Below are 144,179 nucleotides of genomic sequence, written 5' to 3'. Positions count from 1 at the left end.
TGTATGAAGAGTTTTGGCAGGCCATGCAGTCAAGATTGTAGTGTTTGGCAATAAGTGCTGCAGCATAAGGTACCCATGGAAGCAAACATTTTGGATTGTGGTTCATGGTCAGGTGTTTGCTTGAATGGGTGTGTTATGCTGTGCTGTTTGTGAGTCCAGTTATTATAGACTTACTGTTTGACTTTTTGTGGTTGTATGCAGTTTTTTCGTGGCATGGGTAGTTGCAGCAAGCATTTTTTGAATCACTGTGATAAAAGAAAAAATCACATGTTAGTGTAGGTAGTTTGTAATGAGTATTGCATTGCATAGTAGACATTTCTGTATTTTGTCGACCCTCATAGTTAGTACTTTAGAAGTACTATAGTACAAACCATTGTACTGTGCAATTTGCTCAGTTCCTGTGTTTGTTCATTAAATCATTGGGTCTGTGGGAAAAAAAATCCATGCAGGATTTAAAAATAACCCTTTCTACGTTGTGGTACAATACATTTCTTTCATTGATTTCAATAGGAGGAATTGAATAGGTGTATGGTTTTTGATTTGGAAGTGGTGGTAGTATTGTTGCAAATAGATAGCAGTTGCTGTATTTTATTTGTTTATTTCTTTTCCATTTTAGTAGTATTAATCTATCTGTTGGCTTGTTGCAGATGTTTGGGGCAGTTAGATACCGGTTGGCGTATTCTAACTGTTTATTTCTTGTTTTATTTTAATGGTATTCATTTATCTGTTTGCTTGTTGCAGAATATTGGGGCAGTTAGATACCTGTTGGCATATTCTAACTGGTTGAAGTTCAAGTTGTGTTTATGTTTATACACAGATTAGTTATTAAATGTTGGTTTTAAGAATATTAAGTAAGCATTTACAAGATTTGCTGGTAATCTCTGTTTTAGAGTAATGGTAGTTTCATTACATTCGAACCATTCACAATTCTTTTTTTATATATGCAGTGTAGTGATCTGCATTGGTTGTGGCTCCTGTGTGGTAGATTATACCTATTGTTATGAAGGTTTTTTTTACCAAGTGATACTTGGCCATGTGTGAATCCAGTCAGCTTGCAGTTGTTTTCTGTACCATCTGCATTATCACGTAAAAGTATTACTATTACGTATTTACTATGTGTCTGTATTTGTAAGGTGGAACAATTATCGGAATTGCAGGTAGTAAATAATCTGCCAAGGTTTGCATTTTGTACAAGTTGCTGAAATGGAATGGATTCACAGCTAGGTATGGATACGTACACGAAGCGTTCATTAGGAAGTTCTTCTTGTACTACATGCCTGCAAAGAGTGTGTTTGTTTGTTTATTTATTTGGTAATGCGCACCAAACCCATTAGGTAGCCGGGCGCAGTAGAGGTCAAGACAACTTAAGCTTGGTTACATAATGTGTACAACGAAGCATATAATATACATGCATTTTGTACAAGTTGCTGAAATGGAATGGATTCACAGTTAGGTATGGAAACAGTTGGAAAATAGGCTGCCAGGATAGTTACAGTGGCATACAGAAGGAAGCAAGTTAAGAGACATGCAGCAGAGACAGGAGTGCAAGGTGCCGAGAAGGTAAGCTAACAGTCGTTTGTTCGTAGCCATTTAATTATATTGAGTCTAAATTTAGGATATGGTTGTTCCTTTCTGAGGTCGTGCGGTAGTGCATTCCAAGTTTGTGCTGCCATAACTGGGAAGCTAGATCCTCCCGCTGTGACACGTTTAAATCTAGGCGTTTCCAGGGTGTGGGCATTGGCTGTTCTCGTTGGACGTGTGGACGATCTTCTATTTATCCAATGCACCAAGGCTTGTCCTTCGGGACAGTGTCTGCCGGTGGAGTTGGGGCTTCCATTTCGCGGAGGATGGAGAACAGTTCCTTAGTATTGTGTTCGTTATTTCTTTTTTGTAGTGTTTGGAGAGTTCTGTTAATTTAGTCTTATTGACAGTAGTCGGGGAGTGGCACCAGATCGTTTGCAATTTTCTTTTCTGTAATCTTAACTCTAAGTTGAGGTGTGAACCATGCATTGAGGTGGGATATTTGTCTGGCTTTGCACATTTTTAGTGGGGCGGTGGAGTCCAAGGCTTGGGACATGGCAGTATTGAAGATTTCCACTAGAGATTTAGGGTCAGCGTTATTGTTAACGTTATTCAGAGAAGGGAGGAGGTGCGGGAGTAGTTTTGGGGGAGCCATCTCAATGGATTTCGGGCTAAGGAGTTCGAGTGTGGCTGAGAAAGTAATGAGGTGATGGTCGGACCATAATTGTGGTGCATTATCTGTAATAATAATGTTGCAGTTCGAGTCAGCCACCCAATCCAAAGTTCTACCTTTGATGTGGGTGGGGGATAGGACTTTTTGTGAGAGTCCATGATCTTTGAGAAGTGCAGCTATAGCTTGGGTGTGTTTGTTTCCAACCTCGTTGTAGTCGAGGTTGAAATCCCCCAGTAGCAAGGATTGTGAGTGGTTTTTAGTGTTGCTAATTATGATATCTGTAAGGTCCTCCTCAAAGGTTCCTAGTGGGCCAGGAGGTCTGTATATCAGGTGCAGGTAGTACATAATTTGCCAAGGTTTGCATTTTGTACAAGTTGCTGAAATGGAATGGATTCACAGCTAGGTATGGATACGTACACGAAGCGTTCATTAGGAAGTTCTTCTTGTACTACATGCCTGTTTTTTTGTTTGTTTATTTATTTGGTAATGCGTGCCAGACCCATTATGTAGCCGGGCGCAGTAGAGGTCAAGACAACTTAAGCTTGGTTACATAGTGTGTACAATGAAGCATATAATATGTTTTTTTTACCAAGTGATACTTGACCATGTGTGAATGCAGTCAGCTTGCAGTTGTTTTCGGTACCATCTGCATTATCACGTAAAAGTATTACTATTGCGTACTTACTATGGGCCTCATTACACGGTAGGCGCTAAAAAATGTGATTTACCGTCATTTACCGTCATGGCGCCATTAGCGTGTCCGCCATCGTAGGAGACCGCTAATAGCGTTACATTACGAGTTAGCGGACACGCGCATAGGGCCATGACGGTAAATGACCCCACCGCCATGGCGGAAAAGCACCTTACCGGCTCCGACCAAAGTGCTGATAGCACCTCCGCCCTCATGCTGCACGCTGTTAGCGGTCACTGCTGTTAGCGGTCACTGCTATTAGCGGTCACTGCTATTAGCGGTCACCGTAAAACACCGGAACCGGAAATAGCGTCATCGCACCGGAACGGGAAAGAGCCCGGCGGCCATCTTTAAAAACACAATCCATTGCCATCCCCTGCACTCAGGACCTGCAGCAACACCACGACTGGCAAAACCACATCCCAGAAGAACAAACAATGCCCAAGGCCCTAAAGAAAGCCGATGCGCGCCAGCGCAAAGAACGCTTCTCAAACGAGGAATTGAAAATGCTGGCAGACACCCTGGCTGCAAATGCAGACGTAGTGTTCGCTAGCGACATGCGGTGCCCGGCACTCCTGAGAAAAAAGGAAATCTGGGCTGAGGTGGCGCAGAAAGTCAGTGCGGTGGGCTCCACCCCCCGCACCGTAAAGGACGTGCGCAAGCGGTGGGATGATCTGCGCCTCCGTGTACGCAGCATTTTATCGGCCAACAGGAATCTGGCCATGGGCACAGGAGGCGGAGGTGGATCCCCGATGAAGATGCAGGAGTGGGAGGAGACATGTGCCAGCACCATTGGCATAGAATCCATCGAGGGAGTGGGCCGAATGGAGTGTGGTGTGGCAACAACGTCAGACGGAGGTGAGTGACCACGCAAGACACAGCAATGCCAAGCATGAGTCCCTCCCCTAAATGTGAATTGGGAATCAGCTAATGGATGGGGTCATCACACACACATGTACACAACCCTGCATATATGCCCTGCACATCCCCACACAACCACATGCATGCAGCACCTCACACACGTGTCACCCTGACACATGTCCGGATGACCCACCCATCTGGCCAACAACCTGCAGGCCCAAAGTAGATGTCCAAATCCAAAGAACTGCAGCAACAACAACATATGCATGATGCACGTTGACCCATCACTGATGTTATCCCTGTCTTGCTCCCCCACAGGGTCACAATCTGACAGTGAGGAGCTGGACGCTGCAACGCAGGCCCCACCACCCAAAAAGCAGGCCAAGGGAAAGGATGCAGGCACCAGGCCCAGTACATCGAGGGGCACTGGGATATCTGGAGTGGCCCAGCGTTCAAAAGCCACCCACGCAACGACCACACCAAGGGTCGAAATGCCATCCGACACTGTGGCAGCACCCCCACCACCCACCCCCACCACTCAGGAGCCAGTGCCAGAAGGCACGCCGTCCGCAGCCAATAGCTCCGTTGGGGAAGCAGCAGCCACGGCACCTATGAGTGATGTGGACGACCCATGTCCGACACCGGAAGGGCAGCGTACACCCAGCCCCCAGCTGTCCCCACTCCACAGCCCATGCAACACATCCAATGGCAACATCCATGAGGTGCATGCCGGAGATGCAATGGATGGGACATTCAGTCCCGTGGCGAGCTCACCTGATGTCGGCCACATGCAGCAAGCTGCGCCGAGGAGTAACAGGGGCAGGGCCGCAGACGACACCATGAGCCTGATACGCCAGCGCCAGGAGGAGCTCAATGCCCTGGTTGCCCGGCAAGTGAGCGAGGCTGCCTCGACCAGGGAGGAGATCCGGGTGTTGTCAAGGGACATGAAAGCTGCCATGGACAGCAACACGACGCGCCTATGTGAGGAGATGGCCGCTGTGAGGCAGGTCCTAACGCGCATTGCTGAGGCGATGGAGAGCATGCGTCACTCACAGGGAGCAGATCAACCAGCCACGCCCTCGTCTACTAGCTCCGACCAGACAACCATCCTGCGCAGGTCCAGCCGGTCCTTGCGGCGGTCAGACACACAACCCCCCAATGGTGGTAGTGGAGGAGGGAAGTAGGGCCAGCCTGTCCCTGTTGACACTTGGGAACTAATGCAGCACTGATGTGCACACCATGTTCGGTGGAGTTGTGGGGGGAGGGGGGTGAGGGTGTACGGTGGAGTTGTGGGGGGAGGGGGGTGAGGGTGTTTGGGGGAGTTGTGGGGGGAGGGGGGTGAGGGTTGTTGGGGTGGAGGGTACATGCACGTTTGAATGTCATAATGCTCAATACAGACGTAATGGCATGGATAATCACATGACTGGACATTGATAATTGCGTATGTGTGTTTTATTGTTGAAGGGTGCACTGTGATTATGTCCTCCATACACCCCGTGCCCTGAGCTGAACACCAATTGCACCCTCCTAATCCATGTGCATCAGAAACAATGGTCTATCAGGTGCTGCCGCACAGCACGTCCCTCATGGGCATCGCCACCTGCATGACCTGCAGCCCCCTCTCCTCCATCCTCATCCCCGTCATCATCCTCAGACGGTGGTCGCAGTTCTATGTCAGGGGGCATTGGCACTTTCCGTCTGATACACATATTGTGAAGCATGACACATGCCATGGTGATCTTGGCCACCTTCTCATGCCCGTACAGGAGTGCCCCGCCCGACCTGCTGAGGCACCGGAAGCGTTCCTTCAATAGGCCGAATGTCTGCTCGATCACCACGCGGGTACGGGTGTGTGCATGATTGTAGTCCTCTTCGTGCCTGTTCTGTGGGTTCCGCACAGGGGTAAGGAGCCACCTCTTCAGGGGATAACCTGCATCACCTGCATGGGTGCAACAATGGGTATGTGTAAGTGTCTACATGATGTGGAGCGTGCACATATCACACAACCAAACATTGCATATTCAACGACATCCACTGATCCAAGCACGCATGGCAATCAGGGTAACTGCAATGTGGGAAGGTGAGGTGGTCCTTGCAAGTGGACATGCACCATGCATGCATACAGCAGGGATTGCCATGTCCCGCCAGAGTTTAAGTGATTTGTGTTTCCTGGCCCTGGCAACGTTAGTGCCACACTGCTAGTACACTGCCATTCCTTAGTTGATGTCCCCATGCTGTTTGATGGCAATTCTGTGGTGGGGTACGGGTGTGCCTCACCACAATGGCTACAGGGAATCCATTTGTAAGCACTCATGTGCGCGGACCATTTCTGATGTTGTTCAGCGTACATTTCAGTTGTGATTTTGATATGCATGTTGCTGATTTGTGTAATGGGGGAATGGTGTGTTGTGCGGTGTGCATGTTGTTTGGAATGGCCTGTTTGGCGTAATGGATTGATATGTTTGCCGTGGCACTCACTTCCGGCATGTGGTTTTGTCTCTGGTCCATTGTGGGCTGCCTCACTGTACAGTGATGCAAATATGTATGTCCATTCTTCTCATGACACAAGTTCACGCCCAGTTGGAGTATGCATCTCCCCCCCCCCATTCACGGCCAGTTGGAGTATGCATCTCCCCCCCCCCATTCACGGCCAGTTGGAGTATGCATCTCCCCCCCCCCATTCACGGCCAGTTGGAGTATGCATCTCCCCCCCCCATTCACGGCCAGTTGGAGTATGCATCTCCCCCCCCACTCACAATCCACATCACACTGACATGTGGTCGGCCTGCTACTCACCAAGTAGCCACGAACGTTGTCCAGCATGTCGCTCCATGTATCGTGGTATTGTCGAGTTCCGCAGGACCATTGCATCATGGGTTGAACCGGGATATCGGGCACAGCAATGTGTGATGATCTTATTGGAGTCACATACCATTTGGACGTTGATGGAGTGGTATTGCTTTCTGTTACGGTACACTACCTCATTGGCATGTGGGACCAGCAGTTCTACATGGGTACAGTCGATGGCCCCGATGCAACTTGGGATGCCTGCCAGTGAATGGAAGCCAACTTTGGTGTTGGAGATCTCCTGGGCAGTCCGTGGCATGTATATGTGTTGACTTGTGTGCTGCAGGAGGGCATCGAGCACCTGGTTCAGTGTGCGTGAGAATACTGGTTGTGATATGCCATGCATCTGACCTACCGTATGCTGGTAGGTGCCTGTGGCCAAGAAGTGGAGCACTGTTACTACCTTCAGTAGAGGGGGGATGGCAGTACGGATGTCAATGAGACTCACAATGTCGTTGTATATCATGTCTACTATGGTGGTGATGGTATCCCAGTCCAGACGGTACAGGGTGTGTATCTGCTCAGGGGTTAGGTTGACTGGACTGGCTCTGATCCTGGGAATTGGTGGCTGCCTCTGTGGTATCACTAGGTGCACTGGTGGTGCTTGCTGCGCCTGTCTTGCCCTCCTCCTCCTGCGTCTCCTCTGTGCTGCCTGTTGTTGTAGCTGCTGCACAGCAATCATGTCCTCTAGCCCATGTAATGCTGCTAGTATTGCATCCATCTTGGTGTGGGAATGGGTGTGGGGAGGGGTGTGGTGTGCTCTTTTGTGCTGCCAGTCTCCATTGCCTCCACCTGTGCTGATTTTGTCCACCTGTGGCAGGTGGGAACTCTGCTGTGCTCTTTTAACGTGTGGGTCGCGATGCCGGTATTAGCGCCTTGCCGGTAAGGGTTCTTTGGGTCTACTACATGCCGGTATTGCCATGTACGCATGGCTCGTGATGCCGTGATATTAGCGCTATGCCGCTATTTCCGGTCTGAGGGGACGCGCGCTCACGGACTTGCCGCTAATAGTGCCAACGTACTTTGCGGTGCCGCTAATAGCGGTATGTCCGGGTCGTGATTGGGGAGGGGATTTTCCGATACCGGTAATCCCTTACCGGTAACGGTATGTCCCTACCGCCTACCGTGTAATGAGGCCCAATGTGTCTGTATTTGTAAGGTGGAACAATTATCGGAATTGCAGGTAGTACATAATCTGCCAAGGTTTTCATTTTGTACAAGTTGCTGAAATGGAATGGATTCACAGTTAGGTATGGATACATACACCAAGCGTTCATTAGGAAGTTCTTCTTGTACAACATGCCTGCAAAGAGTGCATGTATGTTTCCACACGTATGAAATGTGGAAGGTTTGTAGATATGTTTTTGTTTTCTAGTACTTGTAGTAAGTACATTAGAAATCATTGTGGATCTTCTTGTGAATTTATATTGAATTTGACCATTCCAGCACAGTAGTCCAATTCCTGCCTTATTCCAGAAACACTGTAAGTGTTGTCAGGATTGTTGGTTGCATTTCTATGAAGGATTAACATTTGCAAACACAATTTTTCTCTACCGTGTAGGTAAATGTCAATAATTGGTGGCAATTGGAATAGAATATTGATTGCTACATTTGTGTAGCAATTTACACCAGTTCTATTTGACAATTTGAATGGACCTGACAGTTCTGTGTCCAAGTCATTTGTTTGCAGTGTGCATTGCTTCTTTGAAGAGGTAGTTGAGTTAATTTGAACAGTAGATTCTTCTTTTGTTGTGGTCCTTGATGAAGTATTAGCTTCTTTTACTTTCTTTGGAAGAATTGATGCAAGTGTCTGAAGTAGTTTTCATTTACAACGTTTTGCTTTTTTGGAACAGGATAGGTTTTTAGATGGGGGTGTAGAGTGAACACAGTCTATTGTATTCTAGAATGCAAGAAATATCAGCATTTACTTTACTTGCAAAAATGTTTATTAGAAATAGTCTGTCAAGTGTACGTAAGCTTGATAGTGCTACATAGCTCATGCCTTCTTTAAAGGCTGTCCTACCAATATCTATCAATGCTTTATCTAGGGTAAGACCTTGTGATTTGTGAATGGTGAATGGGTATGCTAGAGTTAGAGAAAATTGTTCTCTGCGTACATACATATCTTTGAAAAGAAGGAAGCAGCTGTTGAGCGTCCTATCCTTTTAACTTTGGATAGTTTGTCAAAAATAATATTGACTAATTGAATGTTGTTGTCACGTGGGTATGTTTGAAAGTCAACAACTGTACCAAGTGCTCCATTAACTAGCCCTTGCTCCAAGTCAAGCTTACATTTAAGCATTACTCTACAGTTTAAAGATAATCTTAATATTTTCTCCAATCCAGCTGTGTTAGAGATAGAGTTTTCCAAGGTGTTTAGCCTTGTTGTGGCTTGTTCACACATAGCTAGTGTCATACCATGTACGTCTAGTTTGTCTGTGGAGCCAAGTTATACTATTGATTGTATTTCTTTTTTTAACATTGTTTCATTAAATTTTTAACAGCTTGCAAGAGTTGGCATCAAGGACATACAATTGACATTTTTGTGTGCTAATTGTTCCATGACGTCAGTTGCACATGCGTTATGGCCATAGATTGCATGGATGTGCCTGGTTTTTAATATAGATTGTGCTTCTTGAGATAGTACACCAACTCTAATACTTTTTAAAATGTTGGCGTATGTGAGGTCTTTGTAGTCTGTTTTGAGGACCTCTACATTAGGTTTGAGACCATGGTCACCTCATCTATTAGCAGCATTTTCATTTGTTTGAAAACTCTGTGTAGTTCCATCGCAGCTTCTGGCGAAAGTTTGTATTAGTCTAATTTGTTTTGGAAGGAGTAGTAATCGGTCTAAAGTGACACCGCCTATGTTGTAGGCAGCTAAACCTGTGGGGGCACTTACAACAGCTGACAGTTTGTTGTTTGTCAATTGTTGGAGGAACTTGCTAATGATTTTGATTATGAATGTTTTGCCTGAACCAGCTTGACCACTTACATATAGTATAGGTTTGCAGTCTTGGCAGGTACAGTTTTTACGTTCATGTTGTACTCCATGTTCAATTTGTTTTGTTACTTCTTGGAAAATGATATGCTTCTCATTGTTTAGTTGTGATTTCAGTACAGCAAAGTCTTCTGTAGATGCTCATAATGACAAATAGTGATTTCTACTTCTGTCATGGCTAAGTCTGTCTCATTTGCTATTAGTGGCTGTCCAAGTGGTTCTTAGCTTCCTGTCACAGAAGGTTGACTACTGTCAGGAGTGTCCACATATAGTTGTTCTTGGAGTTCTTCTTTGTGTTGCTGTTCATTGTGCAACATTGTTTGGTACTGTGTAAAGTTAACATCTGTTATAGTGCTTTCATTTCCTTTGAAAACGTCTTCATAGGAGTCATACGTATCTAGTAACTCTTCTTCTTTTCTGCATGGTTTAAAAAATTATAGCAGGGACAGTTCTTTATGTTGAGGAGCTTTTCATGACAATTTGATATGAATAATTAAGCTGTGTTTGGTAAGGTTCACTAAGCTGCCTTCACAATTTGCCACTCTGTATCTACCTTTCTTTTCATCTGGTTTAATATTATTCTTGTATGTGAAGTCTTGGGCTACGTGGTATAAAGACATGGTTTACAAAGTGGTACTCCTGTTTGGGTAGTATGTATCCAGTAAATTGTTTTTCAAAATGTCTTGGCTGTTGGGATCATTTTTGGCTATTGTTTTGTCAGACAATATGTCACCCAAGAGGTCCAGAAGCTCTGTTTTCTCTGCTTTGGTTAAGTAGGCTGTAACATATTGTGCAAATGAAGTGGAAGTGTCTGCAATGTACTGCACATCTATGTTTGCATTCCATAGGAGGGCAATGATTGCATTGTAATCATTGATGTATTTTGATTCTTCTGTTCTTTTTATGTAATATGTGTTCTTAGGTGATGTACCTTTGAAACTATGTCTAACTGAAGACATAAAGGGGGTAATTCTCGGAATCTGCAGCAGTGTCAGTTACGCTCCCAAACCCGCCCTGTGCACTGAAAACAGCAGCACAAATCCCATACATGGGGCAAAGGCCAGTGGGCCAGCATACAAAACCCCAACAACAAAATTGCATTAAAAACGCCACTCGCCCTCACGCGACAACCCAATCGCGTGTAAAACTCCCTGTGCAACCCTTGGAATACACGTACCCCGCTCGTACCAGGCCAATCACGTGTAAAACTCCTTGTGCACGCCTCGGAATATGCGTCCCCCGCTCGCCTCAGGCCAATCGCATGTAAAACTCCCTGCGCACCCTCGGAATATGCATACCCCACTCGCGCCAGGCCAATCGTGTGTAAAAGTCCCCGCCCACCCCTCGGAATACACGCACCCTGCTCGCGCCAGGCCAATCACATGGAAAGCTCTCTGCGCACCCTCAGAATATGCGTACCCCACTTGCGCCAGGCCAATCACATGCAAAACTCCCCACGCACCCCTTGGAATATGCATAACCCACCCATGCCAGGCCAATCGTGTGTAAAACTCCCCACGCACCCCTTGTAATACACATACCCCACTCGCACCAGGCAAATTACATGGAAAAGTCCCCCTGTGGTGTGGGTTGCCTGCGGGCATGGGGAGAGTGGATGGTCTGCCTGCGGGGCATGGTCAGGGTGGATGGGCTGCCTGCGGGGCATGCCCAGGGGTGATGGGCAGCCTGTGGGGCATGGTCAGGCGTGTAGGGTGGACCCCGGTGGTGTGGGCTACCTGCAGAGGGTACATGTGACTCCTCACTACACTGGTGCACAAATCTGGGGGTACGCAAGTAAACTTTACACGCGATTCCGCTGGTGCGTGCGTGGTACATATATTCTGGGGTATGCAAGTGCACATCACACACAAAATGGCAGTGTGGGCCCTCCCAGGTGTGTGCCTTCCCCCCTCCCCATGCCCTGCACTCACCACAGGGGACACCCCTACAACCCCAGTCCATGCACTGCAGGCAGCCCTCATGGCACCATGCTCTTGTGAGCCCCAACACATGTCCCCCCCACCAGTGACGGGCACCTGCCAGCAGGCCCCGACTCATGTTCCCCCACCCCACCGGCATTGTCAGCAACCTGCCAGCATGCCCCGACTCATGTCCCCCCACCCCAACCCCATTGACAGCAACCTGCCAGCAGGCCCCGACTCATGTCCCCCCACCCCACCCCCATTAACAGCAACCTGCCAGCAGGCCCGGACTCAAGTCCCCCCACCCCATCCCCATTGACGGCAACCTTCCAGCAGGTCCCGACTCATGTCCCTCCATCCCCATTGACGGCAACCTGCCAGCAGGCCCCGACTCATGTCCCCCCAGACCACCCCCATTGACGGCAACCTACCAGCAGGCCCCGACTCATGTACACCCACCCAACCTGCTGTCAGAATAGAGGCCCATGTCAGAAATGCCAACCTAAATCCCACCCCACGCTGCACCACCCGAGTCCAAACACACAACCATATAATGTACCCAATCCCCACTATAAGTACCACACCTTGACATTCAAAAAAGCACAAAGACATGTCCAACAGAGCCACACAGTGGTGACACATGACAGAAGCAATGGACAGTGACACATGCACAAAACTAATGAGAGTAGACCACACCAATAATGAAGATTTGTGAAATGTATTCAAAAGAAAACAAAATGACAAAATGAAAACCACACATGCAAATGAAGAAATTATGAATGCAATACCAAAAAGAAAGTAAAATCCAAAGAAAGATTCAAATACAAGACATGAAAAATGAAAAGTGGTCCATCGCCAAAGTCCATAGAAATAAATACAAAATTGAAAACCATACAAAATCATTACTCCATGGGATGACGTAAGAAAGAAAGTATGTACATGTCTGGTACTATACACAATGTAAATCACAATGGTCCATGATCCCAAAAATAAAGGAAACCTATCAAAAATACTGTATAAAAAACAGAACTGTATAAAAAAAATGAGGAGCAAAGTCCGTGGACTCCAAATCAAAAATTAAAAGAAAGGTAACCTATGCATAAATAACTATGTACAAAGGCAGTGGGCTAGTCCGATGGCTCACTTACTGATGTTCTGGGCGAGGGCATCATTGAACTCCATGTCGATGTTCCAGAGGCAGCCCTGTTCCTTGGCCTCAAGGTCTCGCAGGGATGTAGCCATGGCATCCACCAACTCCTTGTGAGTTGCCTCGAGGCACTCAGCACGCCTCTAAGCCCGGTTCATGGAGATCTCAGCCATTGCCATCCTAAGCCATGCCCTCTCCGCCCGCTGCAGCTCTGCATCTATATGCAGGCCCAACCTCTGCCACACGGAAGACACTCCCAGTCCTGGGACCTCCTGCCCTTCGTCCGATACCTGCCCCCGCGATGTTGGTGGCCCCGAGCCATGATGCCTCCCACGCTGAGCGTGCTGCTGCCTCAATGCAACTGCCTCTGGCACCACAATGGCATGCAGGCTGATGGAATCCCCCCTTGCCGTTTTGCATGTGCCCTGCTTGTCCTCCATTTGCTGGGTTCCAGTTGGTGGGGTGGCCACCCCTGCTGGACCTCCGACTCCCGACTGTGGCAGGGATGTTTTCTCTACCAGCTCGTCCGCTGGCTCAGGTTCAGCTCCACATGGGGCCCAGGTGATACTTGGTCAGGAAGACGGCACAGAGGACAACTGGTGCATAGAGGGTTCAGTTGAGGAGGGGGGTCACAAGACCCTCCAGCACACGGAGGAACCCAGTGCCAACGACCTGCTCTAGTAGTTCGACGTCCCGAACAGTTATTGGAAATGATGTGCATTGTCCTGAAGAGAACCCTGCACGTCAACCCGAATACCACGTGTGAGAAATGCCAAACCAGCTAGGACAGGCTCAACCCAGTCACGGATTGCCACATCCACAGGGAGAGGAAGGCCAGTTGTTGTTCGTGCATCCTGTCCCTGAAAACGGGTCTGGACGAAGGCATCCCTACTGGTGCCAGATGATGCAGTCAGAGGATTGGGGACAGAATTACACACAGTCACCTCTGCGGCGGCCTGTTCTGTCTCTTGTCCCTGCCTCTGGACTGCACCACTAGCACCAGTGGGATCCCCCCTTTTAGGCCCCCAGCATGGGGCTGTCACAGCCTCCTCCTCAACCAAACCCCCCACCAACCTGGATGACTCTGTGCCGTCTTCCTCAATAGGCCCCTGTTGGGGGCTCAGCTGCCCCTTCTGCTGCCGAGGAGTCCACCTCCAGGACCTTCCCTCAGCAGCTGCGGCCATGGATGCGGCACAAGACTCCTCACTCCCGGAAGATATGATTACCTGGGAGGGGATCTGGGCCTTGCGTCTCTGGTTGGCTGTGGCATCCCTGCCGCTGTGCTCCACAGCACTGGCTCTGCCCTCTTCATTAGTCGACGCTGCCGACAGGGAGAGATAGAACACAGGCATCAGGACAAGTACAATGGTCTGATACACACATGACAGTTGCACATGAGTGGCAGTGTCAAACTTCACAGACGGCATCACACTCCGCAACACTCATATCATTTGAGCCCACAAACATGCACAAATAAACTGCTATCGTGCAACTGGCATCAGCATCCATACACACGTAACTGCATGAACAACCAAAGGTTGGCATGACTTCACCAGCAACATGGGCAGTGCCAATCACATGCACACACACCACCAGACAGATATGCATCTGTAGATCTCTAACACCTGTCACAGTGCAATCATCGGCAACTAAGTCACATCTGTCAATCAGGTACCCACATGTCCGGGTCACATGCATCCATGGCACCTCACAATCACACACATGTCAAACACACACACGCACATGTACACTGTGCATGTACATGAAGGTGGGACCAGCATCCATGTGTCAAACCCAACTGTGGCATAGTACATGCACAGAAATGCAAACATGTGTGCATCTCCACATGCAGTTGGGCATCATGAATTGGAACACATACACCATTGATGTGCATCATACATGACTGGATTCACATGCAGCACAGGCATGTCCCTGCACACACACATCCATACATGGGCCATGTCAGACATATGTCCAAGATGCACACTCCTGCCACACCTTAACATGCACTGTGTGGAATGGGATAGCCCAGACACTCACCACTCGACTCCAGACATGTCTGCCTCTCTAGGACCTGGTGGTGAAGCACTAGGTTGATGTGTTCCAGGACCCTCATCTGGTCGATGATAAATTGGACCTGGCACCCCCCTGCATCCGCTGCATGCAAGAGGCACCGGCCTTCATGAGGGTCCTGGTTCAGATGTCCTCCCAGCGCTTCTGGATGTGTTTCAAGTCGCGGGTTGCCACCCTCTCTGCGTTGATGGCAACCACAATGTCTAACCAGGTCCTCTTCTGTCTATCCTTGTCGGCGCACAGTCGTCTGAAGAGGGCATTATAATGCCCCAGGACTTGCCCCACCAGGATGCCAACTTCTGTGGCTGAGAAGCTGACAGCCCTCTGCCTCTCTGGCTGGGGGTTGCCAGTGGTCTCAGATGGTGTTTGCCCCGACATTGCAACCCCAGAGGCAGGCGTGGGTGGGCAACTGGGTCCTGGGGCTGGGCTGTGGAGCGATGGAACAGCAGTCAGGAGTCTTCTGTTCCAGCAGGGGTGGTCGCAGCAACTGGACCCCTGCAGATGGCTGATGTGCAGGCACCAAATAGCAGGGCACGTGGACATCAGGCAGGCAGGCAGCAGCAGATGGCTTGTGGGAGGCTGCTCAGGGCTCTGGGGGGCAGGAAAATGGCCTTCTGGGCAGGAGCATGGTCTTCCGTGTGTTGTCGCGTGGCCAGCTTGATGCAGAGTGAAGCCGCACATGAAAAAACAGCACGTCAGCGTGTAATTCGAGGAAAGGGCCTAAGCGCATAAGTGATGTGATGCGTGAGGCCGTTTCCCTCGGCACGGGTGCAGAGTGAATCCGCACGTGCAAAAACAACATGTCCGCGTGTGAATGCATGTAATTCGAGGAAAGTGCCTAAGTGCGTAAGTGATGTGACGCGCGCAGGCGTTTCCCTCTACACGGGTTAAAGGTGAGCGCAGGCCAGCAGTTCGCTGAATGTGCTTTGCGTGGAGACCAATGCGTGTGTTGCTACTTCTTGTTGTTTCAAACGCCATCATTTCACAGCGGATCGAGGACGTACCTCTTCTTTTGGCAGGGGTCTTGCCAACGTGTGTTTTTCTTTCCCATGCTAGTCAGCCGGTGAGTCGCGCATGCTACTTTTCTCACTGCGGGTCCCCTGGTGTATCACATACCCATTTTCGATTTCATAGTAGCCTGTGTGTCCCATGCATACATGTTTTTTGTGTCCCTGGGTGCCACCGAAAACTGTGGGAGGTTAATTCCACACAGGTGGGGTATTGGGGGTTGTGTGCACGGTTTTATTGCAGATTTAGGGTGCCTGAGCGTTGTGTGACCTGTCATTTTCTCACAGGGGTCACATACAGTCTTGGGTGCTTTTTACATCACATACCCCACCCCCATTCACCCCAATTGCCCAGGACAATTGTTGTGTACACCTCCCATTGGCACTAGTACATCCGTGCCATGGTTGGGAAGCCACGAAAGGTGAGGGGCGCCTCAGTTGGGTGTCCTCCATGTGGTGGACATGGTCAGGGGCATAGCCGGGGTGACTAGGGAGTAGGGGGAGTCCAGGGTGGCTGCAGAGGGGAAAGAGGCAGAGGTGCACCACTTTGGCAGGATGTTGTGCCACATGTTGGTGCAGTCATTCCACAACCTCTGCAGCTCCGTGAGATGGAGCTCTTGCATCTGACACTGACAGCCATGTGACCTGGCAGTCGGTTTCATCTACTGCCACGGGCCCAACAGTAGCGGTAGCTGCAGGTGCAGCTGTGGCGACCACCAACCAGGCTCAGGGTCGGCCAGCACATGATGTGTTGGCACCTGAGGACTCCCAGGCTGAATTCCAGGTGGTCAGGAGGCACAAGCAATGTGCGCGCAGGGATGCTCTGACCGAAGCACATGTCCCTGGGGCAGTGTTGTCATCTGCTGCCCCGAGCAACCGGGTGTGGGCAACTGCATGGGCAGATGCAGCCAACACCACCCCGGCTGTGAGTCTGCCAGCCAGGACAGTCTGTCACAGACCTTGGCACAGCAGCTTTTGCTGCGCTGGGCCCTGTCAAGAGCACCGGCAGCAACTGATGCAAGTCAGGGCTTCCGTCCTAGTTCCACCTGCCACTCCCTTAGTCCAGTCCACCAGCGCCGCTACCCCTACTGGTCAGGGCGGCATTTTCCAGTCAGGGTCCGTACCACTGCCCAAGAGGAAGAAGGTTGCACCTGCGCAAGAGGCTGGGACCCGAGACATGGCTCGGGCCTCCAGCACGTCGAGGAAGAAGCCTTTTGGCAAGCAGGAACTGCACTTACTTGTGGGCTACGTGTCGGAACACAAACGCAATATGCTAGTGGGCCCAAAGTGCCATGCTACGCCTGGGAACACTGGAAGCATATTGCAGATGGTGGTAGTGCATTTGGATATGAGGTGCGGACAGCTCAGGACTGCAAAAAGCATTGGGATGACCACCAACGCTGTGCTAAGCAAAAGCGTGCCTCCAATTATGCCATGACTCGGGTGACTGGCAGTTGGCCACCACCTGAGGAGGAAGAACTCACTCCGCACGAGGTGATCGCTACGGAGTTCATCCCAGCAGAATTGATCAAAGGAGTGGGAGGGATGCAGGATTATGATGCCCCGTCCGGCGAGTGTTGTTGTGTGTTTGTCCCGCCCATGTGTGGTTTGCTTGTGTGATGTGTTGTGCTTGACTGCCACTAGATGCTATGTGTCCATTTCTCATGTGCGAGTAATGCAATGCTTCACTAATGCGTGCCTGTTGTGATGCATGCTGGACATGTGAAGCAGACAGGGACTGCCCTCATCACCACACATGCACCATGCTCACATGCTAGTCACCTGGCTGCCCCTCCAGTCCATGTTCCAGCTCACTGACCTGTCTGCATGTAGCCTGTGGTGTCTTTCCACTCAGCACTCGGACCATTTCATCGCATGACTGACGTGCATGTGTGTTCAGCCTGCATGCACGTACTCCATGCGGCATGCATCCTTGCCCCTCCGCCCCCCTGCACCTCAATTTAACCATGGCACTGGTGGGTAACATGTTGTCTACATGCACACTTCCCCCTGCGAACCTGCCAGACACACACTGTGGGGTACATCCTTTGTCATTGATGCAGGGTGTCTCACTCAGACTCTGCAGATGGCAGATGCTCCCCGGAGACATGAGTGCCCATTCATGCTCCATGTGCATTCGATGCATGCCCCTATTTGACCTTGGCAGGATGATTATTGTAGTACGTGTCCTGGATTACATACGTATCATGGCATTTGGTCATCCATTTCATGCTCACTCTGGCTCAGTCCTGCATCACACACATGTTTAGGGTGTCATTGTCTGTATGGGGCACAGGCCTCCCCCTGTTGCAGGCCCCCTGACTCTGGTCAACTGGTGTAGTGCCTTTTGCATGAATGGGTGTACTACTGAGGGTTCATCATGTGTCCTGCTTACTGTCCCATTCTCATCTGCTGTGGTGTCAGTTGACTGAGATGATACAATTGACGCTAGCCAACACTGTCTGCCAATACACAGTTCTCTGGTCAACCTTTCATTGCTATGCAATATCTCCCTGCATTTTCACTAAGGGTGAGGGGGTTAACTGTAGCCATGTAACCCAGTGCATGCACATTGCACATGATGGCTGGACTTGCCCTTGCAATGCCGTCATGTTTAGAGATTGACATCATAACGTACTTGTTGATGTAGATTGTTGGCAATGTACACATGTTGTGCACTGCACCCACCCTCTTCTGAACCATGTTACACCATTCTATATGCCTACTCTCTGCTGCAATGTCAAAGTGACCTGACATGTATGTTCGGATTTTCATCTCTTCACTGTTGTGAAAGGCACTAACACAAGTGCATCCTGTGACACATGTACTCTGTATTGGAACACCCTAGCGGTTGTTTAGCAAAGTTGATTGGTCAATCTGCGGGCCATACTAACTGGTATAGGTTGCAGATTGATTATAGCCTGCCACTTGGGTTGTGGTGACTGTGGAGCTGCCTGCACGTGTGTTTGTGTACACATTCACATACATCAAAGCAAGCAGCGTTGAAGCTGCTTGCTTTGCTGTATAGGATGCTGTTCATATACACCATACGGGTGTATATGAACACGGGTGTATTTGAACACTTTCACATATACATATGCAAGAAGCTTCCACGTTGTGTAGTGCAACATTGCAGCTACTTACTTAGGCGTGTGTGAAAGTGTTTATTTACACTAGTGTTCTCTGCAGCTTTTTTGTTGAATAACTAATATGTCGTTATTTAACGTGAATGCTGCTGAGATTTCAGCATTGCGCCCGTTATGTTCAACAGTCACAATCCTGAAGGTGCACAGTCGTGCAGTATGTGTACGCCAAGGCTGTTAGGGAGAATTCTCAAGAATGGCTAATTTCCCTTACCTATTGAGTCACTCAGCAGCTTTCCTGGATTTCTAGGATTTATTTATTTCACCTGTTAAGAGTGTGAGCCCTTTTTTCCCACTCTTACATGTGTTTTGCTATGTGTGTTTAACATTTTTGTGTTCATAGACTGTGGAGCCTCACCTATTCCACGGGCATCATCTCTTTACTGTGTGTTACACAGAACCATCAGTGCAGGGACACAGGGTTGTCTTTTAGACTTCCCAACTCAGACTCCATTTTCTGGGATTGACTACTGTCTCCCAGAACACATAAAGTTGCCACTAACTGTATTAGCCTCTGTAAAACCACAGACCTAGTACAAACCATCTTACATGGAGTACTGGAAAGGGTTAATACTTATCCCTTTTTGTCTGTTTCTCTTGGAGCATTGTTTTGCTCCCTTTTCATCAAGACTTGGCTGGTGGCAGTGGTAACTACCTTATTTTTCCTACTGCGGTTATCTTAAATAACCTTGGTATTGTTTTAGGCTATCTTGGTAGCCTCGAACTTAAACCCGCTAGACCATATATGTTTTATTATGGTTCCAGCCTGGTTTATTCGCAATCGTGTTTTACTCTGCGTGCCAAACCAGGTTTGATTCTTTTGTTCACCGTCTTTTCACTGGCTTCTAAGCAGAAGCCCTCCTTAGGTGCCTGTATGTGTGGGGGGGGGCAGGATGTGAGGGAGGGGTTTAGGACTCCCTGCACAGGGTCTCCATGGAGACCCATGTCACACTCTGAAATGATTGGCTGTGGTGACTGTCCCGGCGGGACACTCACCCTGCTGTGCGATTGACAGCCAGGCTGTGTGGATGGGGGAAAACTGCATAAAAACAGGTCTCTGGGTCTGGAAAGGCAGAGTCGCCACTGGAACGAAAGAACCGACGAGGAGCTGACAGAAAAGGAACCCTACCATGTCTGAACTGCCCGGTGAAGCCCTGCTGCTGGTCCGAATCCTCGAACTCCAACAACAGAGAAGATCCTCCAGGATTCTTCTTTCCCTGAGCTGGTGGGACCAACCAGTTCACCCAAACTGCAAGCCAGGAATCCCTCCTCTGGTCGAATTCACTGTACAGAGCTACAGTGGCCGGGATAGCCAGGAAGGTCGGACCCTTGGGTTTTAAGGAACGCACCTTTTATTCGTTGCTTTGCTCTGCTGCTGGTTTCTTCCCTGGGTAGTGCAGGACCCTCCAGTCTTCCTACTTCGTGTCAGTTCGACAGTCGCTTCAGGAACCGTGAGCCTGCAGGAACTACCAGGAACGTCTGCCTCAGCTACAGCTTCTTCTCCATTTAAAGGCACTGTGCAAATCCGGTTGTGCATTTTATTCAGCCGTGGTGAAGGTGTGTGAAACCTTTCGCCAATTCGAGAGCTTGTCCTTCTCTTCTCTTTAAATTAACTTTTCTGCTGACCAACTTTGTCCGGAACTCTTGGCAAACACTTAACCGCGAACTACCCTGAACTGTGTGATCTTGAGCAAAATACTTTTGTCCTATTGACTTTGGCCCTAAGCCTATTTGATTTGATTCCATCAGTGTAGTTCCTCTTTCTAGATTTGCCTACTTACCTACCTGTTGGTGCTGCTCAATTTTAGCCATATCTTTGTTTTTCCCTCCCTTTTTAAATTGAGAGTGGTCTGGTGTATTGGTAATGTGATTTTTCAACTGCTTTACCTTAGTGAAATGTTATACAACTGATGTGTAAATAAATGTATATTCTTTTACCCAGAAACCTTGATTCAGTGTTTGTTTGAATCATTTTAATTGCTGTCCTTTGTGTAACTATTGGATACTGCTCACTTACTCTTGAGATAAGTCTGGCTGCTCAGCCATAGCTACCACGTTTACTGTGTAGTACAGGCTTCTACCAAAGGTGAATTTGTACTGTCACGTGTAGTCTTAATTGTGTGTGGTGTTCCCAAAGGGTACTGGCTAACACAGGCCCACTTAGCAAATATGGTGGAGCCTGGGCGTGGTGATTTTACCCATTGAATAATGTTTTTGGGAACATTCAATGCACAAAGTGCTGAATCAGGCCCTGAAGGGTGTTCTGGTGGCTCCATGGACCAGCAGCTCTGACCGTCCTGGGGTTATGGTCCATCATACTTTGTTGTCGGCCCCTGCTTTGCTCGGGACAGTCACTATGTCTTCAGGTCCCATGACGCCCGGTACGTGCCGAGCTGCAGATGGATGAAGCTATATTGGTGATGATGATTCAGTGATGCATGTGTACATGCATATTACGTGTGTCATGGTGTGCTTTGAATAACTTGCAGCTGTGGCCATTTTGCTGTTCAAACATGCTTATGCTACATGCCTTCTTTTTGTGGCCATCTGTCATTTCTGCTTGTGATATGTGCCTGCCAGAGGTGGTGTGTGATGGAGGTGATATACTACATTCAGTACATGTGTAGGCTTCACAATTTACATGCATCCATTTCTGCTTTCGGGATGCCATTGCATATCAATGCCACTGGATGCATGCTGGAATTTGAGTTGTGTGTGACATGTCTGCTTCATGTGTTGGCTGTGGATGTGATGTCTATGTGTGTGTGGGTTATGTGCTGCTCATATGTGTACTCATGTTTGTTTTTTTTACGTTAGAGGTGATAACTCAATGGAGCCAGAGGATGGTGATGTCATTCCAGATATGGGGTTGCTATTACATCAGCAACCCGGCACAAGTGGGGGTTGTGTGGTGGTAGACCTCGAGAATCCACCTGTGCTCCAGACCATTGTGTCCAGGGCTGTTAATCAGTCAAGCTCAGGTGATCACTCTGAGCACAATGTTGAGTTGGATGCGCATCATGTCCATTCATCGCTGGTGAGTGATCCTGATGTGGATGATCTTCTGTCCGCCACACCTGCACTGAGGTTCCAGACAGTGTTGGAACGTCCGCCTGTGGTGGTTCTGGATGCACGGTCACACTCCACACCAGTTGCTGATGTGCCTGGGGCATCATGTCAATGGAGGGATGTAGTCCTGCAGCCGCGGGCAGTGCCGATCCAGCAAGGACCACAGCTCCTTGGGTCCCGCAGGTGTAATGTCGAGCAATGCAGTGGCCATGCGCCACTGGGAATACTGAGTGGGAGCAATCCGTGTATGCCAGTTCACAGCAACAGGGGGGCAGCTATTGATAAGATCGCTCAAGGCATGGAAGTGTGGCCCAATCTGTGCTCCCCCCTGATAGGCAGGTGGAGCTCCAGCAGTAGGCAGTGCAGTGCACATGCCACTCATTCAGGCAGGGCATGGCAGCCTCAAACAGGGCACGCCAGGTTGAGATGGTGTCTCTGCGGGAAGGACTTGCTCCTCAGGCAGAGACACACAGGGAGGCCCTGAGGAAAGAACACTGATCCCTCAGATCTACTCTGGGTTTGCGCAACCTGACGCAGAGGCAACGGTCAGAAGTGAGATTCCTCCAGATGTCATGTGAGGCCATGCAGGCAGAGCTCCGTGTTATACGTGCTACCTTGCAAGAGGAAGCACGCGTATCACTTGAGGTGCTGCATGCTGACCTACATGCCATTGCCACACAGGACCAGGGTTACCAGACGCGCATGCTTCCTGACATGGAGGGGCAAGCTGCGGATAGGCGTGGTCAGGCAACTGTGCCACGTCCACCTTCTGATTTCCATTGAGAGGGTTAGTAGGACGATGACTTATCTTCCACACAGGTCGGGCCGAGCAGGCTTGGAGCCCATGGAGGTTTTTTTTATCTCAACATCATCGCATGTGGGTGTTGAGGTGCACCCTGTACCTCTCCCCTCCTGGCTGCCCCCCACCCCCTGGGTCGTATGTGTCAATTTTTATTTTTTTAAATAATATTGTTTGTCTATTGTGCATTCATGTGACGGTGTGTTGCTTTGTGGCTTTTGAAAGGATGGTTCGGTGTGACAGCAAATTACACAAGGGAATTGGACTTTCATCATATCTGTGGCTAGTCTGCCGTACTACTTGTGTTTACACCCCTAGTGGGGATTATGGATGTTTTCTCCACGGCATGTCTGCAATCAATTTTGGTGAGTAGATTTTTGAACTGTGCATTTAATGAAGTTGATTGTGATGTTTTTTCATTTCTTGCCTGTATATGTGCTTGATGCAGTTCATGCTGTAGATGGTAGCCTGCACCCTCTGGCTGTCAAAGCCACACTGATGGTGGGAGGGGGCCGGGTGGTGACAATGTCAAGTTGGTATGTGTTAGGTTCAGCCCCAGGGAATTGTGGCAAAGGTGGAAGCATTAGTAATGTGACCCAAGAACCACAACTCACGGTCCAGTCCTCACCTGAGATGTCCGCCTAGACTACTTCTATGCTCCGTTCCATTTGGACGGAACGTTGTATCTGTCTTCCCTCTTGGACTTCGCTGCTGCGTGAGGTGCAGTTTTCTTACTGGACTACAGCTCTTTTGCTCATTTTCACACTTTGGGGCCTTTGCTCCCTGTTTTCCTTCCTGCTACTGTCCTTGTTGCAGATCTGTCTGCCCATCTCATGGGCAGTTATTTACACATACTTGTACGCTGCCTCGGTTTGCCTCGGTACTCTTCTGTACCAGAGCATCTCTCTCTCTCGCTCTCTCGCTCCTCCTATCTTTCATCTATTCCATCCATACCTTTATGTTGACTTTGGCCTTTTACCAAAGCTATTCAACTGTTCTGGCTCTTAACTTGCTTTCAGCTGTTTCCGCCAATCTCGCATTCAGTCTGCCTTTCCAGACTTGTGCTGTCCCTGCCTTTCTTCGTTCACGCTATCAACGATTATTTCGGTTTCAGGTCAACCATCCATTTGTTCCAGCCTCCTTGGTTATTTTCTTCTCAAGTTTCAGCTCTGCCCATCAGTTGTGGCATCCTCATTGATTACTGTCTACTCAAATTCCTGCCCATCCTGTTGAACTATTCTACAACTGTGCAACCTTGGAAGTTATTCTATCATTCAGCTTGGACATGTACTTGGCAATATTCTACAACTTCAAGTCATGAACTGGAGACTCTTCCTGGGTTTTTTAGTGCCTTGATGCTTTTTCTCTGTTTTGTGGGTTTGGCTCCTTGGAGTTCTCTGCGATTTGGTATTTTTACCAGTCAAGGTGGCCTCAGAGGGGGCTAGATCCTATTTACATGAAAGGGAGAACAAGAAAACCAAGGGGAAGGGGGATCCCGAAGCCAGGTAGGCTTGAAGGAATAAGCCAACTGACCCCACAGACAGTTCTTCTGGAGGTCAAGGTGATGATGTAATGAGGGAGGGGCTTTCATTGTTGGACACAATGCTTGGGCTACAGTGATTGTTCACTGTCTGACATTGCGCCTCATTACGAGGAAGGCGGTAGAGGGTTAACAGCGCCGGTAGAGCTGCTGGCCCTGTTAACCCTCTACCACCTCATTACGATGTCTGCTCTCAGAACCCTTTTGGACGCCTGGTAAAACCAGGCGTCCTTAGTGTCACCCGCGAGCAGACCAGGATGCTAACAATGGGCCTGTTATTAACAGGCCCTTTGTTAGCATCCTTCCCATTCCCATTGAGCCCTATGGGGCTCAAATGGGAATGGGGATGTATTGGGTCTGGGTTCCTGGAATGGGGAAATACTGGGCCCTCCAAGGTCAGAATGGCCCGGTATTTCCCCATTCCAGGAATCCGGACTCGGTACCCGGTATGGGGGTAGCCATGCCGCTAAAAGCGGCATGGCTACCTCCATACTCGTAATGAAGCCCATTGTCAATGTGGGGTACTATGTACATGATGTGTTCTGCTGGTCAATGGATGTTCCGGTGTTGGGTTCACTTTTCAGGTGTCAGGGGATTGGTGTGGTTTGACCCACTGGGGTGTCCACATGGCCCATGTTCAAATGTGATGTGTACAGGACACTGAGGGTCACTTCATTTCACATGCATGTATTGAGTGCATGTCCCTACTGACACACACACTTACACAATGCACCACCACACATACAACCACTCATCCATGCCTACACGTGCACACAGATTGCCTTCTCTGCCATGCTGTGTCCCTGCAGTGCATGATCACTTACAATTTTTTCGGATCGTGTACATGCGACACTGAGTAATTTTAGTTGCTTGTCCTTTTTTATATGATGCTGAAGGTGTATCCCCAACACAATGGCCACTCACTGTGCTGTGTGCTGAGCAGTGTGTTGCAGGGGAAACACAAGACACACGGTTTTGGGATTTGTGAATTTGGATTGGCCAATGTGCATGCCAACAGGCATTCTGCCTTTTGTTGATGGTACCACTGGTGGCATGCATTTGTGTATGACTTTGTTTGTGTGGGAGGTTGTTGGTCAGTCATTTCATCTGATTCCATGTCAGGTGTAATTGTGTCAGGCCTGTTCCCATATTTCACGTGGCACTTCGTGACTAATTTGTCATGTGTTGTGCATTTGGTTTGCTCTTTTGCTGTTGCATGCCATGTCATGGTGTGGCCGACGAGGGTAATAGGGGTTTGGGAGGGTGTGGGGCCAGTGATTTTAATGGCCTGTTTTGAAGGGTGGTGGTGTTATATGCACCTTGCATGTGTTCCTTTTGGTCACATAGAATTGGTTATGTTTAAGTAGCTAGGGATGCACACAATGTGGCACTTCCATGGAAACATTCTCAGGGTGGTAAGGTTGTCACAGTTGACTGTCTCTTTGTCATCATCGATTGTCACCTGGTATGTGCCAGGCCTATGTGCACTTCGGAGGGGTGGAAGTTTAGGTGAAAATGTGGCTGCAAGCTGGGTCCAGGATGCCTCGCCACGTGCCCTTTCCCCTCCCATGAGCAGCTCCTGTGCGTGTGGTTGGGGATGTGGGGGCACCACCATGTCCAAAGGTATGCCCCTCCGTGTTGCTACATTGTGCAGGACACATGCTGCCACAATGATCCTGCACACTAGTGGAGGTGCATATAATAGCTACCCGGCAGAGCTGTCAAGGGAGCAGAAGCGTGACTTGAGCATTCCGAATGTGCGCTCCACTATGCCCCTGGTTGCAATATGGGCTGCGTTGTATTTTACCTGGGGTGGTGTGGTGGGATTCCGTATTGGCATCATCATGTGGGTGCTCAGAGGGTAGGCACTGTCCCCTGGGGAGGTGAGGATGGTTGTCATTAGTTGGGATTGTGTATTTGTCTGTGTGTGACATGCATGCATGTGCACAGACATTTGTACTCACCAATGAGCCATGTGTCGCCATGCTTCCCAGCTTCCAGGTCCCGGCTCAAGGCGGACATTGTGTATATGAAACTGTCATGGGTAGATCCAGAATAGTTTGCATAGACCGAGGTGATGATTCCCTTAGCATCACATACAACCTTCACGTTCATGGAATGCCAGTGCTTGCGGTTGCAATAGATGTGCTCAGTGGCCCTAGGTGGACGTAGGGCCACATGGGTGCAATCTATGGCACCAAGCACTTTGGGGAAGTGTGCCACCCTGTAAAAGTCCAGGACCACGGCCTGCCTTTCTGCAGGTGTTCTGGGCATGTATATGTGCCTGTGGACCGAGGGGAACACAGTCATGATTGCCAACACCTGCTTTAGGCAGCGTGCCTGCATGGGCTGTGAGAAACCCCCAGCTATGGCAGTTGTCCGCTGAAATTACCCAGTGGCCAAAAAATGCACTTTTTATAGTAATTCCGCAGCTGATATATTTTGAAAATGGGTACCTGATTTTAATGTGTGTGCAACTCCGTAGCATAGAGTTGCTAGTTCACTTTCAAAGAGAAGGTGGAATATGTATTCCACGTTTTGTCTGAATCTGGGGTCGTCAGAATACATTCGTAGAGAGCGATATTCTGATGCTGTTATCTGTGTGGGTCTGTCATCGTACCTTCCTCCTTTTCCAGTAGGAAAGAGTAGCGGAAAGGCCCGTGCGTCTATACTTTTTTCCCATATGCTGTTTGGAGAACCTTTGGCTTGTCGAATTTGGTACGTTTCAAGTGCATCATCTATAGTATCTTTAGAGTGTAAAGGATGAATTGTATAATGGTCTAAAATATTGGATTCTGAAGCAGGATCTAGAAGTTGAAATTGGCCAGTTTCTGATGACTCTTGAATTATTTCAGTGGTTTCCCTCAGGTTTTCTTCAATATCAATTTCTCTGCTGTATTCATTTTTGTCTTTTAGATATTGCAGAGCTTGCCTAACTTTATGTAAATCCACAAGTTGTTGCCAATTATTTTTTTTTCTGTTGTAGATACGTCATTTAGTAAGATAAGATTGATCTATTGGACGTTTCACTCCCAGAGTGTGTATATTTTCTTTGAGCTCTAATGGCAAATAAACGAATTTGCCACAAATGTCTTTCACTAATTCAGAGGGAGGTAGATTTGCTGTTTATGGTTGAAGGGGTATTATTGCTTGAATTGGGTGCACTGTTTGAATTATGATGCTCTCATATAAGTTGTGTTGTTGCAGGGGTTTTGGTAATGGGAATAATTCCAAGTTATTTGTGATAGCACATGAAGGTGTTTGGTTGTTGTCACGTTTTGCAGTGCAGTAATTGCAAAGTATTAAAGGGTCATTAATCTCGTATTTGTTTTCTGCTATAAGATAGAGAGCTAATTGGAACCATTTGGAATCTTCATTGTCTTTTACTTTGTACGTTATGTCTACAGCTTTTGTGCTATTTTTATAAAAAGTCATGCGGCAACACACACACACATGGTTTGATACTTCAGCAGATGTACTTTTAAACTTTAATATTTTTTTTGTTGAATGTGTGTCAAAGAAGGTTGCCATCTGTACAGTTGTTGCTAGTCTGTTCTAAATCTATTGCATTTTGTAAGTGGCTTTCAATTGCAAAATATTTTCTCTGGATATGCTCTAATTCTTAGAGTAGTTTTTTGGCTGTACCATGTAGAAGATTGTTTTTTTAAATTGGCTAATGCTAAAGCAGGACTTTTTGCATAGTATAGTTTATGGACCAGATTTCTTATAGTTGAATGAAGTGTTGATATCATTTTGATATGGTGGAAGGTGCTTTTGCAAATAGGTCCACAAATGCAGGCTAATGAATGTCCATATTTTGTAGTAGTTTCATTTTGAATTTGTCTTTGCCTTTCACATACTGATTGAGGAACTGGCATAAAGATTTAAAAGATTTTTTGGCTATTTTACACATTGATTTGCACGCCCATTTGCAGACTGGACGTATTGTTTCAGCGAAATTGAGAGTTGATACTGAGTTTTCTGGGGATATTTTTGTGAGCAGCGTTTCTTGTTCCATAATGGTAGTATTAAGTTTTTCATACGCTCATCCACTGCTATGTATGGCAATTCGGTTTATTTGCTTTTGTTGTATGATTCTTCATTGAAATATGGTTCTGTGCTCGTCCATTCACCTCCACGGGTGTTTGTGAAGATATCTTTGTTGATATTCTGTTTATTGAGAAGTCTTTTTTTTGTAGTTCAGTACTGTGTTTTGTTAGTGGTTCATTCTGTTTAAAACTAAAAGAAATAATTTCTTTTTGAGAAGGATTGCACTATCTATGAGAGCTTCTAGGATTAATTTTCTGCGGTAGGTTTTAAGGGTTGTGCGTGATTTCTCTCCTGTTTTTATGAGGTTCTGAAGGACTATTTGGCAGAATTTTCTTTTGTAAAATATTTTTTTTTTGTTTGCTTACTTGTCGCTACATCAAGATTTATAGGTGCAATGTTAGCACTAGTGGTAGCTGCAGTGTTGTTAATCACATTCTGTTTCGTTTTACATTTTGAAAGAGGAGGCAAAGTGTCTGTACTGGAAGCTGGTTTTGTTTCGCTTAATGACAGTATTAGCTGTTTTGTTTGAACATTTTGTACACATTCTGCTAGAGGGGGATGCTTATTTTGGAGAGTTTTAGTTTGATTTCATTTACTTTTGCGTTGCTTTCTACAGAGTTGCTTTTTGGTAGGCATTCTTTTTTGGAGAAAACAAGAAAGTGTGGGTTGGGATCTTGTGCAGTGTATTAGTGCTTTGTTCATGAGTGTCTGAGTATGATGGTAAGGATGTATGTAGGGGTGTGTGATTGTGCAATGGGCTGGTTAGAAAGGCTATTCTTGTATTTGTGTGTTACTATAGTGGTGTTCAGATTACAACACAAAGTATGGAGCTGGTGAGGGGAAACACTAATACTGAATCTAATGTTGCAGGGTTAGTAAAATTGTTTGTTCTAGAATACTAGAATTGTAAAGTGTTTGAGTAACAGTTAGATCATTATGGCAGTATTGCACTTACTTGTTTGGATGGAAAGAGTAGGTTTCTTAAGAGTTCTCCTTCGTACTTCAGACACTACTGCTTTTCAGGAGAGTGGTCTTCACTGCAATTGTGAAAGAAAGAAGTTAGTAAATATGTGTGTTAATAGCACTGTTGTTAATGTAGACATGGATTCTTTGTTTTTGCAGTAGTAGTGCTTTCTGATAACTGTGCATAGCATGTACATGCACTTTCCTTTGCCTATGTGCATTCTGTATATTTCTTTTAGAATCTGTTAGTTGAATGTGCTTTAGAAATGAGTGCAATAGTAAGCACAAAGAGCACAGGTGGTGTTATTGGATGTTAGGAGATAAAAGAAATAATTGTATGCTTTGTTTTCTATTTTTACAGAGTAAATGGCAGGAAGTATATGGAAAAGTATGCAATGTATGCATTTGTAAAGGTGTGGGAAATAAATCAGAAGGATTTGATGGGGTCAGCAGCTTTTTACTCAGTAGGTCATTACCAAAGTACTGGGTGATTCTGTGGTGCTTGGAGATGGGAGAGTCTGAAATAAAGTAAGGGTTGCAAGGAAGGATCTGGTGCTTGTGTTTCAGATGGAAGGGGAGGGGGAGATGTTGTATGTGTTGCTTTACAACACTGTACATAGTTGTAGATGATGTGATAGACATAAATGCACCTGCGCATAGTTGAATGCTGTTGTAAATTCTAGAACATAATGGGCAACCAGCTGGAATGAGAGAATTGTCTAGATTGGAAGAACAGTTGTAGAGGCAGTGGTGTTGTTTCAGCTGGGAGCCTTCCAAAGATATTGGCTATCTGTGGGTATAAAGATGCATGTACTCATCCTGGGTGCGTGTCATTTTATAACACACTAGAAAGACTTTTTCCATAATTATACTGTTAGTTCTCCCATCTTTTAACATGAAATTACACTTTGTTAGATAGCTGTGTGTGTTGTGTTTATTTTGTATTACAATCATTTGTGAAGGAAGCTGAAATGATAGAATGTATGTTAAATATGCAGAATGTATAGAAAGGAAATTGTATGTACATCTTATGCAATATAATGTATTACATGCTATTATGGTTGAAATGTGGATAAATAGGTGGCAGTGGTTACACAAATGATAGAAGGAATGAAGGAAATAACTGTTTGCACATTGCAGTTAGTAATATGGGTAAATACAAATTTGGAGACCAGGCAACTTTGCAAGTGACAGTTGATCATAGCAGATGGGAGACATGACAGAAAGCTTGTTTTACAGGTTATACAGGGTAAGTGGCAGTTACTCTGTTTATATGCATTCATACAAGCCACTCCTCCCGTTTAGGCGGGAGACTCCTGATTTTCAGTGAAAAATATAGTTATTTTTCACATTCTCCCGCCTAAAATTATTGTAGCCCCAATGCATTTCTATGGGGAATTGTAGTTCACCCGATTTCCCTGTGGAAATCTACTAGCCAGGTTGCTCTGAACGTTGGCACGTATGTGCATTCATACAAGAAATGTACATGTATTCTGCGGAAAATATTCATACCTGTGATTTGTATTCATGCATGTGGATGTGCATGAATCTGCAAGAAGAAATGTTAGAGAGTTTACTAGTATTTGCTGTAGGTGCTTTGCAGTAATAGCGTAATTGTACTCAGAGTGATGAACAGTACATCTAAAGTGCTGAATTGTGATGATGGAGTTAGATGTAGAGTTCTTGGATGTGATTGGTGGATGGTTGTGTGACTGCTTAACAGTAGCCAATGAGGGAACGGTGCAGAGAGGGAAGTGGAAAGGGTAGAAGGGCTGTCCCAGTCTTTCGCGCTGCACGGACACTGCGGCTGTTCGCGGACAGGGCGTGCCACATACAGGGCTTCTCAACATATCTGCCATGGAAATAGGACTGTAAGGATTAGCCAATCAGGTGTTGAGGTTCTGCTTTGTATTGAGAGAGGCTCTGTGTAGAAGATGGCAGAGGTGGAGAAAGTCAGGGTGTTGGTGCTTGGAGATATGTTTGTGAATGGTTTGGAGCAGTATGGTAAATATAGGAATGTGGCTAACAATTTTGATGTAAAAGGAGTAGAGGTGGTGTGAAGCACTGTGCCTGGTTTCAATTTGCAGGCAATGCTAGAAGTTTGTGAAGACATGGCTATGGTTAATAGTCCACATGTTCTGCACTGTGGTGCTTTGCATTTGGGCTATGTCAGTGCTCCTACTGTGTTAAAAGATCTAGAAAACATGGTTCAGGCAGAAATTAAAAAACTTCCAAATGCCAAGGTAATTTTTTCTGGTTTGGTACCTAGGGCAATATGGGACAATAGTTCTGTTTTTTGTCCTGAGCAAAATATTGCTAGGTGTTTAATCAACCGAGGCATGTTTGCTTTTATGCTTAGATCTGGCATGTTCTTTTGCAACAATGAGAACATTGACTCGTTATATTTTATGGGAAATGCCATGCTGTTTTGAAACATATGGGCTGCTTTGGAGAAGCTAATGTGAAGATTTTTGAAGGGAAATAAGAAAAAAAATGAAAGGTGTTTCTGAAGCATCTGCAAAAAACCCAAAAAAAGGCTCTTTTCAGATACAACCTCAAAGGAAGATTGGGGCACACTATTTAAATTTTAAATCCCCATGCTCAGATTTTACGATTTGTCCACGGACACCGTAGTTGTCCATAGACAGCGCATATTACATACTGGATTTTTGAGTTTGAGAGGCATGCAAATGAGATTTATCAGAGTAAGGAATTGGTCAATAGGTTTTACTGGGTGTGATGTGTGAGCAGAGACTTTGTCAGAAAGTCTTTTTCCTGTGAGGAGAGCCGATAGCTATGCCTGTGTGTTTCAGAAAGCAGATTGTCTGAATTTTGGGAGATTCATGGATAAATTGTTTGGAGGTGCATGCAGATCATTGTGGTGTAGCTATATATCTTGGATTCCCTCATGTGGAAGTGCACTGGCATGGAGTGCGTGGAATGAAGTGGCTGGATTTGGGACCTCTTGGTGGTACTTTGGTGACGCAGTGTCATCCAGATATTATTATTATTATTATTCATTGTGGAGGGAAAATCTTAGGACATGTGTGTGGAATCTCTTTGCAATGTGCAATGATAGAAGGACTTGGGAAAGTGATGGACATGTATCCAAACTCAAGAGTGATTTTTCCCTGTATTGTGCAGAGACAAATGTGTCTGTGCTCTTGTTCATTTGGTCAACAAATGGAGAAAGCAAAGCACAATGTCAACAAGGCTGGCTGTGCCTCTTTGAGAGATGTTGGTATGTTGTCTTTTTATAATGAAAACATTATGTTTATAGTACACTTTTTTTTCCTCACAGAGATGGAGTCCATCTTACTTATGCTGGCAATCAGATTTTTCTGCGGAATATACAAAATGCATTTTGACCTTTTTTGGATTTACAGCAATCCAGTTTGCAGTAGGTGTTGAGCATTTGAAGTTTTCGAAACACAAAAAAAACACTGCAAACAGGCTCTTTTCAGAGCCACCACTTCCTCCGAGAGAAAAGTGCAATAGTTTTGACAGGGCAGTACCGCAAAAATGTAGAGGTCCACAGAGTTCTAAAAATGCACAGGGTCCTGCAGTATTTAATTGACACTTCTATTTTTTAACTGTGAAATGCGGCTCTGAAAAGAGCTTTTTTCTTTTTTGTTTTTGTTGGTTTATATTTTTTTTGGTTTTTTAAAGACGGCACACAAGGAAAGGAAGGGAAAGGAGGGTAAGGAAGGGACAGCAACCGCGGGGATAAGAAAGGGCAGGTGGAGAGAGGAAGATGTAGGGTGGGCCTTATTCAGGTAGGTAGCAGTCCTTCTCATGCTCCTTGATCACAGTCTTGAAAGCACTTTGAAGGTTCTCCCCTCTGCAGAGTACTGTGTCGCAGTACTACATGCACAATACTGTGACCTTCAAAAGGTAAGGATCAACTCTATCACGTATGATCTACAAGGCAGATGGAGCGATGCGCTGCCCTAAAGGAGTGTCTCTTGTGGAAGCACGAGCGGAAACAGAGGATGCTGCAGGGGAACTCAACCTACTATGTTTACCACAAGGTACAACCTTACGAATAACCCCACCGTGGAACAACTTTAGGTGTCACTTCATTGAGGTAGTACCATAGCTGTACAAACCCAGTTTCCCACGACTCAGCACCACCTTGCACTGATTGCAGGCCACCTTGCTTAAACATGCTTTTGGTACTCTATCAAGAGTGGTAAATAACCTCCACACCCAAGACTCACGGTGAGCACTAGTAGTAGGAAGTTCCACTAACTCATCCTCTTTATCACTCTCCTCCGTATCCTCAGGCCTGTTCCCCTCTGCAGGCCCTTGTGGAGGTGTTGGTGGTGCAGGGGGTGGGGGTGGTGTTGAGACAGCAGTAGCACCAGCAGCGGCCATGGATGCCATCAGGACAGCGGTTTTAAAGAGCAAGAGTAATCCAATACAACAAGGAGCAGTCTCTGTCCTGGAAGCCCAAAAACAGAATAAGCAGCTCTGGGGTGTGGCCTTTTATAGGGGTGCTGGGGCACGCTTCACAGACACCCACACTGTCTGCGAACACTTTGAACACCAAGAAAGGGCCCAAAAAGTTCCAAAAAGAATTCAGATCGCCAGGGACATGGTCTGGGACATGTGCAAGGGTGAACTGTCCCAGGAAAATACCTTGGATTGCCCAAAAAACATTTTTTAGGTGTGTGGGGGCCCGGACAGTGTTCATTATGCTTAGCGCGGGTGTGGTCACATGATGACGTCGCGGACAGGTTTGCAAATGGGAAGGCTGCCCGTAGGACACCTAATGCGCGGGGTCAGGCCTACGTATGCGTGCGGTTGTTCTACAGACAGTGTTCCATTCCCCAAACTAATTAAAAGTGCGACACACATGCGGCGGACAGTTTCGGACAGGCATGATGTTCGTAGGGACCAAGGGTGTGATAAGCATGCGCACAGGTGTTCTACGCCTGGTCCTCAAATAAAATAAATGTGTGTCACTACTTTGCGGACAGGCAGATGGGTTATATGTTCTACGAACATATTCATTCTGATTGTGGACAATGAGAACAGGGTGAATGTTCTTAGGACACTTTCATTTTCATAGTTACGAACATGCAGATGCCTTTAGTGTTCTGCGGACACCCCCATTTTTCTAACAGACAGCTCGAACATGTACAGTGTCCTTAGGACACCTTCATTTTGCTTACTTACGGACAGACAGACATCTTTGGTGTCCTAAGGACATTTCCATCTTCATTGAGGACAGCGCAAACAGGTATAGTGTCCTTAGGACACCCCCATTTTGGCTAATTACGGACATCCCGGACGACCGCGCTGTCTGTGGACACCGTAACTGCCTTTTAAAAAAAAATAAGATACAGAGGAATATAGTAACAACACACTTAATATTATTGCATAAAAGAATACACATTCTGAAAGAGAGGGGGAAGCAGAAACTGAACCAAATGCAGGGGAATTAGGGGTTTGTACAAGATGGGTACTAGGGGAGGAAGGGATTGAAGTCTCATCGTAACCTTTTTCTTGCTGGGGAGTTTTTGGGGATGGTTGGTTGGGACATGGAGAAGGCGTAAAGGTACACGTGGGACGGTGATATTTAATTTTTTCTTTTATATGGTCCTTCACAAAGTGTTTTAAACGAATGAAATTTGACATTAATAAATCAATTTTTTGTTCCATTCACTGCAGACAATTTTCTAAGGTCTCTGTTTCTGTATGTTTAATGTCTGTATGGTCTGTTAAAAAATAAGAATTGTTAAGTACACATAAAGTAATGGGTATTAAGTGATTTATGTAGAGAAGTTTATCATCTACCATCAGTATCACTGTCTTCACCCATTTCATCCCGAGGAAAATTTTCTTCCAGCCATTCCAAAGTACTAGACATTGCTGTGTAAAAATAAAAAATAAATATTACTTTTACTGTACTTATTTTCTTGCTAAATTGTGCTGTTACTGCTGTGTAGCTGTGCTGTTGCTTTTTGCTGTGCAGTTTCTGTGAGGTAATTCTGTTGGAGGCATATTTATTTTGTTTTGGTATATTCCATTATGTTGTTTATGCTATGTAATTGGACGATTCGTGTCTTACATATACAGTTTGCACTTCTTATTATTGAATGTAATGTATTTATGTGCTGCTTTTTGAACATGTTGAGTTTTTTTATTGCATGAAACAACAATGTAAGATACCCCTGAGTTTTTGGATAGTGTTGCTGTTGACCAACCCCGTCTGCGGACACTTTTTTAAACAGCAGAACTATACAAAAGTGTTGATAACCTTACTGATCATCTTCATACATAGAAAGCATAGCTGTCTTCCAAGTCTGTGTTTCCCCTATGTATATGTTTCATATGCTGTGAGTGAACCCCAAATGAATTACTGTAAGAACATATGTGAAGTATAAGTCTATAAATATAGTACTTTTTGAATTTTTAGTTCCTGACTGTTACTGGCCTACATATGTCAGTAAAGGAAAAAAGAAGGAGCCAGACATGGGATGTCATCAATGACATTTGTGATGTCATCTTTGATGTCCTGGGCGTTAGTCTTATCAGTGCACGGTGGTGGCGCGAGTTATGTAAACTAAGCAACCATAACTTGCGCCACCACCGTGAACTGCTAAAACGAGCACCCAGGACATCAAAGATGACATCACAAATGTAATTGATGCCATCAATGATGACATCACATATCTGAGACACTTGATTTTGTTTTCTGGCATGATTAGGCTAGTTTTTTGTTTTTACTGACAATGAGAATATCTAAAGTTTAAAAGGTGCTATATATCTACACAGTCTCCTTTTTACATGTTCTTAAAGTACTTTCCTTAGGGTTTGGTCTCAGCTCATGGTGCACATACATGGGGCAATAAGCAGGTCTCAAACACACAGTTTATTTGTATACATGAATATACACATTAATGTTGCTAACATTTTCTGGTGATGCTGTTTCTTTCTTCCTTACTTTAGTTTGCCATTTGTATGCATTGTGGGGTCTTCGTATGTATTGGTTGCACTAGCACAAGTGTGTAGTAACTCTTGAATTATTAGCTAGTTATTACATGTTTGTCATTACTCCAAACTCTGATAGGCTAGCATTCATTATTTTACTATTCAAAATTAGAAGATTATAGATATTGTACTTCTATGGTGTATGCTGCAGGTTTTGTATTGTTAGTGGGTGTTCTTCCTTTTCTAAGGCATGCAGCTGTATGCTGCTTCTAGTGCAACACATCTGGGTGCATGGTGGTGCGGCATTGGAATAGATGCAGGATTACACCATTGGTATGCGGTGACAATGAAATCTGCATTGACCATGTTCTGGCGGATAACAGTGTACTTTTACCATTATTTAAATGTTTATGATTTTATATATTTGCTTGGTGTTGTTGGCTTATGTCTTCCCTTGCTGCTCCATCGGTGTGCAGTAGTACTTTGTGCCATCAAGCAGGGTTCTGGCAGAGGAGCACAACGTGAGTGGCTGATTGATTTTGAAGACATCCACTGTATATTCTCCAAGACCTCCTTCACAGTACCTTTGGTAGGCGCTCGCATCACATATGTTTTGCTAATGCACATGACTGACTGAACCAACTCCTGACAGACTCTTCAAACAGAACCCTCCACAACCCAGCTCACCCTGACACTCACCATCATCATTATTCATTCTTCTTATTCACTCATGTCTCCCCTGAAGTACTGAACCGAGTTGACAAGTACATGGATGTGTCAGCCCTATTGGTGTAAAGCTGCTCCTACTGAACAATCATTGCCAACATCTCGTCTGGGTCTAATGCTCTTGCTGATCTATGCATACTCTCCTTTACTGGTGTTAAGTTTCAATCCTCCATTAGGCACTCACTTGTGCACAACATTGTTAATATGACATATGCACAGCCTTCCCGACCACAAACATACTAGTGAATAGCTTTATACACTGTCCGGGAGAAACTGCTAGCAAAGTTGATCCACACACAAATGTACACCCATTTTATACCCATTAGGGCATTTTTAGGGATGTACGTCATCACCAGTGTGCATTGAAACAGTCCAGAGCAACATACACTGGGGTCACATGATGAATGGTGGTATACCTCCATTCATAATGCCCTGCTGTCCTCATCATCCTTGATGTCTCATTTGGTTTTCACACAGTGATGCATTCCATCCTCATTTTGATGATCCATGAACGGACGGTGGACTTACTTATGTCATTCCAGAAAATCAATTCCATGGAAACCCCATGATGTGTCCTTTCTTCTACCCTATTTCAGCCACCACCTGTGGCATCATGCAGGTGTCCATTCCTTTTCCATGCATCTTTGACGTATACATTTGCTTACTGCAATTCTTATTTGAAACATTGTTCTAATGATTAATGTGATATGATGGGGACAGAGAGCTCTTCAGCACTGTTCCTAGTGACACACTGGCACCCTTACTGGTGGACTGGTGCCCTCAAAATTACCTTGGCTTGTGCGCCATTTACAAATGTGCATGTCCCAATTGGCTCCACTGCAGCCTACTACTAGCATTGACTCAGTCCTTCCAACATGTTCTCACGTACTGCACACTCATCCTGACGCAGCAATGGTCCATTAATGTTCAACTACACCCTTCCATTACTGCCACATATTTGTGTGATTGTGAAGGAGTCTGACTTGCAGGTCTTGATGCGCACAGTTAATGTTCACTTGCACAACTTCACGCAGAGGTGCAATGCTACACGTGCTGTGGTACTCTTCAGGCTACACTACTGAAACATCAAACTCATGAGTGTTCCTTGTTCTACCCTGCCACACCTACAGTTTAGCCAGATTATGTATGCATGACTCATCAGTTGACTCAGGGCCAACGTCTATCCTGCAAAATGAATGCTTGTGAGGCACACAGCCTCTGCACATATTACATTGTTATACTGGGATATCATCCACAGGGATGTCGGGGTCCCTGTGCTGTCTTCAAAGCTTCATGATGATATACTACCCTTCTGTACTACTGCATTCCTCTGGCAACTACTCCCTGTGTGTGAAGCACTTAGGTATTGGAACGGATGGCAGTTGTTCAATTTGCTCTGTGTGATGCCTCCTGTGTAGTAGACTTGCTCTCCCCCTGCACATTGAGCGAGTACTTCTTAAGGTCACATTGATCATGTAGTCCTTTCTCTTCTCCATTTCCATCTCCCACTGTATTTGGTGATATTGATGCAGTAGCGTGCTTCATGTCCATGTGCCTTATGTGTCTTTGGTTCCCTGACCCACCACATGTATCATCTGAGGTACTGTCTATATGGTGTAGTTGCTCACAATCAGCATCAACACGTGACTAATCACTTCCATTAGTGTATTATTTTGTTGCCATTTCTGCACAAGATGTTCTACATGCACTCATCCTAACCATTAGCCTTAATGACATCGCATGTACACTTGCACAATGTGAACACTGACAGGGCATTGCAGCCTTGTCTCCCTTTCAATTGATTGTCATGATTTCCTGGAAGTATTGATTGTCGGTTCTGTGTTAGTGAATGACTGTGTATATTCAACTGTTCCCATCCGGTTCTCCTGTGTGCTCTTTGAAATTTATTTGGATATTGGATGTATGCCTGAGCTATCCGCGACACATTTGGTCTTTGCTAATGTGATTCCATGACTGTGTGGAGTGCAATGTCCTGATAATACCCAGGTGGACATCCAGTCATTTGTATTGTTCAGAGGGTGTGACTGTTTTTTGATTTATTTTTTTTAAACATTTTTGTCATTTGTGCTGTATTCACAGTTTCTTGCAGCATGTGGAGTGAAGTGTGCATTGTGGATTTGACACGTGTAATGATTGTGGATTTGTTGGATGCACATTTGCTGCATGTCATGGATTTGTACAGGCAGTGCGTGAGGAATCTTTGTGTGTGTGTGTATTGTGTGTTTGTATAGCATGCAGTGTACAGGTGTTTTGGCATGTGTGCAGGGACACATGTTACTGGCTGTATTTTAACTTGTGGTTTGCATGTGTTTCAGTTCACTGAGGGGTGCCTGTGTGTATTGAACTTTTTTTATGCATGCTGTGGTACATGACAATGTTTCATGTTTTTCTTTGTATGCAGATCCTTACGTCTGGTAATGATAGGTATTTCATGTTCGCAAATTGGAGTGTGAACTACATGTGAGGGGTACAGGTAAGATGTTCTTTTACATTGGGCGTTAGGTAAGGATAGAGTTTTACCAGGCATGTTAGTTGTTGGCATCCAAAAATGTAGCTTGTGTACACTATTATGTGTATGTTGCACAGGGTTCAGGGATCAAGCCATGGTGTGGGTTAACTCCTTACTTTCTGCTCACCCATCACACGTGCACAACTAAAGCTTTCAATCTTCTATGGCTCTTTCAAACAGTGCTGCTAAACAGGGATGATAGCTATCCCCGTGGTGAATCTATGTGTACTTGTCTGACTTTGCAAGTGTGATAGGCACTTTCACATCTGGATTGAAGCGTGATGTGGATGACAGAGTACTTTATTTCATGCTACCCTCCGCCGCATCATCTTCATCACGCATATCTGACTGTTCATGATTCATTCATGGTTTGCTCAAAATAACATCTGCCTTGATGCCAGCAGTATGGGTTCATTTGCATTGTGGCCCCAGAATCAGCTTTCTCATTTTTTCTGTGGCCAGACTCTCTTGGCCGTACAGCCACTATCGCCTGCACAGATGCTAATGATTGTGGTCATGTTTGTCTTGATTCTCCCCTTCTCATGTTCCATTTCAGTCATCTCTTGGAAGTACAACTATCTGATACACCTCCTCTGAGGTACTGCACCTTTTCTCACTTTCTACCAACAGGTCACTGTCTCCACAGCCAGGATTTTAGGCAGGCTGCACTACTGCTACTGCCTATTGCACAAACTCCATGCTTCTAATCCACACCCTGTGTAATTAATTCGGGACAAGACCGCAAGTATTATGTTTGAGTCAAGGCCAGGGACCACATCTGTCTGCCACTGATTGTCTGCCACTGGCTAGCCATGGCAGAAAGTGTTGAGTCATAGGAAGTTGAATTGTAGACAGGGATTTGTGAAGCCTGTGTACTACATATCTGCTAATATTCATACAACAACGCTGTCCCTCCAGAGCACTTTTTAGCATGTTAATCCAACCTTTTTCAGGTGAGCCAGTTCTTGATGGAGATTTTTAGCGGGGGATCTTTATCGCTAGCAGGGGCCAACCGGTGGGATACCCATCCTGCCACTCTCTGTTCTACTCAAGTGTTTCATGTTTTTCATCTTCTACTCTTCCTTCTCTCTCTCTCTTCCCTGTTAAGCGATCCCTCTGCTCTCTCACTCTATCCATTTCTTTTGTACTTGCTGCTTGATGACTGTCTGCTTTATGTACCTCAAGGTCTCACACGCCCCTTTCACCCCCAGCAATTCTTGGGGCAGTTGTGCCTCCATGACCTGGACTAGTGTCATCATCACTGCACTTGGGAAATGACATGAGAGAGTTGCATTTATCTGCACTTACCCGAGCATCCACTGACTGGTCGCACCTGAAACACCCCTGAACTTGTTGCCACCATACAAATTCCACACCCATCTAAACATCTGTGCACTTGCTCATTCTGATTGCACCATGCAGGTATGGTGTCTGTCTGTTCCACCCTGTCCTCGGTCCCTGCATGGTGGCACATTCATGCACTTGACGAAACTGACACTTTGTCATCAAACATAATCACTGTTGCCACCACTGTTCATTGTGTGACATGCACAGAGGCGGACATGAGTGACTATTATGGTTTCAGTGATTCTAGGGCTCTGTACAAGAGCTCTTTTTCACCGTTTGTTCATACATCCTTGAGCTCTTTTAGAAACTTGCATTGTGCATCAGTCATTTTGGTGGATCCTTTTACATGACATGCCATAACGTGACACAGTATGATGTTAATTTTATATGACATCTGGGATGGGTTGAGTGACACAGAGGAGAGTGAATGGATGGTTTGGTATGTTGGTAGTGGTGTCAGTGTGTTACGTGTGGTGGTAAGAGAGGAATGTCTTTTTTAAGTTGTAGGGATGCACACAATTTTGGACTTCCAGGGGCACATTCTCAGGGTGGTTTTGTGGGCACTGTTGATTGGCCCATTGTCATCATTGAATGTCACATGAAATGTGTCATGGTCGTGTGCACTCCGCAGGGGATGGGGTTTAGGTGAAAAAAGTTGCCACAAGCTGGGTACGGACAGCCTCTCCACGTGCCCTTTGGCCAGCCATACGCAAGCAGCATTCCTTTGGATGTGGGGTAATCACAATGTCCACCGGTACGCCATGCTGTGTTGCAACATTGTGCAGGACACATGCTGCCACAATGATCCTGCACACTAGTGGTGGTGCACATAGCAACTCACCACCAGAGTGGTCAAGGGAGCGGAAACGTTACTTCAGCACTCCGAATGCGCGCTCCACTATGGCCCAAGTTGCAATATGGGCTGTGTTGTATCTTACCTGGGCAGGTGTGGCGGGGTTCCGTATTGGCATCATCATGTAGGTAGTGCTTAGAGGAACGGCCCTATCCCTGGAGAGGTGAGAATGTTTGACATTGGTGTCTATTTGTCTGTGTCTGGCATGCATGCATGTGCATGGCCATTTATTCCCACCAATGAGCCATGTGCTTGACTAGGTGGACATAGAGCGACATGGGTGCAATCAATGGCACCAAGCACTTCAGGGAAGTGCGCCACCCCATAAAAATCTTGGACCACGGCCTGTCTTTCTGCCAGTGTTCTGGGCATGTAGATGTGCCTGCGGACTGAGGGGGGCGCGCAGTCATAAATGCCAACACCTGGTGTAAAGAGCGTGACTACGTGGGCTGTGAAATGCCCGCAACTATGGCAGTGGTCAGCTGAAATGACCCAGTGGCCAAAAAATGCACAACAGTGAGCACCTTTTGCAAGGGGCTCAGTGCTTGGGAGCAGAGGGTGGGTGATGTAAGGTCATCTTCCCATTCTGTGACCAGGTCTAAGATGATACTAGGTGGAATCCTATACCTGCCAAAGACCTGGTCATCAGGCATCCCAAAGAGACTGGTCCTTGGTAGAAAAATGCAGGACCTGGCCATGCCCCTCCTCCGTGGTGTCTCACGATCACTGCTGAAACAAATGGTACGTTCATCATAGCTGTATACATGTGATTGTTGATTGCGCAGGATTTTTATGCATTTGTTTTTTAGCGCGTTGACGTTTATGACAGTTATCGTGTGGCGTACGTGTTTCAGGATTTGCTTGTATGGGAGTTGCAAGGATTTTACTGTGGACCTCCCACCCCCTTTATAGGTGACTGTGCAGACACGGGCAGGCCTTCAATTGGAGTCTCGCGCAAGGCGTTTGTGGTTTCGCAGTTACGTGTTGGACCGGCGTAGATTCCATGTGTTCCACGAATCGATGAACAGGCGCTGTGGGATGTTTTTACCCATGCATACAAGCCCTACCATAAAACTGTGCAGTACTGGCATGGAAAACATCATGATGGCCAGAACTCCCAGAGAGTGCACAGGGAAAACATGAAGAATAGGCTGCCACCCATTTTTGCCAATGTTGTGAGCACAGGAGGGCACTGCCTAAAACCACCATTGGGCTAGACACACAGTAGCCTGAAACCATTGGGAATGGCAATGCTGATTGCCGAAAAAGCAACTCAGAACTGTGGGGAATTCATTTCCTTAATCCCAAAAATGGTTGCATTACCAGTACTCACCACTATCAGAAAGCCGGCGTTTTAAAACCACCAGACTTTTGTGTAAAACTGAACAAATGAAACAAAACCAGACCAAGGAAAGACTTGCTAAGAGGTGGATACAATGTAAAACTATATTCTGAAATGACTTGAAGGAAGTAATTATTTAATGTATATGTGAAAATTGTCAGTTTGATTTGAATGTAGAACTGGGAACAAAAAGTGACATTTAGCTGAAACCTGGCTTAATAAAACTGAATTCTGCCTGACAACTACCCCCGACAGGAGTTGAAACTGGATCAACAGCTGTGTTCCCAGGCCTGGCTGCCAGGCCTGGCTGCATCCTGAGGTCACATGGCCCTGTTGATTGAAAGGGGAGTAGCAGCTGGGGACTACAGGGAGTTGAACAAAGGCCTGTCCTGGACTCAGGCAAATGTTATATTGGTGGGGGCCGTAAAGTGGCTTCCTCTTAGGGGAAACTGAGAGGGGCAGTGCCTCTGCAAGCCAGCTGAGCTTGGGGGAAGTGGATAAACCAGTTATTCCACCCTGTGATGTGGGAAGCCACACCCCTTTTTGACCAGGGCATAATTTTAAAAAGATAGATAACTCATAGTGCGGATTGGTCAGAATTATATAAGTAATATCATTATTTTTGTGATTTTTCTGTGAACATTTTAAGAGGCGTTAGGACCCTGTGGTGTAATCTGGGGGGTTTCTAGCGGAAAATAGGGTCTCACTCCAAATGTATGCATGTTAAAAATCTGACACTTTATCATCTGTAACCCATATCCCTGGTGTACATTTGTGTAAAATCTGGAAAGGTTTAGAGGTCGTTATCTGGATGAAAAGGGGAGAATTCTGTCATCAGTGGACACAACATCGTACAAAGACAGGGATCGGATGGTTTGGTGCTACAGAAAATATGTTAACTGGACCTATAATATTAGAAAAATGGTACATAGATAAATATGTATTTGGGTCAGAAATAGATTTGTGTGCAATCTGACAAGGGGAGGTTCCTCTGACCATAAAACCTACAGCATCACTCTGACTCACATTTCCTTCCCCCAATCAAGGGAGAGAGGAGGAATTGGCCAATGATAAGTGAGAGGGGCAGGTTTAGTTATGACCAACGCACACACCCACTTTCCAAAACACATAAAAAGAGACTGCTGGGAGAGGTAGAGACATTCAATTCCATTTGCTGCGGAGCATGCTGACCAACGACTTCACATCCAGAGATCCAGACTTCAAATCCATCAATCTCCAGAACCTGTAGCAGAAATTAACTCCAGAATTTGTAGCAGAGAGGCCTGAATCCACCAGCTGAATCCTCTTCATCAGGCCTCAAAACCAACCAAACTATTCAACAGCCGGGCGAGCTGTTTGAATTTTGTCAAGAATTTTTGCAAGAACCTGTAGCAGTACCCAGAAAGCAGTGTTACATCCAGAATCCAGAGAGGCTAGACCAGCAGAGCAGAGCTGACCCAGATCGCTGTGAGCAGAGCAGGTGCCTGATTGACCCGCCGAGCAGACAGAACTACAGCCGGACGTTTTGACCAGATCCGTGACGAGGCCTAGTTCAAATTTATATTGTGAGTACCTAGCAGAACTGTGCAGAACCAATCTCTTAGTTAAAATAATCTAATACAAACTATTTTAACCTAAGTAGAACTGCCTCCTAGAAATCGTGTCATCTGTCATTTTTAAAGCTGCACAACTGTCAATTCTGCAGCTGCAAGCTGTCACCTGTCATTTTGAGTTTACATTAAATCCGAAAAACTACCTTTATTTAATCGTCCGTATCTCTGGAACCGCTAGGAACGAGATTTCCAACAAGCCTAGAACCGACTTCCTACTGCTTATACTTTTTCCGCAATCACGATTTACGCACTCGCGAAATTTACAGCGATTTGCGATTTTGGCTCAATTTCTCCACTTGTCAAAATAGCAGCTCCATTCTTTCTTTTGTTAAAATCCGTTGCAACTTGGTAATAACTCATAGAGCATTGCTAAAGTGAGCCTGAACTAATACCAACACGCATCTCCCACTCACCCTGAATCTCTAGAGGGAATTAAAATCAGTTGGCACATTTTCCCATCCATTGCCATCACATTTAAAAAGCATTTTGGGCCTGTGTTTCAAACTCCTACCTGTTTCCTCTAAGCTTGCTGGGGGGGAACTGAATTTTGTATTGTATTTGATTGCATTCCTGAGAACTGTGTGCTCCTCTTTCCATCTCCTTCCATTTCTTACATTGCATAGGGGAGGGGGGTGAATTGCCAGAGAAAAAGTGATTATTTTATCCTTTGCTAAAATCATATCAAGTATTTCTGTACTGCATTTTATTCCTCATTGCATTTCCTTGAAACCATAAAGCATTTTCAGCTACCTCATCCTCTATACTACTCCTAAGTAATCAAGTGTACCACTGTAACATTACCCATTGTGGAACCACATCATATGTCTCCGTGTACTATCAGATATTAATATATTATAAAAGTGTGATAGATATATATTGTTGAATTGTCCAAATAAACCTTTTAATTTGCAAAACAAACCTACTTCTTGGCTCAGTGGGGTCAGGGGGATTCTAAGAGGGGGGTGTTATACAAGGGTTGTCATCCAGAGTACTGAACTGGATATAAAAATACATCAATAAGGGTTTTCCTCAGCATCCCAGACTAGGCATTGACTTAGCTGTAGTGTTGATTGAATATCGCTTACAGCGCTTGCGTGCGATTTTGTGCGCAAGTCCCCTATTTTTCGCACAAATAATTCCATTAATCGGGCCCTGTATGTTGTAATTTGTTTAACCTTTCTGTGCATTTTCTTGCATCTTTTTAGTTATGACTGACTGCTCCACTTCATCTGCTGCTTCAAGTGAAAAAATGTTTTGATTTTCTTTAGAAATCATTTCACAATTACATTTTCCACAATCTGCTAAAGGGGACATGAGACATATTGGTTTGTTTTTGCCTTGTTTTACTAAGGGACTATATACTTGTTCTGCAACTACTTCTTTACCATATACAGTATGTATTTGTCATTCCTGTAATATAAATCTTGAGCTGTCTGTAACTTTGCAGATTCTAATTTCTTGAAGCATATTTCCATATTCAGTATCTTCAGGTTGTCTCATATTTTTCATGAATTCAAAATAATTGCACTAACTTGATACATTTAAATTGTCTATGCTACCAATGGCCTTTACATTATCTTTTGTTTTGTTGATTTTAAAAACAGGTTAACCATGTAGTGGTGTTAACTGTAACAAATCAACAAATACAAAAACGTGTTTACCACCAAGTATTTCATCATCATTACATTTTAGAATGTGTTGCATACGCACAAATATAAATGCAAGCATTATATTAGATACCATGTTGACTTCATCAATGATTAAAATGTTCATGTATTTTAAAATGATTAGCTACTTCCTGTGCTGATTCAGCATGCATTTTTTTAATTGTAATGTATCATGTTACTGTTAACATAAACAGTTTATGCAGTATAGTATCACCAATAGTGTAAACAGATAGACCAGTAGGGACGGTTCTAACACAAGCTAAAGCACTCAGTCTGTTTAAGGTGCAGAAAACTTCAAATTGTATTAATAAAAATTCATTGTTTAAAATCAACAACCAACATGGACTTACATAGCAGTCTCTTCAGCTCAATGGCAAGAACCTCAGCACCCCGCGTTCATCCCACTTGCTGAGATTTCCTCAGGCGAATATCAGATTTCTCTGTTACAGGCTTTCTTTTATGCCCACACATATCTAGGTCAGCTGATCTTACTTAGTCATGTGACTTGCCCATCTCTAGGTACAATATTGACTGCAAAGGTGGCGGCCATCTTAGCCTGTTAACAGTTTCATTGAGATACTTCACTTACAATAGCCATATACTCGGCTTTTTCCATAAAAGCCCATTTCTTTCTCTTTCATCGCTGTGTTAGTCACGTGTGTTTGAATTCTTACATTTCTTTACTTATAATGCCCTAATGCCAGGTGACTCATTCCTTTGATTATATTCTCACTATAGACAAATACGGCATGGCTCACCATTGAGCGTAAGCGTGTAAAGTCATTGTCATTACAGCATGGTCCTGTTTACACAAATTAATTGTTTAGCCCTAGTAGGTGACTAGTCTCATAAAGTGCAGTGTGCAATTAAGTTGTTCATTCCCATAATCAAACAGCACCTTTGACATTGTTATTTCGATATTATTTACAATTCCCTCCATTCTGCCTAAAAAGGTTATCACATTCTAAAGTGCAATGTGCAGTTATTTATTCGCATTGGCTGACGCAGTTTAGTTACCATCAACGTAATCCCTTGTGTCAAAGCTTTTACAGTGCCTCTTTATACTTTCTGTATAGCAGCTTCCATCTTGTACATCTTACACAATGTCCTTAAAGTGCATAGTGCTGTTTGATCTCATATCATGTGATACTATTAAACCATAGGATTTGTTAGCATTGTCACTCAAATATCCTTTCATTAGACTCATCATTCTGCCTCTGTGGCCTATCACCACTTTACTGTGTATGCATATCTCTCTATGTATATTTTTGAAAGCCTCACAAATATATCTTGCTAGGTACATTCCTGTTAACAAGTCTATTTCTAGTCACTGTATAGATGTATGGCCAGTTCTTCATCTGAGTTTGACCCATCGGTTTCAAAGTGTTAAACTCTATGATCAGTCGGGATTCTAACTTTTGAAATTTCCTTTCCATGGTGCCTTTTCTCTTGAGCTGTGGAATATGCGCTAATACAAAGAATTACTAGACTAATAGACTAGCATTTCAATTGTGCTGCTCAGCAAAATTTACTGCAAGCAGATAGTTGTTATCCTTATTTTTTATGTATGGCTCTATAATGCGGCAGTATTCTCACCTTAAATTGGGAAATTGCAGAGCCTATATATGTATTTGGTTACAGGGACAGCTAATTGTGTATACCACATATCGAGTTAGACAATAATTGATCTCATTCACTAAGTACTCACTTTTTGATTTTTACTGCCATATTTTACAACAGATTTGGTTTCAGCGAATAGATACATTTTACACTCTTTACATCTACCAAAACCTTTTATGTCTATAATGTTGTGTAACCAGTTGTCATTGGGCCTCATTCCAAGTCTGGCGGTAACTGAGCCCGAAAAAACCAGCAGGTTGCTGCAGGACTTGGCATGAATTACCGCCTCTGTGATTGCCGGAATCAGTGGGGCATTACAACCCAAGTGACCCGGTCATTCTGGAGGCGGAATTCCGTAAATCCCCATTGCCATGGAGTCACATAATACTCCATGGGGATGGGGAAATGGGAAACACTGGTTGCATCTGTGACGGAGCCGGTGTTTTCATTTCTGTCTGCAGGCTGATGGCATTAATCCCACCAGTCTTTACAACAGGTTGTACTCTATATTTTTGTTTATCGAGGGGTATGTGGTATATTAGGGTTCCTAGAGCAGAAAAGAAAAAGAACCACACACTACCTCCTACTCCTGCATTTGCTGCTGATTTTCAATAGTCAGGATCAAGTATCCACCTTGAAGTCACAACCAATATCGACTTCTAATCAGGACAAACCATACTCTGTTGTAAATTAGAACATACTATTTTTATTATTATTCACTCATCTTTTCTCTTTTTGTGTTAAAATACATAAATCGCATAAGACATATCACAATGTGGTTTGGGTTTGGATAAAACATACAAAATGGTCCTGTACATTACATCAGGCAGTGAAGGAAAAAGAACAACACATATGTAAACAATGATAAGTTGGTTTCTTGATGATAAACAATTATTGAATACCTATCACCTCACATGATATTTTATTAGCAATGGATGATTTTGCAGAGAATTATGTTGACGCAATGCGTTTCGGCCCATATGGTTGAGGTAGACCGCATCCAAACTTGGTCTCCTCTTTAAATACACTGGGCCTTCATCAGCACAGGGACTTGATAAAAAGTGAGGAATACAACCTCTGAAACCCAATAACTTCTTTGTCTAAAACATAAAAACAACGGAAAAGAGTCTTATGGATTTGTCCAGTACTCTCATATAGTAGAGCACACCATAAGGGTGGTTCCTTGATCATTGTCCACTCACCTTTAAGTGATGGACTTGCAGGGGCAGGTTACATTAATTATAGCGGTCAATCACCAAATCATGACCAGTACCCTGGAGGACGACAAAGCACAAGGAAAAACTACTAAGTGCCTGTGGGCTGGGAGGAAAGAAATGTGCATACTAATTTACCAAAAAGACCTAGAATGATATACATTCAAGGTTAGCCCCCAACATACCTTGTCATTGGCTTGTGAGGGTACCTGGAGGGCAAATATGCACCACGCAGTTGATAATATTCAGTTGCGGTGAATACTCAAAAGGGACAGCGTCCCACAACACAACCTTGTCTGTGGCTGGTGGGGGTACCTGTGGGGCGGCTTTGGCCCACGGTGTTATGTTTGTTGAGTCGTCGTCAACTGCACAGAAAACCAAAAAAAGCCAGAAAATACTGGTTAGGACCTGTGGTAGTGGCCCCGTGTTATTTCAATTTAAAAATGGGCAAAACAAATGAGGGTATTGTTTCAAAATCCCTGTTGACACTACTAACTGATAGCATGCGGCAAAACACAACCCCAGGTGTTCATTTATTCAAAAACGCCCAAGCACTTCAAAATGCGGTGTGTCTCAAAACCGCTGCATGAATGGCAAACGCAAAAGGAAGCTCATGCAGTGCACCCTCTTTGTGCATGCAGCGGGGCTCATGTTGTTATGAGCAGAGGCGTGTAAATACGCTGACTCTACGAAGGCACACAGTCTCAGGGACTCAAACGGGAACTGGAGAGAGAAACACAGCGTGCTCTTGAAGAGGTTTAAATTAAGATCGCTTCCTGGTTGTCATGGGGGTGGGTCAGCTGATCAAGTCAGCTGATAAGTACCCAACCTCATATGGCAGTTCTTAAGTGGAACGTAGGTGAAACTTGAATTATGAAAGATAACAGGATTTTGGTGATCGCAGCATTGGCGGAACTTACTCATGTCAAAATTAAATTCAATATTAGATTCCCATGTTGATTGTTCCTTACGGGCCGTGTCTTGTGACATAGACAAAGAAAGGGGACTGACTCCGGGGAAAGAACTGAAAAGAAAAAACTAGGAAAACCTGTGCCCAGCGTGTCCTCAATATTTGGAGAAACCAAGGGGTGTGTGGGGGGGTTGTTTTAGTTATTCATAATGGGGACACATGGGGAAAATCAAAAGGCAGGTGTATGTCCGCATCATGAATAGCACAATTATCTGGAAATTCAAGCCGGCATCCACTGTGTTAATGGTGATACTTGATCCTGACTATTGAAAGTCGGCAAAAAATGCAGGAGTAGGAGGTAGTGTGTGGTTCTTTTTCTTTTCTGCTCTAGGAACCCTAATATACCACATACCCCTTTATAAACAAAAATATAGGTTACAACCTGTTGTATAGACTCCTTTTGACAACCCACGGTTGTTTGGTCTATAAGACCTGAAAAGATGATTAAAACAGAGACACATTAATGAAAGTGTCCAAAGTATAGAATAAACAATCCGAAATACAAAATTAGAATCCAAGGTGGTACCCCAACAGGAGGGGTCCCCACTCTCCACCTCCACATCCCCCTTTTTCCTCCTTCCCCCGCTTCTCCCCTTCTTGCCCCCCCTTCACTCCTCCCTCACTTCACCTCCCTCCCATTGGAGCAACTGGAGAAGTCGTCTCCCATGTTTTCATCCTTCCCACAATACTGCTCTATTAGCCACTTCTGGCCCAAAACATCTAAAGATATGGATATCAGGAACATCATCTAATTCTCAGAGGAACATTTCCAACGCCTCATGAACATACCATCTATTTTGCAAAATGACCCAGCAGCAGAAGCCGCACAATCAAGCGAAAGCCATGCTGAGGCAATTATTCAAATGAAAAAGAAACTAGTGCGTAGTGAACTTCATGGCAAGTTAATGTTGGAATACCTAAAGGCGGGTGTAATACCCGAAGGTTTACAGGTACGAAATATTCGTGTTTATTGAAAATCCTAAATTCAAGGCCAACTTTAGCAGAGTGGGAAATAGATGTAGTAGAGATTGGATCATTTTTGTGATAGAAACAGCAGAGGAAGAGATGAAGAAACAAAGTGAAGAACTGGATATGATCGAAAAGAAATTGGCAGAAGACCTGATTACAAAAGATGTAAAATTATTATTGGAAAAAATTAATGAAGAAACACAAATATTTCACCAATTCAATTTGGGTAAAAAAAATATGGAAACTCAAAAAAGATATAGAGTTATACAAAGAGGAACGCACATATCCATATTTGAACCAGGGTTTCTACCAAGAACAAAACAAAAACCAGCCACCAAGATCATATAACAGAGGTGGTAGGCAAAATAAATCTTTTGTGACCTTCTCCGACACATCCAACACTTCAAGTGGAAGCGACTCAGAACAAGGACAGGACACCACTCTATCAACATCAGGTGCCCAAAATGCACCTTCCCAAGGTTTTTTTTCATGGACGAGGGGGGCGACGTGGACCAACAAGATGACCAAGACAAGTGGTAGAATACGGAATTCGCACCAGACAATGGAGGGCTCCCCACAACGAAACATGGTAGTGCCTATTTTTAACTTGACCACACATGTTCTACCAACAATTGAGGAAAAAGTATTAACAAAAGGGCTGAGCTATGTACCCAGGAAGGCCGCAGATGATTTTGAAACGGAGATGGAACTAAGACGCTTCTTTAGATCCATCAGACTAAGATATTTTTTTTTTTAAAACCATGATGACAGAAGTGGAAACAAGGACAAGATAGAAAGTGTGACAAATCGTAAACCCCTGTCTATTTTCACCCCTCCCCTATCGACCATCAGTCCAGAAACACAAGCTTTTGAAAATAAGGTACTCTCTGAGGTTAAGAAACATATGAAACCCCAGAACTACACCAGAGATAATCTCACCAGAGAAGAACGAACCTCCATCCAACATCTTGACAGCAATGAAAGCTTTCTCATAAAACCTGCCGATAAGGGAGGGGGGATTGTGTTGTGGGGGAGAGAACAATATCGAAATGAGGCACTGAAACTGTTCAACAACCGTGAACACTACAAAGCCTTAACCGTAGATCCAACGAAAAGGCTACAAGAAGAAATCAAGAGTCTAACCACCTTTGCAGGAAGGGTGGATCAATGAGAATGAGAAGAACTTCCTCAATAGATCCCATCTGACGACCGCAGCCTTTTATATTTTGCCCAAAGTCCATAAGAACCACCTAAGGCCACCCGGCAGACCTATTGTATCAGCTATCGGATCAATTTTAGAACCTTTATCACAGTACGCTGAGTTTTTTTTAAGACCTTTCGTAATGGACATGATATCATATGTACGTGATACTACCAAAATGATCAAGGTGCTTCACAGTTTGGAGACGGAATGTCATGACATCCTTGTAAATTTTGATGTGGAAGCTTTATATACTAGTATTCCCCAATCAGGCAGCATTGCAGTGATGCAGGACTATCTAGATGAAAGACCTAACCCCACTACCAGGGTTCCGACCCCATTCATACTGGAATGTATCAGAATAGCCCTCACTGAGAACTTTTTCATATTCGAAGCTACATTTTTTCAACAGGTCCATGGAACTAGCATGGGGATGACCTTTGCACTGGACATTGCAAAATTATATATGGACTTGTTCGAAAGAAAGTTCATTTATAATTAAACAAATCAATGTAGGCACTACATAAGAAATTGGCATCCCTACATTGACAATATTTTTGTCATGTGGAAAGGGAATGCTATGGAATTGGAAAATTGAAAAAGTTGGTTGAATGCACAAGACACATACTTGAAATTCTCGATGACGGCAAAGAGTAAAGAGCTGCCTTTCTTGGACCACATGATCCAAATAAACAGGAGGGCCTACTAGAGACGACCCTATATAGAAAACTGACCGATAAAAACACTTCAAGGTGCAGCCCATAAGGAACCATCAACATGGGAATCTAATATTGAATTTCATTTTGACATGAGTAAGCTCTGCCAATGCTGTGATCACCAAAATCCTGTTATCATTCATTATTCAAGTTTCAACTACGTTCCACTTAAGAACTGTCATACGAGGTTGGGTACCGATCAGCTGACTTGATCAGCTGACCTACCCCCGTGACAAGCAGGAAGCAATCTTAATTTAAACCTCTTCAAGAGCGCTAGGTGTTTCTCTCTCCAGTTCCCGTTTGAGTGCATGAGATGGCGCGCCTTCATAGAGTTGGCGTATTTACACGCCTCTGCTCATAACAAGGTGAGCCCCACTCTGTGCACAAAGAGGTTGCCCTGCATGAGCTTCCTTTTGCATTTGCCATTCATGCAGCGGTTTTGAGACACACTGCATTTTGAAGTGCTTCAGTGTTTTTGAATAAATGAACACCTGGGGTTATGTTTTGCTGCGTGCTATCGGTTAGCAGTGTGAACAGGAATTTTGAAACAATACCCTAGTTTGTTTTGTCCATTTTTTTAATTGAAATAACACAGGCCACTACCACAGATCCTAAACAGTATTTTCTGGCTTTTTTAGGTTTTCTGTGCAGTTGACCGCGACTCAAGAAATGTAACACCACAGGCCAAAGCTGCCCCCCAACTGCCCCCACCAGCCACAGGCAAGGTTGTGTTGTGGGACGCTGTCCCTTTTGAGTATTCACTGCGACTGAATATAATCAACTCTGTGGTGCATATTTGCCCTCCAGGTACCCTCACAAGCCAATGACAAGGTATGTTGGGGGATAACCTTGAATGTATATCATTCTAGGTCTTAGTATGCAAATGTATTTCCTCCCAGCCCACAGGCACTTAGTAGTTTTTCCTTGTGCTTTGTCGTCCTCTAGGGCATTGGTCATGATTTGGTGATGGACAGCTATAATGAATGTAACCTGTCCCTGCAGTCTATCACTTAAAGCTGAGTGGACAATGATCAAGGAACCACCCTTATGGTGTGCTCTACTATATGAGAGTACTCGACAAATCCATAAGACTCTTTTCTTTTGTTTTTATGTTTTAGACAAAGAAATTATTGGGTTTCGGAGGTTTTATTCCTCACTTTTTATCAAGTCCCTGTCCTGATGAAGGCCCAGTTTATTTAAAGAGGAGGCAAGTTTGGATGCGGTGTCCGGGTGATTTCCCGGGGGTCGGCAGGGCCGTCCGCGGACCTCTGGATTTAGGGAGGCCCCAACTCCTCCCACAGTCCCCAGTGAGTATGAGACACATGCAAGAGCAAGGTGTCACTCCTGTTTATTAGAAGAAACGGCAGGGATAGGTTCTGGGATCACAGGTCATCCAGGAACACTTCTCTCAAGAGTGGGCTTGCAGGCCCTTTTTCTGCTTGTGTGATGCCACGCTGTGCGTCACACGGAAAAACTTCCTCCAAAACCTAACGCCACCTCGGGTTGGCTCCCCGAGGGATAGGGTTAGTATAGACATATATAGGAACATTAGTAATTGGTAGAGAAGAGGTCAGGTGGTATGCTTGAGTCGTCCCTGGAAATTGTTACAACAGAATGGTTACATAGGGAAGGTTACTGATTGGCTAGGTTGTGATGCCGTCAGTGGTTAGTCCCCCGTACCCTGATTGGTTCATCCATGAGCCCCCAAGCCTGGGACCATCATTGTTCCCAGCTCACGATGTACCTGGTGTTAGAAACAATGTATGACTATGTGTCAGTGGTTGACAAAGGACAGGTCTGCCATTTGCTGCAGGAGCGCTTCTTTCTCACCGCCGTCAGTGTCCAATTTGTCACCTCATTGTTGCAGTCTGTGTCCCAAATGTGAGACCCCATAGTTTCCCTGGTCCTTGGTACTTGGCATCACATCAGGCCAGCCTAGTCACGTGTTGTGAGACCGTGGCTGGAGCAGAATTATGAGCATTTGATTTGTATTTCGGCTGTGAGGGGTGGTTAGCTGTGGCAGGTGTAACCTTGGTGAAGGGCGCGTGGTGTATATTTACAACTTCGTGGCCTTGGCTTTGATGCCCTCGTCGGGGTTCGTTCTGCACGATCAGCGTGTTGCAGCTCCGTCTGAGCTGCTGTGGGCATGTGGATCTGGTTTTGCAGCCTACTCTGGTGCTAAGGCCTACTCTGGCCTCGTCTATGTATGGAGGCATATGGCTCACGACACGGGGGTCGCGCAGGCGACATGGGTCCTTATATATAGGTGTCTTACATCACCATGGTTTTAGTAACAAGGAAGCGTTTGCAAGCATGTACACAAGCTCTTCTTGCGTCTTGCGTTTCCGCAGTGCTGTGGCTTAGCCAATGTGAAAAATAACAACGATGCATGAATTAATGTGGCAGTCCCCTACGTCATGGTGCTGAGTATGTTCTTTGTGTGGATTGATGTGGGTATGACCAGTGTGCATGGTTGCACATGTGTTACCATCCGTTGGCTATGTCGTCATGGCATCTCTAATGATGGTGGTGTTCATTGTTGCTGTTTAATCGATCTGATCCATATGATCGATGTCGGCGTCACCTAAGGTTCCGACACATGGTTTGATTAACAAGCAGTTCCTCTGGCCGTGTGGGGCACGGCCACAATGGATGTTGACATCCAGGGCATCTCTGAGTGGGTCGAATTCCTCTCATGGTGGGTGCTTGGTTCGTGACGTTCTAAGCCATGTTCTGGATGAGAATCGGGGGAAGGGAACATCCAATTTTCCCTCTTCAGTCCACCCCCTGGTCGTCTTGTCGACCACAAAATTATCCACGCTCTTTTTCCTCGCACTCGTCATACCTTTGTTATCCCTGCCAAGTGTCCGTATCTGTCCAGATGATCTTTGAAAGACCAATACATATAAACGCATCCGCCTCTGGGTTTGCAATAAACCCATTTGCCAACGTAGCTTTTCGGGTTCCTTGGATTTTCAACTTTGATTGATGGGGGGTACAAGTCTCCTTCTACTATTTGTTGGAGCAGCCGTTCACGGTCCTTAATGATAATGTGCATTCTTATCGTCTTCAGCTGGAATTAAGACGTGCATGCCTATTATTTCTTCAGCAGTGCGCTTAGATTTTGTCTTCCATACCTTCATCCCCATTATAGCAGCCATTCCTAATATCACACACCCTGCCACTACTTTGAGGCTATCTGAAAGCCAAAATGGCATGCAGGACCATATGTAGGAAAACCAGCTGCCGTCCTTCTTCACTCCTTTTGCTTCGTCTTCCATTTTTGCATGCATCTGAGCGAGCTGCGATACTGCTTCTGATAGTGTACCATTCTCTTCATCGTTGGCAGGGCTAAATGTGCAACACAAGCTTCCAATTTTCGCGCAAACACCTCCTTCCATTGCTGTCAAAAGGTCCAGTACATATCCATTTTGTAGGGCTACCATCCTTATTGCTCTTAATTCTTCTTTTATTGCATTGAATCCGTTCACCGTGGAGTTAATGGTCAGCATGATCTCCCACCTGGTGATCTGCAACCATTTGGCATTAGCGTAGGCTTGCACTCCTGGATATATTATGGAGGAGAAGAACATTGCTGCTCTGCTGAATAGCCTATGTGCTGGTGGGATGTCACTCAGGGCTGTCTCTGATTTTCCCCACAGGTAGTTCCCTGTCAGTGGTTCTCCTTGTCTCTTTACTCTTGACAAGTGAGTGGTGTCGTTCCAGTGTTTTCTTTCTACGATTCAGTGATCTTTTCCTCCTCTTGTTCCCTTCATCCATCTTAGGGAAATGTTCCAAGTTAACATGCTTCTGTGGTACCACTAATGATGGTACGTTGATGTGTACCATAGTACATACTCAATCCCACATTGGCGGCAGACTGTGGTATGCCCTTGATCCACAGGCCCAGTAGTGGTCCATCAGTACAGCTGTTCCAGCACCCCCCTCAGGAAGCTTTATTGTTCTCTTGCATCCTTAATTTGTTCCAACGTCTATTTCTCCATTATGTTGGTAACACAGCGTTGGTGCTGTCAGTGGGAGTATTGTGATGAGTTCCTCTTCTTTATCTAACCATATCACCAGTGCTGCACTCTTTGTCCATTCTTTATAGCACTTGTTGTTTTCTTCTTGTACTTTCATCACTGATGACTTTGTCAATGTCAGCATTTTGCTACCTACAACTGCGTCCACCCATCCATCCTTCGTGTATACTTTTCCATATATCAGTATCAGTGGTCTTTCCTAGCATCCTGGCTCCCCTGCAACTTCTTTTGCGTACCATTCGCATGGTAGGTAATCCAGTGTGACCTCTTGTGTTTCTCCTTTTTCTGGTCCTTCTGCTATGTCCATGAGTCCTTTCATCTGCTGCCATGGGTCATCATACATGGGAAGTGTTTTGATGAAGTTATTTTCATATGGGTACGTCAATCTTGATTTCCACCAGAGCATGGCCTTTTTCCCCTGGAATCTTCCTCTCATTTGGAACAATGCTAGATATAGCACACATTCAGTAGTTGTTTAATTTAGTTTGTTTAGTTTAGTTTAGTTTATTCATTTGTATTGCGCACCAGACCCGAGGGTATGAGGGCGCAGAAGCATCAAGGTTATTCACAGCTTGGTTACAGGTTACAATGCAGTACAATAATTACAGTGGGGACAATGGTTGAGGCAGTCATGATAAAGGCAGTAGTTTGCAAATGTACAAATATACATATTTACATAGTTTGCAGCGGTGCGGTGGGTTGAATAGTCACTTTAGCGGTCATTGGACTTTAACCAATGGATGTAGTTGCGTCTTAAGTGTGTGTAGGTTTGGGGTGTCGTTAGAGAGGGTGTCAAGGAGTTCCAATGTTGGGCTGCTTTCACGTGGAAGCTGCTGCCGCCCATTTTAGTGTGTTTGAACCTAGGAACTGTGAGCAGATTTGGATTGGAAGTTCTAGTAGGTCTGTTAGAGGTGTGTTTACTTATTCTGTCGACTAAGTAGCAGGGGCAGCGTTGTTGAGGCATTTGTGTGTTAGTGAGGCTATTTTGAGCAGGATTTTATCTGTAGTGTTGAGCCAATTATGGGGTCTCCTAATTTTAGAGATGTGTTCTCTCTTGCGGATACTAAGCACTGCTCTGAGAGCGTTGTTTTGTAGCGTCTGTATTTTGTTAGTAACTTGTTTGCTGGCTCCTACATAGAGGGCATTGCATTAGTCCAGTTTTGATAATACAAGGGCTCTGGCTAATGTGATGCAACTCTGGGTGGATAGGAAAGGTTTGGCTGCTCTTATAAGCTTACATGTGTAGGCCGTGGAGGATGCCATGGAGCTAACCTGTTTGTGGAAAGAGAGGGAGGAGTCAATGTAAATTCCTAAAGTTTTCACTTCCTTGGCTACCTTAATCGGGTTCCCATCTATAATGAAGCTGGTGTAGTTGAAGTCCAATTTGGTTAGGTAAGAGGTAGCGCCCAGGATGATGAGTTCAGTCTTGTCATCATTCAGGCATAGACTGTGAGAAGCCATCCATGCTTGGATGATGAGGTACACTTTGTTCACCAAGGCCAAATCATGGTTGTAATCTCCCGTCAACGGGATGAGGATCTGGGTATCATCGGCGTAATTAGTGTAGGTGATAACCAGACCATCGGGATCATCAAACAAGGGCTTTGTGAATACGTTGTACAGTGTAGGGGAGACGCATGAACTCTGGGGGACTCCACCTGTGATGGGGATTGGGTCGGCAGCAGCTGTGGTGGAGAAGACACGCATGGATCTGTTACTGGGGAATGACTCAATCCAGCCGATAGCTTCTTGGGAGAAGTGGGCAGATGAGTCCAAGTGGTTGCATAAGATTTTGTGATCAACTAGATAGAATGCCGCAGAGAGGTCTAGGAAAAGCAGTAAAGCAGTTTTCCCATTGTCTCTCAGGGTGTCAATTTGAGCCTTCAGGTCGATAAGGGCCGTTTCTGTCCCGTGTTGCAGTCTGAAGCCTGATTGCTGAATACCCAGGAGATGAATTATTTCAAGTTATTTTTGTATTTGTTGGTAAGCTGTCTTGTCTAGTATCTCGAGCAGGAATGGGACGGTGGTGATGGGTCTGTAGTTGGTGGGAATGGAGGGGTCAAGAGAGGGTTTTATGAGAAGAGGGAGGACCCAAGACTCTTTGAGGTTACTAGGGACTGTACCTGAGGAGGAGGAGGCGTTAATGAGTCTGGTAATGAATGGTGAGAGGTCTGTAGCCGCATCTTTGATGATTTGTGAGGGGCAAAGGTCGCCCTGACAGTTAGATGGATTTAGGCTAAGAATGATTTTTTACACTTCAAGAGTGGAGACTTTGGAGAAGCTGAAGCGAGTGGCGTTGGGTTGAGGGTGTTGGGGTGTGGTGAGCGGGGGAGAATTACTGGAATTGGTTAGTTTAGTTATGGATTCTTTCTTGTTTTTAATTTTAATTGGTAGGCCTGTGACTTTGTTGGTTAGGGCATTTTGGACGCTAGTGCACCATTATTTGTCCTTTACACAAGTGTCTGGAGTTAGCATAGGTGTTTCTAGCTCTTTAATAATCGTGAACAGTTCTTTGGTGCTGGAATTGGACTGCGCTATTCTCTGGTTGTAGGACTCTTGTTTGGCAGCTATGATTTCTTTTTTGTAATTTGATGTTGTTTTATTGAGCATCATCTTGTTATAGTCTGTGGGAGATTGTCTCCAGGCTTGTTCCTTTTTGCGTTTTTCTAATCTAAGAGCTTTAAGGTGACTAGAAAACCAATGGTTGAGGTGTTTTTTTGGTTTACATTTTCTTAGTTTTAACGGTGCAATAGAATGTAAGGCTGTGCGCATGATTTTGTTATAGCCTTCTAAAAGGTCATACGGGTTGGAGGTAGCCGGGAGTTGGTTTAGCGTCGGGAGGATGAAGGGGATCAGTTTTTCTGCTGTGATATTTTTCTTACTTCTCGTGGGGATGGCTGAGGCTAACACATTATTGGTGATAGGGCTCGAAGCTTCGAGGGTAAAGGAGATGGTGGTCAGACCATGGTTGGGGGGAGTTATCGGTGATGGAGGCCGCGCAGTTTTAATCTGCTACCCAGTTGAGGGTTCTCCCTTTATTATGGGTGGGGCCAGATACTCTTTGGGTAAAACCTAGTTCAGTCAGGGTATTGTTAATGAGGATAGCCTGCTGATCTTTGGGGTCTTTAAGGCCTCGGTTGAAGTCCCCTAGGAGGAGACTCTGGGAGGTATTTTTTATGTTATTAGTGAGGATGGTGCTGAGGTGTTCCTCGAAGGATCCTAAGGGTCCTGGAGGTCTGTAAAGTAGGTGGATGGATATTGTTTGGGAGTTGGCCGTAGGAAGCTTAGTTGTGAGTGATTCACATGATGGGAGGTGGTTGGAGGAGTCGAGTCTAATGTTGAGATGTGTTCTGGTAATTAAGGCCAGGCCACCGCCTCGAGATTCGGTTCTGTCCGCTCGGAGGATGATGTAGTCGTCGGGGATGGGTAACGAGAGGGCTGGACCTGCGGCTGCATGGAGCCAGGACTCGGTTATGGCTAAGAAATCTAGGTCTTCTGCTAGAATGAGGTCTGCTATGTCTGTAGCATGGGCTACTATAGAGCGTGCATTAATGAGGGTGCCTTTTATGGGTGGGGCGGTGGTTTTAGTGGAGGTAGGAATGGTGGCTGTGTTGTGAATTTTATGTTTGGTCGTAGTATTGAGTGGGCTAGAATTAGGTCTTTCCACGGTAAGGTTGGCGCAAGTGCTAATGATAGGGGAGCGGTTAGTCAGTTTGGATTGGATATTGTCTCTGGCTCGAGGCTCGTATAGTTTGGGTAGTCTGGCCCGTAATCTGGCATTTCTCACATGGAGGCTACACGGTAGGGAGGATCCAGCATGGTTGTGACGTAGGGCCCAGTGGGGGGTGGTGGAGTAGTGCCTATGTAGGCCGGGCTAAGGGTAGAGCTAGGGGAGCATGAAAGATTAATAAGTTGGAGAATAACTCTCAGCAATATTGAGTAGATGCCTGGTAGGAACATTTTGTTTTTAGTGGGTAGGGTATGGACGTCAGGTGAGGAGGCCAACCTAGTTGGTGGTTGGGTATGTGGCAATCAGCAAGAGGGCAAGGGGGTACTAGATACTGCTTAGGTGGCTAGGTTGTACACAGAAATCAGTTATGTATAACATATTGTAGACAAGTAGCAATTAGCTAGCAATCAATAAGGCAAGTAGTGACCAGATGCAGTAGGACTGCAAGTGCACTGGATAAGAGAGATAGGTCTAGGCTAGGGAGTGCACAGAAAGCAGCTTTAACAGTGGCTAGGGTGCACACAATCAAATTCTATCGGCAATGGCAGGATCAACTTTAGCTAAGGGCATTGGCTAGCGACATGGGCTGAGAGGCGCGCAATGAGCAGGTTACCACTAGCTAGGCAAGGGTACACACCTTTTACACATAATCAAATTTACTGGAATAAACAGTCAATCTAGATTTGGTTTACAAATGCACTCCTGAGTATAACATGTCATAAGTACTCTGAATGCGGCTTTTCTTAAGTAGCCGGTAAGCGGGCAGTTTTTCCTCCAGTCTGAGTACAGTTGACACGTTAGTACCAGGCTCACTAAATACCATTCGGGCTACAAGATGCTTGGATAATCAGACAAGTTAGATGCAATTCAGTACAGTACCCCAAATGTAGAAGGTTTTTAGACACTCTGAATCTAGTTTTGCTGCTGCAGTCAGTAAGCAGGCAATTTTTCATGCAATCCAGATGGTGCCAAGCTGTCTATATACGGTTAGCTTAGGTAAGCAGATAATCTGGATGCATACAACTAAGCTATTTGTACAGGCATATGAAGCAGGTAAGTAACAGGTAACAATGGAGCAGATAGGCAAAGTTAGGGTACGTGACTGGCGATACAGCGCTCAGGGAAAGAGGCTTTCTTACCATTGGGTATTCTAAAGCGAGTAGACGTGATACAGTGTGCTAAGTCTGGTAACAAGTACAATGGACGCCGCGGTAAATGGCTGCAGAGTAGTTAGGCTATGCATGTAAGAGAAGTGGTTGGTAAATAAATTGTGTTAAGCAGACAGTGGTACATTAAGCTGTAGTAGGAGCGTTCGGCTAACTGTGTATAAACAGAGCTTGTCCAATGTTGTGGATTGACATATCTAAAGAGAGACGCAGTAATAGCAATCGAGAACAAGTTTGGAAGCAGAATGTGTATGTTTGCGAAAGTTACCTTGTAGGGGGTTGGCGAGATTCGGACAGGGGGTCTGGCAGACGGCAGACACAGGCCCAAACAGGCGCTTCAGTTGTAACAAATGTGCTTGAGGCGCTCACGGCGTATGGGATCAATGTGAACACACATAGCAGTTGTCCTTTGTTGTATCCTTACCAATTTTCGACATGTGTTTATACCACATGTTGTTAGAGACGTGTGCAGATTGTGAGATATGTGTCCACCCCATTTAAATCACTTGATACGCTATCTTTGTCCCTCTTAATGTTTGCCCCATACTAGTTGTACCACCTGGAACAGTGCTCCTTGCATTGCGGGGGATATGTTAGTAGTGGGCACTGCAGCCACATAAAAAGCATAGTATGCATGCCAGACAGCGGCAGTAACCAGACCAGTGGTAAAAAATATTCCCATCATCTTAATTACAGTTGCTAATACCACTGGCATTCTCACTCTTACCTTTGCTGCGGTCCTCCAGCTACTTTACTTTAGGTTGATATAGGTGCCTGCATGAAAATCTCTAAACTTATATGTTATTACTGCTAGTGTTTTTACTCAAGCCCTGCATATTAGGTAATCATTCAATGCCCAGCCGAAAAGCTCTTCCCACGCTTTCTTTACCATCCTATCTCGTAGGGCTGGTAGTGCTTCGTGGAGGTGTGGAAATGATTGAGTAATTATCATAAGGAACGTGCTATAATATACACCTACTCTTCTTCGTTTTAAATGTTTTGGCCTTTTTATAATATATACACATTTGTGTGACAGTGCCTCTGGAATACTATCGTCTGTGGGCAGCATTTACCCCTGGGCAGTGGCGTTTGTTATAATTCTGTATGTACTTTTGTCTTTTATTGCAAATATGATAACAATACGTGGTACCTGCATGTGCGAGACAAAAAAAGAAGAGAGCATGTATGTGTTTACACAGTGTGGTGTATATTTGCAAATAATGTTGTCAACGTCCTTTATTAGCTAGTGGCTGGGGAGTGTTAAATTATGCTAAGTCTGTTTACTTTACTGGGACCTAGTAATCATGGGGTGGCCTATGGGGTGCTGATTGTGTCTTTTGGGGCGTTCTGATCTTGCGCTGTGTCGGCATCCTGTGTCGTTGCTGAAGCATTAGCCCCTTTGCTGAGGAGAGGATGGGTCTGTGCTTTGCAGGGCTTGATGTCGTGGATATGCGTCCACACTTTCTTGCCCCTGAACTTCACCGCCCTGGGGACTACCGTCTCCACCAGATAAGGACCTGTGAATCTCGGACTGCTCCAAGACCGCCGGAAGTTCCTCTGGAGTACCTCGTCTCCCTCTTTCACTATACACTGTGTAGTCTGCTCTTGTTCCTCGTTGGTGGCATCTCCTTGCTGATCATTCTTCGACTCGCCCTGTGCCCGTTTGATCTGTTGAGAGATAAAAGCGGCACTAGTAACCAAGGAAGAGACATATTTGTGCATTTCATCACCAAAAACAGTACTGGTTGCTTGGCAGTCCGTTGTGGCCCTTGATGGTGGTGTGAGTGGGAGGTGCATTTGGTGTGCAGTCACCACCTCGTGGGGTGTGAGGTGGTGTTCTGACCCTGGTCTATTCCTTAATTCAAACAAAGCCAAAGGAAGGCAGTACAGCCAACTCTTCTTTGTTGTTTGCTTGATTTTTGCTATTTCTTCTTTTAGGGGGCCGTTGAGGGTGGTACGCACATGCAAACTTATGCTTGATCCCTAAGAGGACAGTTATGTGTTGGAATAGTTTGTAAGCGAAGTGGGGGCCATTGTCTGACCGCAATACCTTGCTTAACCCCCAGCTCAGGAAGACCTCCCTCACCAAGAACTTCACTGCTCTAAATGCATCCGCATGGGAGCATGGACCAGCCTTGATCCAGTGTGAGAATGGGCACACCACTACAATCATGTATCTGTAGCCTTAACATACATTGATCATGTCAACGTAGTCAATATGGAGGTGTAGAAAGGGTCCTTCAGGCCGGGGTATGGTACCTTTTATCACTTGCAGCATGTGACCGGCCATGCTGGCATATAAGGCAGCTACTGATGAAATTAGCAACATGTGAGTTTAGCTTGGGATCAAATCAGTTTGCTTTTATTCGTGCTGCAATTACCTCTTTCCCTGTATGCGTGGGATGGTGTAATTGGGTCAGAGCTATTTTCAATAGTGCTAGGGGCATCACCACTTTCCCTGTGTTGTTCTGCCACCATAATGCATATGTGGGGGACATGGTACACCCTCTTTTTACCCACAGTTCCTTTTCTGCCATTGGGGCTGCTGCCTACAATTCCACTATTTGTGTCTCTGGGATATGTATATACCCATCCTTCATTAACATTTGCCTTAGCCCCCCTTTTCTTTTTGTTTTTCTGGGAGGGTCCATATTTCGCCAAAGTATGCCGCATATTTGGCATGAGCATCGCTGTTTCGTTATCTCTTGATATTGGGTCTTCACCATTTGAGTGTACCTGACACTTCACAAGTTACCTCTATTGGGTAATTAATTACTTCAATTAGTTTGGCCAGTAGGAGAGCGTGCTGTACCAGAGTGCCATCAGCTCTTCTAAATCCTCTCCTTTTCCATTTTATTAATCCTGAGTGTACTGTTGATGTGACATATGCACTATCTGACTATATTGTTACTCTTTTGTTTTTCCCTCATCTAGGGCCAAGATAAGTGCTACTAGCTCCGCAGCCTGGGCTGAGTAGTGCTGGGGTAATTTTACACATCTTACTGGAACGAAAGTCCAGTTTTCTTTTAGCTGCACTATAGCTGCTCCCATCCTACTTATTCCATCACTTTGGTCAATAGTTGATGACGCATCTATGTACAAAACCTCACCCCCCCTCTAATATATTTTCCTCCACTTTCCTTGCTCCTGAGTAATTTTCAATAGCTTCTGGGCAGTCATGTGAGTATTCTCCATTTACTGCTTCCTCTGCTATAAATCGTGCTGGATTTACATTACTGCATCTTACTACTGTCAATTCTGGCCTGGACAATATTATCTCATACCCAGTTGCTCTTTGGGTTGTCAATGTTGACTTAGGTTTTGTCAATATTGCAAAGAGGGCATGCTCCACATACAATGTTGTTTGGCATCCCATTGTGATGGATGACAATTTTTCCACTGCAAATGCTGCAGCTGCTAGGCTTTGTTCACACAGGAACTGTCCCATCATTACTGCGTCTAAATGTCCACTGTAAAATGCCACTGGCTTGTGCCCCATGCTTGTCTTTTGGGTCAGTACTGCTTTCATTACTGCAGTGTCACAATGTGAGAAAATGTAGAATTCCTTTTCATAATTGGGGGTGGCTAGTACTGGTGCAGCTGAAATAGCACTTTTATTTCATTAAAGACATCTGTCATTTCCAGTGTCCATTCCAACTTCCCCTGCCCCCTCTGTGCCTCCCTGAGGGCCTCGAGTAATGGTGCTATATATGAGCTGTAGACAAAAACCCATGCTGTGCAGTAATTGCACAGCCCAAGAAACTGCTGCAGTTCTCTCACTGTCTGCGGCTGAGGTGTGTTCCGTATTGCTAGTGCCCTTTGTGGTGCAATGTTCCGCCCTTTCTGTGAAATTATCTGTCCGATGTAGAGTACTTGCTCCTGGCAATATTGCAGTTTCTCTTTGTCAACCTTGTATTCTTTCTCAGCTAGTATTGTAAGCACGTTTCCTCAGTGGTGCTGCATATTATTATGTCATCTACATACTGCAGCACCGTACTTTCCATCTCTATGTTCCCTAAATCCATTTTTATAACTCTGTTAAAGATGGACGGTGACTCACAGTACCCTTGGGGCAGCCTAGTGTGTTTCCATTTCGTGTTGCGGTATGTGAAACTTGTTAGATCTTGTGAATCGGGGTGCAGTGGAATGGAGAAAAAGCATTTTTGAGGTCGATCACAGTGAACCGTAATGCCTCCGCTGGAATCCTGCACAATATTTTTGCTGGATTAGCTGCAATAGAATACTCTGCTTCCACAATGTGGTTGAGAGGCCTTAAATCCTGGATCAAATGCCAGGACCCTTTGCCTTACACACGGGATACACTGCCATGTTGCATGGTGATTCTGAAGGTACTAGTATCCCCCTATCCACTAGAGCAGATATTGTCTCGTATATCCCCTCATCAGCTTCCTTTGATAGTGGGTACTGCTTCACCCTGGGTAGCATTGCACCTTTCTTTAGCTTAATTTGCACTCCTCCAATGCTTTTGATGCATCCCATGTCAGAGGGACTAGTAGTCCATAAGGAGGCAGGTACAGCAGCTAAGTCTTCCTCATTGAACGGTACTTTGGTAGGGCAGGGTGCCTCCAGCGCCATTGCCATCTTTTGAGCTACGTCTTTGAATGTTACCTTTAGCCAAATGTAAACGCTCATGTCAAACACCATTTCCCATCTCCTTTCTCATCAGAAAACAGCTCCTCATCTGATACCTGTGTAAGCCGGCATCCTTCTGCCAACGCTATCACTGCTCTCCATGCCTTCCCTTCCCCATCCTGTGCTTGTACTGCAATGTAGTCTGCTTTTGCAACAATACTCTCCACGTCCACTGATATTATTGCCCCTTCGTCTTCATTAGTGGGGGTCCCTGGCCTGAAAGGATATGCTGCTGGTCTCCTCCACCCCTTGCCCTCTATTCCTGGTAGCCACGCTATTGCCATATCTGTCCTGTATTGGACAGATATGGTCCGTCCACTGTCTCTGCCCTTATCACTTACTTGCCACAGTAAGCCTGTAGTATGTGTCGGGCTGTAAGCATGTTTATGCCTGGTGTGGAGCACACTATTACCTTGTCAGTGAAAGAGATAGTCATGTTCAATCTGCTCATTATGTCTCTTCCAAGGATATTTACTGGTGATTGCTTTGAGTGTAACAAGGGTAGAGATAAGTCGTGCTCCCCAAGAGATAAGAAGATGTTGTCAATAAAAGAAACCAGCCCTTTAGCCCCAAAAATTCCTTGAGTGTGCATGGCATCGCCTGACAATTTAAACTTCCCTTCCCTGACGCAAGACCTAGTTGCACTTATGTCTACTAAAAAGGAAAATGTTTTGTCACCTATCGCCACCTTTATGCGTGGTTCCTCCACAGGGTTAGGTGTTAACGACAGGATGGGACACAGCAAGGACGTCTGTGAGCTGTCCTATTGGGGGTATAGTGATTGTCCGTTCCCTGTGTATGGGTATGGGTGACCCAATATTGTCACCCTCCCCAAATGTGTTTGTTGCATTGGTTCCTCTGCAGGTGATTGTTTACTGTCCTGTATCTGTGTTAGTTGTTGTAGCATCTGGACGTGTTGTTGTTGTGCCGTTGTTATTTGTTGTTGTGCTTGCTGCTGTGCTGGTTGATGTTGCATCAGTTGTGTGGGGGACGTTGTGTATTCAAGCTCTGGTGGCATTGATTGTTGTATTTGTGTCTTTGTCACCTGTTGTTGCGGTGGCTGTTGGTAATACTGCTGTCCCCCATTGTAGCCGTGTTGCCCCTGCTCTCCCCATCCTGCTTGTGCCTGTCTTGCCCTGCATGTGCGTGACACGTGCCCTACCATTCCACACGTACAACATGGTGGCGGTTCTCGTGCTTGCCATGGGTACCCCCCCAGTGTTGTCTAAGTACCCTTGATGTCCATATGTGTTGTATCCTTGGAACCCTCCCCCTTGCTGTTGTGATGCTGGTCCAAATCCCCGCCCTCTTGCTACCCCGTCCCTTCCTCTATAGTTGTTCGCCTGTCCATTTCCCGTTTGTGGGTATCCACCCCCCACCTGAGGAGCATAAGAGTGCTGCGCTGTGTATGGTGGTGGCGGTGGAATTTGTTGTGTTGCTATCTGTGCTGGCTGAATTTGTGCTACTGGGTGGTGTTGTGTCACGTCTGATGCTTATGGTACTTTTTTCGGGGCCTGTTATTAGCTTACCTTAATTGCATATTTGGACGGTTTCTTTTGTACCAATTTTGCCTCCTCTGCCTTCCTATCCTCCTCTTTCTGCTTCATCTTTTCTTGCCATAGTCTGCAATGGTGAACTATTGTTAGCTGTATTTCTGGCCATGCCTTTGCTTCCATTCCTACTAGTTTCTTTAGCTGTCTTTGTACCGGCTCTGGGAGGCCCTGTACCAGTATGTGGTAAAAAATTGCTAGCGTCTTGTTCCACGGTTCCCGCATTTCCAAGCACCACTTCTCTTGGATTTCCTGGATGTAATTAACAGGGTCTTCATTCTCATGCATCTTGCGTGATGTTATTGCTCCTATGTCTGACGTGTCTGGGTATTGTATTCTTAGTGCCTGCCATAATCGTGCCTGCAATTCGCAAATAGTGCTCCATCATGTGATGTATCGTTAATTGTTACCACTGGGAATCCCGCCCTCTTCCAAATGTCATATGCTGCATCACCCAATATGGAAATTAACAACCCCTTCACTTCGCCCACTGGAAGCTTTAGTCCAGCAGTTTGTTTTTCCATTTCGTATATCCATTTCCCAGCCCCTCTGCTCAATGATGGCAGTCTACATTTAATGTTCTCCTTATCCACGTGCTTCCAAGGAACATATTGTGGCCTTGCTCCCCCCTCTTTCTAGTAATGGCATTTGTGTGTATTCCCTCACCTCCCCTGGTCTATGTTTGTGTGGTGTTGTATGTGTGTATTCGCTATGCTCCTCTTCCATGTCAGAAAGTTCCTCAATAAAGTGAGTAAGGTGTTGTGTAAGTCTATTTTCTCCCCCGGCCACATATCCCATCTGTTTCTCTACCCGTTTCTTCTTATGTGGTGTTGCCAACTCCTCCAGTCTACATCCTGGGAGGTCCCTAAGTCTGTTAACATATGGCGTGAGTTGTGCTGGTGGTGTTGGTTGTCTTTGAGCCCTTTCCTTTTGCTGCCTCTCGTTCGCCCTTCCTACCTCTCTCTTTTCTTGTGTCCTGCACTCCCAGGACGATCCGCAGTCTGTGCGTGTTATATATAGTTTACTTAATCCTTCCCCGCTTCCGTCGCTTTGTTCTTCACACGATCCTTCTTCTTCCTTGCTGCAAAACCCGTCCAAGAATGCCAACCTCGTAGTTATATTTTTCCCTCCTACAGTGACTGTTTTCAGATATATGTCCACGTACTCACCTGTCCCTTTCGCTTGTGCCATCGTCACTTCCCCTGTGTTACTTGCAGGTGTCTTAACCTCATGTGTCTTACTTGATCCTCTGGATCCCGTATTTCTTTGTTTATTCCCTTCATCTTTTACTTCTGTTCTTGCCCTGCAAAGTTAATTCATTATTGCGTCACTTACCTGCTTAAGTGCCCTGACATCTTTATCCTTTCCATACCATGCCCTGCCCTCTTTTTCCAGTAAGCTCTCTAGTATTCTCCCTTCCTCTTACTTACGTGCACTCTCTGCTATAATCCTCCTTTTCATAACGTCATCTCCCTGTCGTTTTCTTCTCGCTCTTCTTCTTACCTCCTAAATTCCCGCTGTTCCATGTGTGCTACCCTTTCTGCAATCCCCCTTAGGCAGTCTTCCTCCTTCTTCTTCTTCTCTATTTGTTGTTGGGTTACCCCTGCTCCATCGCCCTTACCTCCCGTCACCTTCCCCTGTCTCTCATGTTCCTCCTGCTCCAGTTGCCTAATCAGCACACTACGTGCCTCCCTCAGTTCCGCCAGCTTTTCCTCTAATGCCACCTCCTCTGCCCTTGTCATCTTTTTGTCTTCTGTTGTACCTGCCTCGCATTTTCCTTGCGCTCCTCCCTCCTCCTCCTTTCCTACCTTGCTGACTGCTTCTTCCTCTTCTTCTGTTAGTTTCTCCCGTAGTTTCAGTAACGCTTGTGCAGCTATCCATTCATCTGGTCCTATACTTGTGAAGTCCACGTGTGTCTTTTGCGCACTCCCCGTGTTCACCTGTGCCTGTTGTGTGTCTGCGGCACACCCCACACCCCGCCCCTTTTGGTAACTATCTGCTGGTGCGTATGGCGGCGGGCTAAACGTGGGGTTTGAATAGTCTTATTTAGCTGTTAACTGTGATCATGCCGCTTCTCTTAATTCTCTCATTGGGTACTGCCCTTCTTTTTCCTTCTTTATCTCCTTTTTTATAGATGTCTCACCCTCGCTTTTCTGTTTTACCTCTGCTACTGGGTATGCACCCTCTGATTCTTTCTCGCTCTCCTCCATGCTGGGAGGTGCTTTAGGTTTGCTACACCCGCCCTCTTCTTTCACCTCCTCCTCCTTCACTCCCTGCATTGTTAACATCCCCGTTACCCCAGGCACGCATCCCTGGAACAATTTCCAGAGATCGAAAACTTCTAGGTGGTTCATTAGCTTCTTTCCTTTATATGTTTTGTGGAGATATGCTAGTAGTGAGTGTTGTGTGTACATATCAAAACTACCATTGGGCGGCCATGGTATTCTTATTTTGTTGTCTGTCCCTTGTGTCCATTCAATAGTGTATTTTACTATTCTGTCTCTATGCGGTGTTATGTGCTGAAGTGGTGGTGTTAGTGTGCTGGCCCTATACCATGCCCCTATTCCATAATACACAGACATTATTAAAACATTACCTCCTCACCACCGTTACCTGGCCCCATAAACTGGGGTCTTCCAACTTTCCTCTGCAAAGAAAGCAATTGTATTACAATACAGTTGGGCTGGGTGCCACTGCCCTCCTTTACATTACTATAGCGTCACCTTCCTTATGCCTCTCTTTCCAATGCTTGGGCCCCCTTCGACCTGTGGCGCACAAAGCCCCCTACAATTTTGCGTCCTGCGCAGCATGCTGTTGAGCCACCCCGACTTTCCTGCGCCGCTGCTACTCGGCGCGCCTTCAATAGTAATTTCAGCTCCTCCCCTTTCCCCTCTCGTTCCATCGAAAACAACGTCCCTATCCCCTTTCCTCTATCCCAGTGTTTTCCACCACCTGCCGGTGGTATCCCTTTATTGAGGCAGGCCGGCCTTCACCGTGCGCGGCCGCCCATCCCCTTCACTCTTCCCTTCACCGCGTGCCCCCGATCTGGTCGCAATTCAGAAAACAGTGCGTAGTCCTAGGCAACTCTATGGGTGACGTGACCAGTTCTAAGACAGTTGGGTACAGGTACGTACAAGCATGACAAGAAAATGAAGTGCGTGCCACTTTACAATGTTATTCCCCACAATCCCCACAGCTGTCTTCCCACTATGCCTGGAGTGGAGTATTCATTAATCACTTTGTTATTATAGTAGACTGCACACGCTGTATCACCTCGCGTGTGATACGCTCCCTCAGCAGGGGAACTTAACCAGCCCACTATCTTCTTCACTGAGAACAATCGCGTTACCTCAGCCAGGGATACGTCATCTACTCACCGAGCTACAACACTCAACCAATAGGAATCCTCATCTACTCATCGATCAAAAACGCCAACTCATAGGAATGCCACACCGCCTTTTTACACAGGTACCCACGATCAAAACCAATCAGCACGGTTCACTAGTCGCATGTGGGTGCCTCAAGCCCCACCCTACTCACTCTGCAACACTATACGGGGACGGCCCTCGTGCCTGACCCTGCAATACTTCACACATCAACCGCCGCTCAATTGCCAAAATCTTTGGACACACTGTAAAGTCACCCGCCACCCTCGTTCCAGTTCCTCCCATCACCCATACAAACTTACATTGCTGGTTGTGTGTACCCCTCCCAATCTGCTCGCCACCTCCCCTCATCTGAACCATGTCTGGATACTTGCCAACCGCAGGCGGGATACTTCTCAAGTCGGCTCCCGACGGCCACTCTCCGGATTGCGTAGTCTGGTCGTCTCGCAGTTCCGCAATGTTCCTGTAGTCCTCCAAAGGGGGATAAAAGTTCGGACCTGGCACGCAGAAAGGCACCCACGAGCACAGCATGTCGGATGCACAGGCACCGTTATAAATGCCGGTGCACCAAACCTCACTATTCCTATTCATTCCTATGGGGCGGAATGGGAATGGGGAGCATCTTTTTTCCGGTGCCCGCGAATGGGCAATTACCGGGTCTGGCGGGCCAGAATGCCCCAGTAATTGCCCATTCACAGGCGCTGGAATATATTGCAAGTTTGGCAGCAGCCTTCCAGTTTTACCAGTAAGGCTACCGCCAAACTTGTAATGAGGTCCATTGTGTTCTAAATAGAACTGTATTAATGTTAAAAGTACCTCATTGTGTTGTTTAAAGCATACCGATCTTCAATCTAAGAAATACTTACATGTTTTAACCCATTTTTGCGCTATATAGTAGTATACAAAGAGACAACATCAAATGTTGCCATTATGCATCAGACATATTTTGCTATACGTTTGCATTGTCTGCAATGCGGTCAATAGCCGCCGACTCCTTCGCCAGGCCAGTGCCGTTCCTCACCTGACTTCCTGCCTAGCCACAGATTGGCTGAGCAGAATCATATCCGCCTTCCACTACCACCAATAGGCGAAAGCCGACAAGTGGAAGCCCTACGCAGAAGGGTAAGCAAAAGGGCCTGTCTCTGCCTGTGGAGACTCACAGCAGCCCCATCGTCGAAGGAGAGGGCAGCAGCCCTCCCTTCTCCTTGACCGTCATCCGAACCAGGAAGGAAGAGTGCCTCCCGATGCCACAGCAACATCGACGCTTTGCCCTGACACCCACACCTTTTCCGTGAATCTACATCCATAATATCTGATTCACGTCCTACAAGGTAATTGTGCAACTTTTATTCACCTGCACAACCCGTAGGACTGCATCCGACATATTTCGCTATACGCTTGCATTGACTGCAATGCGGTCAGTGACCGCCGACTCCTTCGCCAGGCCGATGCCGTTCCTCGTTTGAGTTCCTGCCTAGCCACGGATTGGCTGAGCAGAACCATATCCGCCTTCCACTACCACCGATAGACGGAAGCCGACAAGTAGAAGCCCTACGCAGAAGGGCTCGCAAAAGGGCCAGTCTCTGCCTGTCTTGCCTAGTCGGGCCCGAGGCACATCCCCCTGCCTGGTGGGGCACTCATCACTTGATCTACCATTGGAATGGAAAGCACAAGCCCTCCTAGTTGTCAACACGGCATACTGGCTTGGTGAGTCGCCTTTTTTAGGTAAGCTAAGCATTCCCCTCCAGTAACCATCCCTCAAGACTCCCTTCCAGCACTGTATTATGCACTCTGAACACGTGAATTCTGTACAACCTGATATACCGCAGCTGTGCCACGCACTACTGCCGCATCCTAATCATGCCTCTAGACTTTGTGCTCAACATCCCCAACGCATATCCCAGACTATTGCATTCACACAGCCCACCTTGCAAACCGTAATTCTGCCCTTCTCTTATAGTATGCACACTGTGTTTCTCAGGAGCTAGGTTACCGATTGTATCTTGTCCATTCCACCAATCTATGAATCAACTCTCCCCTATATTTGGTCATGCTGCCAACCTTGGAATCAGCCCAACGCCCTCACATCTGACCCATTTATAAATATTGCTTTTTGTCCACTGCATATATATGTGTCCAGCTGCTACTACTGGAACTAGCCATTACTTACTGCATATATATGTGTCCAGCTGCTACTACTGGAACTAGCCTAGTGCATATATATTTGTCCAGCTGCTTCTATTGAAACTAGCCTACTGCATGTATATTTGTCCACCTGCTACTATTGAAACCAGCCTACTGCATATATATTTGTCCAGCTGCTACTACTGGAACCAGCATATTGCATATATAGCTGGCTAATTGCTAGACCCTAACTAACATACTGCTTATTCCTGGCCCACCTGCCACCACCTGAATCAGCCCAACTCATATCCCAGACAGCTCACCATGTCCTCCTTCCACAGAGCCACACTGGCCCTAGCCTGACTCCTACCACTAGTTCACCCAGTCACACCAACATATCTTCTTAAACCTATAAAACCCTCACCAAACCCCACTCCAATCATCGCAGCACTTCCAACAGCTAACAGCGACCTACTCAGCCCCATTGAATGGATACATCATTTCGCCTCATGACCTACACCTCTCATACCACTCCCACTCCACACTCGGAACCAAAGTCACACCAACATATCTTTTTCAACCTATACTACCCTCACCAAACCCCACTCCAATCATTGGAGTGGGGTTTGGTGAGGTCGTGAGGATAGCTCAGCGGCAACGTTCTCGCCTTGGAAGCAAGACGACACAAAGCAACACAGGATCAATCCCCGGGTCCGCGCTTAGAAACCTCTGGGTATTTAAGCGTGTTCGCAACTAAGACAAACTAAAAAAAAAACAATTCCTGTAACAGCGCCTCGATGCCCGCGGGCTGTGTGAGCGCTTTAAAAATGCAAAATAATAATAATAACAAAGACTAGCTGCACGCTTTATCAATCACAAAGTTACCATCAAGCCCAAGAACCGTCACCTTAAGACCTACAGCGCCACAGCTCGTCTTCTTCTCCACATGCCCCCCAAAGATCCGATTTCCCTGTCACCAGCTTTGAATATCAAAGAAGCCCTCATTAACGCACATTCCCTTGTGGCTTCACCAGGCAGCAGGTCCTGCACTCTCTCTAGCCTCGGCCTCCATGACCCTAATGATCCTCATGCCCTATCAGTGGACAACGCAATATCCAACCTAGGCTTCATACACAGAATTACCACACCCACCGACTCCAAAGGCAGAACGCTGTACTGGATCGCTGACCTCAACTAGCCCATCTCCATCACCCAAACTGAACCGGTTGCATGGTCTGATCACCACCTCATCTTGTGCTCCATCCTTGGACCTTCCCCAGCTAAAATCACTCTAGAACCCCCAACGCTAGCCAGAAACAGTTAGAACATTACTATAGACAGACTCCAGCCCCTCATCAGGAACATCCTCAATGAGACTAAATTCAATAACCTCGACCCAGCAAACCTTTTAGACCTATACAACAGCACTCTCAAATATGCTCTTGATATTGCCCCCCCCTGCCAAACTCAGGCAAACCAAACCTCTGGCCCACCTCAACATATGGTTTACCCATGAACTAAAAAGTCTCAGAAACACAAAAAGAGCAGCAGAAGCTACCTGGTGCAAAACACCTTCCATATCTAACAAAACTGCTCTCACATCAGCATCCGCTATCTACAAAGCAACCATCCTGTCAGCTAAGAAAATACACCTATGACTCCAGAATCCAAAATGCCAAGTCCAGAACCAAGGAACTATTCAGCATATTAAAAGAGCTTGAATCCCCTGCACCACCCACTCAGGACTGCAACAAAAATGCAGAATGGTGCACTAAAATACAACAAGCCTTCGCAGATAAAATCACCTTACTACAAAATAAAATCAAAGCCAAAAAAGCAAGTCTCATCACTGGCCCCCAAACCCCCAACCACAACCCAGATAAAACAGCTCCCCTTTCTCCTTCTCGAAAATAACTCCCAAGGAAGTCAAAGACATCATAAAAAGCCTAAAACCATCCCACTGCCAAGGAGATATCTGCCCTGCCACCATCATCAAGGATGGTGTTAGGAAAGATTTCATATTGTATGTAATTTTCCCTCCATGTGGCAACCCCCAAACTTTTTGCTGTTGTTTTACACCCTGATCTAGACCTTGCCAGAGATGCGCAGCCTTCCTCCGCACTCCTCTGGGCTTTCACTCAATTCTTATGGGGAAACTGACATGCCCTTAAGACAGTCAGTACTGGGAGACTTTGTTTCCCTTAGTCCTTTCCTCATGTTGCAGCTTTTGTGCAACATGAAACAAGAGTGCACCGTAACTTACATTACCATGCTCTTGGGTCTCTAGTCATTCCAAAGGCCCTAGAAACTCTCGCTGGACTTATTATGAACTGTGCAAGTGTGTCACGGACGGGACTGGTGGCAGCTATCGTTTCTCTTGTGTTTTGAACACTTTTTTGCTATGTTATCCGCGCATACCGCGTTTGGCACAAATAGGTGGCCTGGCTCCCAAAATGGCCATGCCACAAAGTTCTTTGTCCTGTCCGCTGACCGTCTTGCCCCTTCACTTTCCCCCAGGTCGAGCTGACCCGGGGCAGTCCTTATTTGGTCATGCACTTTCCCGCAAAACACAACGCTTTCTCGGGCTTCTGCATGCCTTGTGTGTGCCTCCAGGATGTGGGCTGGGATGTCTGGTCCCAATACACATCCTGGGTGCCAGAGAGTCTGGAGTGTCCTGAATGCCTGGGACAACCGTGGTCAGTGATAGGTCCACGTATGGTGTGAGTGTTTGTGAGCAGATCTCCCATTGGGTCCTCTCCGTTTTGGCGCAAAGGGAACTTTGGATAAGAGGAGGCTGGAAACACCACCTCCATGTCGATCTCCTGAGTTCACACCGAACAAGGGATAAGGAGCCAAGTATCCTGCAACAAGAAGCTGAGTCGCGGAACCACTGGTGACCCGCTGAAGGTTTGCCCTGAACTGCTGTTGTCCTGCGAGACCCCTGGGCATCTGATCGTCCTAGAAGGTCTGCAAAGGCGCTTCGACCCATTGGAATAGTGGGATCAACTATTCCCGGCAACTTCATCAAACCCTGCAAGTAAACCTCTTCGGAAGTGTCCCTGGGCCAACCAGTGGGCTGACCAGCTTACGCAGGACGCTTTGCTCTGTCACCGCCACCGTTTCGGGGAAGCCCTTGAAACTTGGTTTACTGCATGCTCTGCGTCCACGGCACCCTCACACCGAATTTTGTACACTTGGCATTCCCAGGTCTGAAGTGAGACGAGTGCGCCCGGACCAGAGTAAACGCGGTTGCCGTGTTGCCTTGCTGTGGTAACAACCTGTGCACATTCGCTGCATTTGTGACACCCTTGACCCTGCATCCTGCCACTCAGAATCTACACGGTGTGGAGACATCCTGATCATCGCAGCTGAACCTGCCAGCAACCTGAACTGAACTGGAGAAGTCTGGGTCTGCCTGCGTCGGGGACCGGTGAGTAGTCCATACCCCAACTGGTGGCCCCTCATGCAGGAGCCGCTTTTGTTTTCTACCGCTGTTGCGAAATAGCGACTCTATCCCGCACTCTCACCCTACCTCTGCCCACAAGTGGAGGCCTTGCTTGAGTAGTGGGGACTTGTTCTGCATCACTTCATTCACCTTCCTGAACTGCCTGATACCCTTGAAGAGGCCCTCTTTTGTCCATTGGCACCAGCGCATGCAGGTACCTTTGAGCACAAGGCTCCTCTCTTCGTAGGGCTCGGACTTCCTCCTCCTGCACTGCCTGTTCCCATCTAGGTGGTCTACATATTACGTGCTCCTAACTCCTTAGACCCCTTGGTCTTGTATATATATTGTATTGATTGTGATGTGTTGGTTTACTTTAGTATTATTGTGATTATTTGCTATTGTCGATGTTACAAAGGCCTTGTAATAAATGTGTCTATATTTTTTAATATAAGACCTGTCTGGAGTAATTTGTAAGTGTCCTTGTTTTGTGTGCTCATTGCGGGCTTTCAGTCACCCTCACCCCTCTTGAGACTTAGTCTTGACCACCGCCATCGCTACCCTAATTGGTCTGGCTTGTCCAGAGGTTACCCTGTTCCAAGAGACTAGGCTGGCCTTCTGAACATCTGCCCCTCCAGGTCCGAGTTCAGAAATCCATTTTAACAGATGGAGCAAAAAACCTAGCCCCTTTCATCACTACCTTGATAAACTCCTCATTCTCCTCCAACCAGGTACCTAACGACCTCAAGGAAGCCTGGGTTATGCCACTACTAAAAAAAAAAAACAATCTCGACCACAACATCCCCTCTAACTACAGGCCCATCACCACTTTCCCTTTCCTCCTAAAAATTCTGGATCGCGTGGCTTATCTGCATATCCAGAAACATTTAGATGATAACAACCTCCTAGGACTTAGACAATCCGGCTTCAGATTCAGGCATGGAACTGAGACAGCCCTCTTAGATCTAAAGATCCAAATGGATGAGGCGAAGGACAAAGGTAAGCTATCAATCCTCCTACTTGACCTATCTGCGGCCTTCGACCTCGTCGACCACCATATTCTCACCAAACTCCTGTGCACAGCAGCAGCATTCTCTACCGACGCATCTGATTGGATTGAATCCTTCTTAGCAAACCGGACCACCAGAGTCTTCTCTCCCTCGGCCTCAGCATACCCTACCCCGATATTGTGTGGTGTCCCTCAGGGTTCCTGCATGTCACCCACATTATACAATAGCTTCACGAAGCTACTCTTCGACTGCCTGGACAACCTGGGTGTCGTCTACACCAACTATGCGGATGACACTCAAGTCCTTATCCCCCTCACTGGCTGTTACGACCATGACTCCAAACTGCTCAACAACATCTATTTTGAAATCCAAGCCTGGATGGCCAACAATGGCTTTTGTCTCAATGACAAGACAGAGTTAATGATCGTAGGTACTCAGGCATGCCTGAACAAACTTGATAATAGATACTCCTCTTTTGTCATTGACAACAAAATTATCAACATCTCAAGGTCTCCAAAGAGATAAAAACTCTGGGGGTATACCTCGACTCAACCCTCTTACTTAAAAAACAGGTCAATAGTGTTGCGTCCTCCATGGCCTACACTAATAAACTAATATACAGTTGAACATCTTTTTTATCCACAAGTAGTTGCTTAACGCTGTCCAGAGCACTTGCACTATCAGAAATTGATTACTGCAACACACTATTCCTCGGTTCCTCGGAACATAACCTAAACAAACTTCAGGTGCTTCAGAATAACTCACTGAGAGCAGCACTTAGTCTCCCGAGATCATGCCACATCTCCACTCACAGACATAACGCCAATTGGCTACCCATCCATGACAGAATCACGTTATGCAACCTGGCCATCACGCACAAATGCCTCACAAACTTAGCCCAGAAATACCTGGCAGACAAAATCTGCCTAGACCAACCCACACGCACTACCAGATCTTCTCATTCACTAAGCTTAGTGGTTCCAAGATACAATTTAAAAACAGCAGGAGGAGCCATTTTCCCAGTCCAAGCTTCCAAACGCTGGAATTCCATCCCCATCACCCTGAGACAGGAACCCTCCTTCCTCACTTTTAAAGCCGGTATAAAAAACTGGCTGAGCAACAAGCCGAAAGCCAGTAAGATGCATTCAGCCATTCACCGTCTATGCTTCCATTCACTCGTCTGCTTAGACCACTATTGTGCTTCCTCTCCTGTAGCTCACATCTTGACCCATCTGCAACCAGGGTCCTACTTGTTGTCTCGAATTTGTATGCCTGTCTATGTCTCTAACCTTAAGTTTCTCAAGCGCCCAGAGACCTCGGGGTTCGGCATGCAATACAAATAATAAACAAATACAAAATGTACTTGGGTTCCTACTGAATACCCTCTAGTTTTGTCCATAAATCAGTGGCATTTTCTTTAGAGGAGTTCAGATATTTTACAAATGGCTGATAGAAATGATCTAAATAGTTTGACATATTCTCTAATAGTGATCCATTCAAGGACACTATTGGTCTTCCAGGGGGCACCTCTACATATTTATTATGGATCTTGGGGATAAAATAAAATATCGGGGTAGTTGGACAATCCCTTTTCATTAACTTAATTTCGTCTCACTTTAGCAGATTCTTATATTTGTATTCTTGTAATAGATCATCAAGTTCAGTTTTGGTTTCATTAATACTTTGTGTATTGACTCTTTCGTAACATTCAAGATCAGACAGTTGCCCATTTGCTTCAGCTAAATCTTTATTTCTGTTATATAAAACCACTACTCTGCTTTTGTCTGCCTGTCAAATCGCTATCGAAAGATAATTTCTTTAAGTCGTAGATAGCTCTCTTCTCTTATTTAGTTAGATTTGATTATGTGTAGTGTGTATCTTCTGATAACCTTCTAAGGTCCCTGATGACACACTCTTCGAATACAACAATATTATTCAATAATATTGGGATTGAGGGTAGATCTGTTTTTTTAAACCACTGTCCTCAGTTAGGTCAGTGAGGATGCCAAATCTTGCTAAGATCTCTTAATTGTCTGAATTTGTATTAACAAAATCTACCCTGCTTGATCTAGGGTCCGGACAGATTAGTGAATCCAAATCTCTAACAGACAGTAGACTTGGGTTGTGTGGAGGTGTTGTACGGAAGATCTTTACTCACTTGAGTCAAAACATATTTCTTCAATTTTAATTTTCTTAAGTATTTTAACAAGTCTATTCTAGTTTGTGAAAAGTCAAAACTGTTGAGTAGGAGAACACATTATATATACATTCAAGTATTCAAGGACATTTTAGTTGCAGGCATGTTAAGGTGAGTAATTAAGGCAACAAAACCCATGAAATTCAGCTAAATCCATCTTAACTTCACGCCCCCTATTGAACTGTATATGACTACAATGATGACAACACAGATGACATCCCTGAAAACTGCACTGATGACATCACTGGTGACATCAGGTTGCCACTCACCACTGTAAAGATTGTCCCACCACCATCTCTCTCCTGGCCCTGGCATCTCTGGATGTAGAAAGGAACTCTGGAGGCACATCATGAAGCAGAAGCAGGCTTTTCAAAAGATACATTGTATTTCTTTCAGCAGACAAGACACAGGATACATCAGGTTACAGCCTCACCAACACATTTGGAACTCTCCCTTAAATCTGAATAAAATCCTGTCTTTTATAAACTTCTTGTTTGGCTCAGTTCCTTATGTGTGATGCAGAACACTCTTATTGGTTCAGGCACTCCAAGACAAGCCCCCTCCTCCTCTAGGGTTGGCTGACTGGGCTGCCAATTCACAAAAGCTCCCATGTCATAGCTACATCTGTTACTGATTAAAATTGTCTGTGATGTACATGACCTTTAATATAAAACATTACTGATGTTATTCATGGGACAATTTTAGCAACTGCATCATGGTTTCCTGTCCCAGAGGCCCAAATATGGGCATCAGCTGTATCCTCTCTGCTAATAGAACCAGCTGAATGCATCATCCAAATTCCTGCCTTGACTGTTACCTCGCTCCCACACAGTACACTGTCAAGATTAGAGATATGGATGCCAGACACCATGTCCTTGATTACTGAACTTTTACTGACCTACAATGAGGTAATTCTTCCTTCATTTCAACATGGTTTAATAGAAATTCACTTATTTAAATGCACATCATCCATTTTAGGGTGCCTGACTTTGTCCTGAATCCCAAGATGGCTGTGCACATTACAACATGCCTGACTAACCTATTTTTACCCATAACTTCAGTTCTGCTTAGTTTTGAACCTAGATTATTTGATAAGGTATCATAACATGTACTACCTGACACATTCTCTACTGTTCATGACATTCATAAAATAGATTATCATCCAGCGCGCTTTGCTGCAAAGCACTATAATTCTCATTTCTACAACATATAGAGTAAATGACCACCCCACCAAATTATCTATGTTTGGTTTGAAGGTGAGTGGGTCTATCTCTACTACATCCAGTTTGGTGTAGGGGGGTAGTCATTCCTTTACACCACCAGAACTACTGCAGATGGACATAGTTTTCTTCTGGTTCACGGATGGTCCTTCATTCACAGACCCTGACCTTGGACAGCCAGTGCTGCGTCTATGCTGGACTCTATACTGCACCCTGCTTTTGCTGCTGCTGTGGGACTCAGTTTGTCCTCTATTGCCATTTTACTCTCCAACTCCCTTTAATTTCACCCTGGGTGGTGGGATACGACTCCTGGGGCAGTGTGTCTACCTCTCACTCTTTCATAATTCATGCTTATAATTCAGATATCATCCTTTACCAAACTTCTACAAATGAAAGATTCACAAGTAGTGAAATTATGTATGTGCTGATGACTATTTCTCAAATGCTAAAATTACATATGTAGAAACATAACAGTGCTCTAAAGTACCTACAGTGATCTTATGTCTGATGTCATTAGTTAAATAATCATTGTTGTCATTTATGATGTTATTAGTGATGGCACCAGTGATGTCATCAGTGATACCATCATTGATGCCATCAATGAAGTCATACATGATGGTATTAGTGATGTAACCACAATATGATCACAATGATGACATCACTGTCAACATTCCAGATGAAATCATGAATGACATCACTCATTTCATCATCTATGACATCACTGATGGCATCACTGATGGAATCACTTATTCCATTACAACACTAACTGGCCATGGGTAGTGGCAACGATGTTTGTGCCCATGTATATTTAAACACAATAAGGGGCCATTTTAAACTGTGATATCATTGTGGTGATAAGCTGCACAACAGGAGCGCGAGGTTAAGGTGGATTTAGCTGAAATTGAAGTGTTTTGTTGTGTTAGGTTCTCACCTTAACATCCCTGCAACTAAGGATTTCTCCTTGAAATTCTAAGGTTTTCTTACAATGTGTTGCTTACGTTAATAACCTTGCAACTAAAGTTTTTCCTTGAATTTCCAAAGTTCGGCCATGCTCACTGCATATTTTAGAACACTAGCAGACCAGAACACTACCAGACCAATGACCATGGCCTTCCATGGCCAGCTGGCACAGCCTTCAGGAGTGACCGCTACATATTTTAGAACCCTACCAGACCATTACGCATGGCCTTCAGCCGTGGTCACTGTATATTTTAGAACACTACCAGACCACTAGCCATGGCTTTCGGCCGTGCCCACTTTATTTTATAAATCACTCACATACCCCTATCCATGGCCATTTTAGAACACTACCAGATCACTGTCAATGGTCTTCGGCCACTGCCAGTGGGCACATCCTCTGGCCATCCCCACTGTATTTTTTAAATCACTACCAGACTATTAGCCATGACCTTTGGCCATGGCCGAATTACCATTTAAGAACACTACCAGACCACTATAGATGGCCTTCGGCCCTAGCCAATAGGCACTGCCTCTGGCCATGGCCAGAGGGCATCATAACTACTCTTCTTAATCCCACTCTTCTGCTCTTCCCACACCAGGACTCCCCCTCCTCCCACTCTACTACTCTTCCCTCCAAACTACACAAGCACTATTTTTTCACCATTATCATTCCCTTCACATTCACTCATTGCACTAACTTCTACTCTCTCACCATACAAAAAGGTGCACTCAAACTGCAGAACTAATTTCGCACCTAAGCTAATACTTGACCTGCTCCAACATTCTCTTCCACAACCTGGTGCTTTATCCTTCTTCCTGCGGGTCTCTTGGATGCTCTACGCTTTCTCTGACATCACCTGCAAAACTGACACTTCCTGCTATTTGCCCCTCACGTATGTTCCCCTCCATCCTCTGGGATTGTTCACATTTCCCTTACCAATCTGTGCTCCACTGACCTCCTCAGAATGTGTATGTGCATGAGAAAGCTTTAAAAAGGGGTTATAATACCCGCCCGCTCAAACTGCACAGGCTCACTGTGTAATGTCCATTGCGGTATTACAGCATAACCACGGCATACCCAGTTCAAAGAAGCAGTTTGTGCTCCTGGTTTGCTGGATTTGGGTATGATTCGCATGGATAAAGATCATGTGTTCCTCTTTTAATTCCTGCATGGTACATTTTTTATGCATGGGTTCCCACCGCTGCTTCATAGTGGCATGGCAACATCTCTCTGATGGCTGTGATGGCTTGCAGCTTTCTGCGGCTGCTCTTTCTTTTTACAACTCGTAGGGCTGCTTACTTTTCCTGTGACTGTAGCAGTCCAGAGGATCTGGGTGTTTTCAAATTCTTGGTTTGGTAGTCTCTGTCCTTCTGGGATTTTGGATGTTTTGTGGCCACACTCTTGCTTCGCTTGAACTGCTTCTTTTATGCAAATAAAAGAGAGACACTGGTGAGTGTTTGATACAGAGGCAACTGAGAAAATGGTTTGCAAATACACATAAATACACATACTGGCACAAGGAGATGAGCAGGAATGTGGGCCCTCTCTGCAGCCACCATCCACCTCAGGGGTGGCACTGGCTCTAGAAAACTGGCTGGTAGGCCTCTCACCCCCAGCTGAGAGTGGTTTAATAACCCTCTTGACAAGGCGTGCTTACTGGTCATGTCACACACCTCCATCCTATCTCCCCCTCTTCTTCTCTCTCTCCCTTTGAGCTTTTTGGCTGGGAATATTGTAAAGAATTGCCATTTTTGATTTTTATTAATACATAAAATGATACGGATACCTATATCTCCAAAGGGTAATCTGCTACCAATATTCTCCTTTTTATCAACTCTAAGCTAAAAGAATAGTCTATGTGTGGCCTACTGCATCAGTAGCATGATCCACAGTGCCTTCCCTACTCATGGCGTAGAAGAGGTTCAAAGGTCAAACGATGCCCACTCGACAGCTGCAGTGATAGACAAGTCTCTGAAGCACATGGGCGGAATTTAAGAAATGCTCCCCTGTACCAACAATACAATGATCATGAGTAACCCATATTGGTGGCAGGGTAAAATAAAGCTATGCCTGAGTTTAGAAATGGTTCACAATACTAATTATGGCCACCATATCCCAATCAATATTGCACATGTGTCAGTTCCTGTGAGTCCGCTCCACTTTGGAAGGTGATGTGTCTTCAGGTAAGCTGGGTGGAGAGTGCCAAATGGCAAGACAGGAACCTGCATGACCGGGCCTCTTCTTTGAGCTGTTTGTGAGGACAAGTATTATCAGCCTCAACTGGAGACAGCAGGCAGCTGTCCTAGGCCCAGCCATCAAAGGAGCACACTCATTCAAAAGGAGTAGCCTCACACCAGGGTGCTTCATCTCAAATGACCCTTGTTCTTAGTGGGAAGGGAAAGGGGTGCTATTCGAGTAGGCAGTAGTGTTCTGCTCATGGAAGGGGACTTCCACCATTTTGTTTCTGTCTGTCTCTCTTTCTCATCCCCTCCACTTCCTCTGCAGCAAAGCATTATAGATGTGACATCAGACGAGCAAAGTCCACTCTGTTCAAGAGTACGGACTAGGCCACTTAGGCAGGCTAGCATTAGTCCAATCACCAATGGACTTTGGCCTTTAAAAGAAGGGATCCGCCACCCCCTTCTGATTTGGTCATATTCTCTTGGATCCTCTCAGATCCCCTCACTTCTCTCAGATTCACTCTGGAGTATCTCTCTGGACTTCCTTTGGAAAAGTTGCACTTTCTAAAGCTTTCAGCCTGAGGGCAAGAAGGAACCGTCCAAGGCAGAAGGAAGATCTGTCCCTTACCCACTCCAAGGGCACATCAAGAGTGACGTTTGCTGTGGACCAGAACCTACCACTCTGCACCACATCTCTAGGAGCCGGGAGAGCAGTCCCAGAACAGGGCCATCTTCTTGTTGAGTCCCACGCAGTGGGCCTCACAGAAACCGGAAGGCCAAATCAGCCAAAACTCCCTGTTCTACCACAGCGAGCCGGTCACTACATGTTTGTCTCGGAAGGATAGCTCAGGGGCAACGTGCATGCCTTGGAAGCATGATGACACAGAGCAACACAGGTTCGATCCCTGGCTCTGCGCTTAGAAACCTCTGGGTATTAAGCGCGTTATAAATAACCTCCCATAACATATCATATCATCATTCCTTGAATGAGAGGGAAGGCAATGGCTTTTTCATTCCCCCACAAACCCAAACTATTATTTGCACTTCGAACCAGTTCAGCACTGCACCGTGTCCATCTGCGCCTGTCACTTGCTAGGACCAAATTGACTGCTTGATTCCTGGATACAAAACAAATCACTGGTGAGTCACACATGACTCTGACCAGGGGTTAAAACTACAGCTCAACCATCTAGCCCTTCAATGACTGTGGCTCTCTGACTCCAACCGCTGGAGCATCACTCATCAACCCCTCCAAGTGGCTAAAGCCCAACTTCGCCTGACCCAACTGCAAAGCGATTGTGGCAACATCCCGACCTGCATTGTTGAGAGCCACACTTCTCTCTCACAGAGCAACCTCATTTACCCATACTCTACTCCCACTTGCTGCTTGGGCCCACATGATCCAACATGCCCAAACTGAGCTTGACCCACTCTCATCAATATTTGACACCAGGTCTGACTCTGTCAGCCACCAAGAACTGAATACAGCTACTGGTGACCCTGAGCTGCCCCCTTGGTCCACTTGGGCCCTAGAGACTGGTTAGGTCATGATCACTTCTGTTTTCGCCAATGACATATCTTTTTTGTGGGTAGCAACTTATCACCCCTCAAACTATGCTCAGAGTACTACTTTCCTCAGTCTGTTGCAGCTTCTCTGTTCTTCCTTCAGGGTGATTTTTTGTACAGTGTGTTCTATTTGTTCAATTACAGATATATATATATATATATATATATATATATATATATATATATATATATATATATATATATATATATATATATATATTTGTAAAGAACCTTGATTGGATATTCCCTTCATTTTGGTCTGCATTACTGTGTTGTTTGTGTCACTACTGGTTCACCTTTGCACCCCTCTTAAGAGAATAGCCTTCCCTCTGTCCATGTTACCACAAAAGGTGAAGGAAATAAATCTCTTAATTTCCCCTGTTTTTTCCTTTATGATTGTCTGGAAGTCATACTTACTCCTGGAATATGCCATGTCAATCATTCTCTATTTTAGCTAAATTCTCAGAGAAGGACTCATAAGTACAGCACCTGATCCATCAATTGCTGGAAAGTGGCATCACATCAGTGAACTGTGAATTGGTATAACATTGTCTTCAGTTTTGGCTTCTTCATCAAGTGGCACCTCTCTATACCCCTTTGTAAGGTCCAAAGTATAAATATATTTGGATGAGTCCCCTCTCTCTACCATCTCATCAAGCTGAGTTATTTGGTAGGCTTTGAATTGGGATATTTCATTCAGACATCAGAAAACAATGAACAATCTCTAGCTTAGGTGTGCATCAATATAAGTACTACTGTGTTTGACCATTCACTGTGTGACTTCTCTTTTAACCCTATGTCGAGAATTGATTTTCTTTCGGCCCCTGGTGGTTGACTTTTTGTTTTAATGTTATGGGCAATTCCCTTTACTTGCCCAGGCTGTCATAAGTTGCACATGCGTTAGCTACTTAAAAGTGCATAACTTACACTAAAATGTAAGTCCAGAGAATGCAGGAGTATGTTCGTGTATCACCTTTTGTAATTTTGGAGCAGATTATTGAAAGGTAAATGGCCAAAGTCTGTTTGTAACTTTCACTTGAAAACAATATTCCTAAGAGTGGCAATTGATTGAAGACACAACTGATGTCAGGCGGAAACATGAAATTTGAATTTAGCCTGATTCACAAACTTCAAAAAACATTTTGTAAATCAGCGCCTACATTTAGGGCCAAAATGCGTGCAAAATCCCATTTGTTGATTTATGAAATTGACTGTGCAGTACTTTTTCATACTTTGCAGGGACTTCACGCAGGTTCAGCACTTCTCTGCGAGTGCCAAGTGCCTTTCACGAGACACCACACAAAGCATAGGAGTGGCTTGCGCAAGGGCAGAAAAGGGGGCGGAACCCTGAAAATGAGGAAGAACAAGGAGAAATGTGGGCATTATTAGCGATGGCCCACAGGCAGTTTATTGCACATCCACTATTGTGTGCAGCGATACGTATTCATGGATCCGACTGCGCAAACTCTCGGCAGGGAAATGACCACCCAAAGGCAGCCGTACCGACACTTGCGCATAGGATTCACCCAGCAGATTGGGTGTCGGATTGTCGGGGTGCCGGTAACAGTTATGGGGGACCCCACACAGGGTCCCCAAGATGCAGGCCTGCTTGCGGGAAAGCCCACACACTGTTTTAAGGTTGCATGGACTCATGACCGGGGAGTACACAAAGGTTGCTGTTTCTGATTGTTTTTGCTTTGCATCGGGGCCTGTCCGGGGCCTTCCGGCTGCGACTTGCGTATACGGTTACTTTGCGTGAACAATTCCATGAATATGCAGAGCACGCAGAAAAACATCTGCACGCAGGCTCACGCAGAGTCGTTCTCGACCGACAGGCTTTGCAGCATCTCTGTGCAGTGTACCATGAATCAAGCCCTAATACTTTTTCCAAGAGTAAGTCATACTTACTCCTTGAATATACCACAACAATCATCATCTATTTCCACTCAATTCTCTGCAAAGGACTCATAAGTACCCTTTAGCCAGTGGAGAACCCTTACATCCAATCTTAGGTTAGAAGCACATTGACAAAAAGTGAGGACACTCTAGTGATGTGCAGATTACCTTTAAAAACATTGTCAACCCATGCCTATGATTACTGTTTCGATTTTCTGTTTATAGATTCATCCTAGATTCCAATGGACACATATGTCATCTTAATAATAACAATGTTTAAACATTAGATAGCCTACTGAAGCAGTGGTGTGTCCAGACTCTTTTCACTGGGGTGGCCCAAGTGGGGCACTGACTTATGCACGGGTGGCATTAAGTATGCAAGTGTGCACGTGCATGCGCACACACACACACACACTCACACACACACACATGATAATGGGGTGGCACCTTGGGTGGCCAATCAGATTCCAGGTGAAGCACCTACCACACGAGGCCACTCCCTGGACACGCTGATGTACTGAAGAGCAATATTAGACGATTGTTTAGTTGTTTAATGTTATGATGTCTCATCGTCTACGTTTTAAATATGAACCCTACATCATTGAATGTTTAGGAGAGAGAGAGAGAGAGTGTTAATACTGCTGGATGATGAGACCTTCCTCCCCAGTCTTCAAGATTCACCAATTTTTCTTTCTAAAATACTTTCTCTAAAGCTAAAGTATTAGTCCTGTTTTCGTCTTGCTGCCCTGTTTTCCTGTTGAGTCTGTTGACTTTGCTGTAAGTGGGCATGGCTGTTGCCAGTGCGAAGGAAGTTATTCGCAGAAATGAGGGATTTGAATTGACAGGCGATGAATGACTGTCATTGGGCATGACACGTCTACATGTCAAAAACACATCTGGCAAGTCGTGTGCTATTCTGCTGAATGCCATCTAATCTGAGGACATCAGCCACCAGGGGTTAGCTCAGCAACCTTCAGAGCAGATACGTGCCCTATGCCATGTGTCAGAAGGATTTGACTATTCTTCTCGCATGTGATAGTTTTAGTGCTACTCTTGTGACACAGTTGCTTTTCAAGGTGATCTGTTTTACTTCTTCATTATATTTTTATAGAATTACTGATGAGTGCAACAAAGTGCCTGACTTAATAAACGAAAGGGTGCAATGTGCTGTTGTACCGTAATACAGTTGCACTTTGTTCACAAGGTTTATTCTATATTATATGAAATAGACAGCCCAAAGCATTCTAATAGTGGGTGAACAAATAAACTTGATTTTGCAATCTCCATAAAGACGCATTTTATGGAAAATCTAGAAAATGGTCTGATTTTAATATTAATTTTCAAGAAATCCACTTTTGCAGCTCTGAAATCTTTCCAAAATGACTATGGTATGATAGCGAGATTTACTCCTCCATTAACATTCACAGAGAACTTTGAATTGCCTGCCATTAATTGGAAACTGCGTTGATTGCAACCATGTTAAGAAATTAGTACTTTAAAAAATCCTTGCTATGATTGTCTTCATTTTAAAGCTCTTGAAGAAGGAAAAAGTATGGCAACATAGAAGGTGGCTGGTCCTCTAGACATTTGAAAATATCGAATTAAATTAACTAAACAACAGTGTGTTATTATTAGTAGTAGTATAAGTAGTAATTGCAGTAGTAGTAATAATAAAACAACATTACTGATATTATTATTTTTTTTTTATTTTTTATTATTACTTGTGTATAATCAAAAGAAAATGATTTTTACAAGGAAGAAAGGTACAAATTTTCCCTGTGAAGATAACAGTAGATTATTAGTTTAGTTCCATTAAGTCCATTGATTATTATTAATATCATCATTAGTAACAATAATAATAATAACAAGAATCATTATTATTTCACTGTATACCGTTCTTTGTTCTGCATAATGGTTCTATTATTATTATGTTTAAATTATTATTATTATTATTTTTATTATTTTATACTGTTTTAGCACTGCAGAATAGCCCATTTCATTTCGTGACACTGCAAATAGTATTATACCCGACAAAGTGGCACACCACTTACCAGTAAAATAGGAAAGCAGAGTAGAGTATGCCTGACCGAAATTCAAATCTGCAATTTATCGTTCCATACACATCTCACTGGCAGGTGCGTGAGCCACTTGACTGCCTCAATGGATTCCTGTTGACATCTTCACTAGCAATAGAACAAGCAATAAGCAGCTCCAGACCAGCTAGTCCCAAACCCCTAGAACAACCAGCAAGATACAGTGATACATATGCGTAATACACATACAGTGAAGGGATGCCAATTGACAGATGAGTATGGTTCTTTACAGAAATAAATTAAAAGGAAATCAAGGAAACAAACAAACTTTAGACTGGGGGTTTCAGATAGTCTAATCGCTTGGTGCAATAAATCCTGGGTCTAAAAGCAATATGCTATACAGATATATGTTTATCTATGAATGTTCTATTAGTTACTAACTTGTATCCTGGCCCTTACAATCTAGAATACTCTAGAGGCAGTTCCATAGTGGTGCTGGTATTGTGGAGACGCCGGCTGCTTGATGCAGCAGTGGCTTGCATGAGGCTAAGCAGCCTCCACTGCTGCACCTAAGCCTAGAAATATATGGACATAGATAAACACACTCTAGCCATTTCTCAAAAATGGGGCATCTAAAAATAGCGCAAGGTATGCACTGGACAATACCACAGTTTAAAACATTTCAGCTAATCATGTTCTCAAATGTGTCCTGCCCATTTCCAAGGGACTGAGCCAGTAGTACAAAAGTATAACTTTCATCAAACTCAAAAAGGGGTATGGTCTGCATAATATGACATTTGGTCAGGCTCCCTTTTGGTATAACCTCGTATGGTCTTACGTTATAAGTCCTGCCCCTTCTTCAAGGTTATTTATTTTTAAGGTCGTGATCAAGGTCATGCCACACTCCTGTTATTAAGGTTGTGCCACCTCCCCGATATCAAGGTCACGCCCCTTCCCTTCCCCAAGGCTGAGCTAGGCGGGACACAGATGAGAAAAGACTGGCCAGTCAGCAGCCATGGTGGGAAACATCCCGGTCCAGTAAAGGTGAGGAATCTGATCAGTGAGGAAATGGGGCGTTTTATCTGAAAGGACCAATCAGCTAATAGGACACGCCTGGGCCTGTTGAGAAAATTAAGAGGAAAGGCATATGGTTGTTAAGAAAACAAAAAAGCTGTAGCCCAATAATGGTTTTAACCGTTTTTATTTTCTTTCAAAAAGATCACAAATATATCATTTTTTAAAAAGCATTGGTAATGACAATAGTTTTGGCGTTTGTAGTTCATTGCATTTTACATTTAGCATGGAGGAAAGGAATGACAGCACAGCGAGAAAGGAATAACAGTATAGAAGCGCCTGAAGGGCAGCCCTGGAGGGGGAGGGGGAGGAAATTGGGGACGGGGAGCAATAAGAAATACATGACAAAAAGAGGGAGAAAAAAGCATCCTATAGATGAAATCACGGCCAGCAACAGTACACAGGTGCATTGCACAACATTTGAAGGAAGGAGCGACAGGGGAAATAGGGGATGGAGGTAAGGAGCAGCAGAGCATCTGGGGGTAAGGATTGACAAGGCAAATGGGGTGAAGGAGCGACAGAGTTAATGGGGCGAAGAAGCGACAGGGCAAATGGGGCAAAGGAGCAGCACGGAAAATGGTGGTGAAGGAGCGACAGGGCAAATGAGGGAAGGATTGACAGGGCAAATTGGGGGAAGGATCGACAGAGCAAATGGGGGATGGAGGCCAACAGGGCAAGGCGGGGAAGGAGGCTTACAGGGCAACAAGGGAAGATAGCGACAGGGTAAGGAGGCGGAAGGAGCCACAGTGCAAGGAGGAGGAAGGAGCGACAGTGCAAGGAGGAGGAAGGAGTGAAAAGGCAAGGAGGGTGAAGAAGTGACAGGACAAGAAAGGGAAAGGATGACAGGTGATGGAGGGGGAATGGGAAACAGGACAAGGAGGACAAGGACCAACAAGGCATGGAGGGGAAGGGGCAACAGGGCAATGGGCAGTTGACACCAATACAGCAGTGCCATTCCCATGCCTACACAAAAGCCCACACTTTATACATTGCTGATGCATCTTTACAAGTACATTTTCTACATGGAAGGTGTCTCACATTTTGATGCAGTGGGCACGTACGTTAATTGTCTAAAAACACACAGTAAATAGTTGGAATAGAAAACGAAATGGCAGAAATGAGAAATGACTCTGGCAGACATGCAGGGTTGAGACATACATTACATATCAAGTAAATCTCCACCTTCCTCCTGAACCCGCTCAGTGACACCTTCTGCACAAGGCCTGCGATTGCCTCCCTGGACTCTTGGCTCCTCCAGTGAGTGCCCGCTGCTGCCTCCCTCCTGGGCCCGCTCCGTGGTCCCCTTCGGACTGCTGGCTCCCCACAGCTTCTCCAGTGGCTCCGGGGTCAGCACACGGTCTGTGATTGCCTCCATGGACTCCTGGCTCTTCCAGTGAGCGCCCGCTGCCGCCTCCCTCCTGGGCCTGCTCTGAGGCTGCCTCCAGACTGCTGCTTGCTCTGCGGCTCCTCCTTTGCGCGCCTGCTGACGCCTCCCTCCTGGGCCTGCTCCGTGGATCCTCCTGGTCTGCTGGCTCCCCGCGGCTTCTCCAGTGGCTCCGGCATCTGCAAACGGCATGCGATTGCTTCCCTGGACTTCTGGCTCCTCCAGTGAGAGCCCGCGGCCGTCTCCTTCCTGGGCCTGCTCCTTGGATCCTCCAGGTCTGCTGGCTCCCCGCAGCCTCTTCAGTGAACGCCTGCTACTGCCTCACTCCCGGGACCTGCTACTGGGCTCTGTCTAAACTCCTTCTTCTCTAACAGTGAGCCCCTGCTGCTGCCTTCCCTCTAGGGCTTGCTCTGTGGCTCCTCTGGAGCGTTGGCTCCTCACTGGCTCCTCCTGTGAATGCCCATCACTGCCTCCATCTGGGTCCTGTCCCGTGAGTGTTCTGCACTGTAGCTCCTCCTATGAGTGCCCGCTGCTGCCTCCATCTAGGGCCTGTTCTAGAGTGCTCCGCTCTGTGGCTCCTACAGGACTTCTTCTTCTCCCCAGTGAGCGCCCGCTGCTGCCTTCCTTCTAGGGCCTGTGGACTTCTGGGGCCTGTGGATTCCTTCTAGGGCTTGTGGCTCCTCTGGCCCTCTGACTCTTCACTGGCTCCTCCTGTGAGCTCCCGCCACTGCCTCCATCTGGGGCCTGTCCCGTGGCTCCTCTTGCGGGTGACTTGCGGCTGCACCCTATCGGGGCTGCTGGCTCCTCTGCGGCTCCCCACTGAGGGTCCTGCTGCTGCCTTCCATCTGGCCACTCTAAGACTCCCTCTGCGGGCGGCAGGCTGCTACCTCCATCCCAAACCGCAGGCCTTCCGTGGTTCCTACATTAGGTGTCCAAGCCTCTTCCACCTGGTGACTCCCTACACCTGCTGTGTCTTCTCTTCCCATGAGTCTTACTCTGCCTGCTTCAGCTGACCACCTGCCGTGGTGTCTCCTCTGACTCCACCTATACTACCTACATACTCTACTTCCTACTCCTGACTTCCTCCCCCTGCTCCCCTACTTACTCTACCTCGGCCTGGACCCTCCTCACTTCATACTCTTGGACCTTACACACCTCTTGCTACTGGATCTGCTCCTGGACCTCCTGTTCCTGGACTCTGCTCACTACCTACATACACCCTACATACTCTGCCCACTGTGGCCTGGACCTTATTAACCTCTTACTTCAGGACCTTGCTCACCTCTTGATGGTGGACCTGCTACTGGACACCCTGCCCTGACCCTGCTCTCTGCCTACTCCTACATTGTGCTCCAATCCCCTCTGCTGCTGTCCCTCTATTGTCTACCTTGGGCCCGTTTATTTACCATCTCAGTACGTGCCTTTGTGTTCTGTCTTCCCCCTTTTGCAGTGTTAGCTTCTATCTGGCCTCCGCCCGTGTCTCTCCAGTGAGGTGACTACCAAGCATCCTCATCCTCATTAGGGACGTGTCTGCTCTTGGCCCTATTCCTACTATCTCTAGCTGGTCCTTTTCCTATCTCCTTTCTCTCCCTCCGTGACACTCCTTCTTTTCACTCTCCTCCTCCTTCTCTAATTGCTGTCCTTCTCCTCATATCTCCCTCAATCTCTCATGCACATTGCTAGATTTCTCCTTTCTTGCTTACCCTCCTCCCCCCTCCTCCCTCCCTCTCCCCCACTTCCCTCCTCCCTCTCCTCCTTATCCTGTCCCTTATCCTCATGTCCATTCCCATGCTCAACCCTCTTCCCCGCTCTCCCCCTTCCTTTTCTTCCTCTCCTTGTCGCCTCAACCTCATCCACCCTCCACGTCAACCTTCTAACCTAATTAACATTGCTCTTTGGAATGCCAGATCCCTTTGTAATAAAACTGCTGCTGTTTTAGATATGTTCTTTCGGCTCAACCTCCACTTCCTCTGCCTAATTGAAACAATTCCACTGTTCCTGCCTCCCTCTCCACCTCCTCTTCCTCCTTCTCTCATGTCTCTCGTCCCTCTGGTCGTGGTGGTGGCGTTGGTCTTCTCTTCCACCCCAAATACCTCTCTTCTACCTCCGCCCCATCCCTTCCTACTTTCTCTTCCTTTGAAAACCAGTATAAATCTTTCTCATTCCCTCACCCCATTTCTTTCCTAATTATCTATAGACCTCCTGGCCCCCCTCTCTTCCTTCTACGATGACCTCGACCACTTCCTCTCTCTCATCTCCCCTCACCCTCTCCCCTCACTATCCTTGGCAATTTTATTCTTCACCTTCCCATTCCCCCACACCTTTCTCCTCTTCTCTCAATTCTTAACTCCTACCTTCTCTCTCCTCCCCCCTCTTCTCCTACCCACTCCTCAGGCTCCACACTTGATCATATCTTTAATTCTACTTATTCCTCCTCCCCGGTTTCTTCTCTTCCCACTTATCTATCCTATCATTCTCTACTCTCCTTCTCACTTACCCCTAGCTCCCCTCCTCTCTCTTCTCTACCCCCACCACTTCCTTCATGCGGCGCGACGTTCGGCACTTTAACCCTTCACTCTTCATTGATTCTTGCTCCTCATCCCTTCCTCCCCTCTCTAATTTCTCCTCTCTCCCTGCTGACCTAGCCCTCTCCTCTTTGTCCTCCTCTCTCACCTCTAATCTCGATCATCTCTATTCCCACTCTTCTTTCTCCCCCACTCATAAGCCTTCCCAATCCTGGCTCTCCCCTCGCCTCATCTCCATGCGGCATCTCCTTTGTCGCCTTGAGTGCTCCTGGTGCAAATCACCTTCTCTCACTAACCAAACCTCCTACTTTTCTTATCACTCGCTATATGATTCCTGCCTTAATTCTGCTCAACGCTCCTACTTCTCTAACCTTCTTCATTCCCAAGCCTCTCATCCTCATTGTATCTTCCAAACCCTATCACACCTCCTCTCTCCTCCCTCTCCTGACCTCTCTTCCACGTCTCCTCTTTCTCCATCTGAATTTGCTAACTTCTTCTCTGAAACAATGTGTTCTCTTTGTCAAAAGATTATCTGCTCTCCTTCTTACTCCCTCTCCCTTCCTTCTTTGACCTCCCCCTCAACTTTCATGTCTGAATTCTCTCCTATCTCTCCATCTTACATTTCTCTCCTATCTAAATCCCACCCCACTGCCGCCCCCTCTGATCCCATTCCTTCCATTCTTATTCCTAAGGTTTACCCCCTACTCATCTCCTATTTAACTTCCTTCTTCAACACTTGTCTTTCTACGGCTACCTTCCCTACTGCCTTCAAGCATGCCACTATTATCCCTATCCTTAAGAACCCGTCTGCCAATCCCCTTATTGTGTCTCACTTTCGCTCTATATCACTTTTACCTTTCCTCTCTAAGCTACTCGAACGCCTTGCCTATTCTCAACTCTCGACATTTATTTCTAACCTCTCTCTCCTTCTCACCTCTCAATCTGCCTTCCGTCCCAAACACTCCACTGAATCTGCCATCACCTATGTCCTGAACTCTCTCCTCACCGCTCGCGATGCTAAGCAATCCTCAATCCTTGTCCTCCTCGACCTCTCCGCTGGTTTTAATACTGTCGATCACCCCTTACTTCTCAATACACTTTCCTCCTTTGGCTTCAAAGAATCAGATATCAATTGGCTCTACTCTTACCTCTCCAACCGCTCATTCGCCGTCTCTTGGGGTGTTCAAACCTCCTCCACCTTCCCTCTAACCTATTGTGTTCCCCAAGGTTCTGTCCTCGGACGCTTCTTATTCTCCCTCTATACTTCACTTCTCGCTCCTCATCTCCTCTTTTGGAATTTCTCACCATTTCTATGCCGATGACACTCAACTGTTCCTCTCCTTCTCTTCCTTCACCCCTGATCTTCATCTTAAACTCCCCCCCTGTTTCACTGCCATTAAAAACTGGATGTCATCACATTTTCTCTCTCTCAATATGGACAAAACTATAGTCCTTTTCTTCCCTTCCAACACACTTCCTCCTCCCTCCACCCTTCTTCCATTCTCTTCCCCCCTGCCGATCTTCCTATTTCCGCCCATGCGAGGAATCTAGGAACCTACTTTGACTCTTCCCTGTCCTTCACTTACCACATTTCCTTCACTACTCGCTCTTGTCGCTATCACCTCTTTAATATCTGTAAAGTCTGTTCTTTTTTTTATTTTTTATTTCATTTATTTGCATTTATAAAGCACACAGTCAGCCCGGGTGCATTGAGGCGCTGTTACAGAAGGCTTTTTCTTATGATACTTGCGTGGCATGATTATCTCAAATTACACACAAACATTACAGTCATCAGATGTGTAGTTACTTAGGATGCAGTTTACAACGTCGCATCAATACATGTGGTTCTAGCAGAATAGTTTACTTTTCAGCAGTTTGCGGAAAGTGGGGTAGGATTTTTTGTTTCTTAGTGAGGTAGGCAGGGCATTCCAGTTCTTGGGTGCCAGGTGCTGAAAGCTGGACCTCCCGCTTTGGTTCTTTTGAACGTGGGTACGTTTATCTGATTGGAAAGATGTGATCTAATGGGTCTTGTAGAAGAGCAGAGGGTGATGCTTTCTGACAGGTAAGGTGGGGCTTCCATGGAGATGCACCTGTACGTAATGGCCATTGTTTTAAAGAGAATGGGCCTCATTCCGAGTATGGCGGTAAGGGATAGCGGCCACCGCTAACGAGAGCGGTGGCGGTAATCCCTTACCGCCATACTCCGAGTTCCCTTTGCGCCATGGTGGTTTTAACACCTGCTTTTAGCAGGTGTTAAAAACCATGGCGCTAAGGGACCTTGATGTTAATTACGCCACCGTAATTTACGGTGGCGTAATTGACGCCTTCCCCACTCCCATTATGCCCTATGGGGCAAGAATGGGAATGGGGAAGGGTAAATGGGGATTGGGGAATTACCGCCCCGCCAACCTTGGAATGGGGCGGTAATTCCGCCATCCACCAAGGCGCTGCCGGTCCGGGTACGGCGTCAACCAAGGCGTTAATAGCGCCATTGGTTAGCGCCGTACTCGGAATGAGGCCCAATGCGTTCTTTAACTGGTAGCCAGTGGGCATCTTTCCTGGCTTGAGAGATGTGTTCCCTCTTAGGAATGCTAAGGGCTGCTCTAAGAGCACTATTTTGAGTGACTTGAAGTTTATGCAGGTTTTTGGCTGAGGTGCCCAGAAAGAGGGCATTGCAATAATCCAATTTGGAACCGACTGTGGCCTTGGCGATGGATAGGCAGTTTTTTATGGAGAGGAACGGCTTCTCTTACTTTCCAAGCTACTAAACTCCTAGTCTCTTCCCTCATCTTTTTTTGTCTTTTCTACTGTTCTTCTATCCTTTTAGATCTCCCCTGTTCCCATCTCGCCCCTCTTATATCCCTTTACCACTCTGTCATCCTCACCCTCTGTCTTCTCCCTTCCTATGATTCATATTCCTCCTTCTGTTCTTTAAAAACATTCCTTCTTCACCCTCCTCCCTGACTTCTCTCCCCTTCCTCTTCTTCCTTCTCCTCCCCACTTCTCCTCCCTGTTCCTTTATCTCGTCCTGTCTCCCCCCTTTGACTTCCACCCTCCCTTCTACTCCCTCTCCCCTTTCCCTTTCTTCCTTCCCATACCTCTCTTCTTCTCTTCCTTCCCAAATGTAATTGTTCTACATGCTGTTTTTCTGGTTTGAATCATGTTTATTTATCTTATTGCTTCTATGTTCCATGTTTAATGTATTTTGATTCTTATGCTGTAAAGCGCCCTGGTGTAAAGCGCTATATAAATAATAAAATACAAATACAAGTAAGTGATGGAGCTGGATCATCAACATAATTGGATGTGTCTGTGTACAGCGCTTACTTCGACACCCCTCCGCCCCCCACTGTCCAGGATTTTGGAGCAGTCAGACACTCACTCAATCATAGGGAGCAAGGGGGCGACTCAGGCAAGTGACCTCAGCTGAGCTGAGCCTGACTAGTCAACTAAGAGCTGTGGGCTGTGACAGACCCGGCTGAATATTTATGTGGGATAATTTCAGAATAATGATTGCCCCCCTTACTTAGAGGGGAAAGCAATCTGAGGCACTCATGGGTGCATAAATTATAATGGAGACAAATAAATACAGCCATGGTAAATAGCCGCTGATTACCACGAGATGGCCAGCTAGCAGATATGTGAAATGCTAAATGCCCACTGAAAACCTATAAATCCGTGTCAGCAAGGGGCTGATGGGAAGGAACCGTGTTGAAAGACAGCGAGGTGATAACACTTCTCTCTAACCCAAGGGAAGTGACAGCCAGAAGGGCTCGAGCGAAGACAGCTTGTAAGCAACACATTTAAAGTCCCAGAACAAAAGTAATACAAAAAAGGAATATATTATCATGTTGGAGGACAGCTGACTCACAACATGGAGGCAGTTGCTGGAGGCCCCTTGAGGCTCGAGGCACCTTTCAACTGAAAATGCTGAAAGGACCTGCTGCCGTCCCTGGGGCGGTGAGCACGAAGACTAAGAAGAGAACACCACTCTTCTTTTGTGCGTGCTGGTCTCATGTGCTGGAGGGTATCAGGCAATACAATCGCAACAAAAATGTCGAGGCAAAAAAAAAATCACGGCAAAAATGCCATGGTTTGACCCGGTAAAGGTGTACCCCATTATACCACCCATTATACCATTTAAGGGGAACAGAGGTTGCAGGGGGTGTCCCCCGCTCCACTTAAGTGGTATAATGAGTCCGTTGGTTGCAGGGGTGTCCCCCGCATCCTTTATATGATTGTGGTGCAAAAAAAACACAACCAGCCATTTTTGCTGCGATTTTAACACATGGAACCATGCTGGAGTGGAGAATGCAAGGAGCCGTTAGCACATGCACAAGTCTGTGCATGCATGGAGCATAACGTGCGATGCACGCTTAGCCAAAATTGTAAGAATGTGTGATGCACCTAGCCTCAGCCAGAAGCACTGGGCGTCTGCAGGACAGTCACCATACTTAATGGGCTCAATCGAGTACAACAATGCACTTGGCCCGGGCCTGCTGCCCAGTTTTGTAAAATAAAATAATCATGAAAATCAATGGACACAGTTCACAAGTGCAAAATGTGTTGAACGTGAAAAGCAACTATGCTGATGCAAAACGGGGTACCGTGAGCAACACGAAACAAAGTAAAGTGTTTCAAAGCAAAGACAAGAAAAAGGGGGAAAAGTAATGTGTGTTACGGAAAGGTAGCAAATGAGGCAAGGTTGTAAGTAGATGCACTGACTTCCGCCCACCTCAGTGTTCTGCTGGAAGGAGAGTGAGAAACGGAAATGAATCACTGAGGGATCACTACCTGGAAGACCAGGCACATACATCAACACTCCTGATTGATCCAAATCGTGTACAACATGCTCCTATTGGTTTATATGGCATAGGGGCATTTGAACACATGGGAGTTTGGCTATTTCTGCAACAAGCATTTTTGGTTTCCATAGCAACCACTAGTCGGCTTTCAAACCCCCTTTTCTTCTATTATCTGTAGCATTGTTTTGACATTTTATGGTGGCTTAAGCCACCAAAATGTGCCAAAACCAACAAGGGTGGATGCATAATGAAACCATAGCAGAGTTTTAAACCATAAGCCACCATCAGTGTCCATCACGTTTTATCAAATGGGGATATTCACTTTTACATTGAAATATGTATTTAAAAGGTTTCATATACAGACAATATTAGATATTTTCAAGAAGTTTCTTTTTTATTTATCATTTTGTATTGCACATAATATGATATTCATTTTTTTAAATGGGTGAGATCGTAGGTGGTGATCATTTTATTTATTACAAAACGACAAACAGTTACAAAAAAATAATATACATACATATATTTGAATGTACATATACAAAACAGGCTGCATGGTGAAAACACTATTTAAGCATAAAAACCTTTATTTGACCCTTGCTAATGCCATGATTACCACAAGCAATGTGGATAATTCACACATGAGATATGCCCTGATCAATGCCTGATCCATCAATGCCCATGCCTTAGATATGCATGACCTCATCACCACCCATAACTTGGACATCCTTATGATAACATGAACATGGTTGCATGAAGCCTAAGGCCCTGCACTATCCCTTGCCCTACCTCCAGGTCACTCCATCACCAGACAGGACCGCCCCACCAAAGGAGGAGGCGTAGCTCTGATAGCTAAAGACGCCCTTTCTATCAGAAAGACTAACAAAGACATGAACAACAACAGTGACTACCTCCTGGTTAAACTCAACCTCTTCCACCACTGTACTATCTTCCTGCACCTTATCTACTGCCCCACAGGACCCTTAGATGACTTTCAGACAACCCTCGCCCACCTCCTCTCTGACAATCTGAAAAAATCTTCCACAGCCATCTTACTTAGAGACCTCAATTTGGGCCTTAATGACGCCAAAGATCCCGCAGCTAAGTCACTCATCACTGTGCTTGAAAGCCTAGGGTTCAGCAACTCCATCACCAGCCCCAAACACATTCAAGGCCGCACTCTGGACTGGATAGCCCAACACAACTGCCCCTTCACTATCACTGGCAAGGCACCCACCCCATGGTCTGACCACCTTGAAATCCATTTCAATATCCCTACCACAAGGATCAGGCACCTTCCCATGCCACCCCTGCCTCAAGCACTCTCCAGAAGCACTTGTCAGCTCACAAAGGAAATGTACCTACCCTACCTTCAAGTACCATCCTTCAGGCCCACTTTCTCTGCCGACCCTGAGACCCTCATGTTAGGCAGAATTATATGCAGTAACCTTTGGGAACACCACACACAATTAGGACTACAAGTGACAGTACAAATTCACCTTTGGTACAAGCATGTACTACACCGTAAAGTGGTAGCGATGGCTGAGCAGCCAGACTTATCTCAAGAGTAAGTGAACAGTATCAATAGTTGCACAAAGGAGAGCAATTACTATGATTCAAACAAACACTGACTAAAGGTTTCTGAGTAAAAGAATATACATTTATTTACACATCAGTTGTAAAACATTTCACTAAAGTAAAGCAGTTGAAAAATCACACTCTTAATACACTACCCAATAGATTCTGGACAAGTTAAGCTCAAAGTGAAGTGTGAGCAAAATGGCACTCCAGTAATTCAAAATTGGAGGGAAAAACAAAGTTATCAAAATAGTTAGCAGTACCAACAAGTTGTGGGATATTTTTATCCACACCAATGCGCCACACTGCACCCCTTTGCCAATGGGGAAAGAAAACTGCCAAAAATGGAGGCGATAACCCCTGTGCGCACTAATTTCTGAAAAATTGTGCATGGTTCACAAACCACAAAAGAGCTGCACACCCTGACGCACACAGGAAAAGTTGGTGTAAAAACAGGAATCACTGCTGTCACCTGTCATCTGTCACCTGTCACCTGAAACGAGGCCACAGAAGGGCAAAATCCAAAAATGCCCTTAAAAATGCAGTCATTTTCCCAGAGAATTATGGAAAGGAAAGTGTGCTGAAATCATGGATTCTCCAGGCAGTCAGAGGAATCCAGGCATCACTGCCTGACAGCTGCCTAAGGAAATTGGCTGTCAATCCCAGTTTAAAGTGTTTTCTTTTTCCTGAGGAAGTGAAAAATCCGGCTGTTTAAAGCATGTTTCTGTGAAGGGCTTAATTCCTTTAAAATGTCAAAATACATTATAAACTCTTTTCATTTTATATCTTTTAAATAAAAGATTGTAGGTTAATTTTACAGGAACTCAGTCTGGAGCTAATCAACTATGTAATTCTGATCTGACAGTGCCTGGCCTGGGAAAGTTGACATCTCAGCTTGACACTACCTTGCTACAGGAAGGCTTAAGTGATGCTCCTAGTTCCCGCATAATGACAACAAGTAGTACAATGGGACCTCAGTAGACTTTCATCTGGGGCTGAGCCAAAGAACAAAGTACAAGCAGAACATTGACCTCTGCTTGAAGGGGCACAAACCTCGAGTCACTGTTCTTCCTATTATACTTCCAGGAAGGGAACACACACCCCCTGATCAAAAGACTGAACAGCTTCTACCTGAGAAGGGGAGGTTACCAAGGAAAACTTTGATGTTAAATCATTATGTTTGATGAAAGTTTAGATCTCTTTAACTGAGCAACCTAAAGAGGAACACATCTGAAAATTGGTAGACATTAAGCTAATTTTAGCCTTGTGATTTGAAGACATTGATGAAACGTGTACCATTTATGCAACCAAAGTTATGGAAAATGTCATATTGTAGCAGAACGATCAATGTTGCAAACCTAAAATTGTATGTACATGATCCACTGATCAGCGCCCAGAGATGTACCAAAGTAAAAACGATTAATCTAAACAGCTATAGTTGAAATTGATAAAAATCTGTACAATGAACAAGACAGCTCGCACAAGGATGGGGAGTGAATGTGGATGTAGACAATTGAATATAACATATATGTGTCCAATTTTATTAGGGTACATAGTGTGAGAAATGTACATGTGTGCAAAAGTTGTGTTTTGGTAAAAATCCATGTGGGAGTTGCAAATCCTGTCATAAATATGACAGCTCTGTTCAGACCGCCAACCAGGACAAATTTCATGCCTGTAGCAACTCATCCAGATGTCTGCGCAACACCTAATTCCAGAACTCTTCATCCTGTAGCTGACTCCAGATTTCTTTGAAGATCCAGATTTCTTTGCCGAATTCAGACTTCATTGCCAAACTCTTGTCAGCTTGACCTAATTGCAAACATACAGAACTTAAAAGAATAATTCTGATTCAGCTTGGCTTGCTACCATTAAGGCTTCCCCGCTGAAACTTGCATCCTGTCATCTATCGGGTCCAGTAACCAGAAAGTGCCCATCCTAATCCAGCCTGAGGTGCAGTCCAAAATTGACCAGAACCGCGCTGCTGATCCGATCCCTCCCTAGGTGCCTTACTGCCGGTAGACCTGATGCGACTCTATGACCAGAACTGGATGGTCCAATTTAATTATAAAGGACTGTAAGTATAATAGGAAGAACAGTGACTCATAATATATTTGCATTGTATTATCCCAATCTCAACCCAAACCATCTTTAACTCAGACCATAGTATTGTTAGAACTAAAGTAAATCCCAGAAGAAATTGAGGATCCATCATATGACTGGTTGCACTGGCCACGTAGCTGTGAAGATTCATGTGCGGTCTCTTCTTTTTCATAGTCATTAATCTAGTATAAGAAAACCTATCTGTCATTTTTAAATCGAATTTCTGTTTTCATTTGCGCGCCTATTTTGCAAAAACGCCTCTAACTAAAACCTCTATAACGTCTTCAGTTTTAAAGATAGAAATGAAATTTCAACTCTCTCTGATACCTAAGACCCTTAGCTACACCCACAACTAAAAATTGCAGAACAATGTATTTCACCAGTTTTTCTCCAATATTGCATAGTAAAAGTTTGCTGCAAATTTGCAAATTTCAAAAGTTTACATGTGTCTTTTGCCCATTTCAAAGTGTTTCTTCCATTCCACCCTGATCTGAAGTGTGTATTGTTGTTTATATTATAGCTCATGTGTGTTAGGACTTGTTTAGAGTTGCTTTCCTTAGAATGTTTCTCCATTTAAGCATTTTTGACCATTTTGCAGTATTTTACAAAGCAATTTTCATCTGTCAGTTTAAAAGTGTCATTTGCCCAAAAACGTTTTTTCTCTCTTGTTTGGAGAGGGAAGATTGCCTATAAACTCTAGAACCTGTCTTTCATTCCTGAATACCTACTGGTTACTCACATTGGTGTAGGATTGCTCATTTGGATTTAAACAAAACTTTGCAGGGGGAATCTTAACCTAAACACTATCTTTGCACAAAACAAAACTGTTCTTTTTCCTGTGTTTTCTATTTTTCATCATTATAAGTGAATTCAATTGCTTTGCTTAGTTTCTGAATTGTATTGCTGCCCCATATATATATATATATATATATATATATATATATATATATATATATATATATGTAATATATATATTACATGGCCACGGTAGTGGCCATGTAGTTGTGGTTAAGTTGGTGTTTCCATAGGAAGAGCACTTTTTGCGCAGCTTATAACTTCGCTCTCCCTGGACGGATCCTCACCAAACTTTGCAAAAAAAGTATTTGGATCACGCTGAATTTATTTGCAAAGTTTGGTGAGGATTTGTCCAGGGGGGGCAAAGTTATAGGTGGGGTCCCAAAACTTTTTTTTTCCCCATAGACTGAATGGGAAAACATTTTTGTTTGCGTCTACATCCCAAACCGTTGGACGGATTTTCACCAAATTTGGACCAGGAGCAGCGGCTTGGTCCCGAAAGCGTGCTTTTGCAAATTGAAAATCCGTCCAGTAGTTTTTTTTGAAATGACCAAAAACTGGGTAAAAACAAATTAGTGATATCTGTGTTAGGTCCACGGACACACTTCCCTGTTCGCTCCACGGACACTGGGCCTCATTACGACTCAGGCGGTAAGGGGTTTACGGCGGCGTAAACAGCGCTGACCCTTACCGCCTGATTCCGAGGTCCCTTAGCGCCATGGAGGTTTTAACACCTGCTTTTAGCAGGTGTTAAAATCCATGGCGCTAAGGGACCTTGATGTTAATTACGCCACCGTAATTTACGGTGGCGTAATTAACGCCTTCCCCACTCCCATTATGCCCTATGGGGCAAAAATGGGAATGGGGAAGGGTAAATGGGGATTGGGGACTTACCGCCCCGCCAACCTCGGAATGGGGCGGTAAGTCCGCCAACCACCATGGCGTAAACGTAGTTTACGCCATGGTGGTAAAGGTACATCCCAGGCGGTAACTTACCGCCTGGGTCGTAATGAGGCCCACTGTCCTGTTTGGCCAATCGGCTTGCGTGATGTACGCAGACATGCAACGTGTTCGCTGATTGGACGGCGTGGAGCGTGAAGCGCATCAGATTTTCGGTAGCGCCCGCCATCTTGGATTCGCGGTCGTCCACGGACAGCACAGTGAAACTTTGTTCAAAATTTGTATTTAGTAGAGTGTGTTGGTGTGTAGGAGTGTTTGGGGAGGGTGGGAGTGTATGAGATAGGATGAAATTTGTGTTTTTTACGTGTTAGACGTTCTTTATGTGTTCGATTTGTCTGCGGACATCACGGGTGTTCTAAAATGTTCTAAATAAACTGAATGGGGGGTGTTCTGAGGACTCAATATGTGTCTGTTTTGTTCGCAAGCAAACTGAAACTGTTCTAAGAACACTCGCAGTGTCCTGAAATGTTCGCAAATGAACAAAATGGGGATGTCCTGAGGACGCTGTCCGTATTGTTCGTTGTCAAGTTGAATATGTTCTAAGAACACTCGCGGTGTCCTGAATTGTTCGCAAATACACAAAATGGGGGTGTTCTGAAGACGTTGTCGAACGCTCGCTGTGTCCTGAAATGTTTGCAAATATGAATGGGGGTTGTGGCTGACAAGTTGAATGTGTTCTAAGAACACTTGCGGTGTCCTGAAATGTTCGCAAATAAACAAGATGGTGGTGTTCTGAAGACACTTCTAAGAACACTCGCGGTGTCCGGGGAATGTTCGTAGGGGGTGTCCTGAGGACGCTGTCCGTATTGTTCTCTGTCAAGTTGAATGTGTTCTAAGAACACTCGCGGTGTCCTGAAATGTTCGCAAATAAACAAAATGGGGGTGTTCTGAAAATGTTTCTAGGAACACTCCCGGTGTCCTGGAATGTTCGTAGGGGGTGTCCTGAAGGCGTAGTCCGTATTGTTCGCTGGCAAGTTGAATGTGTTTTAAGAACACTTGCGGTGTCCTGAAATGTTCGCAAATAAACAAAATGGGGGTGTTCTGAAAATGTTTCTAAGAACACTCCCGGTGTCCTGGAATGTTCGTAGGGGGTGTCCTGAAGGCGTAGTCCGTATTGTTCGCTGGCAAGTTGAATGTGTTCTAAGAACACTTCCAGTGTCCTGAAATGTTTGCAAATAAACAAAATGGAGGTGTCCTGAGGACGCTGTCCGTATTGTTCTCTGTCAAGTTGAATGTGTTCTTAGAACACTCATGGCGTCCTGAAATGTTCGCAAATAAACTAAATGGGGTGTTCTGAGGACACTGTCCGTATTGTTCGTTGTCAAGTTGAATGTGTTCTAAGAACACTTGTGGTGTCCTGAAATGTTCGCAAATAAACAAAATGGGGGTGTTCTGAAGACGTTTCTAAGAACACTCGCGGTGTCCTGGAACGTTCGTAGGGGGTGTCCTGAAGGCGTAGTCCGTATTGTTCGCTGGCAAGTTGAATGTGTTCTAAGAACACTCGCAGTGTCCTGAAATGTTCGCAAATAAACAAAATGGGGGTGTCCTGAGGACACTGTCCGTATTGTTCATTGTCAAGTTGAAAGTGTTCTAAGAACTATCGCGTTGTTCTGAAATGTTCGTAGGGGGTGTCCTGAAAACGCTGTCCGTATTGTTCGCTGGCAAGTTGAAAGTGTTCTAAGAACACTCATAATGTCTGCGGACATTAAAAGTTTCCATAGACCATAGTTGAAATGTTTGACTCTATGGATGTGATATGCTGCGGTGGTTGTTGCCAGGGCATACAGTCTTGGGTGCATGACCATTGGGCCCAAGACTGTATGCCCTGGCAACAACCACCGCAGCATATCACATTCATATTTGCTTATAACTTTGGGTGAAAAACAAATGTATAAGGACAAAGGTATTAGATACTATGGATGTGATATGCTGCTATGGTTCTCCTTATTATTGTATACTTACTGTTTGGTCTAGTAATGGGAGTCCATGTTTTTCTTGTTCATTTCTGTGATAAAAGAAAATAGCATGTTAGTATTAGTATTGTGTAATGCCTTATTACATTGTATAATTAATATCCTTTTTTTTTTGGACCCTCATATTTAGATTACAAATCAGAGTACTGTGCAATTTGCTCAGTTTCTGTATTTGTTGCTAAAATCATTGGGTCTGTGGGAGAAAAAAAAATCCATGTTGGATTAAAAAAAAAAACTTTTTCTGTTATGCTACAGTTTATTTGTTTGTTTGTTTTCAGTGTTTACTTGTTGTTTCTGGCTAATGCTTTATACTTTGGCTTGTTGTATTTTTCGGAGCAGTAACATATTATTTATTTGTGTTGATATTATAAAATTTTGGAGCAGTTAGATACCAATTGGCGTATTCTAACTGTCTATTTTCTTGATATATTTTAGTGGTATTGATTTATCTATTTGAATATTGTTAAATTTTGGGACAGTTAGATACCAATTGGCGTATTCTAACTGTGTATTTTTTGGTCTAATTTAGTGGTATTCATTTATCTGATTAGTTGTTGTAGAATCTTTGAGCAGTTAGATAGCTTTTGGAGTATTCTAACAGTTTACATTTTTTTAACACAAGTTTACTTAGGGTTTAAATACAGTTTAGTTATCAAATTTTGGTTTTAAGAACATCAAATAAGCGTTTGTAAGATTTCCTGGTAATCTCTGCTTTAGAGTAATGGTACTATCATTACATTCAAACCATCCACATTTGTAGTGCCCTGAATTGGTTGTGGCTCCTGCGTGATAGATTATACCTATTGTTGTGAAGGTTTTCTTACCAAGTGATATTTGACCATGTGTGAATCCAGTCAGCTTGCAGTTGTTTTTGGTACCATCTGCATTGTAACGTAGAAGCATTAGTATTATGTATTTACTATGTGTTTGCATTACTAACGTGGAGCGATTATCTGAATTGCAGGTAGAGCATAATCTACCATGTTTTGCATTTTGTACAAGTCGCTGAAATGGAATGGATTCACAATTTGGTATTGATATATATATGAAGCGTTCATTGGGGATTTCTTCTTGTGTAACATTGTTGCAGAGAGTGCATGTATGTTTCCACATGTATGAAATCTGAAAGATTTCATGTATAGGTATGTTTTTGTTTTCCAGTACTTGTAGTAAGTACATTAGAAATTCTTGTGGATCTTCCTGTGAATTTATAGTGTATTTCACCATTCCAGCACAGCAGTCCAATTGTTGTCTTATTCCAAAAACCCTATACGTGTTGTCAGGATTGTTTGCTGCATTTCTGTGAAGTACTAACATTTGCAAACACAATGGGTCTGTACTGTGTAATTAAATGTTGTCAACAATTGGTGGTAATTGAAATAGAATATTCATTGCTACATTTGCGTAGCAACTTACACCAACTATATTTGAGAATTTAAATGGTCCAGGTAGTTCTGTATCTAACTGCTTTTTTTTGGAGTTTGTCTTCCTTCTTTATAGAAGTACTTGGTTTACTTTCCCTAATTGATTCTTTTTTGCTTGTGGTACTTGATGAAGTATTAGTTTCTTTTACTCTCTTTGGAGGATTTGCAGTGACATCCTGTTGCATTTCTGTTTGATTTATTTTTCTTTTATAACGTTTTACTTTTTGTGGAACAGAATATGTGTTTAGGTGGGGGGTGTATAGTGAGCGAAGTCTATTGTATTCTAAAATGCAAGAAATATCAGCGTTTATTTTACTTGCATCAAAGTTGATTATAAATAGACCGTCAAGTGTACGTAAGCGTGATAGTGCTACATAGCTCATGCCTTCTTTAAAGACTGTGTTACCAATATCTATCATTGCTTTGTCTAGGGTAAGACCTTGTGATTTATGAATCGTGACTGCGTATGCAAGAGTTAGAGAAAATTGTTCTCTGTGTACATACATATCTTTGAAGAGAAGGAATCTAGCTGTTGAGCGTCCTATCCTTTTTACTTCTGAAAGTTTGTCAAAGAGTATATTGACAAACTTAATTTTGTTGTCACGTGGGTATGTTTGAAAGCCAACAACTGTACCCAGTGCTCCATTAACTAGTCCTTGGTCCACGTCAAGGTTACGTTTAAGCATTACTCTGCAATTTAAGGATGATTTTAATATCTTTTCTAAGCTTGCTGTGTTTGAGATTGATTTTTCTAAACTATTTAGTAGTGTCATACCATGTACATCTAGTTTGTCTGGGGCGCTAATTTCCATGATTGGTTGCATTTCTTTACTCAGCATGATTTCATTGAATTTGAAACAGCTTGCAAGAGTTGGCATTGGGCTAATTGTTCCATAACATCTGTAGCACATGCATTATCGCCATAAAGTGCATTAATGTGCCGGGTTTTCAATATTGCTTCTGCTTCTTTAGAAAGTATACCAACTCTGATACTTTTTAAAATGTTGGCATAAGTGAGATCTGCAGATTGCGGCATGTTTTCTGTTAATTCTCTGTATTGGTAATGTTGCCAAAGGTTGACATTTCCAATGCTGCCAACAGTTTTACGGCAGAGTTTATGTCCTAATGTTTTAAAAATAGGCTCACCTTTTACTGGTGTTAATTGAAGCAGATCTCCAAAAACAATAATGTGTTTTCCTGCAAAAGAGCTCTTCATAGTCTGTTTTGAGTACTTCTTGTAATCTGAGGTGAAACAAAGCTAACATCAGGTTGGAGACCATGCTCACTTCATCTATTAGTAGCATTTCCATTTGTTTCAATACTCTGCATAATTCCATTGCAGCTTCTGCATAAAGTTTGTAATAGTCTAATTTGTTCTGGTGTTCTACTGGTAATAGTAGTAATTGGTGTAATGTAACACCACCTATGTTGTAGGCAGCTAAACCTGTGGGCGCAGTGACAACAGCTGACAGTTTGTTGTTTGTCAATTGTTGAAGGAACTTACTAATGATTTTGATTAGGAATGTTTTGCCAGAACCAGCTTCACCACCGATGTACAGTAGTATAGGTTTATAATTATGGCAGGAACATTCTTTATTTTCATGTTTTACACCATGTGCAATTTGTTTTGTTACTTCTTGAAAAATGCTACTTTGCGCATTGTTTAGTTTTGATTGTAGTATAGTTAAGTCTTCCTTATCTTCATACTGACACATGGTGTTTTCTACTTCTATCATAGCTAATTCTGCCTCATTTATTATTAGTGGTTCTCCCAGTGGTTCTCGGCTTCCTGTTACAGAAGGTTGACTACTGTCAGGAGTGTCCTTATCTAGTTGGGCTTGGAGTTCTTCTTCGTGTTGCTGTTCATTGTGCAACATTGTTTTGTACTGTGTAAAGTTTACATCAGTTATAGTGCTTTCATTTGCTTTAAAAGCGTCCTCATATGAGTCATAGTTATCTAGTAAGTGTTCTTCTTTTCTCCATGGTTTGAAGAGTTGTAGCAGGGACATGTAATATACTTCTTTATGTTGACGAGTCTTTAATGACAATTGGATATGATTAATTACATTTGGTTTAGTGAGTTTAACTAAGCTGCCTTCACAGTTTGTCACTCTATATTTACCTTTTTTTTCATCAGGTTTCATATTATTTTTGTATGTGTAGTTTTGGGCTATGTGGTATAGACACATGTTTTCCAAAGTATTACTTCTGTTTGGGTAGTATGTGGTCCGATAAATTGTTTTTTAAAATGTCTTGGCTGTTGGGATCATGTTTGGCTATTGTTTCTATATCGTCATATGATTTTAGAACTCTTTTTCTAGATTTAGCTGGACCAAGACTTAGCCATACTATATTTTCAGATTTACCATACAATGCAGTACCAGTTAAACGATCAGCTGCTTCATATGATCCACATTCTCTATGGGTGAGCATTTTTATGCCCAAGCTGTATAATTTCTGAGATACTGTTTTATCTGATGACAGGTCATTCCAGAGGTATTGGAGCTCTGTCTTTTCTGCTTTAGTTAAGTATGCTGTGACATATCGTGCAACTGCAGTAGAATTGTCTGCAATGTACTGCACATCTATGTTTGCATTCCATAAGTGGGCAATAATTGCATTATAATCATTGATATATTTTTCTTCTTCTTTTCTTTTTATGTAATATGTATTTTTAGGTGACTTACCTTTAACACTATGTCTAACTGAAGACATGAGGTTGTTCACTTGACCTGTATTTGTAACTGGTCTAGGGAAACTCTTTGTTTTTGTATTTGCGACAACAATATTTTCCACATTTGTGTCTTTGAAATTGTAAAATTTGTGCATGAAGATCACTATTTGTGGCTTCTGATGGAATTTCACAAGTGACATATTTTTCAATAAACTGTAAAACAGTGGTATCACTGTCTTGACCAAATTTACGAGCATCTTTAATCCATAAAAGCATGTGGATATGTGGTGCTCCTCTGGCTTGGTATTCTTTTCTGTGTTGCACTTCTCCAAGGGGAGGAACAGTTTTATTACAAATAAAATGTAGCATAGCAATGAAGCGATGGAGAAAATATCTTGAAACATTAACAGGATCCAAAGAACAAAGTTCTCCAGGTGTTAGTATATCTATGTTTGTTTTGTTTTTATTTGATATGCATAGGAAATCATGTAAATCTTCCCATGCATATTCTGCACAACTTAATGTAACAAACCAAGTGGGTGGGCCAAGGTTTCTGATCATACAACGCACATCTCCATGACGTCGAAACCAGTACTCTTTAGTACCACACATATTTGCCTATAGATGTGTAATATTTGATTGTAAAACCTCATCCTTTTGTTGCACTTTTTCTAATAATTGTGTAGCTGTCATATTTTGAAAGTGTGATCCTGATTTTAATATGTGTGCAACTCCGTAACATAAAGTTGCTAGTTCACTTTCAAAGAGTAGGTGGAATTTGTATTCCACATTTTGTCTAAATCTGGGATCTTCAGAATACATCCGTAATGAGCAGTATTCTGAAGCTGATATTTGAATAGGTCTATCATCATACCTTCCTCCTTTGCCAGTAGGAAAGAGTAGAGGAAAAGCATGTGCTTCTATACTTTTCTCCCATATGCTGATTGGCGATCCTTTTGTTTGATACATTTGGTACGTTTCCAGTACATCTTGTACGGTGTCATTACAGTGCAAAGGATGAATTGTATAATGGTCTAAAGTATTTGATATTGTAGCAGGATCTAGTAGCTGAAATTGACCAGCTTCTTGTGTTTCTTGAATTATTTCAGTTGTATTTTTCAAGTTCTCTTCAATATTAATTTCTTTGTAATATTCATTATTCTCTTTAAGATATTGGAAGGCTTGTCTAACTTTATATAAATCTACCAGCTGTTGCCATATTTTTTTGTCTTTTGTAGGTACTCCATTTACTAAGATAATTAAAGATTGCTGCATTGGACGTTGCACTCCTAGAGTATGCACATTTTCTTTCAGATCTAATGGTAAATAAACTACTTTTCCACGAATGCCTTTTACCAATTCAGAGGGAGGTAATTTTGCTGTTTTTGGTTGAAGGCGTATTATTGCTTGAAATGGATGTACTGTTTGAATTATGATGCTCTAATATAAATTAAGTTGTTGTAGGGGTTTTGGTACTGGGTATAATTCCAAATTATTTGTGATAGCACGTGAAGGAGTTTGGTTGTTGTCAAGTTTTGTAGTACAGTAACTGCAAAGTATTAAGGGCTCAGTTATTTCGTATTTGTTTTCTGCTACAAGGTGAAGAGCTAATTCAAACCATTTAGAATCTTCATTGTCTTCTATTTTGTATGATAGGTCTACAGTTTTTGTGTTACTTTTATAAAAAGTTCTACAGCAACATACACATACATGGTTTGGTACTTCAGCTGATGTACTTTTAAATTTTTGTATTTCTTTTTTGTATGTGTTTAGCAAAAGGTTGCCATATGTAGAATTGTTGCTTAATTGGTTTAAAGCTATTTCATTCTGTAAATGGCTTTCACTTCCAAAATATTTTTCTGGATATAGTGAATTTCTTCAAGTAGGTCTTTTGCTGTACCATGTAGAAGGATATTATTTAACTTTGGTAGTGCTAAAGCAGGACTTTTAGCATAGTACATTTTATAGACTAGATTTCTTATAGTTGAATGATGTGTTGATATCCTTTTGATATCATGGAAAGTGGTTTTACAAGTAGGTCCTGTAATGCAGGCCAATGAATGTCCTTGTAGACCTGTGTACTTGCGCACTGGACAGGTATCCATATTTTGCAGTAATTTAATTTTGATGTTGTCTTTGCTTTTTACATATTTATTGAGGAATTGGCGTAAAGATTTGATACATTGTTTGGCGAATGTTACACATTGACTTGCATGGCCATTTGTACACTAGACGTTCTGATTCAGTTGAATGGAGGGGTAATTCTAAGTTTTCAGGGCATATTTTTGTAAGGAGTACTTCTTGTTCCATTATGGTATTATTCACTTTTTCATAACCTCGACCAATGCTATGTATGGCAATTGTATTTGTTTGCTTTTGTTTGTATGCTTCTTCATTAAAATATGGTTCTGTGCTCGTATTGTGATTCCATTCACCTCCGCAGATACTTAAGAAGTTCTTTCTGTTGACATTTCGCTTATTGAGAAGTCTTTTTTGTAATTGAGTTATTAGTTTTGTTAGTGGTTTCATTTTGTTTAACAGTAAAATAAATAACTTTCTTTTCAGAAGAATTGCACTGTCCATCAACGCTTCTAAGATTAATTTCCTACGATAGGTTTTAAGCATTGAACCTGATTTCTCTCCTGTTTTTATAAGATTTTGAAGGACTTTGTGATGGTACATTTTGGCTAAAATACTTTTCTTGGTATGCTTACTTTGCACTATATTAAAATTTGAAGAAGGAGTTTTATCTGTAGTGATAGCTGATTTTCTGTTAATTGTTTTTTGGTTTGTTTTACATTTTGATAGAGGAGGCAAAGTTTTTGTACTTGAAACTTCTTGTGTTTCACTAAATGACTGTATTAGCTGTTTTGTTTCAACTTTTTTTACAAATTCTGCTAGAGATGGATGCTTATGTTGGACACTTTTATTTTCATTTGCTCTACTTTTGCGTTGCTTTCTACGGACTTGACTTTTCGTAGGCATTCTTTAGGCTCTGTTGAAAAAAATAAAGAAGATATGGGTTGGGGTGTTCTGGAATGTATGTGTGCTGTGTGCATGAGTGTTTGAGTTGAGTTTCCAAGGTGTGTGATTGTGCATTGGGAACTACAACTAGTAGGGATAGGTATTCTTGAATTTGTGTTACTAAACTGGGGTTCAGATGACAAAAAAAAAGTAAGCTAGTGGTGTGGAAAAGTACAAATAGTAAATCTAATGTATACAATTAAAACAGTTGTTTGTTCTATAATATGAAAATTGTAGCGGTTCAGTTGGGTAATTTGTGTGTCCAAAAATAGGAATTTGTGGGCCATTCTGGCTGTAAATCGCTGTTTAAGACTTTGAGATTTTTGGACAAAATGGTACACCATCTCTATTTTTAGGCACCAAAATAGCTTGTATTAACGTTATAGTATGTTTGATTAATAATACAAATATGGAGATATTCTACTTACTTTTTTTCTTAAATTAACAGGTAACTTCTTAGTTCTTCTTTCTTCTTCGAATTCGGCTGCTTCTTTTCAGGAGACTGATCTTCACTGCAATTGTAAAAGCTTCAAATTAGTAACTTTGTTTGTATATAGCGCTGTTTTTAATTTAGATATTGATTTTTTTAATTGAAATCCTCAGTGCCTTCTTTAAAACCATTAAAATAATATATTTACATAAGATACATTGCATCAGTTCAGTACATATGATATGTTCTTAATGAACAAATTGTATTGAATGACTAACTGTAGCAAAAAAAATATCTTTACTATGTCTTGTGAAATTTATAATATACCAGTGAATACCACTATTTCTGTAAGTAAGCTGTTCTAGGTAATAGCGCCTCAATGTCATGTCTAAATTAAAGTAATTAAGTAAATAAATAAATAAAAACAAAAAATATGAAATTGTTACAGTATTTTTTTAAAGATTTAAACATATTTTGTGCTTGCATGCAATTTTGTTTGAATATATGTAGTCTATATATTTCATTTAAAAAATGTTAGTTTAACATGATTTGAGTGTGTGTGTGTATAAAGAAAGTAAATAGTATAAAGGTTTATAAGTGATAGTTGATTTTAGGAAATTGAAAAAAATACAGTAAATTCATTTTACAGATTACACAAGCTAAAAGTCTGTTTGAAAATGTGTTCATCTACTGTAGAGAAAATATGCATACCTGAAGTTTGTGTTCATGCATATGGATATGCATGGAGCTACAAGTAGAAATCTTGGAGACCTGTACAGTATTTCTGGTAGATGGTGCTTGCCAATGATATGGCACTTGTACTCAGAGAGATTCGCAGTACATTTGCAGTGCTGATCTATGATGATGCAGTTAGATCTAGAGGTATTGAATGTGATTGGTGCATGGTCATGTGATTTTTTAGCTACATCCAATGAGGGAATGGCAGAGAGAATGAAGTGGAAATGGTAGAAGGGCTGTTCATGTTACGATATGTCCGCAGACATGGCGGTAGTTCGCGGACATCGGGAGTTACATCCAGGGATTTTTGGGTTCAGAAGTCATGCAAATGAGAATAAGCACTGAAAGGGATTGGTCAGGAAAGTTTATTGGGTGTGTTGTGCCAGGAGAGAGTTTCTCAGATACTCTTTTTGCTGAGAGAACAACAGATAGTTATGGCTGTGTGTTTCAGAAAACAGATTGTTTGGATTTTGGGAGATTCGTGGATACATTGGTTGAAGGTGCATGCAGAAAGCTGTAGAGTAGCTGTAGATCTTGGATTCCCACATGTGGAAGTACACTGGCATGGAGTACATGGAATGAAGTGGTTGGACTTGCTACCTCTCTGTGCTACTTTGGAGACAGAACAACATCCAGACATAATTGTAATTCATTGTGGAGGGAACAGTTTAGGACATGTGACTGGAATTTCTTTGCAATTTGCTATGAAAGAAGGACTTGGGAAGGTTATGGACATGTTTCCTAATTCTCAAGTGATATTTTCATGGATTGCGCAGAGACAAATGTGGCTTCTTTCTTCTTCATTTGGTCCACAAATGGAAAAAGCAAGGTGCAATGTTAATAAGGCTGTTTGTGCCTTTCTAAGAGATTTTGGCATGTCCTCTTTTCACAATGAACATATTATGTTTGGTAGTACATACATTTTTCGCAGAGATGGAGTCCATCTTACTTATGCTGGCAATCAGATTTTTCTGAGAAATGTACAAAATGCATTGCGACCTTTTTTGGAATTACAACAACCATTTTGCAGTAGGTGTTAAGCATTTATAATTTTTGACTTACAAACACCACCCAAAGGCTCTTTTCAGAGCCACCACTTCTTCCCAGAGAAAATTGCAATGTTTGTGATGGGGTAGCAACCCAATTTTTTAAATGTTTGCGAACGGTCCGCAGACTTCTAAAAAATACAAAGGGCCCTGCTTCATTTATTTTCACTTCTATTTTTTAACTGTGAAAGGCGGCTCTGAAAAGAGCCTTATTTTTTTGATTTTTGATATTTTGTATTTTTTTTTTGGTTTTTTATACACGACACACTAGGAGAGGAGGAGAAAGGAAGTGAAAGGGGGGACACCAACCACAGGGATAAGAAAGGGCAAGCTGAGAGAGGAAGATGTAGAGTGGGTTTGAATTTGGGTAGTGAGCAGATCTTCTCGTGCTCTGATACGAGATCAAAAGCACTACGAAGTCGCTCCCCCCTGCAGAGTACTGTGTCACAGTACATACATACAACTGTGACCCTCGAAAGGTAAGGGTCATCAGCATTCTGTATGGCCTGTGAGGCAGCTTGAGAAAGACGCTGTCCCACAGAGGTGGTCCTTGTGGTGACACGATCAGAAACAGAGGATGAAGTAGAGGAAATCAACCTGCTACGTTCTTTGCAAGGTACAACCCTGCGAATAGCCCCAGAGTGAAATGACCTCAGGTGTCGCTTCATAGTAGTGGTCCCAAAGCTGTACTTACCGTGCTTCCCGCGACTGAGTATCATTTTGCACTCATTGCAGGTAACACGGTTCGCACGAGCCTTAGGAACATTACCATGAATGGTAAATAACTGCCATACCCAAGACTCACGCGTAGTCCGGGTAGTAGGGTTTTCCTCTACCTCATTCTCATCATCCTCTTCTTCCTCCTCCGCATCCTCACTCCTGTTCCCCTCTTCAGGCCCTTGGGGAGGTGGTGGTGGTGGTGGAGGGGGTGGGAGTGGTGCTGAAGCAGGTGCAGCACCAGGTGGCAGTTCTGCAGCCAGGGATGCCATCTCGATGGTGTAATCAGCAAGTTGCTGGAGAAATAGCTGTGCTCTGAAGAATAGCCAGAAACACAATGAGAATAAGCTCTAGGGCGTGGTCTTTTATAGGGGTGTTTGTGCGCGGTTCGCGGACATGCGCGCTGTCCGCGGACAGATCGAACACAAGAAAAAGTTTGAAAAGTTTCAAAAGGTATGTAGAAACTCGGGATTACTATGTGGGACTTGTGCCATGGTGAGATTTTATTGAAAAATATTATGGATTAATTGAAAATGTACTTTTAATTTGTTCGGGGACCCGAACAGTGTCCGCATTCAGAACACGCGATCAGCGTGGGCGCGGTCATATGATCCGTTCGCGAACAAGTCCGCGAAGGAAGCGCTTGTCCGCAGGACACCAAATGCACAGAGATTGGCTAGCGCATGCGCGTTGATGTTCTACGGACACTGTTCGGGTCCTGAACTAATTCAAATTGCATCACACGTCAAACGAACATTTCAGGACACTGCGTGTGTTCTTAGAACAGTTTAAATTTGCTAGCGAACAGTAAGGACAGATATAGGCCCTCATTACGACCCTGGCGGAAAGTGACTGACCGGACCGCCACAGCGTAAATAGCGTTTCCGCCATAGCACGAAGGAGCAAAGTGCGGCCCATTCCGACCCATCGGGCACGAGCACCACGGCATGGCGGAAGTGCAAAGTCTGCGATGGCGGAAATGACCCCAAAATGGCCCACACCGCCGCCGTACGGCGCCCTAGGTGCAATACCGCCACCCATCTTAGAGGACACCGCAGTGAGCGCCAACCGGAAAGTACGGTGACCGTAAATATACGGAAACGGAAGTAAAAACATGGGCCCGGAACGGGAAACATCCCGCCGTACACCTATAAAACCACAAAATCCACACAACCACTAAAAACACTACCCTGAGACACACCCCAACCCGTCATCCACCCTAGCGAAACCAAGAAAAATGGGAAAAGTAGCGAAGAAAGCGTGCGACCGCAAGCGGCAGGTCCACTTCTCCCGTGAGGAACTCACCGTGCTAACAGAGACCCTCCAGGAGAATGCTGCCGTCGTCTTCTCCACGCAAATGACCAGGACGGCACTTGCGAACAAGAAGGCCATATGGGCCCTGGTGGCACAGCGTGTAAGTGCGGTGGGGACCGCACCCCGCAACCCACAGCAATGCAGAAAGCGATGGGACGACCTGCGGATACGCGTCCGTAGCATACTTTCTGCCAACCGCAACATTGCCACAGCCACCGGGGGAGGTCCTGAATCACCCATCAAGTTGACCCCCTGGGAAGAAATCTGTGCCTCCACCATTGGAATGGAGAGCATAGAGGGAGTCGGAGGGATGGAGAAAGGAGTGCAGACATCCGAAGAATCAGGTAGGTGGCCCAAATAAAACAATGCTAAATCCACAATTTCCAATCATGTGAAGTACCATGTGTCCCCATAGTGCAACAGAAACACATGTCCAGGAGAACGTCCACACACATTGGCCTGATAGCGCACTGTAAAACTCACAATAAATACATAAATAATTAAAAACCCCTAAAACACCCACTACACGTGCAGCAGGCACACCCTAACTGCAGGCTGCCAAACAACTGCACCCTCACTCCACACACAAATGAAAGCACCTCCAAGGCCCCGACCCAAATCACCCTCAGGTACCACCCCAATGCATGTGATACAATGCCATTCCAATTCCCACAGACCCATTAATAACCCTCGCCCTCCTTTACTCCACCACAGGGTCCGATCCAAACGACGAGCATCAGGACACCCCTACCAGCACACCTGCAAAGAGGGCCAAGACCAACGGCCAAAGACCCTCCACCTCAGCTGCACGGATCAAGACACGGCAGCAGCACAAATCAGGTGGCAGCACAGAGGAGGGAACATCAACAGGCACCCCAGCAGCCAGCATGCCCACAACACCACCACCACAGGTCCCCCCAATGGATGCCACAGAAGGCACTGCCTCTGGTGGCAGCAGCACCATAGGTGACACCCCATTGATGGCAGCATGCTCCGACACAGAAAACGGGGATGTCGAAGTCAGATCCATCCATGACCTGTCCCAATCCCCCTGTCTGTCCCATCCCGTACACCATGAGGATACCACGCAGGGGCACCCACAAGACGACGACTGGCCATCCCCCACAAGCCCTGTGGCAAGGCAACATGAGGTCACCAGCCCCTCTGTGACACCACCGCAAATGGCCATGGCCCAGCAGAGGCAACAGTCCCTCGACCAGTTAATCGTGCAACAGCAGCAACTGGCCACGCTCCTCAAGGACCATGCCGATGAATGTGGGGGCACTAAGGCAGACATAGAAACATCAACTGAGACACTTAGGGCAGAAATGGAGAGAAGTACAGAGACACTAAGGGCACAAATGGAGAGTAGCACCGAGAGCCTGAGAGTACAAATGGAGAGTAGCACAGAGAGCCTGAGAGTACAAATGGAGAGTAGCACCGAGAGCCTGAGAGTCCAAATGGAGAGAAGCACCGAGAGCCTGAGGGGGGAACTGCATGCGACGTCCAAAGACGTATGTGCCGAACTTGCCGCAGTGCGCCGTGTGCTCACTGAGCTCTCACAAACCCTTAGGGACATGCATGGACGTGAGCAGGCAGAGACATCATCCGTTGCAAGTTCCGTCCAGGGCAGCCCCCAACGTAGATCTGGGAGGAACCTGCGCTCCACAGGCAGGGGTGCCCCTGATACCCGCAGAGGGGGCTTGCAATAGCGACTGCCCACTGACGATGAGCATCTTTGGACACTGGTGTTCGGGGGGGAGGTAGGAGGGTGGAGGGGGTGTTTTGGGCTCACTTGGGTGGCGGGTCGATAGGGTGTTCAACATGATATCACATATGCCATAAACAATGCACGATCAACCAATGAGATGTGTGGACAATGATCTTTGTGTACTAGGCCATCATAGGCGTACAGTCCATATTGTGCATGTACCAGACACACACAGTGCCACGAGTACCGTGTCCATGTATCAGCCACCAGGCGTGAGTGCTAGAAGCATGCATCAATGAGATGCTGACGAATGTCACGGCCCTCCGGTGCCTCGCAGACTCCTTGAGGTGCTGCCACATCCCCACCCTCATCATGACCATCTTCAGGTGCTTGCAGTTCTGCGTCAGGGGGCATGGGCACATTTCTACGTACGCACATGTTGTGTAGCATGACACATGCCATCACCATCTTTGCAACCTTCTCATGGCGGTACAGGAGTGCCCCGCCAGACCTGCTGAGGCAGCGGAAACGAGTCTTCAGTAGGCCGAATGCCTGTTCAATGACTACACGGGTACGTGAGTGGGCATGGTTGTAGTCCTCCTCATGCTGGTCCCGTGGGTTCCGGACTGGTGTGAGGAGCCATCTCTTCAGTGGATATCCAGCATCACCTGTATGTGGACGATAAACGTATGATGTGGAATGCCATTGCTACGTACGCACACCCCCCCCCCCCTTCCTGCCAGGTCATTGCCGAATCACATACCCCACATCATCATGCATGAAATGAGACTCACCGAGTAGCCAGGATCTGTTCCCTGCGTGTCGCTCCATGTAGCGTGGTATTGTAGAGTTCCTCAAGACCATAGAATCATGGGTTGATCCAGGGAATCGGGCACAACAATGTGTAATGATCCTGTTGGAGTCACACACCATTTGTACATTCAGGGAATGGAATTGTTTTCGGTTGCGGTACTGGGCCTCCATGGCATGTGGGACGACCAATTCCACATGGGTGCAGTCGATGGCACCAATGCAACCCGGTATGCCGGCAAGTGCATGGAATCCCACTTTTGTGTTGGTAATTTCCTGCTCCGAGCGTGGTAGAGAGATGTAGTCGTCTGCGTGCTGCAGGAGGGCATCGAGCACTTGCAATAGTGTCCGTGAGAACAGTGGCTGAGAAATGCCATGCAACTGTCCGACTGTGTGCTGGTAGGTGCCTGTGGCCAGGAAGTGGAGTACAGACACCACCTTCAGTAGGGGTGGGATGGCGGTTGGGCTATCTATCATGCTGACAAGGTCAGCCTGTGTCATGTCCACAATGGCGGCTATGGTGTCCCGGTCCAAACGGTAGAGGGTGTGGATCTGCTCAGCAGTGAGGTTGAACGGATGTGCTCGGAGGCGTGGGATTGCGGGCTGCCTGCGTGGTGGTAGTGGCTGTGCTGGCGGCCCTTGCTGGCCCTGCCTTGCCCTCCTCCTCCTCCTGCGTCTCCTCCGTGCGGCCGGTTGTAGTTGGTGTTCGTCTTCTTCTTGGAGTTGTAGTACTTGCAGTGCTATCAGGTCCCCCAGGGCCAACATCGCGAGTCCTGCCGGTAGCATTTCGGAGTGGGTGTGGTTGTGGGAGGAGACTGGGTGTGCAATTTATGTGTTTTCAGGCTGTATGGCCTCCACCTGTGGTGATTCATTCCACTTGTGCAAGCTGCTCTCCCCTTTGGCCGAGCACGTCCCGCACACAACGCTGCAATTCGAGTAATGGCATCTTGCTATTGCAATCATGTATTTGTACCCGATGGCCGTGTAACATTGGTTGATATGTACATTCGGCTATGGTCCCATTGTTTCACATACAATCTTTGCAGTCGCGAACAGACTTGTGAAGGGTCAGTGGAACGTAGTACTCGAGTAACGGTGGGCCCTCATGCATCACTGTACCGAGTTGCACCGACGGGCGGGGCATCCCATTTGTGGGTGAAGGCAGTTGCCATTTTCACACACAGCCGCACTAGATGGATTAATTTGTGATTTCAAACGGCCACAGATGCCTTTTCGACGTGATGTTGCAAATGAGGAATTCGAAGGGCGGCGCTTTCGGTTTTCAGCTAGCGGCGAGGAGATGCCCACAGGTCTGACTGCAAATATAACGTTCTATTGTTCAATGTCCTTGAGACAGGGGCCATGGCGAGGATGCAATGATTGATATGAATAGTTTGGGATGCGCAATAGCGACGTGGGCGATGAGGCCGGATGTTCCCAAATACATGTTACTTCACAACACTGGAATTCCGGGCTGGGGCACTGTGGATTTTGCAGCCTGCATAACGCACAGACTCAATGGATATTTCTAATGTTATGTGAGTAAATATTCAGGCGTTTTTATACCGGGATGAGGGAATGATGAATGGATGCATGGGCAGATGATTTGATACAGAGTTTGCCATGTACAGGGCTTCTTGGAATCTGTCCGCCTCCCCTGCGCTATGTGATGCAGGGCTGCCATAGTGGGACCATCGTCTATCTGGCCTTGTTGAGCCCTCCCTGTCTCGACGCGCCTTCAGACACTTGTGTCCATGCACGTTAACATTCCCATCTGATGGATTCTGTTTTCACAGACGCATGCACAGGTACACTCGTTTGTGATGGTGTTTGAACCTCGATATAGATGGTTATGAGTCGCAAGTGGTTTTGGGGTGGTGATGATCCTTTGGAGTGGGCTAGCATGCATATGGCTGTGGATTTAGTGTGATCATTGAAGTGAGTTGTTCGAATGTAGTTCTGATGGCCATTCTTTTCTTTTGGTTGACAGGTATCTCCTCCCCTTTTGCCACTGCCATCTGTATGCCACTCCTGCAGATGGCTTTTACTCCCGACACCTGCTGCTTCGTGTTAATCAGTGGAGCAGCATTACGATCTTATGGGACGATCGCCAATGGGCCACATGCCCTTACGCAGTACTAGTGGCTCGGAGCAACATTTCGGCCTTTCAGCTGGACTAGTGCCTCCCCATTGGGACGGCCCTGCGGTTCTGTGCGCTTCCATGTTGCCTTTTCGTACGTGAATGTGGCTCTGTGTACCATGATGGAACAGGGCGTCACACAAGTAGTAGCTGGTCATTTCTTGCGGATGCAGCCCACAATGGTGAAATGTGTTTTGGAGTTCATGGCCTAATGGCTGTATGGGCTTGGTGATTTTGTTGTGCATTAAATTTCTATTCTGATATGGGCCGTGTAGCGTTCTTCTTTGCAAGTGATGTGGCATATTCCTATTTGGGGGGCGATGTATTGTGAGGAGATCTGCATTGGGTTCCAGCTTCGGAGTTTAGTTGCGTGGTACTGTGCTGGGCGCGTTTGCCTACGAAGCCCAGTGAGGTCAGGGATGGGGGCTGCCAATATGACTGTTTGAATGTTGTCATGCTCAGGGGCGGGGGATTGGGTTTTGTGTAACAGATGCCGGTCAGCCAGGTGGACTGGTGGAATGATGTGATTTTCGGAATATTGCTGGTCACAGGTGCCTGTGTTTGCGTGCGTTTCTTGGTGGGGGACTGTGGTCATGTCCATTGGGATGGCTTCTGTATTCGTGCCATCTGTGCCCTGCAGCTCCCATTGGCCCCTCTTGTGATTCTTTTGTTCGTTGGCATGCATGGGTGACTTGTACATTTCACTGGTTGCATTGTGACTTCATTGCACCTACGGGGAGTTGTACTTTGTGGGCAGGGAGCGGTGTACAGGCACTCAGTGGGGCCGTTTACGGTTGATTCGCGATGCCGTACTTCTCGCCATGGCGGAATGGTACTTTCCGCCGTGCTTGATGGCGTTAGGTACATGTCCGCTAGGGTCGGAATTCGCGTACCGTTGCGCCATGGTGGTATTTACGGTTTGGCATGGCGTGCGCGCGCGTACTTGGTGCAGTTAGCGTTGGCGTTCACTACGGTGTCGCTAATGGCATCGTACTTTGCGGTGATGGGTCATAGTCGCACCGAGCGCTATTCGATGGCGGTATTGCATTTCCGCCATCGTTTTTCGATTTCCGCCAGGGTCGTAATGAGGGCCATAGTGTTCTTCAGGACACGTTCAATTTCGTTTATGTACGAACATTTCAGGACACCAATTGTGTTCTTAGAACATTTTCAACTTGCTAGCGAACAGTACGGACAGGTATAGTGTTCTTTAAGACACCTCCATTTTCGTTTAATTAGGAACAATTCAGGACACCGCTTGTGTTCTTAGAACAGTTTGAACTTGCTAGCGAACACTACGGACAGATTTAGTGTTCTTTAGGACACTTTAATTTTTTTTTTTACGAACATTTCAGGACACCGCGTGTGTTCTTAGAATAATTTCATCTTGCTAGCGAACAGTACGAACAGGTATAGTGTTCTTCAGGACACCTCCATTTTCTTTTATTTACGAACATTTCAGAACACCTGCACTGTCCGCGGACACCTACATTGTTTTTTTTTTTTTAAAAAAACGAAACTATTTACAACACAATATAAAAATTAAACTTTATTTAACATATATTAATAATTTATGACAGAGAAGGTGAGGCAGAAACAGAAACAAAAACAGGAGAATTAGGGGTTTCATCATGATTGTTATTAGGTGAAGAAGGGATGGAAGTCTCATCAAAATGTTTTGGGTTATGGGGAGGGTTTGGGGATAATTTACTGGGATATGGTGAGGAGGGACAAGTACATGTGGGGCAATGGTACCAGGTTTTTGGTTTAAAATGATCTTCCACAAAAGTTTTCAAATTATTAAAATTAGTCAACAATAAATCCATTTTTTCTTCTATACTGTGAAAAGTATTTTCTATGTTGGTATGCTCTATATATATGTTAAATGTATACAAAATAATAATAATTAAATGGTTTATATTATAAAGTGTTTACCATTAGTTTCACTATCTTGTGACATTTCTTCATGTGGGAAATGTTCCTCTAGCCATTCCAGAGTACTAGACATTTCTGTGAGAGAAAAAAAAATATACTATATTTTTTATCTAATACAGAAAGTTTATAAATGTATGAATAAAATTAAGTACCCTTACTATTTCAGGTAAGATATGTCCTATGTACTCAGTGGGTCTTCTCTTGTTCTCAGTTCTGTTGTGTTTGTGAGGTAATTATGTTGGAAGCCAATTTATTTTCTTGTGGTATATTCCATTTTAGAACATAGTGCATTTAAATGAATGGTTAGTGTGTTGTATATATGGGTTACATTTCTTATGTATTACTACATATAATGTGTTTGTGTGCTTTTTTTAAATTTGTTAAATGTTCCTATGTTATGATATAACAATCAAACATACCCCCCCAGAGTTTTTTAGGTAGTGGTACTGTTCTTCGAACATGTCCGCGAACATTAAGGGGTCGATTCATGGAGCAAACGTGCGCCGAAAATCCCAGTGCAAGCAGGCGCAAGGTAGCGCAAGCGCGAGAAACGCAGCGCACGCGCAAGTGTGCGATGCAAGGAAGACGCTGCCCGTGTTTCCCGCTGTCCGTACGCCCAATCCAGCCATGGCGCACGCAGGCATACACGACGTGCGCTACACGCACAGCAAAAGTGCACATAACGCGGCGCACACAACCAAAGTGGGCGGAACAGTGGGCGTAACACGCGGAATGGGGAATAACGCATGAAAAAGAAGGCGTAACTGGGGAAGTACTGCAGGGAACTACACGGAACGCCCACACGCACGCGAACAACCCGTATTCATGGATTCGAATACGGAAACCCGCGCACGGCAAAAGACGCACACAGGCGTCAACGCGTCCGCCAGACGAAGGCAGGCGGAAGCATCCCCGCGCACAGTATAAAAGTGTGCGCAAACAACAAACACGTATATACAGCTACGATGAATGCCCCATTTGTCGCAGCACTGATCGTGGGACACCGCAGGAGGAGGAGAATAGCCAGGGCACGCATTTTCGCACCACGGACAAGCCTTTTTGGGATGTCTGACGACCAGGTCTATGGCAGGTATAGGTTTCCACCCCACATCATCCTAGACCTGGTCAGGGAGTGGGAAGATGACCTTACATCCCCCACCCTTTGCTCCCAAGCATTGAGCCCCTTGGAGAAGCTGCTCAATGTCCTGCATTTTTTGGCCACTGGGTCATTTCAGCGGACTACTGCCATAGTGGGGGGGGGTCTCACATGCCACGCAGTCACGCTGCCTACACCAGGTCTTGGCAATCATGACAGCGCGCCCCTCAGTCCGCAGACACATATACATGCCCAGAACACCCGCAGAAAGGCAGGCCGTTGTCCTGGATTTTTTCAGGTGGCACACTTCCCCAAAGTGCTCGGTGCCATAGATTGCACCCATGTGGCCACTGAGCACATCTACCGAAACCGCAAGCACTGGCATTCCATAAATGTACAGGTGGTATGCAATGCAAAGGGAATCATCACCTTTGTCTATGCAAACTACCCTGGCTCCACCCATGACAGTTTCATATACAGAATTTCCGCCCTTAGCCGGGCCCTGGTAGCTAGGCAGCATGGCGACACATGGCTCCTAGGTGAGTACAAATGCCCTTGCACATGCATGCATGTCACACACACACACACACACACAAATAAACAAACCCCAATAATCAAACCATTTACACCTCCCCAGGGGACAGTGCCTACCCTCTGAGCAACCACATGATGACGCCAATCCGGAACCCCACCGCACCACCCCAGGTAAAATACAACACCACCCATATTGCAACCAGGGCCATACTGGAGCGCACATTCGGGGTGCTCAAGTCACGTTTCCACTCCCTTGACCGCTCTGGCGGGCAGCTACTCTATGCACCCCCAGTAGTGTGGAGGATCATTGTGGCAGCATGTGTCCTGCACAATGTTGCAACACAGCAGGGCGTCCCGGTGGACATGGTGGTGCCCCCACATCCCCAACCACAGGCACAGACGCTGCCCATGGGAGGGGACAGGGCACGTGGCGAGGAAGCCCGGACCCAGCTTGTGGCCACATTTTTCACCTAAACTCCCACCCCTGCGGAGTGCACACATGCCTGGCACATACCAGGTGACAATCAATGATGACAAAGAGACAGTCAACTGTCACAACCCTACCACCCTGAGATAGTTGCCATGGAAGTGCCACATTGTCTGCATCCCTAGCTACTTAAACACAAGCTATCCTGTGTGACCAAAAGGCACACATATGACATGACATGATATGGCCTATACACAAGTATTTCAAGGTGCGATGAGGCAGGGAGGGGGGAACAAGGGAAGACAGACAACGGTACTATTAGGCCAGGTGTCATTTAGATTGTGCAAGTGCAGGGGTAGGGGGAAGGGAAAAGTGCAAGGGGAAGGGGAGGGGGGGAGTGCAGTACAGGGTAAGTAGACCAAAAAACAAATACATAGGCCAGCTGGTGGCAACTGCAAAGGTAAGTGCAGACAAGTGCTGGGAAGGGGGGGCTGTAGGGATAGAGAGACAGTACCGCAGTGCAGGGGTTGCCAGGGAGGCAGTGCAAGTGGAGAGTGGCTGGGCCAGAGACCGAGGTCGGTGAGAGTGGCCCAGTTGCAGATCCAGTGCAGTTCCAGTAAAGAATTTTGCAAGGGAGAGGCAGAGAGAAAGCAGAAGCAAAGAGGAAGGTCTTGAGGTGCTTCCCGAACCGGAGATGGTTCCCCTCAAGTTCCAGTGAGGCAGGAAGGCTGTTCCAGAGGGAGGGCCCTGCCACGGAGAGAGATCTACCCCCAGCTAGTTGCTTTGAGAAGCAGATGACCCTGACATGCAAGGTGTGCATCACACACACCTGCAAAACAGGCCATGGCCATCACTGTTATGTCACTCAAACCCTCCCAAACCACAACATGACATGGCAAGCAATACCCATACACCAACACAGTAACAATAAGGTACACATTGCCATGTCCAAAATGTACACTGGCATCAGACAATGATGCCTGACCTGGAATCAGATGAAATGACTGACCAACAACCTCCCACCCAAAATAAGTAATTTCCAAATGCATTACAAGAGTTGTAGACGTAACATAACAATGAATGCCTGTCTACATGCACATTGTGCATTGCAGAATCAACACTGCAGCTTCTGTGTGCTGTGTCCAACTCCTGCAACACACTGCTCAGCGCACAGCACAGTGAACAGCCATTGTGTGTGATGCACACCCTGAGCATCACATCTAAGCGACAGACCACATCAAAAAGCAAATTAGGCATGTACAGGATCCATAATTGGTCACAGAACATGTGCTGCAGGGACACAGTGGGCACCAGAAGGCAAACAGTGTACACGTGGATATGCAAGGGTGGTAGTACATGTAGTGCATCAGAGTGCAAATGTGTGGGTCAGCAAGGTCATGCACTCAACATATGCATGTGCAATCAAGTGACCATCAGTGTTCCCTACACATCACATGTGAACATTCACCATGTGTACACCCCAGCATGTCAAACCATAACTATCCCCTCGCACCTGAAAGGTAAACACAACACATGAACAGGCATTGATCAGCAGAACACAACATGTACATAGGATACGGCCATTACAATGTCAGGGTTCCCATCACACTGCAGGGCAAGGCAACTATCAACAACAACACCCCCCTCCCTCACAAATGACCATGACCCACTGAACAACTGCACCTGGGTCATGGAGCCTTCAACCCTCAATTCTACCTGGCCACAGGATCACCTTTACCCTTCGTCACCATCTCCCACCTTGTGTGTAAAAAGGTGCCTGCACCCTCAGAATCCACACTCATTTCCAAAATCACAAAATCCAAGCATAAAAACGAACCAGAACACCCTCCAGTAGATGACTTGACGTAGCAGTACCTCACAAAGGCCAAGTACTACCACAATGATGCAACAACCAAGGTGGCACAGTAAAACAATGTCACAACAGGATGTGAACCATGTGTGGTACATAACATAGAATGATGCACCATGAACGGATGTGTACTGTCACAGGTCCCGTGTACAGACGCGGGAGTGTCACAAAACAACCACCCCACCGTGTCCCAGGTGCCTGCAAGGTCAAACTCACACAGGCCCCTGAGACCCTGGTGGGGAAGGAGGTTCAGGGATATGCAGTCGGGACAGGTGTTGGCACACTGGATAACTGGAATGAGTGGCAGGAGAGGGGAGGAGGAATGACACATGAAAGTAGGGAATGCACGAAAATGTACTACCTGCATGAACACATACACAATCCAAACAAACTTGGACATCACTGTTATGGCCTTCTGTAGTCCAGGCTTAGGAGTGGCACGAACCAACCACCCCCTCTAGGGTTTTGCCGCCTGCAAGTTCGGGGCTTACACAGGCATCCGCAACCCCATCGGGGAAAGAGGGTTAGGGAATGTTGCTTGGATAGGTACGGGAAGCAGGAACACCGGGTAGAGGGTACAGGGTTCAAAATTGGATAGGATTCCGGGTGATTAGGGGGAAAAAAACATACCAAATTGAATTACACATACATCCATGCATTAGTGCACCCCCCAGCAAGCCTATGCAGAGCAGTTTGAAAGAAAAACAACAAGACACTTAGCTCTGGTTTTGAGTGCTGGCCTCCTGCCTGCGCACTCTCAAGTCCGGTTACAGGAGCACTGCAATGCTGCAAAGAGAGCCACAGTCAACAACCGTACGTGCCAATTACACAAAAACACCCCCCCAAACATGCCCCATAGCAACAAACTACTCTACAAACAGACAATCTGGTGTAGATGCTTCGTACCCATATATAACATTACCCCTGTGATGGGTCATACACAGTCAATGCAGTAAGTCAGCCGCCGGTGGTTGCGTGGCAAATGGAACACCAATGTGTCACAATTCACAAAACATGCAATGTTCCCTGGGTAAGCAGACAGACCCATATAGCAAGCCATGAGTTCAGAGCAAGTTGTGTACCACCATGACCGAAACAAAGTTGGCAGTGCATTTATCATAATGTACATGGAAATAAAATGCACTGCACCCGAGTATGTCCCTTGCTGTATGTCCCTGTGAGCTGCCCTTTTCCATGTCTCTGAAGGCTACATGGTTGATACAAGTGCCTCGATGGACCTTGGTGTACCAGAGTGTATGTGCCACTGCCCCTGCAGGTGTCCCAGACAACCTTACAATCAACAGCCATCAGTCCACCAACACACCTGAGCTGCATTGTGTGCTCCAACACCAATATTCGTCCAAGCTCACACTCAGTGCTGTGACTAAGCCTGCATGTGCAACTCGCCTGGTGCAAGCTTTGCTGTGTTGTGGCTCCCCTGTGCTGCTCACCTTGCCTGGAGTTCCTTGGAACACGTCAGCAGTTCTAGGATGTAGGTCTGCAATCCCTGTGCCTCTGCTTGTGCACACATGTGCATGTGGGCACCAAGAAACGTGTCCAGAATTACGTCGTCCAATGGGCCATGTCTGCTGGCAAAGGTGCTCTGGAGGCTCATCCCTCTGCAGAAAGGGCATGAAACACATGATTAATGCTTCAAAGTCATCTGTGTGTGTCTCTTCAAGCATCTCATTACTTGACCATGTCAGAGAGTAACATCATAAATCACACCATCAGTCCGTCTTTCACATCCAAAGTGTGGAACACTATCTACAGCATGAATTGCAACAAGCACGTGTACAATAAAGATAAGAAACATACTACACAATGCATAGCAATGAATGTACACATTAATCATGAAACACTCCATCTAGCAAAAGCTGAACAGTGGACAATAACACCAAAATCATCCCCACTAGGGGTGTAAACACAAGTCACACAGCACCAGACATGCCACAGATATGACAGTCCAAAGCCTTTGTGTAAAAGGTTGTGACACCGAACCATCCTTGCGAACCCATGGATAAGGGAGGCAGGAGTGGCATATGTGAGTCAAGGACCCCAAGCAGCAAACACATAAACAAAACAAGCCTGAAGGGCCCAGCTGGAACAGACAGTGGATGCCTTCAAAAGCCACAAAGCACCGCACCGTCACATGAAAGCACAATAGACAAGCAATTTTAAACTATATTAACTAATTACACTAACTATGGAAAACCTACATTACCTAATTAAACTAACTATCAAACAGAAACTTAACTAACTAAACTAAAAGAAAAATCAAAAATGGCCACATACGACCTGGGGGGGGGGGGAGGGGAGGCACCCAGGACGGGGGATGTACAGGGTGCTGCTCAACATCCACATGCGATGATGCTGAGCCAAAAAAAAACCTCCATGGGCTCAACGCCTGCACAGCCCGACCTATGTGGGAGATAGATGGTCGTCCGAGTCTGGCTCATCCTGGAAAGGAGGATGTAGCACAGTAGCCTGGCCACGCCTAGCCGCAGCTTGCCCCTTGTCGGCAGCAAGTCTGCCGGACGGGTGAGCCTGGTTCTGTGTGGCGATGTGACATAGGTCTGCATGCAGAACCTCACGTGATACACGTGCTTCCTCTTGCAAGGTAGCACGTGTAACACGGAGTTCCTCCTGCAAGGCCTGGCTGGACAACCGCTGCACCTCCCGTCAAGCCTGTAGCTCAGCCGAGATGGTACGCTCAAGCTGTGCAAACCTCTCCTCTGCCTGCTGCCTCTGGGACATCATAAGGACACCCAGAGTGGATCTGAGGGAAGCATACTCCTCCCTCAGGGCATCCATGTGCGCCTCTGCGTGAGCAGCAATTGCTTGACGCAGAGACGACATTTCAGCCTGGCGTGTCCTGTCTGAGGCCGCCATGCCCAGCCTGAGCGAGCGGGCCGTGGACCGTGCCGCCTGCTGCTGGAGAAGCCCCTGCCTAGCAGGGGGGAGCACAGATCGGGCCACACGCTCCATGCTCTCAGCAATGTTCTCCATTGCTGCCCCCTGCCGTTCTGAATTGGCAGTCATGTCTTGCTCCCACTCAGTATACTGCGGTTGCGCGCGGCGACCGCGTTGCCGGGCTTGACCCCTGCCGGACCCAAGGATCGGGGGTCCTCGCTGTGTTGACACCGCCCGCGGCTGCACGACTACATGCCCCCGTCGACGTGATGTCCCAGGCGCATCAGTGACTGGTGTGGAGGGTGACCCTGCGTCCCGATCCACAACGGGCGGAGGAACCAAGACTGTCTGATCCCTCAGTGCAGGTGTCGCAGACAGAGGAGTGTCCACATCAGAATCACTCACCCCTGACACATGGATTTGATGCTCATCCAACTCAACATGGACGTCAGAGTCGTCATCAAGGCTGGACTCATAGGCAGCCAGAGACAAGATGGACTGGAGCACTTGGGGGTTTTCGTGGCCTACCACCCCACGACCCCCACTAGTGCCGGGTTGATGTAGTGGTAACAACCCTGTGTCTGGCATGACACCACCATCCTCCGCCTCCATTGCATCATCACCTGAAAAATAGAGAGAAAAAAGGTCACTACATATGTCAGAAGCACACAACAAACACACACACCGACAGAAAACGCATCAGGCAGACATGTGACACACAACATATAACCTGGCATGCATGCTGGGTCAACTTTGAATTGCTTCTGTGATCAGACCTGTTGAAAGGTGGCAGTTTCCATGGAAGTGGGTCTATGCAGTGCATAAAATGTGTACGCCACTCACTACCTACATGTACAAGGACTCCATGGTGTGTGCCAGGAAATGTGAAGGCAGTGCAATGTCAAATTCAGACATCACGTGCATTGTGCATTCATTGTGTACCATATCTAGAAGCCAAGCACCCCTCCACCCCAGTACCAAAGCAGGGATGCCTAGCATGGTATCAAAAGGCTGACCATACACCTGTGCATTGACGGGCAATGTTGACTGGCATCAACAGCTTAATGTGATTCAAGTGACAACACTGCAAATGATGCTGGGACAGTAAGCAGGACACATGATGAAAACTCTGGATTCCGCCCATAGGTGAAGAAGACACAACAACAGTTGGACAGAGTCATTGGCCATTGAACAGGCTGAGGCCTGTGAGCCACACAGATTGTCAGACCCTAAACATGTGTGCAACGCAGGACTAAGCCACAGTTGACATGGGAAGGCTGATGAGATGGCAGGCAATGTATGTAACCAAGGACTTGTATTACAGTGATCATCCAGTCAAGGACACATAGGGGCATGCGTGCAATGCACATGGAGCATGAATGGGCACTCATGTCCCTGCGGGACATCTGACCTATGCACTGTACAAGTGAGATACCCTGCATCAAGTACTAAGGCTGTACCACACGGCATATGTTTGGCAGATTCTACGCTGGAAGTTAGCATCTACACAGGACGCATGAACAAGAAAGTACACATTGGCAAGATTGAAGAACACCAGTGCAAAGGTGGAACTGGGGTGCAGAGTGGCAGAGGAGGGGCAAGGGAGCATGCCTACATGGAGTCCCCACGTGCAAGCAGAGGAGACATGCATGACGGAAGCATTGCATTACTTACACATAAGAACCATGTACACGTCACATGTAGTGGCAATCATGCACAACACATCCCACAAGTGAAACACACACGTCCTCAACAAACATGCATCAACACTCACTGGACTGGGCATCAAAGTCCAGCATCTCTCCCACTCCTTCGACCAATTCAGGTGGTATGAACTCCGCAACGAGTGCCTCATGCGGAGTGAGCTCTTCCTCCTCTGGTGCAGGCCCACCAGCAGTCACCAGAGTCAAGTTGTAATTAGAGGCCCGCTTAGCCTTAGTGCTGCGTTTGATGTCATTCCAATGCTTTTTGCACTCTTGCGCCGTGCGCACCTCATGGCCGAATGAACTGACATGTTCCGCAACATGCTTCCAGTGGGTGTCACGTTGGGCAGCCGTAGTCTGACTATTGGCACCCACTAGCATGTCACTGCTGTGGCCCCGCACGTAGTCCACAAGGAAGTCCAGTTCCTGCTTGCAGAAAGGCTTCTTCCCCGATGTGCAGGAGGTTTTGGCTGTGTGTGGGGTCCCAGCCTGTGCTGCAAGTGCAACCTTCCTCCTCTTGGACTGTGGCGCAGACCCTGGCTGGCTAATGCCGCCCTGACCAGTATGGCCAGTGGGTTCGGTGGATTGAGCCAAGGGAGTGGCAGGTGGAGGGATGACCAAAGGCCTGACTTGTGTCAGTGGCAGTGGGGTGCCCACTAATGGACCCTGCGCAGCAAAATCAGCTGTGGCAGGGTCATTGACCTCAACGTTCCTGGTTGGCAGACTCACAACCGGGATGCTGTTGGGTGCATCTGCCCCTGCACTTGCCAACACCCGGCTGTTCGGAGCAGCAGATGACATGACTGCCCCAGGGACACGTGTCTTGGTCTGAGCAGCCCGGCCTGCCCCTATGGTTTCCCTCCTGGCCTGTTGGAGATCTACCAAGGGATCCTCAAGTTCCAACGCAGCCTGCGCTGGCAGAGCCTGAGCCTGGGTGGCGGTGTCCATAGCTGCACCTGCAGCTACCACTACCCTTGGGCCCGTGGCAGTCGATGGAACAGAAGCTGCATCCCCCGGAACCACAGGGGGTGGTGGCATGACTGCACCGACACATGGCACAACATTGTGCTCAAGTGGCGCACCCCTGCCTCTTCCCCCTCTGTGGCCGCCCTGGACACCCTGGAGTCCCCCTACTCCCTGGTCACCATGGCCACATCCCTGACCACGCCCGTCACGAGGAGGACGTCCAGCTGAGGCGCCCCTCACCTTTGGTGGCCTCCCAACCATGGCACAGATGTACTAGTGCCGGCACAGATGGAGTGGCGCCAATGGGAGATGTACACCACAATTGACCTGGGCAATTGGGGTGAAGGGGGTGGGAAACAAGATGTTAACAGCCCCCCTGCACCTGCAAGGCTGTATGTGACCCCGGTGATGTAGTGACGGGTCACGCAATGCTCAGGCACCCCAAAACTGCAGTAAAACCATGCACGCAGCCCTGCAGCCTACGTGCGTGGATTCAACCTCCCACAGTACGCGGTGGCACCCAGTAACACGAATAACGCATACGCATGGGACACGCAGGCTACTATGACATCGAAAATGGGTGCGATACACAGGGGCACCCGCAGTGGGAAAAAGAGCGTGTGCGACTCACCGTCTGACTAGCGCGATGCAGAAAAACACGCGTAGCCAATACCCCCGCCAAAAGAAGAGATACGTCCTTGATAGCTGTGAAGTTGTGATGGCGCGCAAAACAACAGGAAGCAGCAACACACGTCGGTCTCCACGAAAGGCACGTACAGCGAACTGCTGGGCCCGCTCACCTTTAACCCGTGCTGAGGGAAACGCCCACGCGCGTCACGTCACTTACGCGCATGGGCCCTTTCCTCGGATTACACGCGGACGTGCAGTTTTTCACGCGCGCTGAAATGCCCATGCACGCCTGTGCACGTCACGTCACAGGGGCGCTTGAGCTTGAGGGGCCTTCTGTCCAATGAAATTGTGTATGCGTGCAGACGCGCTTACGCGCTAAGGGCCTTTCCTCAAATTACACGCTGACGTGCAGAATTTTCACGTGCCAAATCACTCTGTATCAAGCTGGCCACACTTAAGCACACGGAAGACCACGCTCCTGCCCAGAAGGCCGAATTACTGCCTCCCAGAGCCCCAAGCATGCTCCCACCTGCCATCTGCTGCTGCCTGACTGCCTGCTGCCCACGTGCCCTGCCATTTGCTGCCTGCACATCAGCCAGGGGTGCTGTTGCTGTGACCACCCCTGCTGGAACCGAAGACTCCCGACTGGGATTCCATCGTTCCACAGCCCAGCCCCAGGACCCAGTTGCCCACCCACTCCTGCCTCTGGGGTTGTCATGTCGGGCACTGCAACATCTGGCACCACTGACAACCCCCGGCCAGAGAGGCAGAGGGGCACCAGCTTCAGTGCCAGGGAAGTTGGTGTCCTGGTGGAGCAAGTCCTGGGGCAGTATGATGCCCTCTTCGGAAGTTCCCGCGCCGACAAGGAAGGATGGACTCGGATCTGGACTGACATCGTGACTGCCATCAACGCGGAGGGGGTGGCAGTCCGCGACTTACAACATGTCAAGAAGCGCTGGGAGGACTTCAGGTCCAGGACCCTGAACAAGGCCCGGCGCCTCTTGAAGGCAGCGGATGCTAAGGGGCGCCGGGGCCACTTGTCAGAAGATCAGATGAGGGTCCTGGAACGCATATCCCCAGCGCTCCACATCCAGGTCCTTGAGAGGCAGACCCGTCTGGAGTCGAGCAGTAAGTGTACATGCATCATTATTGTGAGCTGTGAATGTGGTGATGTTTCAGTAGTGTGCAGGTTGCACATCTGTTTGTATGGGGTCGAGTATGGGTGGGGGTGTACAGGGCCATGAGGCTAACACATGCGAGGGCTGTAATGTGTGAGACATGGATGGTGCTTGTGTGTGTAGGCTTGCATGCCAAATGCAGTTGTGTGGGCACACATGTTTGGATAAATGTGTATGTAAGTAGACATGTTCGTGATGTCACGCATGTATGTTGTTTTCAACTGCATGTATCAGCACTGTGTACATGTGCATTTGTGTGTATTTGACAAGGGTGCAACAGTGATGCAACATGGATGCATGTGGCAGCGGGATGTGGAAGCCTGATTGGCAGATGTGATATGGATGCCCATCTGAACACTGCAACACTTGGCAGAGGTGTGCACATGCATGCAAGTGTGGTGGTTTGTGTACATGTGTAGTGCACTTCCTGTGTTGCATGTGATGTCTGGCTCAGCTTTGCCTGCTCATGCTGTTGTATGTGTATGGATGGTGCTGGCAGATGCGATATGGCTGTGGTATGGCTCATGTGTGCGAATTGAAATGACATGTGTGTTGGGGATTGTGATGGCATGTCTGAGGTTTGCCAATGCCACTCATGTACAACTGTCATGTGTGTATGTGTCCATTGTACAGTGCCCTGATGCCTGTGTTTTATTTCTCCCTGTCTGCAGCGTCAACTGATGAAGAGGGCGGAGAAGGTGCTGTGGAGCACAGCGGCGGGGATCCCACCGCCAGCCAGAGACGCAAGGCCCGGCTCCCCTCCCAGGTTGTGATCTCGTCGGGGAGTGAGGAGTCCGGTGCCGCATCCCAGGCCGCAGCTGCCGGGGGGAGGTCCAAGAGGCGGAGGTCGGAGTTGGACTCCTCGTCAGCAGAAGGGGCAGCTGGGACCCCACAGGGCCCAACGGGGGAAGATGGCACAGAGTCATCCAGGTTGGTGGGGGGTTTGGTGGAGGAGGAGGCCATGCAAGCAACAGAGACGGGGTCTGGAGGTGGGGATCCCACTGGTGCTAGTGGTGCAGTGCAGGACCAGGGACAGGAGGCAGCACAGGCCGCCGCGGAGGTGCCTGTGTGCAATCCTGTCACTGATCCTGTCCCTGCATCATCTTGCACCAGCAGGGATGCCTACGTCCAGACCCGTTTTCAGGCAGGGGATGAGCTCACGACAACTGGCCTTCCTCTGCCTGCGGACGTGGCTATCCGGGTCCGGGTTGAGCCTGTCCTGACTGGTGTGGCGTTGCGTCAACGGGCCATGTGAGGTGACCTGCAGTCTTTTCATGAGGAGACTGCACGTCATCTCGAATGGCTGTTGACCGCGTTGGCCTACTGGGACAGGTCACCCAGGCCGGATTCCTCCATTTGATGGGGCTTGCTGCGACCCCCTCCTCAACTGAACCCCCTATGCGCCAGTCATCCTCCGTGCCATCTTCCCACCCATCAGTCACCTGGGTGCCCTGTGGAGCTGCCTCTGACGGTGCGGCCAGGCTGGTGGAGGAGGCATCCCTGCCACAGTCGGGAGTCGGATGTCCAGCAGGGGTGGCCACATCAACGACTGCACCCCAGCCAGCAGAGGATGTGCAGGCAGCAGGAGGCAGTGCACGGGCAGAGGCACAGCAGCAGCAGCAACGTGGTGGGAGCCAGGAAGGCTCAGGGCCTTCGACATCGGAGGGGCAGGCATCGGCCGGAGGGCAGGAGGACCCAGGACAGAAAGTGTCTTCCGTGTGGCAGCGGTTGGGCCACGCCATAGATGCGGAGCGGCAGCGGGCGGAAGAGGCACGGCTCACGGTGGTCAGGGCGGAGAACTCCATACGGAGGGCCCTGAGGCGGGCCGAGTGCCTCGAGGCAATCCGCAGGGGGTTGGAGGTGGACACGTCGACGGCCCTGCGGACACTCGGGGCCATGGAGGAGGACCGCCTCCGGGACATTGAGCAGGAGTTTGATGATGCCCTGGCCCGGGACATCCAAAAGTGAGCCGTCAGACTAGCCCGCTGCCCTTGTACATAGTTATGTAGTTAGTATTAGGTTTCCTTTGTTTTTGAATTTTTTTTTTACCTTTTGGACAATGGGCCACATTTTTGTATATAGTTTTTTTTTATTAGTTAGTGTTGGTAGATAGGTTTCATTTCTTTTGTTGGGATAATGGACCCTGGCTTGTTCATCTGTACATAGTTCTCTGTTGGATTTTCTTTTTCTTTTACAATTTACCCATGGAGCAATGGCTTTCAATTATAATTTTCCATTGGATTTTCTTTTGTGGACTGTGACTTTGGACACCATTCCTTTGGATTATGATTTTTAGTTTTGCTTTTTTTCACGGACATGCTTCTTTTCATTTTTTTACATTCCCATTTCTGTTTGTTTATTTTTGATTCAATTTATGGTTCCTTTAATACATATTTTTTGATCAAACTTCAATGTGTAGTATCATCTCATTGGTTTCATGCATGTCATGTTATGGGTTTTGAGATTCACTGACACCCATTGGGTGTATGTGAGGGACATGTGTTTGTTTCCAAACTTGCAATTGGTGTTCTATCATGTTATTGCCATTTCTAAGTGGGTGGATGCAATACTCGGGTGGGTGTTTTGCATTTGGAGGCTGACCATAGGGACCAGGGATCTAGATTGTGATGACATGTTGGCTGGGGAACATGAGTTGGGGCCTGCTGGCAGGGGCCCCACAGTGCTGGTAAGTGGGGGCGCAGGGGAACATGAGTTGGACATGAGTGGGGGCCTGCTGGCAGGTGCCCCACAGTGCTGGGGGTGCAGGGGAACATGAGTTGGACATGAGTGGGGGCCTGCTGGCAGGTGCCCCACAGTGCTGGGGAGTGGGGGTGCAGGGGAACATGAGTTGGACATGAGTGGGGGCCTGCTGGCAGGTGCCCCACAGTGCTGGGGGTGGGGGTGCAGGGGAACATGAGTTGGACATGAGTGGGGGCCTGCTGGCAGGTGCCCCACAGTGCTGGGGGGTGGGGGTGATGGGAGACATGAGTGGGGGCCTGCTGGAGGCTGCCCCTGCACTGCTGGGGGGTGGGGGTGGTGGGAGACATGGGTGGGGGCCTGGTGGAGGCTGCCCCTGCACTGCTGGGGGGTGGGGGACATGGGTGGGGCCTGGTGGAGGCTGCCCCTGCACTGCTGGGGGGTGGGGGTGATGGGAGACATGAGTGGGGGCCTGGTGGAGGCTGCCCCTGCACTGCTGGGGGGTGGGGGTGGTGGGAGACATGGGTGGGGGCCTGGTGGAGGCTGCCCCTGCACTGCTGGGGGGTGGGGGTGGTGGGAGACATGGGTGGGGGCCTGGTGGAGGCTGCCCCTGCACTGCTGGGGGTGGGGGTGATGGGAGACACGAGTGGGGGCCTGGTGGAGGCTGCCCCTGCACTGCTGGGGGGTGAGGGTGGTGGGAGACATGGGTGGGGGCCTGGTGGAGGCTGCCCCTGCACTGCTGGGGGGTGGGGTGTTGGGAGACATGGGTGGGGCCTGGTGGAGGCTGCCCCTGCACTGCTGGGGGTGGGGGTGATAGGGGACATGAGTGGGGGCCTGGTGGAGGCTGTCCCTGCACTGCTGGGGGGTGGGTGTGATGGGAGACATGAGTGGGGGCCTGGTGGAGGCTGCCCCTGCACTGCTGGGGGGTGGGGGTGGTGGGAGACATGGGTGGGGGCCTGGTGGAGGCTGCCCCTGCACTGCTGGGGGTGGGGGTGATGGGGGTGATGGGGGACATGAGTGGGGACCTGGTGGAGGCTGCCCCTGCACTGCTGGGTGGTGGGAGACATGAGTGGGGGCCTGGTGGAGGCTGCCACTGCACTGCTGGGGGGTGGGGGTGGTGGGAGACATGGGTGGGGGCCTGGTGGAGGCTGCCCCTGCACTGCTGGGGGTGGGGGTGATGGGGGACATGAGTGGGGACCTGGTGGAGGCTGCCCCTGCACTGCTGGGGGGTGGGGGTGGTGGGAGACATGGGTGGGGGCCTGGTGGAGGCTGCCCCTGCACTGCTGGGGGGTGGTGGGAGACATGGGTGGGGGCCTGGTGGAGGCTGCCCCTGCACTGCTGGGGGTGGGGGTGATAGGGGACGTGAGTGGGGGCCTGGTGGATGCTGCCCATGCACTGCTGGGGGGTGGGGGTGATGGGAGACATGAGTGGGGGCCTGGTGGAGGCTGCCCCTGCACTGCTGGGGGGTGGAGGTGGTGGGAGACATGGGTGGGGGCCTGGTGGAGGCTGCCCCTGCACTGCTGGGGGTGGGGGTGATGGGAGACATGAGTGGGGGCCTGGTGGAGGCTGCCCCTGGTGGCTGGGGGTGCAGGGGGACATGCGTTGGTGGGCAGTAGTGCAAGGTGACATGTGGATTGGCTGGGGGGCATGGCCATGGTGGATGGGGTGCCTGCAGGACATGTGCAGGGTAGGCCCCTGTGGTGTGGGCCACCTGCAGGGGCCGTGGAGGGTGTAGAGGGAACACCTGGAAGGACCCACACGTGAATTCACGTGTGGTGCTCCCCGTGCACCCCTGTAATACACCTACCCTGCTGATATCGCGTGTGAAACTTCCCGCGCACCCCAAGATACACATAGCCAGGACGTTTGCGTGTGGAACTTCCATCGCACCCCTGGAATACACGTACCCTGCTGATATCGCGTGTGAAACTTCCCGTGCACCCCGAAAATACACGTAGCCAGGACATTCGCGTGTGGAACTTCCAGCGCACCCCTGGAATACACGTACCCTGCTGATATCGCGTGTGAAACTTCCCACGCACCCCGAAATACACGTAGCCAGGACATTTGCGTGTGGAACTTCCCACGCACCCCTGATATACATGTACCCTGCTGATATCGCGTGTGAAACTTCCCGCGCACTGCTAAATACACATAGCCAGGACATTCGCGTGTGGAACTTCCCGTGCACACCTGATATACACGTACCCTGCTGAATTCACGTGTGAAACTTCTCGCGCACCCCTGATGTACACGTACCCTGATGGAATCGCATGTGGTACTTCCAGCGCACCCCTGAAATACACGTACCCAGCTGAAATGACGTGAGGTACTTCCCACGCACCCCAGTGATACACGTAGCCCGCCTGCCGTGCTGGTACAGGGTTAGCGCAGCCCTTTGTGCTGGATTGGGGATTTTGATGGCTTTTCCCTGCGCGAGAGGCATTCTTGGGGCGTAACTGGCGCTGCTGCATGGTCGCTGCGCCACTGTGCGCCACGGCTGGTTTTGGTAGCTGGAATCCATGAATACGCTGTGCGCGGAAATGGATTTTAGCGCATGCGGCTGGCGCAGGGATTCGCACGCGCACACTGTGCGCCCGCTGCGTGCGCCACTTGTGCGCTAAATTCTATGAATTACCCTGTAAATGAGTTCGCGGACATCAAGTTCAGTAGAAGAGATTCAGTCAGTTCCATATGATATGTATATAAAGTGAAAGTCATTATTGTTAAGTTGCACTACTAAAAACCTATGAAATTCAGTGAAAAAACTTTGTTAAACGGACGTTATGGTTAAGTTGCGCTACTAAAAACCTATGAAATTCAGTGAAAAAACATTGTTAAAGGGACGTTATGGTTAAGTTGCGCTACTAAAAACCGATGAAATTCAGTGAAAAAACTTTGTCAAAGGGACGTTATGGTTCCAAGTAAAACCGAAAAACCCTTGAAATTCGCCAGTTGTGGTAAGCTAAGCAACCATAACTCGCGCCACCACCGTGCACTGCTAAGACTAACACCCAGGACATCAAAGATGACTTCAAAAATGTCATTGATGACATCACATGTGTATGTAATTTTCATGAAATATGTGTACAAGGGATTCTTATTATAATGTTGTGAAAAATGTGTCAAGGATCATTGCAATAAATATCATACCCTAATTAGTGCATTGAACGATGCATTGATATAAATAGCATTCTATTATGGGGTTCTATCTAGTATACCAAGCTACTCATACAGAAACATAACATTGTGTGCAGCGTACAAGATGAAGGTATAATATTCGTAATGTTAATATGTTGAATAATGAAATGATAATTGTTTTCTTAATAGATTTTTGTGTACTGTGAAATATGTAATAAGTAGCTAATAAAACACATGTATTACATAATTGCATTACTATAGACAAAACACAAAGACACAAGAACACATACCAATATGGGTATATACAGGGAAAGTGAAGTTAGCAAAAAAACACAAGTAGTAGCAGAAACAATTCATAACTTAACTGATTATTTTCATGCAAATAAATGATTGCTCTGTTTCAAAGCTGCTATTTACCCTATGTATATGTATCACTTGATGTGATTGGACCCTAAGGAAAGTAGTGTGAGTACAATGTATACAAATATGACCATATACAAGGAAAGTACAGCCATAAAAAAAACAGAACTATCAGAAAGTGCTCATAAGTCTATTGATTATCTTTATGCATAAAAGGATAGCTGTCTTTCAAGCTTGTGTCTTCCCGTATGTATATGTTTCATTTGATGTGACTGGACTCTAAGGGAATTACAGTAAGAACCTACTTGAAGGATAGGTCTACAAATAAAATAAAATGTTTAGTTTCTGACTGTTACTGAAGAAAACCATGTGGCCTAGATATGTCAGCAAAAGAAAAAAGAGTGAGCCAGACATGTGATGTCATCAGTGATGTCATCAATGACATTTGTGATGTCATCTTTGATGTCCTGGGTGTTAGCCTTAGCAGTGCACGGTGGTGGCGCGAGTTATGGTTGCTTAGCTTACCATAACTGGCGAATTTCAAGGGTTTTTCGGTTTTACTTGGAACCATAACGTCCCTTTAACAAAGTTTTTTCACTTCACAAACCAGCCAAGTTTTAATTAGAAGGGAGCGAAACAATGCTCCAAGAGAAACAGACAAAAAGGGACAAGTATTAACCCTTTCCAGAACTCTATTTAAGATAGTTTGTACTGGGTCTGTGAGTTTTAAAAGAGACTAATAAAGTAAATGGCAACTTTACATGTTCTTGGAGACAGTAGTCAGTCCCAGAAAATGGAGTTGGAGTTGGGAAGTCAAAAAGACAACCCTGTGTCACTGCACTGAAGGTACTGTGCAACACACAGTAAAGAGATGTTGCCTATGGAGTAGGTGAGGCTCCACAGTCAATGAACACAAGAAAATGTTAAACACACACAGCAAAACACATGTACGAGTGGGAAAAAGGCTCAAACTCTTACCAGCTGAAAAAAATAAATCCTAGAAATCCAGCAAAGGTGCTGAGGGACTCAGTGGTTTAGGGAAATTAGCCATTCTGGAGAATTCACCCTAACACCTCACACAGACCTATGACAATGCTATCAAATCAGCAGTAGAAGCCATTTCCCCACTAAATCCCCAAAAAGCCAAACCTACTAGCCACACCAATGCCTGGTTCACCACTGACTTCCTTGAACTCCGGTCAAAGAAATGTGCAGCCTTACCCTTATTGCAATCCACCCACTCGGATGCTGCCAAACTAGATTTTCAAACCTGCTCTAAAGAGTACAAAAAAGCAATCAGCCGTGCTATAGCTATCTCATTTGAAACTAGGATCAC

Source organism: Ambystoma mexicanum, chromosome 5p, assembly GCF_040938575.1.
Source record: "Ambystoma mexicanum isolate Mex_15411 chromosome 5p, UKY_AmexF1_1, whole genome shotgun sequence".
Taxonomy (NCBI): domain Eukaryota; kingdom Metazoa; phylum Chordata; class Amphibia; order Caudata; family Ambystomatidae; genus Ambystoma; species Ambystoma mexicanum.
This window is presented reverse-complemented; position numbering follows the sequence as displayed.